The following is a 142557-nucleotide window of genomic DNA, read 5'->3' as shown; positions in this document are numbered from 1 at the left end:
CCTTCCTGGGCCCAGGAGAAGTCCCAGGCCGGTGGAGAGCTGCTCCTAGCATACTGCCCACTTGGGGAGTTTTTTGGGTTCCAAGACAGAGCTAATGGGATGGAAAATCTACCAACCTGTGCTGGCTAGTTTTATGTCAGCTCAGCGTGGGTCAGAATCATTTGGCCTGTGGGACATCTTATTGATTAAGGATTGATATGTGAGAGCTGTGGTCAGGGCCATCCCTGGGCTAGTGGTCCTGGGTACTACCGAGAAAGCAGGTTGAGCAAATAATGAAAAACAACCCCATAAGCAATCCCCCTCCTAACCTCTGCACCAGCTCCTGCCTTGAGAGGTTGGCCTGACTTCCCTGGATAAGGGATTACAAGCTGTGAACTGAAATAAACCCTTTCCTCCTCATGTTGCTTTTGGTCACAGCGTTTTATCACAGCAATAGAAGACTAAGGACACTACCTGAGCCCTAAGGGAAAACTTCCCAGCGTGGAGCTCCTCTGAGTTGGATGGTCTGGTGGTGTAGAGACCAGCAGATTGGGGCGGGGGTGAGAACAGAATTTTTCATGCTGAAAATGAGCAGAGAAACTTCAGGACCCAGATTTAGGTTTCACGATTGCTATAAAATACACACCACGGAGCGAAATCCACTCGGTGCCTTTATTCCTTCTGAGGTGACTATTCTGGGACACCAGGAAGAAAACAGCCATGTAGACTCCGTCTGCATGAGAGGGCTGGTTCTACAGTTGGGGTGGGGGTGAGCATCCTGCCGTTAGCTAGGAGTTGCTTCCTGCCCGTCTCTGGCCTCTGTCCATGCTGCTTCTGGGACCCAAAGGCTATGCTGCCAATGCCCAGGGCCTGCCTGTCTCCAGGGCCAGGATCATAAGAGTCCAGGAGTGTGCTCATTCTTCCACAATGGGGGATTTATCGCTCATATCATGATCTGACTGGAAAGGCTGCCGGAAGACCGACCTTGGAGGACACAGACCTCCCTGCCTGCTCGGCTGGCAAGTAAAGACACACTGTATGTGTTTGGAGAGGAGAGGGGTCCTGATGCACAGGAATGGCACCCTGACCTCGGGAGACCACCTCTTTCCCAAGGGACCTTGAACTTCAGAAGTTCAACTTGTTTCACAAGCTATAGCCTGCCAGAGAGGAAGAGGGGACCATGGCCTGTCCCCAGTGAACAGCTGAGCTCATAAGGGGTTTCCTGTACCCCACCAGGCCCTTGCTAAAGACTCTGTGGGGCTGAGGGAAAACATCTGGTTTGGATAATCTACAGCCTCCATGGAAGATGGCAGACTGTCCCTGCTCCTTCCTCCTCTCTCATATCCTCTCTCTGCCTCATGCTGCCTCCCCAGGGCACTTGCTTTGTCCTGTGACTACAGACACAGCAGCCCAGCACCCAGGACCTTGTCACAAGTTTTCTCTCAGGAACCTCTCCTTACTCTCCCTCAGCGGTGCTTCCAGGGCAGCATGGTGAGCCTGAGGGGAACAAGGACCCCCTGGGGAGAGAGTGAGAAAAGCCAGGATCCTCTCCTTTCCATTCAACCCCATATTGTGACCCCAAGCAAAGTACAACTGCAGCTTGGTACAGGTGTCCTCGGTCAAGGTGTCTCCACAGAAGAAAGGGCCTGGGATTCATCCAACAGGCATTTTCTGGGTACCTACTGTGTGTCAAGCACTGTTCCAGGAATAGACGTGCACAAAAAAGGAAAACCCCAGATCTCCTGGCGTTTCCGGTCTATAGCTCCTCCCCCAATGGGATCAGCTGAAGCCTGAGAAATGGTTCCTGAGCCAGAGAAAACATGAGGAGGCTGGCGGATCCAAGGTGAGCCCTGGAGTGCCTCTCTCTCGTCTACATCCCCGGGAAGGAGAGAATGGGCAATGGAGGGACGATGACCTGTTAGGGGGTCTGTCAAGCATGAAGGTAGGAGCAGAGGGTGTAGCGCAGTGGTGGAGTGGCTGCCTCCCATCCGCAAGGTCCTGGGTTCTGTCCTCACGACACCATAATAAATAATGAAATTTGAAAATTAAAAAACAAACAAGGAAAAAGAAAGAAAAAGAAGAAGAGTAAAAGTCACTGGGATGACTGGAAAGAGGACCAGCGGAAATGTCATCCTGTCTCTCACTGACTCCCCCTCCTTCTCCTCTCTCTCATCCTCATCTGCCTCCTCCTCCAGACCTGTCCCCCTCAAGCCTCCCGTTGACTGTTTGCTCCAGTACAGCTCGGTGTCATATCTGGGACAGCTCCCAGACAGCTCCTGGGGGAACAAAACTAATAGGGGAATATCAGCTGTCCTTACAAAAGGCCCAGAGGGAGCCGAGATAAAGGAGAAGCTGTGGGAAGCAAGGGGTTAACTCCACCAGGTTAACCGACGTGAGATGATGTATGTGCCATTCTAGAAACCTTGATGCATGTCATTCTCAAGAAATATCAATCTTCTTCCCTTCCTGTATCAGCTGGACAATTCAAATGCTATATTAATCATTTATAACACCACCATAGTAATCAGATTCATAAAAATTATAATTGGAGGAGCTTGGCTCTGCTTTCTGGCTTCAGCTCAGAAAGCCAAATATCTTGCCCTCTGCTGCTGGGAAAGGGGAGGCACCGTCCCTTGGAATTCTCTCACCCCATTAAATTCTGAGCATCCCCTGCTCCAGATGACTTTGGGAAGATCTCAGGTCTTGTCTGCCAGGATCGAGCTGAGATAAGGAATGAGAGAGGTGGTCATGTCTAGCTACCTCATTCTGGCCTTCCTCTGGCTGCGGTTCTAAAGGGCTTATCTCACAGGCCTTCAACATAATGCCAGGAACCTCACTGCGCCTGTCTTAGATCCTGGCACCTGAGTGCAGGCCCTGGTTTGGGCTGACTCCTCCATCCCTCTTATCTGTTCTTTCTTTGTCATGATGGAGCTCTCCCCTATGAAATCAGGCACTCACAGATACACACTGATCTGGATGGAGTCTTTATGTCCACCAAAAGAAAAGAAGGGGGGAAGGAAGAAAGGGAGAAGGAAAGGGTTGTTTTTTCTCTAAGTAGAGTCATGCCGATTGAACAATGGAACTGTGTTCTGAGAAATGCAGATTTACTTGCTGTGGGAACATCATAGAGTATTTATACAAACCGAAGTATAGGCTAGTCACTCCACATGGTCTTTCTTAGTAGCAATTTTTGAGACTAAGTCTAATTATACAGCCCCAGCTAATCTTTCTTTTTAATCTTTTTCCTTGTGTGTGTGTGTATGTGCATGCGAATATGTATATGTGTATATGTGTGTATGTGTGTGCTTGCACGCATGTGTGTGGCATCCCATGAAGACCAAAAGAAGGCATCTGATCTCCTGGAGTCGCAAGACACTGTGAGCCCCCTAATGTGATAGCTGAGACCTGGGCTGGGAATGTAGCTCACTGGAAGAGCACTTGCCTAAGATGTGAGGGGCCCTAGGCTCAATCCCCAGTGCTGGGGGGTTTGGGGGAGTTCTAAAATCAAACCCAAGCCCTCTGCAAGAATAGCACATGCTCTTAACTGCTGAGCAAAGTCTCCAGTCCCCAGACTAACCTTGAACTTAGTAGGCTGACTCTGGTGAACAAACAAGGACTCAGAACTTCTCTAAGCACAACCAGATACACCTTCCATGGCCCACTGGATTCCTGGACGTGTCCATCCCTTCCCCACGGTCCGTCTCCATTTTCTCAGCAAATTTCTCTCCCTCTCTGAATCCCAACCTATAAAGGCCTGCAGGGCCTCCTATAAAGGCTAGCTAACAGTCATTCTTGGAAGCAAGAGACGGAGTAGCCAGTTCTACCAACCCTCTTGCGTTGCTCCATCTCCTTTTGCTTCTCAGAGCCTCCATCCTTTTCAGTGACCTGTGACCCTGCTACCCCGCCAGCCTACTGCCACTGTCACTGCCAGTGCCTTACTCTGGGATCTCACTCCTGTTTTTGACAAGAGATGGCCTGTCCTCCTCAGGCTCACCCACCATTCCGGAGGACCCTCCCCCAGCCTTCCCTGCCTGCCCTTCAACACTGCTCCTGCTTCAGTCTGGTGTTTTATCTCCCCTTGGAGTGTTTGGAAACTTGCCTGGGTTAGAGCAGCGGCTCTCTCTCACGCTCATAGCCCTTGTCTGACCTGTCTCACTACACAGACAAGCTGAATTATTCATGAGTAGGAGCGAGAGCTTCTAAAACCACCAGCCAGGGTCTGGTGAGGCTGTTTCTCTACCTCTTATTGCTGCATTGAGCTACTTTTCCGAGTTGCTAAAACTCCATCAAATAGGAGTGGGGGCCAAGCTGATGGTCAGAGATAAAAGCTCTGAACATTCGAAGCCATTTCCGGGTTTGTGATTTGTGTGTCTGGCCCAAATGGTTCATTTCCCAGGGGTTCCCAACTCCGATGCATGGGAAAGGGGATTGTTTTCTCCTCTGGGGCCACAGACTTCTTTGCCCCTGAAGATTAGAAAGGTCTTCATAAAGTGCTCTGGAGGAGCCGGAGAAAGAGGCTGATGGTTTTGCCCAGCGTTCTCACCAATAAGCTGGTGAAGGGACACGGTGTACACCCAGTTCTGAAGGTGGGCCACATACAGGTGAAGAGGGAGCCCGGGGAGCAGATAAGAAGCCCTTGGAGGGCTTCGCACTAGAGACACCACGCTGCACTGAGGAAATTTCTATTCTGGTAGGGTAGACAGATCCAAGAAAGACACAGCCAGAAAACACTAACCGTGGGTCCCTGAAACAAGTACAGTGTGGTAACACAGCCTTGTGGAAAATGCTCAGGCAGAAATGGAGGGAAAAACAGACATGAGTGCCTGTCAGACCACTGTTCTTGGCCGCTGACTCCCAGCCCTGTCTGGCTTAATAGCTCAGAACCCACAAATATTGGGCTCTGGGCCAGACCTCTTCCCCAAGGGAAGAGAGGAAAAGTCCATGACCACAGACCAGGCCTCCAGTCGCTGCTTTGTGAGGTTGTTGCATCTTGAGAACCAAGAGGCTCCAAAAAGGTCAGAGTCCTGTCCCAAATCATCGGGGCCAAACAAGTCCTCTTCAGAAAGGGACATACATACAAGATGACATGGCCTCGGTGAGCTGGGATGCGAAGTGTGTGTGTGCCCATTTGCTATAGGCTAATGATCTCCCCACCCCAGTGCGCTTACAGAAACCTGATGGCCCTGTTCTGCCAGTCCCAGATGGGCTAGGGGCAGTAGACAGGAGAGGGATGGGAAGAAGAGGGAGGTGGTACCAACCTGGTGATTTCTGTCATAGTCGCCGAGTTTCTGGATGTGGATAGGGAACCAGAGAAGCTCTCCATGCTCTATCAAAACTGCATTCACAATGCCTAGAACAAAAGCTGCAGTTATGCACATGTATTAATTTCTATGTGTGAGTGCTTTCCAGCATGTATGTATGTGCACCGTGTATCTGCAGCAGCACCCACAGAGGCCGGACAAGGCCAACGGATCCCCTGCAACCAGAGTTGTGGGGTTATGAGCAGTCATGTGGGTGCTGGGAATTGAACCCTGGTCCTCTATAAGAACAAGTGCTCTTAACCTCCAAGCCATCTCTCTGGTCCCCAAGATCAGCCTTTTAAAATGTATGCTATGTGGGCTGGTGAGAGGCCTAGTGGTGGGTAAAGGCGTTTGCTAGGCCAAGACCCATATGGTAGGAGAGGGGCAACTCCTGTCTACCTGTGTGTAATGTTGCATGCATACACACACACACACACACACACACACACACACACACACACACACGAGAGAGAGAGAGAGAGAGAGAGAGAGAGAGAGAGAATCAAATATGACTTCTTAATGTTTAAATAAAATGTTAAAATGTTTTAAAAGTAAAGAAAAAAGAAATTTCAAGCCTGGGCAACAGCAAGACCAGGTCAAAATTAAAATATCAAGATGCGTGGCTTGATGACACACACCTGTAATCCCAGAACTCAGTGGGCTAAGGTGAGAGAACCATTTGCAAGTTTGAGACTGATCTGGTCTACAGAGAGTTCCAGGCCAGCCATGGCTTCTCCTTTTCTTTCCATTCTGAGACAGAGGTGCCACTAGGTCACCCAGGCTAACCTTGGACTCCTGGAGCTTAATCTACCTCTGCCCACCCTGAGCGGCTGAGACCAGAAGTGCGTACTAACATACCTGGCAGTTTAGCCTCTCCCTTGTTCACCTAATCTAGACACATTCGCCAACTCTTACAGAGGAAAATGGTCAGTGGGCTGAGGACATAGCTCAGTGGCAAAGCGTTTGCCTAGCATATGTGGAACCCCGAAAAAAAAACAATTTCAAAGGGAAAACTTAGCCTGACTTTAGTCCCAAATCTTTCATAAGGGAGTGTGTTTGGGAATGAACACAATAAAAACGAAAATAAAACAGAACCCATCAGAGTGGGCAGGTCGTGTTCACTTCTCTCCCAGGGCCTCACCCCGCTCAGCCTGCGGGTGAGTGGGGTCAAGGCTAGAAATGGAGGTACGGGGATTATAGGAGTGGAACAGAGAACTTTGAAGAAGTTTAAAGAAAGCTGCAAGGACTGTGCCCGGAGCCGCGCCAGATGTGTGGCTCCCTACACTTGCAGGTCTTCGGGATGTTTTATCAGAATTAAGAAACAATACCTTCCCTTGGCCGGCCTAGAGGCAGGGAAAGGAGCAAGGCAGAGCCTGCCTCAACCTAGGGACTTGTGAACCCAGACTGGCTTGTAACTTCAATTCATGGTCGGCCTCCCAAATCCTGAGATTACAGGTTTGCGTCACCATGCCTCAACCTCTACCCTTCCGAGCACACATGTTTTTATTATTGGGCGGTTCAGTTTGGTTTGGTTCTTTGCACCAAGGTCTTATTCTGTAGACCATGTCGTCCACAAACTCAGATCATCTTGCCTCCACCTCCCAAACGCTGAATTACAGGCCTGCACCAGCACTCTTAGTTTGGGAATCCCTCCTTGGGAGCGTCTCATGCTCACTCGGGCAGCTCCAGACTCTGGTGGGTTACTGACGTCTTTCTTGTGGCTGGGGTAGGGTCCCAGGACCTCTCAAGTCACCAGACAAAACTGTCAGGAACGGTGCAGCAGTACAAGGAGATAGTGAAGACAGTTCAAAGGCCTCTAGGCCTTTCTTAGCCTGAAGGCAATCCTGCCCGAGCCACTGCTCTTCCAGGCGCTCCCTGCACCCTGGGCAGCCGACAACAGCTCCGAGCCTCCGGGTGGGCGCTCACCGCTAGGACACCTGCCGCCCCTGCCCTTCTCAGCCTTCCGCCCCGCCCATTTCCCCTCCCATCAGGACCGCCTGATAGGCTCCCCCTCCAGCCCAGCCTCTCTGGTTCTCTGCACGGATGGCTGAGCAGACAATCAATATTTATCTGACTCTGCCAGGCTTGGCTCCCAGGAGGCCCAGCACGTCCCTGGCGTGGGCGGGCTTTAATGCAGACACAAAGCTGGAGAAGAGACCATCCGGGCCTCTGTTCCTTGCTTTCTGTACTAGGCTGAGGTCCGCAAAAGCCAGGTGGCCACAGTCTGACATTCTAGCGACTTGTCCCTCACAACCGTCAGGGCTTATCTGTGCCCTTCTCTCATTGTGGCACCTGCTCCTATCCCTTAGGGCTTATGGCTCCCATTCGTTCTGTTGTTGACCAGAGAAAATGCCTGAGTAAAGCTAGGGGATAATAACAAGCAGCTGATTCGACACCAGGTGCACAGTAGGGTCCAGCTGCCTGACTAGAAGGGGTTTGGGGAAAAGCCCATCTGCTACCCGGCTCCTGCTCCTTTACCAGCTCCCCTCCTGTTTACCTCATCATGCGTCACCCTCTTGAACCTATCCCCTGCTCTGCACGTCCTACGGGGGCACCCACACCTCTGCATGGCTACCTGGTTCTCCAGGCCAGCTCCTACATCCTCCGGGAGTCTCCCCTGGCTTGGCCTCCCCAGCCCCGACACCTTGCCTGTTTCCTCAGTTCCCACACAAGCAGCTGGCACAATGGTGATTTCTGCTGTGAAGAATCAAGCCTCATATGCTGTGAATCATCTCCCCTGCATCTGGAGAGCTAATCTGCCCTGGGCATCTGACAGAGCCATTTTCACAAGTGGCTCCGTAAACGTTTGTAGGTTGACTGAGCGACCTCTGCCCTCCACGTTAGCCAGAGAATTTCTCAAGGATAAGAGAGAACCACCTGTATTTCATCTTTTCTCAGACTCTCCCAGTAGAATCAATAAAAGGATACCCACGCGTAATGGAGAACAACTCGGGGACATCTTTGAAGCTGCCCACTGAACTTTCCTTCCCTGTCCACTGCTCAGCCGCCCTACTCTTGAGCCCCTTAAACCGCTGCAGCAACACCTGTCCTGTTCAGGTTAGATTCCTTTGAAACCCCGGATGGGTCTTAGTGTGGTTTGAGAATGTGTCTACTAATCCATTTATCAGTCTCTACAATATTCATATCAAAACCATCCCAAGGTTTAGAGAATGTGACGGGGGAGGGTGGAGCCCTTGCCTAACCCTGTGAGGCCCCATTTGATACCTAGTACTGAGAAAATGTGTTAAGATCTTAGGATGAAAAAGGAAGCCTCGCCCAGCTGTGAAGCTTCCACATGGACACGGGACTTCACCATGCACTTGATCTTCATGGGTGGGTGTCCATTCAGCAGGGGAGGAGGTTGAGACTAACAGGCATACAGTAGTAGATGTGAAGTTCCTGTTTGGGCCATGTTCTTCTGACTCGGGTCTCCCCCATAGCCCCTCTGCTGCTCAGTCCTTGTTTGCTCTGATGGGGCCATTACAAACCACACCCTCCAGCAGCAGTGCCTCTGGTCCTTGGGGACAACGGGAAGCTACTTGAAGAAAAGGGGCTGAGAGCCTAGATGTCTACTCAGAGATGGATGCGCGGTGGGGTTTCCTGTGGGGGGCAGTGCAAGCCAGAGGGCTGCTTAGCCCCAAGTGAGGGCTCCCTACTTGGTGAGTTTCACATCTCCCCATCCAGGCAGCTCAGACAACAGTGGATCTTACAGCAGGCCTGTGCTCACAAGACCTGCGAGAAAGGGAATCCCTGACGGCTGATGGCAAAGGAACTCAAGAGGTTAAGGGATGCATCTTAACCCTCGAGACAAACAATGGTGCTGTGCTCTGTCCTTTCTTCATTTGTTTTTGAGACAGAGGCTTGCTGAGGTCCCAGGCTGGCCTTGAACTTACCCTGCTTCTGCCTCTCAAGTACTACAAGTCAGTGTCCAAAAGCCTAGTGGCCCTTTTGAGGAGCAGGAGATACATCATACAAGACAGTAAGTGTATGGGAGCACCCTTCCCGCTCACTTCACACAGATGGCAGGATGGGATACATATTGCTATGTGTTTGCATTTATTCTCACTAAACAATATGCCCTAGGGATTAGTCGTCTTCAGACTGCTCTCATTTCTCTTGATAACTTGATATACCATCGTCTATCAATCCGTGGAACCGGTCCCCTTCAAGACTGGTTGGGGTTTTGTTGTTGTTTGTTTGTTTTTGAAAGTCTTCCTTTGTAACCGAGGCTGGCCTCAAAGGCATGGTCCTCCTGCCCCAACAGTGCTGTGGTTATAGGCACATGCCACCAGGCCAGCCTCCAATCTCTTTTTCCTTTTGGAAGTTAAAGGACGCTGGAGACAGGATCCAGGCCCTTGTTGATGCATGCTGACCATGCCCTGTGCCACCCAGTTCCCTGCCTCCCTCTGTATTGCATGTGATGATGTATTTTGCAGATGTGGAAGGAAGGTCACCTCTAGGTAGAACCCTAGATGGGAAATTGCTGCTGGAACTTAACTCCCAGGGTGAAGTGGCACAGGACGGGGCGGGGGGGGGGGGGGAGTTGGTGGTGGTGAGGGCAGACTAAGGCTTTCACCTTGGCCCTGTCACTTCCCTCTGCGACCCCTGGTGAACTACATAACCGCTCTCTCCTCATTGGCTTCTTGGTTGGTGAAGGAGTATGCCCCCACAAGAGTTGAGTAGAGAAGTTTTATCTTTGCAGTTTCTGGCACAAAGCCCTCAGAGAAGGCTACTGGACAAAGGGGCAGGATTCCCAAGCAGGAGCTTTCTCCCCAACACCCCACCCCTTCATCCTTCCTTCTTTCCCTCCCTCCTTTCTTCTCCACTACTGCTGGATTGGAATGTCTTCATTTTATCTGAAACAGTCTCACTCTGCAGGCCAGGCTAGCAAGGCCCTCCTTCTGCCTCAGCCTCGAAAGCGCCAGGATCACAGGTATGAGCCAAACTGCCACCCCAAGCTTTCTATTGGCCTCCCAATGCCCGGCTGCCAACTGCACCCAGTTCTCTGGAAGGGTCTTGCCCGGCTGCCAACCGTCTCTTGCAGGTCTGTCTCGCCTCTGTTCTGTGGTAATGCAGTGGGTCCCCATGTACTGCAGTGGCTCAGCAATGGCCTAAAATGAACGGTACCCTCCTCAACCTGCCAGACTCTTAGTTCTTCAGCAAAGAGAAACAAAAGTCCTCTCCAACCAGCAGGTTGATGGGGTCCAACCCCCGGCCCCCTGCAATGAGGCTTGGTAATCAGAAAGGGGTTGTGACAATGTATTTTAAATCCTCAGCCTCTGCATACCGCATCTTCCCACAGCTACCCACACTCTAGAGGAGCCTGGTATAAAACATTCAGCTATTCTGCCTTCAGGAAGGGAGGGGTGGAGAAGATTCCCTGGCCCCTTTCCATTCCCCTCCCGCGTGTGTCCCCAGTTTGGACACACCACGAGGGGAATCATCACTAGGGACTGTTGCTGGAGAGTGGAGGGTGGTGGGAGGAACCATTCCGGCTTCTCCCTGGGAGCTTAAATGCTTTTTTAATTGCTGTCAAAGGCGGCTCCTTGGGAATGTATTATTGATAGCAATTGAAATGAAGGGGAAAAGAGGCAGAACTCTTCCCTTTGCTGGCTCAACTGCTCTCCCTCCATGGGTGCCCGCCCACACACCCTTCCCTCCCCACCAGACCCCAGGCCGCTGGCAGCCTTTCTCTCCCATGCTCCATTTGCCAGCAAGGCCTTCTCACCTACCTACTGTCTTTCCCCATTTTCCTGAGCGCGGCCCTCCTCCTCCTCCTCCTCTGTCCCTAGTGTGGTCCTCCCCCACCCCCCACCCCCAGGGAAAGAGCTAAGTCACACTCACGTCCAGACTCTGGCTCTGCAGCCTCACCCCTTGCCCTGCCTTGCCTTGCTGTACCTGGACCCCCTCCCACCCCTCTCTCAAACATCACCATCTAACCAGTGACACTTTCGCTCCCATCTATCCTCACTCTGCTCCCCTATCTTCCCAGGCTCTTTCTCCCAAGCCTTCAATGCTGTGTTCCCTTCCCAACCTGGAATAGCTGGGGTATTTTCTCATTCCCAAACTTGGGAGGCGACATTTCTATTTTTCTCCCCCTATACAGGACTCCTACCCTGTATAATACAAATCCCCAGGTTTTACAGGTGTGTGTTGGCTGCTCAGGGGCTTTTGTTGGTCCTGCTGGCTCTGGACTCTGGACAGGTCAGCTCTAGCAGAGGCATGATAACCTGTCTCTGGGGACAAAGGTATAGGAAAGCCCCCTACCCTGTCCTTTCTGCTCTCAACGGCCTCTCCTCTCACCTCCCAGCCTCTCCGGACTGGGCATCTCAGACTTCACACTGCGGTAGAGTTCATTCCTTCCTATTTCCTCTATCCTGGGAAGGTGTCTCTTGACCCTCCAATTCCCCAGCAGGGTCTCCTGTGCCTTTAAGAAAACTCTCCCCATGTGGAGCCCCACTTCAGACAAGCCCATAAATGACAGCTGCCCTTCACATATAGGAGAGAGGCTGTTCTGCTCTGGTGGAGCCTTGGGTAAAGGGCTCATTTGTCTCTGCCTGTCCTCTAACTGGAGGTTTTCCTTTCCCCTTTCCCCCTCCCCACCCACCATAGGGGAAGAATATGACAGGCAGGGGAGTGGTCCAGTCCCATCCTCTCTCCCCAGGGCTCTCAGCTCACCTGCTGGCTGTCACCACCCACAAGTGTTTCCTAAGCAGCTACTGAGACCGGCTACTTAAGTTGCAAAGGCTGCCAGCCCCTACTCCCTACCCCAGGAGCCCAGGTCCCTCCTTCGCTGGCACAGCCAAGAGCACTGGCCACATACAACCAACTCTACCTCCACGGAGGGCTGGAAGTTGCTAGGAAAGTTTGTCATGCCCTTGCATGCAAGATGAAAATACAGTGGCTTGCCCAAGCTTTGGAAATCCCCAAGCGCTGCTTCTCCTGCCAGGCGATTGTCTTCAAAGACCCCTCTGTCTTCCCAGAGCCATGCTCTCTCAGGTGCAGCTGTGGCACAGCTAACAGTGCCAGCCTGCCCTGGCTCAGTTCAGCTGACTGACAAGGCTTCCCAAGGCTGAGGGGAGGCAGGCACTAGAAGCCATAGGGGACGCTCTCTCAAGTGCCTCCAGGCTGCCCTTCTTACCAGGCTCTACCACACTCCCACTCTCATTCTGCCCGGTCTGCTTTGACCCTTCCCATGGCAACCGTCACCACCACAGCCTCTGAAAAGCTCCAGCCAGTCTGGATTGCAGACTGCAGGAAGCTGGCTGAGTCCAGTCTGCAGGGGTAGCTAAGCTAGACCTTGATCCCTAATGAAGGTGTGGGGACAGACTGGGAGAAGGAGAATAGGGTCATTTCCAACCAATCATTGTTGCAGTACTTAAAATCTAACCGAGGACTCCCAGCAGGCCAGCCAGCTGGGGGCCTGGCCTGGGGACCCTTCTGTCTCCACTCTGGGTGTCCCCTCACCCCACTGACACCTGTGCTGAGAGCACAGCCTGCCTGTTCTCTCTCTCTCTCTCTCTCTCTCTCTCTCTCTCTCTCTCTCTCTCTCTCTCTCTCTCCTCTCATTCTGCCTAACTTCCTTTCCTGCACTCTTCTATACTGCTTCTATACTCTTCTGCATCCATCTGGACCGTGGTGGCGCACGCCTTTAATCCCAGCACTCAGGAGGCAGAAGCAGGTGGATCTTTGTGAGTTCAAGGCCAGCCTGGTCTACAAGAGCTAGTTCCAGGACAGATAGGACTGTTACACAAAGAAGCCCTGTCTTAAAAAACAAAACAAAACAAAATCTTTTCAGTGTCTTCTCTGCCTTCTTTTATTGCTCTCCCTCCAATCATCACTGTCTCTTTCCTCTCTCCCCGCCCATTCTCCTCCCTGACTCCCTCCCTCTGCTTAGATCCCCTCCACATCCACACCACCTTCCCTCCTGCCACTATATTTAGCACAAAGCCGGGGGTTTAGAGCGGCGCCCAGTGCTGCTGAGGCTGGCGTCTAGTCTTAAGGGTCTGAGGCATTTTCATGAGAGGCTCCAAGGGGCTGACTATAAAACTGGGCATTTTTCCTCCACCAGCACGGGGTCCTGGGCTGAAACTGAGCAGAGAAGGGACCTCCCAAATACTGTAGAGAATTCTCCCTAGCGAGATCTTTAGAAGCCACTGCAGGTCAGTTCTGGGAGTGGACCTGAAACCCTGTGACCTACAATCAGGAGGGCGCAGCAGCAGGTTAGGACCAGCTAGGTGAGAATGTCAGAATCACAGAGATGAAGCCGATGTTCTTAATAGAACCTGGAGACCCTTCCCCCCAAAGCAATCTCACCACCCCACTACAGGCCATGGATTGTAATCCCCACCACCACAACCATGTGCGTGTGTGTGTGTGTGTGCATGCATTTCCATGATGCTGAGCTATAACCCAGCCCCTTGGTGCATGTGTATGTTTTGGCACACTTGTGTGGGCGCACACAGAGGTCAGCGTCCGCTGTCTTCCTCCACCATGCTCTACCTCATGTTTTGAAGCAGACTCTCTCACTTAACCTGATGCTGCCTGGCTGACTGGGCTGACTAGTCAGCAAGCCTCAGGCATCCTCCTGTCTCTGCCTCCCCAACATTGATGTCACAGGTGAGTGCTTCCCCATCTGGCTTTCTACAAAAGCACTGAGGACCAGTACCCTGGTCCTGGTACCTATGTGGCCATCAGTTTACCAAGTGAACCATCACCTGAGCCCTACAGCCACTTCTTGATGTTAAATCAGTACTTCCAGAAGAATACTTCAAAAGAAATCATATCCAAAGTTAGGCGAGGTGGGCACATGCCTGTAGTCTGAGCATTTGGGAAGCCAAGACAAGAGGATTGCAAGTGTGAGACCATCCTAAGCTACTTAGCAAGCCCCTGTCTCAAGGAAGAGAAGAAGTCATGTCTAAGCTGGAAGCCTATCGTCACATCCACTTATGACATAACAAAAAGACTATTTGAACCAAGCTGGCCAGCACAGCAAAATCAAACCTTAAAAAAGAAAGAAAAATCATTCAGGGCCAGCAAAATGGCTCAGTGGGTAAAGGGGCTTGCTGCCAAATCTGACGGCCTGAGTTCAACCTCTAGGCCTCTGCTCACACAGTGGGAGAAGAAAATTGACTTCTACTGCTGTCCTCTCACCTAAAACATGCACACACTGACACACACACACATACACACACACACACATACACACACACACACACATGCATATACTCCCCCACATGTGCATGCCCCCATTCACAGATAGACACATGCATGTACACACACAGACTCACACAGCCACATGCATGTACACACTGACACACACAGACACACACATAAATGTAATTTTGAATATTTAAATCTTATTCAGTATTTAGGACACCTTCGAGGTAAAATAAGTAGTTTGAATGTAAATTTTGTTTTTTGGTTTTTTTTGAGACAGGTTCCTGTTATTTGGTAGTCCTGGGTATCCTAGAATTTACTGTGTAGACCAGGCTAGCCTTGAACTCCCAGTAATCCTCCTCCTGCCTCTGCCTTCCAAGTGTTGAAGTTACATACCCAGCACACCATTGCATTTGTCTTCATGGTTACCATCTGTGGTGTGGTTCCTAACCTGTCTGGGCCTTGAGCATCTGCCATGAGCACCACTCATACCTACCCATATACTCTTGGGGGCTTGAGGGTGGCTAAGGGAGCGATCATCATAATGCCAAGTCTGTAGGTGTAGAAGCCAAGATTCTGAATGGGGAAATGGGTTGCCAAGGTCATGGCCAGCTGCTTCATTCATTTTCTCATTTTACTCCTGTATCAGCTGTTCAGTTAGCACGGGTGAATATGTTTTATTACCATTGGTTAATAAAGAAGCTGCTTTAAGCCTATGGCAGGGAAGAATATAGCCAGGTGGGAAATCTGAACACACACACACACACACACACACACAGAGAGAGAGAGAGAGAGAGAGAGAGAGAGAGAGAGAGAGAGAGAGAGAGAGAGGAGGCAGAGTCAAAGAGACACCATGTAGCTGCCTAAGGAGACATACTCTGGAACTTTACCTGGTAAACTACAGCCTTATGGCACTACACAAAATAATAGGAATGGGTTAATTTAAGATGTAAGAGTTAGCTAGAAATACGCATAAGCTATTGGCCAAACAGTGTTGTAATCAATACAGTTTCTGTGTCATTATTCTGATCTGGGCATCTAGGAAATGAACAAGCAGCTTCCAACAAGTACTATAGGCAGATGCTATACTCTACAGCAGACACTCTGAACAGAGGGAGAACTAAAATCCAGCATTGTGAGACCCAGTCCCAGTGTGTTCAACATGGCAAGACCACTACGAGTCTTAAGATCAAAACTACTACTGATTCTACTGGTGTAACTGGAGTGGGGGTGGGCCTGGGCAGGCAATGAAGACACAGAAGAGTTTGGATCATGCCCAACTCTTTGGCCTTACCCTACCCTTCCCAATTGCTTGAGAGCATCCATACTGCAGGGTTTCTATGGAAGCTGAGCAAAAAGCAGGCAGAATAAATAGAGCTTGAACAAACACCTTTCTTAGCTCTTGAGTCCTTCTAGATACTTAGCCATAAAAGCTACAACAGCTACTCCGTGGGTAGGTAACTGTCCCCTCCTACAGGGGCAGTTTGAGCTTCTTCAGGGCCTGAGTCAGAGGAAGCCTGACTCAGTGGAGGCAAGACTTTAGAGACGCTGGTAAACTGGACAGCCAGACTTCATCTACCATCTTGGACGACTCAGCCTCTCTGTGTACTATGCTGACTTCTTCCTCTTGGTAGGAACATCACTCAAAACATGAAATACTCCATCAGGCTAAAATGGTAAGAACAGAATACCCTCATTGATTATAAAGAGGACCCCAGAGTGGGAAAGATGCTGCCTGGGTTGATGTGCAATTTTTCTAAATCTTATTCCTGAAAACATCCTTCCACTCACTCATCCTCCCTCCACCCATCCATCTACCCACCCACCTATCTACCCACCCCCCAGTAACCCAACCCTCCATCCACCCACCCACCCACTTACCCATCCATCCATCCTTCCACCTACTTACCCATCCATCCTCCACTCACCTGCTCATCTATCCCACCCTCTAATTGCCACTTAACTCACCCACCCATCCGTCCATCATCCATCCTGCCATCTACCCATCCATCTCTATAGTTTAATTTACTGGGCATCTCAGAGGTAACTGCAGGCATGCCAGCTTTATCCTTTTTCTCTTGTTTCTTTATCTTCACAGGGTCCACAAGTGAGAAGAAGGAAGTTTTGTCCCAGAGGCTCCTCCTGTGCATCCCCCTCTAGTAAGAACTGTGCAAACTTCCCAGGCAGAAAAAACAACTTACCCCACAGCCCCATCTGCGGTGGACCACTGTGGTTCCCCAGGTCGCGCATGAAGTTTAGCCTGAAGCTCTGGGCATCCACCGTGCGGCACTGGCCCCCTGGAGCCTCCTGCTTCTCCCCTTTGTTGTTCTAACTTTCATTTGCTTCCTTTGCCGTGGTCTCCTTGAAAGAGTGTGGGCTTAGAGCCATAAAACCATGTCCTAAGCCGGGAATGAAGTCTCGCTCCTGTAATACCAGCTCTTGGAAAGCTGAGGCAGGAGTATGGCCATGAGTTCAAGGCTAGTCTGTGCTATAGTCTCCAAAAAGGGAGAGGGAGGATGAAAGGAGGAAAACCCCATCTGGAGTTCTAGTTCTATTACTCATGGTTGAATGACCACAGCCTCAAATAATTGGGCCTCAGTTTCCCTGTCTGCAAAATGAGTATAATAATAATAATACATTGCTGAGAGGATCAAATGGGATAATGGATGGGAAGCAGTTTTGTAAACTGTAAGCTGCCCCACTCCTGGGAAGCTTATTAATACTCCCTCATTTCTCTGACACCAAAGACAGAAGGGCTGCAGAGAGCAGTCAGAGCTGGGACGAAGACTTTAAATCTGCCCTCTGGTCTTCCAGACAACCGTGGGAAAGAAGCCCTGGAGCCCCGGAGCCTCAGTTTCCCCATCAGGAAAGGAGGAGTCACCCAGTCTGCCATGCCAGCCTAGGACGAGAGGCACTCATAAACAGGGATGGCTCATCTCTATCCCAAAGCCATGTCTTAGCTTACCACAGCCATTTACTATGTATTGAGCACACTCTATGTGGTGGCAAGAACCTGGTCCCCAGCAGGAGAAGACAGCCTAGTCCATCCCAGCTAAAAGAGCACAGAAGTTCCCACCCCCACCCCTACGACCAGATTTCCCATCCGTACTGTCTCTGAGTAAACTGATTCAAGTAGAGCAGCAACCAATGTCACCCCTGGCATAGTCCACACACCCCTGGCAGGGCCCTAAGTGACAGCGTGAGGAAGTACATTCTGGACCAAGGCTGTCTTGTTCCTGGCCTTGCCTTTCTGCTTCTACCCTCTTCCTTGTCAAGACTCCTGCTGCCACTGTGGTCCCCTCACTGGTTCTCACAGCGTTGGCCTCCCTTCTCTCCCATCCACTCCACTCCCTGCTGTCAGACAATCTCCTGCAGCAAGGCTTTAGTCGCTGAGCTTCCTGCTGGGCACTTCCAATGATTCTCTGTCACCTGTAGGAGAAAGTGCACTCTAAATAGCAACTTCAGAACCAAACTGGCAAGGAGCAAGTCCCAGATTTGCCCTCCATGGGCAGGCTATGTTGGCCTTGCTGAATTCCTGTGTCTCCATGGCAATGAGGCCAAGAGTACTGACTACTGCAATTAAATTTAAGATACAAGTAAGGTGCCGTGCCTGGCTCGGAGAGTTTCTTCGGTATTTGTCACCTCTTCCTCTCTCACACCCCTCTACAGTCCCCTCTTCCAAGGGGCACAAGGTGGAGGCTAATTGCACATCCACCAAGGGAATTCTGGGAGACAGATGCTGGTCACTTCATGTGTCACATAGACACGATACCCAAGGGAATGGAGGAAAAGATAAAAGGAAGGGCTTTGAGGCTGGGGATTGCCACATCAGGCTTAAAGTTTCAGAGGAAAAAGAAGGTGACGTTGGCTTCAGAACTGAGTATGGGAATCCTGAGAAGGTGGAGACCTCATCCTGCAGTGAGCGTACTGATTCCTGATGTGTAAGACATAGACGACAAGGAGCGGAGTCTTAGGGAGGTTTCTGCTCGGTCTCTAGGGAACCCACATTCTTTCAAAGACAGTTGACAACCAGGGAATCACTTTTCCCACAAAGTCCAGGGGACTCTCGGCAGCACAGGGAATAGGGCCAGTGGGTGGCCAGAGAACCAGCCGATACAAGGACGCCGCCGCCAACAACACGATGACTTCATTTACCGAGTTATCAAAACCCACAATGTCTGCAAACCGCAGCAGCTGCCAAGAAAGAATGAGTCACCGGGAGGCACAGGAAGGAGGGACGGGCTGAGGTGGTGGGTGGGATGGGGTGGGCAGCATGGCAGATGAGAAAAGCAAGTATTTGACAACACGCAGGTTCAAATCCTGACAAAGCTTGGGGGCCTAAGTTCTCAGTCTCAGCTTTCCTTTCTTGGCAAATGGAGAATAACCCCTATTTCATGGGGGTTGTGTGTTCTCTCTCTTCTCTCTCTCTCTCTCTCTCTCTCTCTCTCTCTCTCTCTGTGTGTGTGTGTGTGTGTGTGTGTGTGTCTCTTTCTCTCTCATATAATTTGAGATAGGATCTTACCATGTAGTCAAGATAGACCGCCAACTGACAATCCTCCTGCCTCAGCCTCCTAGGTGTTGGAAAGAAAGACTTACTCTCTCCATGGCCAGCCAGAGATCAACCTGATCCACTTTTGTTTCTTGGTCTTGAGCTGCTGCCTGAGTGGCATACACCTTTAGTCCAGCAGCACTTGGGAAGAGGCAGAGGCTGGCGGAGCTCTCTGAGTTCAAGACCAGTCTGGTCTACAGACCCTGTCTCAAAGAGAGAGCGCTGACATGACATCAGAACACACACACACACACACACACACACACACACACACACACACACACACAAACTCCCAGGGCATTTGAGGAACTTGTAAATTCAAGAAAAATGAACAACTATTTAGCTAATAAAATCTTCTTTCTTCTGGGTATCCAAAAGAGGCAGAATCTTCTTGGAAAATTCTAATTTTCAAAATCCAAATAATTTTCAAGATCCTCCAATAACTTGGATTACAGAGTTTGTGGGCATGGTGTCACACTTCTGCAATCCTGGAACCCTGAAGGTTGAGGCAGGAGGGTTGTGAGTTCAAAACCAGCCTGGGCTACATAATAAGACCCTGACACAAACAGCCATGATGAAAGCCATGGTGATTTGGGGGCCCAGGCAGAAGGAGGTTTGCCTCGGGTACTACAGAAGGTGAGAGAAATCTCCCTGGCCACAGACTGACTGGAAGAACAGGAATCCAGGAGATGGAACTTGAAACGTGGCTGTGGAAGGCCGTGCCAACCCATCACAGGTGCTGGAGATTGCAGACCTCTCCGCAGCCAACGGTTGAGCTTCTCCGCCAAGAAACTAGACCTGGTAATAAAGTATGTGAGATCTTTAGCCAGGAAACTTGTGTTAAGTAAGAGAAGACAGGAGGTGGTAGAAATGGAGGGAGTCAGGTGCCTGGAAGTCGTGAACGCCAGGACTATGGTTATCAGAAGAGTAAAAACAAAAACATCAGACTGGGAACTGAGCAGTAGCACATACAAGCTGAATGAACTCGGCTAAACTGCTGGACGTTCTGGCCTTTAGTCTCCTCATCTATAAAACAAGGATAACGGTACCCTCACTGTGGGTATACTACTAGAAACTTTGGCTGGGGCTGGGGTGCACTTCTGGCTCCCTATTTCAACATTTTTCTTGCAACACACAGATCCCAAGGCAGATGGGAGGAGCGTCTGTTCCTAGAGAGAACCATCGCACTCCTCATGTCTTTGCGAGGAGCCGCTCATGGCTTTACCCAGGGCAGTTCAAGCCAGTTAGGTGGCATGATGCTCCTTTTTAACGACCCCCGCCTTTGGAGGTGTTGGGGTGCTCTTTCTTATAACTAGCCCCCCACTTCCAGCGCAGCGGCTGCTACGTTTTTCTGCTGTTGACTCATTCTCTCGTTCTTACTCCCACAACTATTGAACTCCCGCTCTGCAATGCACCGTGCCAGCCACTGAAAGTTCAGAAAAGCCCAAGATATATTCACCTTCAAGGAAACTGAGGCCCAGTGGAGCCAAGCTGATAAACGGATGTTCATCGCAGTGAGCACCTTCTCAGAGGGAAGCCTGGAACTCTCTGGAAGCCCTGAGGATCCCACACATGGGGACTAAGGAAGGCATCACAGAGGACCCGAGTCTTTCGGAACACCAAGCGGATCTGCACCACAGTTAACTCGACGCTGTTCCTCAGCTCTTTGGAGATCGTGTGGTGCTCGGCACCTGGTAGCTATGAGCACAAGGTACAGCGCAATGCCTGTGACCACTTGGGTGTATGCTGTCCTCCGATCCTGAAGCCAGTGATCCAGGCAGGTTGAACCTCCTGAAGCCTCCATGTTCAATGCAAAACATGGGAATAGAAGTCTATACCTCACAGAGCGAGGTGGAGTTGTCATCAGTGGGAAAAAGTATGGCCACACAAAACTATTCAAATCATGTGTTCTGAAACTATTTCCTGATCCACAAAGAGGTACTGTGAGTAATGGCAAGGCTACTGCCTGGAATGTGAAGGAGAAGAAACAGAGGGTTTCTGGAGGCCCCTTCTTCCCAGAGGAGCCTGCAGGTTCAGAATCTGGGCCTGCGCTTATAACCAATCCCAACAATCCTGGCTCACAGTGCTGCCCTTGGCTTTCCCTCAAACTAATTAGTCAAGTTTCACACTACCAGAAAGCCCCCTCCCCTGCTGTGATGCCACAGGTGGGGGAGGTGGGAGAAGCTCAAGGAAGCTGACCCCTTTGTCAAAGAGCGCTTAGCAAACCAGAAATGGAGCCCTGTAGCCATCTACCTCCTCATCTACCTCCCCATGTAAACCACATTTCTCCACAGGCGTGAATAAAATTAGCTTTTCTTCTCTACAACTTTCTCTCTGTCCCCAGCCACCAAACCCAGAACAAACTAAGGAGGCAGACACTATCTGGCAGGAGCAAGTCACCAGAGCAACCAATCCCTCCTTGCCTCTGTGGCTTTGGGATCTCTCTCACTGCCACGAGTACCTCTAAGAGATAAAGATGGCTTTAAGGTAGACCTGTAGGCCATTGGTGGAAGTCTAGAGTAGGGGAAAGCCTACAGAAGAACACTTCTTGTTGTTCAAGAAGTGTCCTCTTGTTGTTTCTGCCAGGTTCTTGGAAGAATCTGCATGAAAAAGACAAAGTGGAGTCCGTTGTGTCCAGTGTTTTGACATTGTGACATGGTGTCATCCATGATGTTCACGCTGCAGGACTGAGAGAGAGAGAGAGAGAGAGAGAGAGAGAGAGAGAGAGAGAGAGAGAGAGAGAGAGAGAGAGAGATTTCATAATGTTTTACGTAGGTTTGGGATCCTGTATTGGGATGCATTCATGGCTATCCTTTGTGGTGTGTTCTGTATGTAGCCCGTGGATGAAGGTTGGACATACCTAGTAGACTCTCTAAAGAATTTGCCTCCCTCAGGCAGGGCCTGATGGCACGTCTGGAATTTCATTGCTTAGGAGGAGGCAGCAGGAAAATCTGGAGGTTAAGTTTCATCCTCAACTACATAGAGAGTATGAGGTCAGTTTTGGCTACATGATACCATGTCTTAAAACAAAGCAAAGTGAGAACTGTCCCCTCTCTGGAAGGAGTCTTCAATTTTTGAGGCACATGTAGCTAATTCTGGTTGGAGTCAGGGGTGGGGAACAAGTGATTTTCCACAAGCTCGGGATACCTCCACCCCCCCCCCCCCGAAAAGTTAGCAGATACCCAGAGGATTTGAGAACAGAGGTGAGCAGGCAGCAAGCAGGAAGTGAGGAGCTTGAGATTTTTGTTGTAAGCGTTTCTGTTTTGTGAGAAACTATGGTCTGAATGTCTGTTTTTCTCCAGTCTCCAATGCAGTAGATACTGGGTCAGTAACTGGTGCCCCCCCCCCCGCCCCGGCTAAAAACAAAGCCTGGGCTGAGGGTGGAGCTTAGTGAGAGAGTACTTGCCTGCGTGTGTCTGGCCCTGGGTTCAGTCCCCACCACTGAGGGCACTGGGGTAATAACACAAGAAGGAACCATGTGGTGGCACCCACCTGTAATACCAGCACTCAGGAGGCTGAGTCAGAAGGATGGAGAACTGGAGGACAGGCTGGGCTCCAGAGCAAAACCAAGCATATAAATAAACACCACATGGAGGGGAGGAGGGGTCACAGTCGTCCTTAACTCCAGTTTGAGGGGATCCCACAACCTCTTCTGACCTTCTGGGTCTCGGGCCTGTGTATTTTGCACAGGCATACACGTGGGTAAAACACTCACACACATAAAATAAGATAAATAAGTCCCAAACAAACAAATAAACAAAACAACAAAGCAAAGCAGAAGCACGTCCAGAAGTTAGTGGGCCAGCTAGGCTGCATATGCAACAACAGGAGGACAAAGAGGTCCTGTCTCAGTTAGGATAGAAGGTAGTGTGGGGGCAGGGGACTGGGCCTCTTCTTGTGTGCTGTGGCACAAGAATGCTCATACTCACACATGAACACATGCACATACACAATGTGTACATGTCATACACACAAAGAAAGAAGGGAGGGAAGGAGAGAGACAGGGGAAAAGGAAGGAAAGAAGGGAAGGGAGGGAGGGAGGGAGGGAGGGAGGGAGGGAGGGGGAAGGAAGGAAAGAAGGAAGGAAGGAAGGAAGGAAGGAAGGAAGGAAGGAAGGAAGGAAAGAAAGAAAGAAGGAAAGAAGAAAGAACCCCTTTGCAAACTACAGGAAACACAGAAGTCTTTTACGGCCTCTGGAACAGCGTGTATGACAGAGGACAGGTAGCAAATGCTTCCTCCCCATCTCGCATGGAAGCAGGAAGACTACCTCCACTGGGCCTCCTTTGATCTTCAGTTGAGACTTAATGAGCACTTAGGGCATTGCTGACACTCTAATTAGGATTAAAAATTAAATGCAAGCTCGTCACATGGTTCCTTCCCTACACATCACTTCCTTAGTTTTACTGATCATGGCCATTAAACAAAAACTATTTTTAAATGGCACTAATTTGCTGCGGCCTAAAACAAATGAGAGACAAATATTTTGTTAGAAAAACAAATCATGAACCAAACTAGAGTTTAGAAGGGGGAAAGAACCAACAAAACAAAAACCTAGCTAATGAGTTCAAAATGAAATTAAAACCGAATCACTGTAGCTTCCAAAACAATTGAACCAGAATGAAATTCGAACAACAATATACGTTCCCAAGGAAATCAAACTAATTCTGTACAGCATCCAAGGCCTTGGCTCAGAAGGATACCTCTGCCTCTTCCCTCTTAGGTCTTTCAAGCTGGGCCTGGTGACACATGCCTGTAAACCCAGCTCGGGAGGTGAAGACAGAGGAATTGCAAGTTAGAAGCCAGACTAGGCTGTATAGCAAGACCTTCTCAAACTGGCAAAATAGACAAACCAATCAACAAAAGACAGCAATTGTCTTAGATGTGCTACCCCTGGCTTCTGAGAGAAGAAAAGACAATCCCTTCCCTCCCAGAACACACTGCCCAGCTCAGGAGTCTCCTATGAAGCCTACACCCCCTAAACAGCTCTCGCGCTTCCAGCACTCATCCATCAGGGCAATGACCCCAGAAAATGGGACTTGGCACCCCCACTTCAACACTGCCAAGTCAGAGCATGAAACCAGCTATGTAACAAAAAGGAGAAAAGACAGCAAACACAGCCAAGCCACAGAGGCTTCCTGATGAAGTGTCTAGGGCAGAGTTTCTCAACCCGTGGGTCAAGACCCCTTGAGGGGTCACCTAAGACCATGAAAAAGCACAGGGAGTTATATTACTGTTCGCAACAGTAGCAAAATCACAGCTATGAAGTAGCAAAGAAAATAATTTCATGGTTGGCAGTCACCATGCCATGAGGAACTGTATTAAAGGGCTGCAGTGTTAGGAAGGTGGAGAACCACTGCTTTAGGTAAGGAAGCAGAGGAAATGTCCTCTGATTGAATTCCACATCCCACCCGTGTGGATTCACACTCGCTTTCCAATGATCACAGTAGAGGCTGCCCCCTCCAATTCTCTCCACAGTAATCCCAGGAAGTGGGAAAAGGAGATTATTGCTTGTGGCAGAGTATAGATGGCCACCCACATGCACGAAAGGGCAAGCTGGAAGCCAGGCCCCCTGTGGAGGACCCAGCAAGATGCCAGCGGTGAAGCAGCCTATCTGGAAGCTGCATTGGCCAGGCTGCTGATGCTGCTCTTCGCTCATTTCTCATATGAACACAGCCAGAACTGCCCATCCTTAGAGGCTTTGTCTATACGCTGAGCCACTATTGTCTTCCATGAGTACCGTTTTCCCTACTTGGGTCCCAAAGTCATCTTCATGTGAACTCTTTTTGGTCTATGGGTAAAGAAGGCTTGGAGGATGCAGTCTGGCTGAGTTCCCATCTACTTGTGTAGCCTTCTCCTGACGCTTGCCAACTTGGCTCAGGCCAAGCTCAGGGACTTATGCATGGTGTGTGTGTCTAGCATTTTCTGGACTTCTAGCTGGTGCTCACTGATGTCCTCCTGCCTTTGAGCAGTCTCGAGCAGTCTTCCAGTCCTGGTCTCTTCCTCACAAAATCGCTTTGCTCTGACGACGTATGGAAAGAACACACACAGGACATGAGGTTAGTGCCCCCTGGCTAAACACTGTCTGTCCTGACTTCAGCTTGTACCAGGTTCATTCTGCTGGAGGGTAGAAAGAAAAGCGGTAGGCTGGGTATCCTGGTGAATACCTGGAATCCCATCACTCAAGAAGAAGAAGCAGGACGATTGCTGCTATTCATTCCGGGCCAGCCAGGGTCTCACAGTGAGAGCAAAAATAAAAGCAAGAAGAATTTCCAAGTTCAACAGGAGTACCATGCGGGTCTGAGGAAGCCTCTCAGGAAATTCCAGTCTACTTTCTGTTTCCCCTGCACAAAGCTTTCACAGAGTTTTTCAACTAGAGCCAAGTTTTAGACTTAACCAAAAACTTCATCCTGACTTTACCTGTTTATAGCATCCCTGCAACTAGACCAGAAGCCTCTGGAAAGCAGGAACTCTAAGGTAGAAAGATCTTGATTGACCTCATTTTGCAATTCCAGAATCAGGCAACATTGAATTCTGTAAAATAAAATAAATCTCCCTCCAGTCTGTCCCGAGGAGACCAGGTTTACAGATGAGAAAGGCTGACAAAAGTCAGAACAAAGAGTAAGGAATTTCCCAGAGTTACCTTGCTTGCCAGTCAGAGAACAGAGACAAAACAACAGAAAAATAAATCATTAGTTACCTTGTTTGCGTAAGGATTTGTGCTGACTGGTCTTACATCAACTTGGTACAAGCTAGAGTCATCTGAAAGGAGGGAGCCTAAATCGAGAAAATCCCTCCATAAGATCCGGCTGTAGGGTATTTTCTTAACTAGTGATTAATGGGAGAGGGTCAACCCAGCCCATTGTGGGTGGGGCTACCCCTTGACGGTTAGTCCTGGGTTCTCTAAGAAAGCAGAGGGAGAAAAATTGACCAAGCCAGTAAGCAGCACTCCTCCATGGCCTCTGCATCAGCTCCTACCTCCAGGTTCCTGTCCTGTTTGAGTTCCTGTCCTGACTTCCTTCAGTTATGGAAGCATAAGTCAAATAAACCCTTTCTTCCCAACATGCTCTTGGTCATGGTGTTTCATCATAGCAATAGCAATTCTAGCTAGGACAAGATTAAAGCACTTAAAAATGACTCTATTATCACAGCATTGGCATTGCTTCTGTATTTTTGAGGGAAGGTCTTATGTAGCCAGGCTAGCCTTAAATTTAGTGTATAACAAAGGATGATCTTGAACTCCTGAGTCTCCTGCCTCCACCCCCGATGCCTGGTATGTGGCATGTATACCACACCCAGCCTCTCCCTAATGACTGAGTTTTTGATGTCACCCTGGTCTGTGGTGTCCCAATGCTAGAACTTAATCTAAAGCGTTTTTTTTTTTTAACAGCTGTAACGTTGCTCTATGGAAATGCCCAGCAGTTCACACTGTGCCTTGCAGGTCCACTTGTAGGTGAATGGGGGGAGACATTTGCCCTGCAGACAGCTCTCCCAGTCTATAGGTGAGAGACACACAGACACTACTTGGGGCCTATTATACACGAGACACAAACCATCTTTTCGATCCTTACTCTCTTACTTTAGAACCTGTGTTCCTTGCCACCTTGACTCTCCTGCCTCATCTAGTCCCACCCCAAACAGTCAAGGTTTTCTTTATGCTTTTAAATACTAGTCTTCATCTAGTGGTGCGGGAGAATTGTCTATATTCCATCAATCATGTTATAAATAAACGCTGATTGGCCAGGCAGGAAATATAGGTGAGAAAACCAGAGAGGAAGTAGAAATGATGTAATGAGAACAGGAGAATTCTGGGAAGGAGGAAGTTGATTCCTCCCACTCCTGCCCAGATCACCGAAGCAGCAGGATGTGATCTGCCCCACTGAAAAAAAGGTACTGAGCCACATGGCTAACATAAGATCAGAAAAATGGGTTAATCAAGATGTGAAAGTTAGCCAGTGAGAGGCTAGAGCTAATGGGCCAATCAGCTTATAATTTTATGGAGACCTATGTGTGATTTTTATTGGGGCCAAACAGTTGTGGGAACCAGGCAGGACAAAAACCCCAACAAGCAGCCTGGTCCCTCTCCATGTTACAATCTAGTATTCCCATCAAAGACAAACTATTCCCTGGAATTTCCACGCAAGTGTTTTCATGGACTACCCAACACACAGCACACACTCAGTCAGTCTATCCTAAAGAGCAACCATAGCGTTCTCTACTGCAACTGTGCAGGCCATGAACACATCCTCCCTGGCCGTGTTGTCTCAGCAGATGCTGAAGCAGAAAGCCCTGGGTGTGTGTGTGCTGCCCTGAGCTGCAGGTAGTGGAGGCGTCACCTCACGGGGTTTCCAGATTGTGTTTCTGTATTCGCACAAATGACTAAGCATGCCGGTTTCACTTAGCTCCCCTTGGACAGCAAGTTGCGGAGCTTAGCTGGAGGAACTGAAGGGCGTGATAGGGCTGGGGGAACCACCGACTCAGTAGGCTCCGATCTCTTTCTCTGTGTGCTGTTGGGTTTTGCTTTGTTTATTTTCGAGATGAGGTTTCCATGGTTCTGGCTGACTTTGAATTTCTCATGAAGTCTAGGCTAACCTTGAACTCCAGATCCTCCTGCCTCTGAATGTTTTGTGTGTGGGGGGGGGTAGTTTTGGGTTTTGGACCTAGAGATCCACCTGCCTCTGCCTCCCACCCACCCACCCCCAGGTGCTGGGATCAAAGGCCTGCACCACTACCACCCAGCTCTGCCTCCGAGGTGGGCACTCCAGCTTTCTTCTCTCCCGCTCTTTGCACATGACCTTTTTTCTCTTCCTATTGGTGGACTTCTTCCACATGTCAGGGAGCTCCTGACGCTTCCAGACACTCTCTATGTTCACTGATGAATCGAGTCTTGTTCTCATTCTTTTGACCTTACATTCAAATATTTCAGGGAAGAGAGCCAACAAAACGGCTCAGGAGGTCAGGGCTCTTGTTGCCAAGCCTGACACCTGAATTCATTCCTGAGTCCCACGTGATGGAGCGAGAAAACAGATTCTAATAAGTTGTCCTCTGACCTACACACACACACACGGTGGCACACATGGGCCCACACACATGCACACAAATAAATGTAATTTTAAAAACATTTTTAAAAACCTCAGGAAGGAATGTAATTGGCTAAGCATGGATGGTGAGGGGCGGGGACACTAATGAAATGACAGTTCACACATTGACATTGAGAAGAAAGAGCACCTTGAAGCAGAGTTGATGACTGGGAGCTGACTCCGTGGTTCAGAGAGCTTACTGTGCAACCATGAGGGCCTGAGCTCCCATCCCGGCACCCATGTAGCAATTCAGATGTGGTCTTGCATTGCCAGGCAACCCCAGTGCTGGGGTTATAGAGACTTGCCAGGTGCCAGCCTAGCCAAAAGATGTGAGTACTAGATTTAAGGAATCACCTGGCAGAAAATGAGTGGAGATACCAGACACCCTCCTTAGGCCTCTGCAGGTACACATAGGTATGCATCCCTGCATACCTGTGTGCATACAATTCTCCCTCACACATACAGACAGTGACACAAAGAAATAAACACGGAATTGAAGATAGATTTTCTTTTTAAGAAGAAGAACCCCGGATCTGGATGTAGGGAGGATGGTTACCATAGATATAGAAATAGAAGTGATACAGCCTGCATTCAAGAGCTGCAGAGGAATGATGGGGGGTTTAGGGGGAACCCAAGACTGAGCTCTCAGGAGGCAGAGTAACAGCCTGTGAAGCACCCGGGGTGAGATCACATTCTCTTCAGCCAAGGATGAGAGCGGCCTGACTGTGAACACCCAGGGCAGTGCTCCACCCCTTGCCCCAGAGAGGCAACTCTACTTTCCCACATCTCGTGGTTATTTTTATGGTTAGATTTATTTTTACCCACTCTAGACCTCAAACCTGCAGCTGGAAGAAACAAGGCACCGAAGCTTCTAGGTTTCTAGAAAACACAGGCTGCAGTGGCTGGGTCAGCTACAAAAGCCAGGCTGTGGCTTCCTCTAGAATCCACTGGAAAAGAAGTGGGAAGGGGAAAAAGGGTGTGTGTGTGGGGGGGTCCTTTTCTCTCAGCCCACAAGCCCAGCCAAGAGAAAGCCCCGTTTCAAGAGACGGACCTATAGCCCCTAAAGACACTAGCATCCCTGGCCTGTCAGCCTGGGGTGGGGACAGCAAAGCCTCTTTTCCTAGCAACAACCCTTCCACCGTCTCCCTATAGCCCAGAGAGCTCCAGGAGAGGATCTCGCTTTTCACATACTGGCCAGCTCTGCCCAGGCATCATCTATAGCGGCCCCAGGCCAGACAGCCAAAGTACACTTCTCCTTTACTGGACCACACCTAGGTCTAAATGGTTATTCCCCCAAGACGAGTGCCTCCTGCACGACTGTCACTGCTGAAAGCTGAAAACGTACTTTCACACATTTAAAGAGCCATTTCAGAGACTGGCCTCCTCATGATAAAGACACAACTGACAGTCACTTGGCCACGGCAACGTCAAACTGTTGCCACCCAGCGGAGTGCCTGACAAGCTATTAATGCTGAGGCTCTGTCTAGCTGACGCCTCTCCTTTCCTTTCCCATGTCTTCCCCAACCACAAATGTGGGCTCCTGAGATTTGGGTAGGACTTACCACATCTAGTAAGGTTCCCTCTGTCTTTTGGTGATATGCCTAGGGATAGAGATAGGAGAGAGATCAGAGGAGTTGGAGGTGTGGGGACATATGAGAATGATGTCACCTTTCGTGTCTTCTAAGTGCCCCAAGAGTGTAAGCGGAAATCCCGGAAAGAACTGTCTAGAACGTCATCCTTGGTTTCTTTCATCAGAGGATGATTCTAAATTCTCCCCTTACCTCGCAGCTGGGTGGGTCTTGGGAAGAAAGGCAGCAGCAGGGGTAGGAGCTGATTTGTTCCCGCCTTAGACCAGTGGTAGATAATCTCTTCTATAAAGAGGAGACGCCTGGGTTCTGAGCCCAATTGCCCTAAATAATTCCTTTACTTTCGCTTGGTTACCTTCTCCCTAGCTCAGAAATAGGATGCAGATGAGTTATTGAGAAATAGCAGAACATGTTAGGAGTGGACATATATGCATATGATCCAGGCAATTAGACCGTAGAGATAGGAAGAGCAAGACCAGCCTCTGCTATGTTGCTTGAGGTCAGCCTGGAATACATGTCCCAAAACACAAAGCAAACATAAAGGAATCGATGGGACTAGTGAAAATTCAGGACTCAGTGATAGACTCAGTGGGTCTGCTTTGCAGCCCACAAGCCTCTGCATCCTGGTGCAGAAAGGGGCCAAGAAGCACAGGTGTGACATGCAGTACGGAGTTAGTTCTGGGGTTTCTGTGTTTGTTCTTCGGAGATGGGCTCTTGTTTATTGTGTCTCTCACTGTGTAGTCCAGGCTAGCTTCAAATTCCTAACAATCCTACTGCCTCAGCCTTCTGGTTGCTAGGATTACAGGTGTACTCCACCGTGCCTGGCTGGGTATGGGAGCATTTTTGAAGCTCTAGTAATAGGTTGGGAAAGGGTGACAGTCCCCTTCTTCACAACATGCAGTACACCTTAACTTGTGAGGTGAGGTTAGCCTTTCCTAAGCAGATAAACATGAGCGCATATGCTGGCTGAGGTAGGTGTGGGAACGTATCAGTCAATGAAGATATGTTGTGTGAGCCAGCTGAGGGTGCGTGTTTGTACTTGAAAGCCATAAGGTTCCACGCAGAAGCTACGGGTGGCACTGTTGCACAATGCTGGTGGGTGTGTGGCACGGGGGAGTGATTAACAGTTTATAGGCTGTGTCTGAGTGTGTATGCGTACAATCGAGAATGGCAATGTGTGACAGTATAGAGACGGGTAGAAAAGCACAGAGCCTCTGGGATGGTCTGACTTGCCCTTGAGTCCTGGCTGTGGTTAACCAGATGTATAACCTTGAGCAAATCACTCAATCTTTAATTTCCTCAACCGTGAAACGAGGACAGGAATGAGTACCTTTTGAGACTGCCATGGGGGCTAGAAACAATACTGTAGATGCAAAGGTTTGGGTGTACAGCCTACACACAGGCAAGCAGCCGGTCTGTGCCCTGTGCCATGTGGACATGGCTTCGGTTGGGTACACAAGCAAGAGAGAGCAAGATGTGACCTGTGTCTAAAGGGTGAAGAGGCACCCTGAACAACTGCTTCGCCTTTGCCAGTGAACTCCCAGTTCAGAGGGCGTCAGTAGATCAGGTGCCCACAACCTCCTGAGGTTTCTTGGTCTTGAGTCTAAATCAGTGTGAGATTGAGAGGCCTGGAGGAGCTACAGGAAGCAGAAAGGCTTGCAGACGCTGCCTTTATTTTCCCTCCACACGGCAACGGTTGAAGACCGCTGCCCTCATCCACTCCCACCTCCACCCAGACCCACCCCTGCTCTTCTCTCTTTTCAACAAGTAAGAGCCAACGCTGGGGGAAAGCCAAGAGGACAGAGGATTCCCCATAGCCTTCCCCATTCCGCCTTAAAACTGAACAAGAAGCATCATCCCGCCGCGCCTTGCACTCGGGCCACCTTAAGAGCTGAGCAATGCTTTGGCCTCCCGCCAAGCCCCACCCCCGCCGGCTCGCACTCCGCCCCTTTCTCCTCCCGCTCGGCTGGGGGAGAGCTGGGGAGCCCCAGTCTGGCCGGAGTTGGCTGGAGCTGTTGCCATGACAAGCATTTTCTTAAGACAGCTCTGCTGTTGAGACCGTCCTAGGCTGGGGGTGGGGTGGGGGCACGAACTTCCTGGGGGACCATCCCTCCGAAGACCGCGAGTCAGACACCCGCCCAGCTCCCTGCACCCATTTTCTTCCAGGAAGGTCCTTCGCGTGGAAGGGCTAGGGAAGAAGACCCAGCCCACTCCCCCAGCTGTAGCGCAAAGGCCAGAGCGCAAAGCCAGCATCACTAGGTGGTTTGCCACACTGGGGAGAGCGGTGGGTGGTCACCCCACCCTACTCGGTTCATGGAAACGCGGAGGGAGAGTCCCGCTTGGAGACACCTGAATCTTTGCTAGAAAGAGAGGTAGGTTTGCAGAGAATGAATTGACTCTGGGATTTGCAAACTTTGTTTCTTTCTTTTCTCTCAATGGCTTCTCAAAGTACCCGAATTTCCTCGTGCTGGCGAATTATGGGAGGGTGGGGTGGTGGAATAAGAGAGAGGTGGGGGGGGGGGGAGAAAATGGGAACGATTCCTTCAACGCGGTATGTCCTCGCTGGTTTCTGAAGAATCATATAATCAAACAAGTGATTCCTTTGCGTTTTCCTCTGGATCCCGGGACGGGTGGGGAAATGGAGGGACTGCCTTTTTCTCACCTAAATTAAGGTCTTGGAACAAGTATTTATTCCTGCCGACCCCCATCTGCTCTGGCTCTTCCCCCGCCCTCCCCCTTGGCTTGGGAACCAGCCGCAGAATGGAAAACTGTTGCGGAAAAAAATATTTTCCGCGTCTGTTCCCTTTCTCGAAAGCCCCAAAGAGAGATGGGAAAAATAGAACCAAATAAATCTTCAGCGGGAAGGAAGGCCTAAGAGCCAAGGAGGGGGCACACTGGGGCACAAGGTGGAGGCAGGCTAGGAGAAGTTGGAGGGTGAGAACCAGGAGTGCACAAATTAAATTTCTTTGGCTTTGCATAGAAACCTCAGCAGTTTCTCTCTGCGGCTTACAAAACATCCTCAGACTTTGACGTCTATAATTAGCTGTGGAAAAAGCTGGGAGTTCCCTCTAGCTGCTGTTGTTTGAGTGAGTGTGAGCGTCCAGAACCAACTGTATGAGTGTCTCTGAGGGCACCGCCCCGCACATCTCTGCTTCTATAGGAAAGGAAAGAGAAGGGACACATTGAAAAGTTTTCAGTTTCAAGCCCCAGACTATGGGGCTGATTGGCCTGAGCCTCTGGCATCTCCAGAGGGTCTCTAAGCAGATCGCTTAAGTGACAGACGCTAAGGCTGGGATTCCCCCCCCCCCTCTCTCTCTCTCCCTCTTTTGGTAGTGGGGTCCGGCTGGCATCTTTCCCTGAGATGAGCCCAGCCTCAGACTCTGGTCCACCTCTAGAAGAAAGAGTGCCTGCTTGCTTGCTTCCAGCTGGGTGGGGGAGATGGGAGGAGAGGCCCAGCAAATCCTAGGAGCAGAGAGAGCGTGCCCTGGCCAGAGGCACCTCCTTCCTGGGTACTGCTTCAGGACTCACAATCCCCTCCACACCTGATGCTGGCACGTGCTGGCCCGGTGGGGTGGTGAGGTGTCAGCTGAAGAAATCCGGGGCTGCTGTGATGCTGGGTGGGGGGGAGCAAATGCCCATTCTGCAGGTTTTCTTCTCCTCCAATTGGGTGTCTGGCAAGGAGTCTTCAGATCCACCCCTTCCATGCTTTGACACCCCTACCCACCCACGTGAGCTCCCCCTGTACCTGGCTCATCCCACTTAAGAGACCCTTGCTCTGGGTCCTCCTTATCTGGAAGGGAGGAAGTCAGGGTAATTCTAGGCTGGGACCAGCACGGGAAGGGTTCTAGGGGAGAGGAGAATTTCAAGAGAGGACCCTATGATGTGGGCAGGCTTGCTAAGTTATCTTGGAGGCTCCGAGAAAAGCCTTGCTGAGACCCTGGGAAAGAAATAGAAGGAGAGTTTAAAAGGTAGCCAGGAAAGCCGCCAGAGCAAGCTTCCATTTGGAGGTGTTTGGTGACGGATCAGACTGTACCCCTCGGCCACTCTACCCTACCTGTGGTCTGTTCCCGAGAAGCTTTGATGCCCTTCTGTAGGAAGAGGAGGAGGGACTCCTGGGGGCAGACACTGGTAGATCAGGACTGGGTGCTGCCTGAGGTGCTTAGCACTCACCAGGGGGCCGGTTCTAATGGCCTTGAGTCCCCGATCTTGGGCAGCTGGGGAGACTGCTTTCCAGCCAGCTGTGCCACTACCTCTCCCTGCTGTTAGACTAGCAGGGCTGGGAATCCTGCAGCAGAATCTGCCCCCCCCCCCCACCGTCTAGCAGCCTCCGTGACCTGCCCTATTGTCAGCCTCTCTGCAGCCCGGCTCCACCCTCCCAGCTGGCTCTGCCTTAGTCTGAGTACTCTGAGGAGAAATGGCTTTGAGGGAGTAGAGGCTTCTAGCGTTCCAGCCCCTGCCAGTGCCTGGGTCCTTTCCCCTTCCATTTTCCATCTCTGTGTCCCTGGATCCTTGGATCCAAGGTCAAGTTGAAGGGGCTTAGCTTGCCTCATCCCTCAGAGTCCCAGCTTCTGGCATCGTGCTGGGACAAATAGAGGCATTCTGTCAACACTTCAAAGAAGAGAGGGGTAATTTAGTTTTTAACAACATTTATTGGGGAACCACATCTGGAGGACAATGTGTTCTCTCTTTCCACCACGTGGGTCCATGGGGACCAAACTCAGGTCGTCAGAGGCTTCAAGGCAGGAGTCCTTCCTTACCCACACAGACCCATCTTTTCCCAGAGGGTGGAGTAGTAGCACCTGGGAATCAGTTGCATGGGGAGGTGCAGGAAGGGGCCCCTAGTTCGCCCTCTGTTCTATAGCTTCGCCTTGATCTGAGAACCCTGCTCACTGCAGAAGGGTGGGAGGGAGTGGCTGAGTCAGATTGTCACATTGCTATGGTCTTTGATGTCAGAAGAGAATCAAAATGAGGGTACTGTGTGAGGGGGGGACAAACTAAAACAGTCAGAGTCTGCCCGAGGCATGGTGTTGGAAGTAAGATATGTGGGGGATGAAGGTCACCAGGCAGGAATATCAGGGAGCCTTGCACCCGCTCTCACTTTCTGTAAGAGCTAGAGAAGAAGGGGGACATGGACTTCTCTGCCAGCATTGCCGCAGCCACAACCTAACCTGAGACTATTAAGCTGACTTCTCTCAGTATCCATGGCCCTTTGCTCTTTATCCAGTGCTCTGGGCCTCTGGGCCAACCCCCACATTAAGGTCCACCAAACTTCTGAAGGAGATGAGGAATATGTTTACTTGGGATGCCTTGGAGCCTAAGAAGCCTATTTGATGTTCCCTTACAGGTAAACGCCCCACCCTGAGCCTGCCCTTTCTTGGAGGGTTATCTGTCAGACCATCTGTGTTCCTTCCCTACACGGGACTCCTGAGATAGGCTGCCCACCCAGCCCACTACCTGCTTCTAGGGGGGCTTTAATTCCTTCCATCTCTATTGCCAGGAGGGAGGAAGGGGTGGGGAAGATAGGGTGGGGTGGGCACCCTCTAGATACAATCTAACTGGGCTGACAGCACGTCTCCTCTGTTTTTCTCTCTGAAAAATAGATAATATACTCATTGTTTTAAATTGACACAGAGTGTGTATTTATAGATGCCATGTTTTGATATATGTACATACTATATAATGTTCAATTGAAATCTCAGACACTTGTCATTTCCTTGTGGTTAAAAAAATTCAGCGGTGCTTTCTTGTAGATTGTTTGGAGTGGAACAGCACACTGTCATTTTCTCCAGTCATATCAGAGAGCAACAGAACTTATTCCACCTCTCCAGCTCCGGCTAGGTGGTGTCCATCATCCTGTCTCCATCCCTCCTCCCCAACCTGACAACCACCACTCCTCTCTCAGCTCTGTCAAATCCGCTCGTCCAGATTCCCCATGAGGTCATCTGCTCTTTGTCTTGCCGTGCCTGGCTAGTCTCGCTTAGCACAGTGTCCTCCATCTCCTTCTATGTTGTTGCAAATGACAGGTTACCCTTCTTCCCATGACTGATGTCACATGGTTCTTTCCCAGTCCGTCAGCTGACGGAGACTTTGGTTGTTTTGATTTCCTTGCTATTTTGAATAGTGTTGCTGCCATAGACAGCAGGCAGATGTCCCTTTGATCTTATTTCCTCTCCCTGTTTACCCAGCCGTGGCATTGCTGGGTCATATGGCGGTTCTGTTTTCAGTTCTGTTTGTCTGTGTGGTGCTGGGAATCGAACCTAGAACCTCTCGTAAGCCGGGCAAGTGCTCAGCCACTGAACACCCCGGCTCTATCTGTTACTGTTTTGGTGAACCTGCATAGTGTTTTCCATAATGATTGTATAATTTCCCCTTTTCTGTAGGTCATAGACATGAGTGTGCCCTGGGCCTAGAGTCCAAGCGCTGTGGAGTGTTTTATACTCTGCTTCCTCTCCCAGCATCCCTCTGTCTCCTCTTCCCCTAGGATGAACCACTCTTATCCACTGACTTATTTTCTTTGCGCGTGTTCAACAGAACATGACAAGGACTCTTCTTCCTCCTTAAGTGACTTCAGCCCACATAGTAAACTTGTGGAAGAGAGAAACCAGGAAGGAACTAGCTAGAGTCAGATCTGAGGACTTCTGGTCCGAGACGTATCTGTTGGTCAGTCTGGAGTGGGGAGAAAACTGGATGAGGACATAGGCACCGAGGATTTGGGTCCCTGCCCCTCTGTCATGGTGTCAGCAAGGCCACCTTCTTCCTGCCTTTCTTCCAGCCGTCACTTAGGGTGGGCAGTAGCACTGAGATGGTGTGCTTATTGCAAATCATGTCCAGAACTCTGCCTGGGCTTGAAGAAATTCAACTCAGGGCGCTACAGTGAGGTCCGGCTCGTTTGTAGAATCAATGTCAGGAGGACAGAGTAATACAGCCTCTAGAGGGAGGATATTTGCTGTGTCTGACAGACCACATACGCGTTTACACAGCAGACCAAGTCGTCATCCCAACGATGCAGACCCATAAATGAAGAAACGTGTGTGCGTAAGACAAGTCAGGTGTATTTGTAATAGAAACCATTGCAAACTGTCCTGTTGCCCGTTCTTTTTTTTTAACTGTATTTTTTTATTAAATGAATTAATTTTTGAATGATCTTTCCTCATTTTACATACCTATCACATTCAAGCACTAAGGATAAATCCTGGTCCCACTGCCAGTGGCCTCAAAGACTGCCCCAACCACGTATCTGTCACCCACATTCAGAGGGCCTAGTTCGGTCCTATGCAGGTTCCCCCACTGTCAGTCCAGAGTGAGTTCCCACTAGCTCAGATCAGCTGCTGCTGTAGGTGTCCCCATCATGGTCTTGACCCTTTTGCTCATATTATCGCTCCTCTGTCTCTTTGTCTGGTCTCCGGAAGCTTGACCCAGTGTTTGCTGTGGATCTCTGCATCTGTTTCCTTCAGCAGCTAGATGAAAGTTCTATGGTGACAATTAAGGTAGCCATCAATCTGATTACAGGGGAAGGCCAGTTCAGGCACCCTCTTCACTATTGCTTAGGGTCTTAGCTGAGGTCACCCTGTGGATTCCTGGGAATTTGCCTGGAGCCCTACTGCCCATTCTTAAGAGCATAACTAAAGCTGGGTGTGATGGTGCACACCTGGAGTCTCAGAACTTGTGAGGCTGAGGCAGGAGAAGTGCTGTGAGTTAGAGTCCAGCCTGCGGTGCACAGAAAAACCTTGTCTCCAAAAAGAGAAAGGTGTGCGTGCGCGTGCATGTGCATGTGTCTGTCTGTGCTCACACACACACATAAGCACAAGTGTCCACACACACATATGTGCATACACACGCCAATAATAAATTCAAAATAAGAAAATGGTTTCCTATAGAAAACAGACAAGGGGACAAGAAGTGAGACTGTTCGGTTTTCCCTTTTCAGACTGTTTTGATTAAAATACTTACATATTTCAACAATTAAATTAGGTCCAAAACAAAAGTAAAGCTGACGAAAACAGAAACACTGACTAATCGAGTAACAATTTCATTACAAGGAATTAAGTAAAAAGTTTAAGGCCTCTTTTTATTTTGAGACAAGTTTAGACTGATCTTAAACTTGTAGTAATCCTTCTGTCTCATCCTCAGGAGTGCTCCAACTGTAGGTATGTGCCACTACTTCTGGCTAATTACAATATGCTTCCGTGTCAACGCTCTGACTCTATAGTCTTGGTAGAAGATATAATCTAAGCACTGAGAGAAACTTCGGACTGTCCTTCATAGGTATGCTATGATTCGTGATATTGGTGTCCTGAGTAGAAAACCGTTCCATTTGTTATAGGGCAGATGGGATGTGTATCTGTGCTTGGAACTCAGATGTGTGAGAGTCAGGGTCTGTGTATGGAGAGAGACAGAGAAGAGCATGGATGGATACGGGGGAAGCACGGGATCCTTTGCATCTTTGTCTGTTTTGTTGGTCCGCCCACCAAAAGTGTCCAGAAGCAAAGCTACCTCCAGTGCCGGATTTTTATTTGCTCATCTTGATTGCATGCATGCGTGTGCACAAGATGCATGTGGAGAGGGTACATGTGTAAGGGGGTGGTGAGAAAACAACTTTGTGCAGCTCAGAGATAGGATTCAGCTTTCCTGTCTTGCACAGCAAGCGCCCTTACCTACTGAGCCATCTCGGCAGCCCCTGGATTTTTATTTCTAGATACCACATCCGCTATTAGAAGCCACAGTCACTTGGCTGTTATAGGGTCTGAGTCTGGCCAAGGACAGTGAACTGTGTTGTGCCAGGAAGCTGGAGCATGTGCATGTCAAAGAGCACAGGAGCCTGTGTACAGGGACTTCACAATGGATGGGAGATACTAAGAAACAAAGAGAAGCCCTGGGCGGTGGTGGCGCACACCTTTAATCCCAGCATTCGGGAGGCAGAGGCAGGCGGATCTCTGTGAGTTTGAGGCCAGCCTGGTCTACAGAATGAGTTTTAGGACAGGCTCCAAAGATACACAGAGAAACCCTGTCTTGAAAACTTAAGAGAGAGAGAGAGAGGAGAGAGAGAGAGAGAGAGAGAGAGAGAGAGAGAGAGAGAGAGAGAGAGAAGCAACCGTGCCATAAAAAGGACTTCACGAGTCCAGTCTAACAGCTGAAGGGGCAGAGAGGAACAGGAAGGGGGGAAAACTCTTCAGAGAAATGCTGGCAGATGCAGAAGTGCTGGGACTCTTTACATTTCAATTTAGCCTTGCCTGGTGGCTGCCTGGGAGACTGAGGCAGGACGATCACAAGTTCAAGGTCTGTCTGGGTAACTTAGAAAGGCCTTGTCTCAAAATAAAAATATCCAAAAAAAAATGGTTTGGCATTTAGCTTAATGGTAGATTATTTGCCTAGGGCATACCAGGCCCTGGTTCAACCCCTTGTGCCACAAGAAATAAGCTTATTTAAGTAAGTTTATTTATTTAGCTGGGCATGGTGGCAGATGCCTGCAGTCTCAGTCACTTGTAACACCATGGGGTAGTGATTAGTTAAGGTTTCTATTGCTGTGCAGAGACACCATGACGGCAGCAACTCTTACAAAGGAATGCATTTAATTGGGGCTGGCTTACAGTTTCAGAGCTTTTGCCCATTATTGTCATGGTGGGAAGCATAGGCCTGCAGGGATACATGCACGGTGCTGGAGAAGGAGCTGGGAGTTCTCCATCCGGATGTGCAGGCCACAGGGAGCCACTGGGGCTGACTTGAGCTTCTGAAACCTCAGAACCCACTCACAGTGACACACTTCCTCGTACAAGGCCACTCCTTCTCCAACCTCCATACCTAATAGTGCGACTCTCGGCCTCCCTGGTGTCCAAGCATGCAAATGCGTGAGTCTATGGGAGCCATTCCTGTTTAAACCACCGCAAGTGGTGAGTTCATGGCCAGTCTGGGCTGTATAGAGAAGTTCTAACTCAAATTTGTTTAAATTTGTTTTTGGGTTTTTTTTTTGTTTTTTGTTCTTTGGTTTTTTGTTTTGTTTTTGTTTTTTTGATAAGGTCTTACTTTGTAACCCTGGCTGGTTTGGAGCTCACTCTGTAGACCCCAAACTCACAGAGATCCACCTGCCTCTGCCTCCTGAGTGCTGGGATTAAAAGTATGCCACCATACCTGCCCTTAAGTTTGAATTTTAGTTGAAAAATAATTAAATATGGAATAAACAATGTGAGCTCTTGATATATACCATAGAATAAGTAAATTAAGATGATTAACATACCCGGGACCACATATTTGTCTTCGCAATGTTGTGGTCTAAGCGCTTCAAGTCTCTACTTTCAGCAGTTTTGAAATGTAGTCCCCACACTAGGCTGATAGCCGGGACTTATTCCTTCTCACTGAAACTTTGTATCACTTAGCCAACATCTCCTTCGGAATTTCCCCAACAATAAGCCGATTTAGGCTAGGCGCATTAATAGATGATAAAATTATTGAGCAGGAGAGGGGAGCACTATTAGATCAAAGGTTGGTCCCAGCATGCATTGCAGAGTGACTGACTTGACAGAAATTGCTTTTTCACAGTTCTGAAGCAAACCTGGAGGCAGGAGAGGGCCGTTTTCTCCCTCTGCCCCCGGAGAGGGGCAGTACAGGGGCCATTATGCTCATTTGTGTCTCTTCTGAAGACACTAACCTATTCACCAGGCTCCTGCCCTCGGATGTCTCACGCCATCACTTTTGAGGATTTAATGTCTATGAGTTTGGGGCCACAGAAGCGTTCAGTCCGCAGCACAACAGGTCCCCTCACAGGCTGCTCTCCACCCAAAGTGTGGGGACCAGGCACTTGTCACCTTGATGAGTAATCTAGCATCCTCAATGGTGGGGACTCCCCACCCCCAGACAGGAAAACTTCCCTGAGCCTTGCAAATAGGAATCTTAACCACAGTCTGTGGTCTAGCCAAAACTGCTTAGGCAGATGACAGAGACATCTAAAGCGGGGGCCATGCTAGCTGGCAGCCAAGACTCTTCCAAGAAACAAAAAAAAAAAGAATGTCATAAAAACATAGCAATTGGTGGAGGGGACGCTGACAAGTTGGTTTGGCAGGAAAGAGTGCCTCCTGCGACGCTGGAGACCTGAGTCTATCTCTGGGACATGCAGGGTGGAAAAAGAGACCATTTCTTGAAGTTGTCCCTGACTTCCGCATGTTCACGCCCATACACAAAATAAGTAAGGACATGAAAAGAACATTGTGGCTACAAAAGGCTGAAGGTGGAACCCAGTGTAGATTAGAAGAAACAAAAGAAGAGCTGGAGACATGAGTCATTGAGTAAGTGTACTTACTGTTCCCGGCTCCCCTGAAGAACACGGGTTCAGTTCCCGACACCAACCTCAGACGGCGTACAGTCTTCTGTAACGTCAGCTCCAGGGTGTGTGATCCCTTCTGACCTCTGTGGGAACTCTTATGCGTGTGGCACGCAGAAACTCACACAAGCACACATACGTACACATGAAATAAAAAACATAAATCTTTTAAAATAAAAAAAATGAGAGAAATAAAAGAACAGTCCGTCTATATACACTGCATGAATTTTAAATTGTTTTGCAACTTTGGTATCTGTGTGCATGTGTGCTCTTGGCATGCGTGTGGAAGTCAGAGGACAACTATGGGAGCTGTTTCTGTCCTTACACCATGTGGGTACCAGGGATCAGACTCAGCAAGTATCCTTATCCACTGAGCCATCTCACTGACCCAGTGTATACAGTTTAAAAATTAATTTTATATCTTTATTTCTTTAGGTAGATGAATGTTCTGCCTTCCGTGCATATCTGTTAATCTCGTGTGTGCCTGGTCCCTGTGGAGGTCAGAAGAGGGTATCAAATGCCTAGAACAGGAGTCACAGGCAGCTGTGAGCCACTGTGTGAGTGCTGGGGAATCGAACTTGGGTCCTCTGCAAGAGCAATCAGTGCTCTTAACCACTGAGCCATCTTTCCAGTCCCAGTGTATAAATTTTAATTGCATAGGGTAGGGTGTATATTGCAAAAGACATCCTGGGACAATTGGGACTATTTTAGTCTAGATATTAGGTGACATGTAATTATATTTTTCAGATGTGAAAGTGGGAATATCATTTATGTGGCAGTATCCTTTTTATGCAAAACATTTAAGGCAAAGTGTTTGTTAGTTATTTTCAAATGCTTCAGCAAAAATCTGTGTGCAAGTACACCACACACACACACACACACACACACACACACACACACACACACACCAATGAGATGGCGATGATAACAGTTGGTAAATCTACTGAGAATAATGAGGATAAGACTTCTTCCTTAGTGTACGCAGAGCCCGAATTTCAACCCCAGTGCTACAAGAAAACAAGACAATTGATGTCTGTATGGTCGATTTTTACAGGGTTTGTGGAGTTTGGGGTTTTGTTTTGTTTTCCTTCAACATTTCAGGTTTGATATATTTAAAAGTTTAAGGGAGAGGCCAGAATACCAGAAAGATCAGAAAGGACCCCTAGATTCCTAGGTTCCTGCCCCCACTTCCCTAAGCACCCAGCGGGGACTTCTCACACAGTTACTTCCCTCAGGTCCTCCCTCTCACTTCTGTGTCCTGTGAGTAGGCGAGTGGGCCAAACAATGCCCAGGAGATGCGATGGCTCTGTGCCTTGGCCTATAGGAAGCCTGAGGACTAGGGGCTTCACCATTTGAGGAGGGGTGCTGGTTGTAAGAGGAAGAACGTGCCCAGAGACCCAAAGTTGTCGCTGACCTCTTGTGACCCTTCACGTAATCTAATGAGGTAATTCTGAAGGAACCTGTTCTGCCTGCTCAGAGCTTTGGTCACTGGGCTAACTATGGCCTTCCAGACTCTCCCTTGTTGGGGACAGTAGACCCGGTTGCTCTGTCAGTGACCCAAATCACTGCAGCCACTCCTACCTTCCCAGCCTGGTCCTGGCTCTAGAGAGAGGTCCAGTTTCTGGGGCTGCTCATCTTTCTTTCCCTGGAAACCCTGGATGAGGCCCAGTGCCGCTCAAGGCTCTTTTCCCATAGGAAAGGGTTATTGATCCTGCCTTCAGTTCCTCTCCTGTTTCTTTTCTGGAGTCTAGGGGAGCAGGAGCCAGGAAGCTGAAAATGGGCAGACAGGGAGGGGCTTGTTCTAGGAGCACAGAGCTAGGAATGAGAGGCCTGTGAGATGCTGTCTGTATGACCTTGACTGAGGCAGCCGTCTCCCTGAGCCTTCACGCCCATCACTATACCATGAAACCAAATTTAGTCATTCAGAGTCTACATGCTACAACCTGTAGCTAATCCCACCATCTGCTTGAGATGATCAGAAAGGAGGCCAGATGGGCTCTGTCTTAGACAGCTACCCTTGGAGTTAGAAGTTAAGACAGGTTTTAGGTTCCCACCCCTGAACGTCAGTTAGCAAGGACTTGGTATTAATACTTTCCCAGTGACCTGTTGCTGTGAAGAGATGGTCAAGGAAACCCTTAGAAAAGAAAGCATGTAGCTGGGGCTGGCTTACAGTTTCATTATAATATTTCATTATTATAAGCTTACTTAGTTCATTATCATCATGGAAGGGACCATGGTGATACACATGGTGCTAGTCGGTAACTGAGAGCTACAACCTCTTAGAGAGATCCTCTGGCAGAGAGAGAGAGAGAGAGAAGAGAGAGAGAGAGAGAGAGAGAGAGAGAGAGAGAGAGAGAGAGAGAGAGCGCGCACTAGGGCTGTCATGGGCTTTTGAAACCATAAAGCCAACCCCCAGTGACATACTTTCTCCAATAAGGCCACACCACCCAATTCTTCCTACCCAAGAGTTCCACTCCCTGGTGACTAAGCGTTCAACTATATGAGCCTATGGGGGCTGTTCTCCCTCAGACCACCACACCCAGCCATGATTGTACTGTGTCAAGAGCTATCAACACTGACTAGAGGTAGAAAAATCCAAGTCTTCAAAGACTTATTGCCTTCTAGGGGTCACAAATCCCAAGAGACCCATTAGATTGAAATTACCAATGTGCACCGCTTTGACCCAAAGGTAGTTTCCAATGGTTTGGCCTAAATATCAGTATATTGAATGTTGGAAAATGGGGTTGTATACTTAGTGCTGTGAGGCAGTGGGGTTAGCAACATTTATGGAGTCACTTGCTAGGCCAGCTTGCCCCCTCTCTCAGTATGTTTGGTTCTGCGGGTAGTGCACGTGTTATTCAAGTCTTTTTCCAAACTTCCATTGAAATTCTTACATTAACCTTCCTGGAATTGGCCAAAACAGCTTTCCCTGGAGAAAAGAAATTGCCACCCACCTCACAAGACTGCCTTGATGTCCCTAGTGCCTGGCTTGATACTTGAGCATGGAAAAAAACTTCAAGGGAAAAGAAACAGACTACTCTTGCTCCTTGCCTATGGCAGAGAGGAGGACACACACTTAAAGGGGCCCTGGCTAGGCTGGAACTTACTACATAGCTCAGACTGGCCTAGAACTCACAACTCTCCTCCTGCCTCTGCCTCCTAAGTGCTGGGATTACAGGTGTGTGCCACCATGTCTGAATAATTATTTATATTGTGGTACTAGAGATTGAACCTAGAGTCTTGACTGAGCTATATGCCCATCTTTTTATTTGGGACAGGGACTCACTAACTTGACCAAATTCCTGTTGCCCATTCTGGCCTTAGACTTTCAACTCTGCTGCCTAAACTAGAAAGTAGCTGGGGCTCTAGGCCTGTGCCGCCGGACCTGCCTCAGCTGAACATAATTTTGAGGGGAAGCAGTTGCCAGGCAGGATCTGAAGGAGTAGAAAGGACAAGATAGAAGTTGGGCAGAGGGGAGGTGTGGGGAGGGGGCAAACCTGGAGGGAGGGCTGTATGGGGCAGAGGGGAGGTGGGGCAAACCTAGAGGGGGGGCTGTGTGGGGCAGAGGGAAGGCGGGGCAAACCTGGAGGAAGGGCTGTGGCTACATCCTGACTGCAGACACTGAGAGCTTTCTAGTCAGTTGATTTGGCAGGTGAGGGAGGCTGTGTGCCCCCACCCGCTGGCATGCCTCCAGCCTTGTCTAAGCCAGCACCAGTGTCGCAGGCAGGATGGCATCTGGCCCCCACGGCAGCTGCTGTCTACCTGCTCTTCTGGTGCTGAGGACCAGTAGGATGATTCTGCTGTTCCCTCCTCCCCCACTGTCTGTTCTACACAGCCTTCTTTGTGGGGAGCACTCGCAAGACATCTGTTAGGATGCGAGGACAGGCATAGCTGGTATCCACACTTCCAGGAGCTGTCTGACCTTGCACAGAGAGGTGGGTCACTGGCTTGGGACTGAGAATCAACTTATTTTGTTGAGCCAAAGCCTGTGAGATAGATGGAGTTAGGGAACTAGTTCATTTTCCTTCTTTGGCAAAGGAGAAAACAGAGACCTAGAGACTTACCCAAGGACACCTGCTCATTTGAGGCAGAGCCAGAGTCAAAATTCAGTTCTTCCCCCTCCAAGTCTGCTACTGAGTGTTCAACCCCCACGACATCGTCGCTGGGTGACACTGCTCATCGCTGAAACTCCCTGGTCCCTGGGTCTCTTCTCATGCAACAGAGAGAACCGTTCCTGTATGTTAGACACAGATATGCCACACCATGGGGTCATGTGCTAGGAACACTTTGGAAGAAAGACGCTGGAAGCCAGGAGGGCACTGTGCTATTGACAGCCAGGATCATTAGCACTAGAGAAATGCAGAGCAGTGCTCTTGGGAGCACCACCCTCCTCATCCACACAGCTGCTAATGGAGCCAGGCTTTCCCCTTCGCAGCTCTGCATAGAGTGGGGCCGCCTGGAGTTGGAAGAGGCTAGCCGATCTTGCAGGGAAGCAGCAGTCGTGGCAGGGGTGAGCAGAACCTCCCTCTCCTGCCTGCGTGTCCCTGGGCCTGCCTTTTCCTTGGTGCAGGCTCTCTGAGAGGTCAAAGAAAGTGCAAAGAGGAAACCATGGAACCTCTACTCCTTCCAGAGCAGATGACTAAGCCAGATAAGGCTGTGACCTCTGATTTGGGGGCCTAAGTGCCAATGAGCAGGGTCTTTATAGCATGATAGTGTATGCTGGGTTCATAGATGGAACCAATCCGTCATTCACTGAGCAAACAGGAAGTGACTGCAAACCATATTCTAGCTGCTATGTTTGGGGCAGGAAAGTGGTACCCAGGAGACAGGAAGGGCCCCGAGTGGCGGACCTGAGGCTCAGAGAAGCTTTTTTCTGAAGCAGGTACCTGCAGAAAGCCCTAACCGTGGCAGTGTTCCAGGGAATTTGCCTGCTTCCCTACAACGGACTTCAGCTAAGGAACCTCTGGGTTGGGAAGGGTGTGAAGACATCACTGCTGGCAGCCCTTGGGGTTACCAGTGAGGTGTGGCTTTAGGGTATAAGACTTGTTCCTGTTACTTGATAAAAAGAAGCTGGACTGGGTTAAGGTACAGTGCTAAAACCCAATGCTTGTCCAGTCTGGTAGATCCACTCCTCCGGTGACATCTCGGCCTTGCCTGATGTTATATGCCTGCATCTAGAGCCCCCTGCTTAGATGGGGGCAAAGACACTACATTACTGGAATAGCCAGACAGGATCCGAATGGCACCCAGGGAGAGAACCATAAACTTACAAGAAACGCTCTTGTTTCTTCGCCCCTCCTTCCTTCACACTTCTATCCCTCCACTCTCTTTTCAGAGGCAGCAGCTTCAGCTTTCAGATGGCCCCGACTGTATTCACGTTTATTGAGCCTCTAGAATGCACGCATGTCATCTTTCCTTGTATACACGTTTATTGAGCCTCTAGAATGCATGCATGTCATCTTTCCTTGTATACACGTTTATTGAGCCTCTAGAATGCACGCATGTCATCTTTCCTTGTGTATACACGTTATTGAGCCTCTAGAATGCATGCATGTCATCTTTCCTTGTGTATACACGTTATTGAGCCTCTAGAATGCATGCATGTCATCTTTCCTTGTGTATACACGTTATTGAGCCTCTAGAATGCATGCATGTCATCTTTCCTTGTGTATACACGTTATTGAGCCTCTAGAATGCATGCATGTCATCTTTCCTTGTGTATACACGTTATTGAGCCTCTAGAATGCATGCATGTCATCTTTCCTTGTATACATGTTATTGAGCCTCTAGAATGCACGCATGTCATCTTTCCTTGTGTGCTCGGTAGTGCTGTGACAGCCAAATGAGGTATGAGGAAGAGCCCTGTGCAAATGAGAAAGCGCTGCACTCTGCAGGGCTTACTGCATTTGCTCCTCCCTCCCCGTTTCACCCCCTTCTCTCCACTGCCCAACTCTCTGTGCCCCCCAGCATCCTTACTGTGCTGCTGTCATTGTGTTCTCTGCCCTTGCCTAGACAGAACCTAAGGCAACATCTGTTGCATCTTAAAAACAAAAAAACAGCAGTGGACACAATAATCCCAGCTAACTTATCAACTGTGTGTTCAGTATCTAACTTGGAATTTCTTATTCAGTATTCCCCCATCTTACAGAGAGCTCAATATCGGGAGTCTTCATTGTACAGTGTAAGGAAGGAATTTATAAAACAGAAGGCTGAGAAGCAGCCTTAGTCTGACGTGTTTATTGGACTCCCTCTTTCAGTTGCTGGGAGGCTGACTACTTGACAAGAGCATGGGGAGACTCAAGGGCATCTACTGAATGCCGACTGAGCCCCAGCTTCTCTCTTATTATGTCTCAACAGCCATCTTCTGACACAGGTATAGGATCTGTCTTCCTGTATTTGGAAGCTCACTCAAAAGAGCGGGAGGAGGAAGAACAGAGGGGCTTTATTAGGAGGTTATGGGGAAATGTTGCAGGACTTGGCCGTAGGAGGGTAGCGCTGGTCAGGCTGGGCCTTCTCCCTAGGCCTTGGAGCACTCCATTCACAGCAGGCTCCCTCCTCTCCCTTCCACTCCAGTGCACAAAGCTCAAGCCACAGGCACAGTCTAGATCTCTAAATAAATTAGCTCAGCCTCTCAGTCCAAATGCCAGAAGATGCTGGTTCCAGCTGAGCTCTGATGTCGTCCCATTATCTGGGGCCTTCTGGAGGTGTGAAGCTCATTCAGACATGGCTCCCCAGTCCTGTATTATCCCGAGGCCATCTGGCTGGTTAGCATTGGGACACATCTTTGACCCAGGCCTCTCCCCGACATAAACCTGTGCCTTTTCTACGCAGGGCTGCCTGCTGAACAAAGTTATTTGACTCTGATTCTCCTGAAGCACTTTTGTTCCCTTTCCCCACCCTCTCTGATACTGGGGATTGAACCTAGGGTCTTGCCCACACTGGGCAGATGCTGTATCAGTAAGGTACATCCTTGGCCCTGACTCCCGTATAAGTTCCGTTAGTCGTTTTTGTTCAGTGATGTCTTCCGAGCGTGTAATAACTCCTCGGTAAAAGGCCTCTACAGGGCTGCAGTGTAGCTCTGGGATAGGACATTCATCAAGTTCTCACGAAAGCCAGAGTTTTATCTATCTACAAAATGACAAAAACAAAACAAAAGTACAGAAAAAAACAACAACTTAGAGCTTTCATCTGGGAAACTTGACCTCTGAATTCTCCAGATGCAGAGGGAAAGGGGTTGTTTTCTAAACCTTGAAGAATGGCCTCGGGAGGAAGCGAAACAGTCCTGTGGCATGCTTCTGGTCCCTAACTTTTATGGGGAAATGTTAGGGACTGCCTCTTAATGTGGAAAAGTCTAGAGGGAAGTCTATCTTAGATTTCGGTTTCCTTTTTTTTGATGTATCTGCCCTAGGATGTGTGAGGAAAGCCAGTAAAGGGGATTTCCCCTAACACTGAAAAATCCATTCAGTGGGATAAGGAAATAGGATACAGAGGTCCTGCATGGAAAGGGAAAGAATGCTAATTTCCCCTGGTGTGCAGCCCAAAGGCCATAGTTAACCAGATCTTTTTTTCCCCTTTGATATCTTACTTTATAGCAGTTTCCTGTGTCCCAGCTCACTCAGGTTGTCTCCATCCCCGCAGGCATTCACTGCATGGAGTCAGGTGGAACTACGTACACTTCTAGCCAGTTCTGTGACCATGTGCAAGTTAATGAATGGTGTATTTAAGGGCCTGGCCCATAGTAGGTGCACAAGAGATCTTAGTTTTCCTCCTCCTGTCTCTTCACTTCTCCCCTCTCCGTCCATCCGGGCATCTGTCATAGTCCACATCTCCCAGTAACTAAGATGTCCCCCACCTGCATCTCTGCAGCAAAGCCCTCCAGGGAGTGGAACAGGGCTCTATCATTTCCATGTCACAGGTTCGCTTCTTCGTGCCAACGCTGGGGTTTTGCTTGGCACTTGAGCAATGGGAATCCTGACAAGATAAGGCAGCACTTTGCTGTGTTCGTTCTTGCCCTGAGTTTCTCTTGCCATAAGAGATAATGCTGGGAAAACTCTTGTCCGTAGAAGGAGTCAAACTAGGCGGGAATGTTCTTTGTAGAAACTGTGGCCACCCAAGGGAATCATCACTATTTGGTCCTCCATGTCAACTGCCAGCTGCTACTGGAATCGAGCAGACCACTGGGTAAACCAGCAGGAGAGTCTAGGCTGGAACCTCCCTTGCTTTCTCTAGACATTTTAGCCGGAATGCAGCAGCCACTGGGTCAAGGTAATGCATGAACCACTTTTGCCTTCCTTGCCTGGGAAGGGGCGTGGCATTGAGTGCATCTTCCTCTCACTTCCTGTGGGTCGCTCCAGTGCTCTGGGCTCTGAGTGGAGGCATCTACAGCCTTCTCTCGGTCCATGAGGCTAGCATCGGGCGGCACTGGGAGATGCTCTCAGAGGAAGTGACTTACAGATGTGGATGGGAATATTAACTGAGAGTTCCCAGGCCGCTGCAATGTAGTGGCTGCTGTACAGCATTTGCACCGAGCTCACTAGCCTGCCCGGGAACTGCTTAGAAGGAGGAGTAATGCTTTAGTGACGCCTGTGTAGCCAGGATTAAATACAGCACATTGCCTCACTGTGATGAGCAGTGACGGATGTGTGGATGGATGGACAGGTGAATGAAATAAAACCTTTCTTTAGAACTGAGTCAAGACCATAGGAAATGTACCTAGTTCCCTTCCAGAGCCAGAATCCCTCCTCAGGAGCACAGCATCCCAGGCCTGAATGATTGGTGGCAAAGGCCTCCTAATGGCAGATGGGTGGTCTAGAGCAGGATTATTTACACTTCCTCCAGCTATGACCCCTTTTGCCCAAGAAATTTTCACAAAAATTTTATATAGGTACGTAAAATAAGTATGTAAATCAAACAGTGAACTGATAATAAATAATAAAGAGATTTATTTGAAAAACAACCCTTTGGTTGGTATCGTTATAATTTTACCATTTATGAAAAACAAAGGCAATTTTGCATGCTAATGAGATATGCTTGTTTATTTTTAGATGAAGAATTAAATCTTGGCTGCTGATTTGGTACTAGAGGAAATAGAACATCTTCAATGGTTTTCAGAATTGACTAATGTTTTGATTTTATAATTGTCAATTCTGAGAACGCCGCCTCTTATAAATACAAAGCACAAAATAGCAGACGTGTGTTTAGAGACATCTCCGAAATTGTCAATTCTTCCGAAGCACAAACAAAATTCAACTTAACTACTTTTTTTTAATGCTTTTTCACTTACTTATTTTGTGTCTGTGCTGAAGACATGGGGTCTCTTGCCACAGTGCAAGTCTGGAGACCAGAGGGCAGCTTGGGGCAGTCTGTCCTTCCACCGTGTGGGTCCTGTGATCAAACTCAGAACACCAGGCTTGACAGCAACCCTTACAAACCCAGCCATTTTATTGACCCACAACAGTCTTTTGGGGTTTGGGTTTTGTTTGTTTTGTTTTGTTTTTGTTTTTTATAAATGAAACTCAAGTCAGCAAGTCAAACAACAATTTTTTAAATCAAACATTTTGTGAGTTTGAGACCAGCCTGGTCCTAGTTTCAAAGCAGCCAGCACTACATCCTAGAGAGACCCTGCCTCAAAAAAACAAAATAAAATACAATATTCTTGTTTGTTCATTTGTTTTCTTTTTGTTTTTGATGTTGTTTGTTTGTTTTTGAGACAGAGTCTCTCTACATAGCCCTGGCTGTCCTGGAACTCACTGTGTAGACTGGACTGGTCAAACTTGGATGTGTCGCCTCTAGGGCACTGGGTTTAAAAGTTTGTGCACCACCATGCTCTGGCTAAAATGGAACATTCTAATAATATAATTCCAAGATGTACTAACTTGATAGGTCTGAAACATTAAAATCTTTATCTTCTATAATCAAACCATTATGTTTCTAGAAGAGGAGGAAACTTAGTATGTACACTAAAAACATTGCAGTTCACAACATACAGTAACCTGAAGTCTGAGCCAAGGTATTTGGTATAGCGTTCCCTAGCTGTTGCATAGTGTGACCGCATACATGGCACAGAGTGCTTACGCTGTGTGTTAGGAACCAAGGCTGCAGTAAAGTCCCACAATGCAACATGGTGGCTGCCATCAGAACCCCCCTAGAAATACATTTGATTTTGGATTAACTCTGAGTCATTGCTGTTGCCAGATTTTTCAAGAAGCTTACATCCAACCACTTGGCCCCATGTGTAGCAACAAATCACTGAGAATCTGGGCTCCAGAGGAGCTGACTTTAGGGCAGCCATTAGGAGACCAGGCTCTGAGTCATTTGAGTTGCTCCCTGGCCTCCGAACTCATGTAAACTTCCCAGTCTTCAATGTGTTCATAGCTAAAATAAAGTTAGCGCTGGATTTACTTCAAGGACATTTCAACTCCCAAATTCTCTGCTTCCTCCTACCCTAACAACCCTGCAGATTAATTATAGTTGGTTACCGAAAATTAAAAATAAGATTTCACATAGATCTAAATTTCTTGTTCCCCCTTCCCCAACCCAGAAGCCAGGAAGATGTTAGCCTACCTTTCTTCCGTGGCAAGGATCAGCAGGAGCTAGGTTACCTCTGCCGATGGCCGATGGGCTTGAAGCTTCTCCTGGCTGTGTCCCCTCTTCTCTTGCTGAAGGCTTGGTTTTGCTCCACTCAGTTTTCTACCTGATCTCAGCAACCATTTAAATGTGCGGACGTAGGATGAGAAAAACAACTAACTCTGAGGGGTGAAGACAAGGAGGCACAAAACAGGGTGATAGCCTGCAGATCTGCCCTTGCCACAGAGACTAGGGGAGTCGTCCTGGAAAGTCAGTAACAGGGTGTGAGAACTGACCATGGCCAAGGCCTGGGAAAAGTTACTTTGGTCCCCCAGCATTCTAAAACCTTTAGGGGAGTTTCTTTGCTTGTTTGTTTGCTTGTTTTGAGACAGGGTCTTGTTCTGTTGCCCATGCTGACCTGAAACTATGTTAGCTGGCAGTCTTAGTGCTGAGATGTTAGGTGTGACCTGCCATACCTGGCTGAGCCTTATTTGATGTCTTCCTCAGACCCATGCTGGGAGTCTGTGAGTTCCCCGACCACATGTGCCCTGCTCACTTTAGCTGGTCATCCTCTAAGGTCGAGAGGGGTGTGAGAGCTCCTCAGGAGAGCTGAAATCATGGTGATAATCCCCTTTTTTTCTGACATCCAGCCTCCATTTACGGTCTTGGCACAGAATAGGTGAGATGGTTGCAAGGTCGGATTGTTAAAATCAACTTAAAGAAATTCAGAATCCCGACTCCACTCAGCTCCTCCGGGCGCTCTCCCCAGCTCAGCCTCTTGTCCTCACCCAGGCACCTGTTCCTGTCAACAGCTGCTTTTCAGAGGCCTTTGGGTTTGCCCCCTTTCATCCCCTCAACCCCCAAAGTCCCTTGTCTAACTTAGGGCTAGTTTCAGACCCAGTTTAAGACAGAGATAGTTCTCACTAAGCCCCCTTAGTCATCCTGCCGGGGGGCCCCAGGCAAGATGGCCTCAAACACCCTACCAGAGCAGAACATCTCTCTTACCCAACCTGCAGACTCTTCTCTTCCTCCTTGCTGCTTTGTATGTGTTTCTGCTCTGGTTTTCTTTTTCCGTCTTGGTTTGGTTTGGGGATTCTGTTTGTTTTGTTTGAGACATGGTCTCTCTGGGTAACTCAGGCTGGATGGTCCTGGTCACTCCATCCTCCTGCCTCAGCCTCCAGTGTCATGGGGTTACAGGTGCCATGGAGAATGGCTGTGTATGCTAATTAAAGCTTGTTGCTTGGTTCTTTGATCAGTCGCTCTGTGGTCTGTTCTAGCTAGTTTTGTGGGGTTGGTTTTGGTTATTTTGTTTTTTCTTCAAAAACCCTCTTGAGCTGGTGTGCAGCTCTGTGGCAGCACGAATACCTAGCCCGGGCTTCAATGTACTGCACAAAAGACAAGAAAATGCCGTCTCTGCTTTCTCTCATGAACCTGCGTTTGTCTCAATCGCTGCTCCCTGCGACACCCTTTCTCCCTCCTGTTTCTCTCTCCGTGTGACCCTTACACATCTACGCTTTGCTTTGTGCTTATTCCTGCTCCAGCCACTGTCAGAGACGCCTTTTGAAGAGGGTGACCATTTTCGTTGGTTCCTAAGTATCTTTTAATGTGAATGGTGTATTTTTAGAAAAGTGATTTTTTTTTTTAAGATAGGGTCTCCTATCTCAGGGTAGCATTGAGCCAAAATGTTATTTCTAAGGATGTTTACTTTTTCTCTGAGAATAACAGTAATGTCTAGCATTTGCTGGGGGTTACTGTCACCCACCACGACAGGTATTAAGTGTCGTAACCTCATTATTTCCTCTACAAGGAAGGTGTTGTGCCCATCCTCCCTCTCAAAGAGACACCAAGGCAAACATAAGATAATGCTTTATCCAAGTTCCCCCTGAGCACTAGGTGAAGGCATTCGACTCCATAGTCTGAGTTCTGTTTTGCTTCTCTCGGGATCATTCTAGCAAGTTTAGAAAATTGGGGGGGGGGTGGCTAAAAGGAAGATTTATAATAAATTCAAATTTATAGTTATTAATGTGTTTATATATTTCTTTCATTCTTTTAAATGTATGTACAGAGACAGATAGAAGACAGATAGAGACACTCTGATTCTGTTGCCCAGGCTGGCTTCCTGCTTCTGAGCTTAAGTAATTCTCCTTCCTTAGCAGCCCCCTGAGTAGCCCAGACTGCAGGCACACACCCTCCACCTAGGTTAGTATATTCATTTTAAAAACAAATTTGGGATGTTTTAAGTATTGAGTTCCTGACTTAAACATTTCCCTACTTGACAGTACAGTGAGCACTGGTCGTACATCTGAAGGAACTGGTTACACGTTCCAACAGAAGCAAATAGAAGGGAAAGAGCGATGTGATTCTACAAAAGGAAATACAGAGACTGAGGCCCTCAGCCCATGCTTTGAGAGCTATGATCTGGAGCCAGCCCGGCAGGGCGTGGAGTCTGCGCTGTGATGACAGGTCAGAGAGGCAGGAAGGTTTAGGGCCGTTTCTCCCCCCAGCATGCCTGGAGCCCACATGAAGGTGTGAGATGAGCAGACCAACTTGTGTTTGAAGTGGGAGTTAGGAAGGCAGCGTGGCTCCTGTCCAGGCTCAGCTCAAGACCAGGCGTTGTCGCTGAAGAGCATCCTAAATAAAGCCCCCTATAAACTTGTGAGTCAGTTTACTTGCTGATGACCAAGACTGGCCCCTCCCACAGGGTTGGGCTCTCGCTATGGCTCCTGGTTGGCAAGAACAATGAGGTTCTCCTGCCTTCATTCTGTTACATGTTCATGTATAAAGACAAGCTAAGTATACTTTATCTGCAGCTATATTTTTAAAGGAAAGAAACTTTAAAATATCATCCAAGAATAGAGCAGGGAGAGACAGAGGAAAAAGAATTAGAAAAAAACCCAAAGGGGCTGTCTGCATCAAATGGATAATGGGCTAAAACAAAGACGGAGTTCAATGTATGTGGTGGGCACAGAGAGGCCCCATGGCACTCTAAAGTGGTTAGGATAGTTTGGGATCAGTCTGGACGCCAGCCTATTGGAGCTTGTGCCAAATGGTTTCTGTAAATTCAAGAGTGCCAAAGCGCTCCTGTGGCCTCCGTGGTAGACACAGGCCTTCCAAAGACCGCTGGCGTGTTCCATGCGGGACCATGGATTGGATCGCGAAGTCTTGGGTTTGTTCAGAAGCTGTTGCATGACTCTGTGTAAACTTTGGGTCATTGTGTCCAAAATCTGTCCCTGGCCAGTAGAGCAGCTTAGCTCTTTCATCTTCTTCCTTCCTGGGCATCCTTGGAAGATGGATAAGAAGAGGAAGGGAAGTGTTTGGGGTTTCCATGAGTATAGAAGAATCTTAATTATTGCATTAATTTACCCAGTACCTCTTGCAGCAACACACAAGAGAACAGAACATGTCACTTAGCTCTAAAGTCTGCCTTTTGTCTTTTTAAAGTGTCAGATAATATAATTCTGAATGCCTTACAGGGTTGTTACAAATAACCCGTAGGGCAAGAAATGGGAATGTGCCTTGTATGTCATTAGAACGCCACAGGTGTGCAGGGGATTGCTTTGAAGGCTGAACTGAGGGAGCCTGGCCAGTGAGTGTCCTGGGCTCCCTATTCTCCAGAAGCTTAGCAGGAGTCTCTCCACCTCCTGGAAGTTGAACACCTCCCCACTCCCAACAGAGTACACCTTCTTAATCTGTAGGTGAGAGAGTGTATCTCAGTGGACATTCAAAGTGGGGGAGAAACCTGGGAATCCTGGGGGACAACAAAGAATCTGGGGTCTGAATTCCACTCTTGACCTTGCCACTAGCTAGAGTAAGCCACTTGAGCTCTGAACCCCCTTTGTCATCTGCTTCTAACCAAGAATTGTTAGGGTAATCTAGAGTAGGAAATCTAAACTGACAGGCTCTGGGAAGTTAAAATCACTACGATTTGCAGGCAGATTTTTTTTTTAATTAGATTGCAGAAATTGAGATCACAGAAACTGGTGGTCCCCACTGGCAACCAAGAAGGCTAGTTAGTTTCCACTCTGGGATCTCAGGCTCCCCACATGCTGGGGGGTGGGGATTTTTTTTCCCAGATTCTGAGAGGGGTCTCCAGGGCCACTCTTCTACCCAGTGCTGTCTTCCAAGCTCAGAGTCACCCTGGTTTTTAGCCCCATCCTCTCATTTCAGGCATCCCTTGTTTTAGAGCGTAGACTAAGCATGTGCATCGTGCAAAGTGCGGAGCTGTATTCAGAGGAGTCTTGAGGCCTGCTTTGGGGCCTTCCATTGAAAACCTTGCTAGAGCCACCACCATCAGGTCAGGTTTTGTTTGAAGTTTGTTCAGATAAGATGAAAGTGGGGCGGGGCCTCCCCTGAGTTTGGTGGGAGACGACTGGGAGGAGATGGGATCGAAGAGAAGGAGGGGCCTGGGCCTTTTGGTTAGCTACACTCTTGTGAGTCACAGGTCCCCTTCTTGAGCAATCGCTGCTGCCAGGGTGGAGCTAGTCTCGTTATTTTGGGTTTCTGGGCTGAGCCAGGCCTCAGGGGCTTTAGGCCTGTGTTTCCCCAGCTGCTCACCATCCTCAGCGGTGCTGGGAGCCAGCTGTGCCGGGGCGCCTGCAGCGGAGGGCGGGGAGTGGCAAGTCCAGACACTGCGTGCCCAGGGCAAGGGCGGCAGTGAGGTCCGTTTAGGGCAAGTCTCCCACACCAGTCACTGTACCCGGACTCTGGAGCCCACAGCTACCACTCCTGGCTGGGTGGGATGATCTCCATTTAGAACCCAACAAGTCTGGCCTGGAAGGGTGTTGGGTTCTGCCCTAGGTTGTTTTATTGTGGGTCCTAGAGGAGATACACACACTCAGGCCTGTAGGGATAACTGCGCCTTCTTCCATTGTGAAATCTAATGGCCCTCGACAGTCCCCACCCAAAAAGGGAGTCCAGGCCTATGCAGTTTGTGGCACCCTTCAATACCTCTAACTCAGTAACGCAGAACTTCTGCTCCGCTTGGCTTCACCATGCCATCTCCTGCCCACATTGAGCTCTACTGAGTTCTTTCATTGAGAAAGTCTTGTTAGGCTCAAGTGTTCAAAGCTGCGAGCTGCAGTTCAGTCCCAGGGCCTCGGCAAGGTTGGTAGCTCTGACCATGCAAGGGGAAAGTGCCCCCTTCTTCTCCCCCTCCCCACTTCCTCCCTCCCTTCTTTGGTCCCCCCCCCCACACACACACATACACTTGAAAGCCCTATTATCCACCCCAAGCTGACCTGAAGCTCCCAGGGAATTATTGAATTTACAGTCCTGTTTGTGCCTCCTGAGAGCTGAGTGTACCTGGCTCTTCCTGCTCTGCATGCGGTTCCCTGATTGCCAATGAGGTTGAGCAGCAGAGAGCCCAAACCAGACTTGCAGAAATGGCGGATAAGGCTCAGCGTTGGCAGGGTAGTGAAGGAGTGGTGAAGAGACAGGAAACCCAGCTGGCCAGGCAGATATGATAATGGGCCAAACGGAATAAAGGAAACATTATTATTATTATCATCATCATTATTATTATTATTATATTGAATTTTAGAGACACTATCTCACTCTATAGTCCAGGTTGACCTTGAACTCATGATAATCCTCCTGCCCCAACCTTTAATACTGGCATTACTAAAATGAGCCACCATATTGCAACATTTATTTTTTATGACCCTTTCTACTTTAAGGGTGCTGAGGATTGAACCCCAAAAGCAAGTGCTATACCACAGAGCTACAATCCCAGGCTCTAAGAAATTAACATTTAATGCGCAGTTTAAATAGTGTAGAATAGCTAAAGACAAAATTTGTAAATAAGATTTTTTTTCTGGAGTACAACACAGCAGAAAAAAAATAATGACATTTTGAAATTTGTGGGCAAATGGATGGATCTAAAAAACATCATACTGAGTGAGGTAACCCAGACCCAGAAAGACAAATATTATATGTACTCACTCATGAATACCTTTTAGACATAAAACAAAGAAAAACCAGCGTACAATTCACAATTCCAGAGAATCTAGACAACAAAGAGACGTGAATGGATCTAATCTACATGAGAAGTAGAAAAGACAAGATCTCCTGAGTAAATTGGGAGCATGGGGATCATGAGAGAGGGTAGAAGGAAAGGGGAGAGGAAGGGAGGGGAGCAGAGAAAAATGTATAGCTCAATAAAAACAATAAAAAAAAAATAAAGTACTGGGATCGCATGTTGGCCACAACCATGCTTATAGAGAGGAATATCCTTGACCCCACCCCGTCATGTGGAAGACCATGTGTCCTAAAAACAACTGGTCTTTGGCTCGGGCACTCGAAGATGAGCCCTCTGAGCAGCTTCAGCCTTGGAGACAAATGGTCTCAGAGGGAATGGGGTGATGACGGAGGACTGGCCGAGCATTTTCCCACTTCAGTACTTCTTAATACTTCATTGAGAAATAATTTAAAAATGATACTTGTATAGCACACTAAAATGCATATTGTTCAGAGTCCTTATAAATGATTATATTTATAGTTTACAACTATGGAGATAAAAATAGTATTTCTTTTTTAAAAAGATTTTTTTCTGAAGAAATGAATATAGAAGATAAAAAAGATGAAGATTTAAAAAACCATGGAAGAAATATGGAGGGTTAGAAAATAGATCCAAATTGGCAAGACTTTTTTTTTAAGGCCATAAGGTAAATATTTTAGGACTTGTGGCCCTATGGTCTCTTCATAATGACTAGTTATGCAATTGTGGTGTGGAAGAAGTCACAGAGGATGTTTAAATGGTAGTTGTGGCTTTGTGTCAATAAAGCTTTATTTACAAAAAAACAGGCAGCCCTCCCATCTTGGCCCATGTGCTATGATCTGCTAGCACCTAGAGACGATCCTGATATAGTTGAAGACACAATGCTCAAAAACTGATGAAATTATATATATAATTTATCTCAAGGGACGGGTTAAATTTGTTCATGGACACAGCATAATTGAAACTACAAAAGGAAAGACCCACCCCATGTGCTGCTTTGGGGGGGACAAATAGTGACACTGCTCTCTTAAAATCTAGAAGACAGTGAAGACAATTGCTAACCCAGAATTCCATCCTCAGTAAAAAAAACCTTTTCCTGAATGGGTGCCAGGGTAAAGCCTTTTGGAGACAGATGAGAACAGGTTTCTACCAATTAGACTCCCCCAAAAACATGCACACTAAAGAAACTTCTACGGAACAGAGTTCAAGAAGAAAAATTACTTGAAGAGATCTAAAATGCCAGAAGAAGTGATCAGCCGAAAAAACGGTCAGCACAGAGCTAAATCTAAGCGTTGGTGGCAAAGACAATAAAGATTATGTCTAGCGTGTGGGGAGAAAAAAATGAAGTTGTAATTGACAGTAGAGACAATAAAGATAACAATGTCTAGTGTGTCCGGATAAAGCGTGAAGTTGTAATTACAGTCCTAATAGCTATGGTCTACAGACAGGAAGCTGAGTCATTGGGGTTGAAGTGTTGGGAGATCCTTGTATAATTCAGGAAGAGTTTGAAGATGCTATCACCTACAGGTGAAGGGTTTTAGGTGAGAGCTGGAGAGAGGGCTCAGCAGGTAAACACTTGTCTAGCAAGCCCATCAATCATAGTTTAATCCTCAGGACTCACATGAACTGACTTCCGGGAGTTGTCCTCCAACCTCCACACACGTGCTGTGGCACATGTGTGCCCTCCCATGATGAAATAAAAATTTTTTTTATTTCAAATTTTTATTTTAAATGCTTTTTAAAAATCTCTTGATGAAAACTGCACCTTGCAAACTAGTAGAGGGAAAGAAAACACAAATGAAGACTGTAAATGTGGCAGTTAAAAAAATATGTTAAACCTTGAGGCTGGAGAGAGGGCCCAGCAGTTGAGAGCACTGGCGGCTCTCGTATAAGACTCAGGTCTCGCTCCTGGCACTCACGCTATAGCCTGCAGTCACCTGGAGTTCCAGAGGGTCAGCTTCGGTCCTCCACGGGCAGTTCACACACACGGTGCACACACACACACACACACACACACGCAGGCAAAACACTTGCACAGATAAAATATGCTAAGGCTCTGATCCAAAAGAAAAAACAATTATAACCATTTCTGGGGTAGCTGCTGCCGCTTTAATCACTAATATTCATAATGTCATGTAATATGCCTAATAGTGTAGACATCAAACACTATAGCTTCTATTACTACACTGAAACCAAGGCTGTGAACTTGGGTAGGAACTCACTTTGATTTTAGAAGGAATTAGTGGGCATGAGTACATGCCTGCCTAGAAGTTTGTTTCAGAGAAGTTTCCTCTGAAAAGGAATGTGATGGGAAGTGAGTGGGGTGAGAGCCCAGTACGCCTCTCTGGCCTGCCGAGGAACTTAGCGGCTGGAGCAAAGTGCTTTCCTGCAGAAGTAAGTCCAACGACGCTTGGCACATGACAGGGCTTCACGTTACGTGATCGCTGAGTGATGGATGTTGGTGGGGGAACTTATCCAAAATCAGAGCTTGGGTTCCAATCCAGGTCATTAGAATTTAGCAGAAATCCCTTTCCTTCTACCACATGGTATATAGTTTTTCTTCACCTTCTGACTGAAATAGGCTCCTGACCCAACAAGGAAAATGGACGAATCAGTCAAGCACAGGGCTGGGGATGTAGCTCAAGGGTAGAGCCCACGTTTAGCGTGCTTGAGGCCCTGGGTTTGATCTCCAGCACCACAATGCAATAGCACCAACTTACCTCCCCCCACGTGTGTGTGAGTGTGTGAGTGTGTGAGTGTGTGAGTGTGTGTGTGTGTGTGTGTGTGTGTGTGTGTGTGAGTGTGTGTGTGTGTGTGGTATTTTCCATGTCCAAACTTCAGAGCCAGAGCCGTTTACTATACCAAGGCCAAACAGATAGTGCTGTTGGCTCTGGAATTTGGGCCAGCCGCACACAGATTGCCTGTGTCCTTGACCACTACACAACACTTGGAAGGACTGGTGCCAGGGAAAGAGTCTCCATGGCTAGAAAATATCTCACAGGTAAAATCGTTGGAGGAAATGTGGGTTTTTTTGGCAACCTTGAATGTGAATTCTGGATCTGCTCCTTTCCGTGTGTTCCTAGACAAGTGTCTAGCCGTTTTCTCCTTGTAAATTGAAGTGGTAACACCTTCTTTCCCAAGGCTATTGGGGATCCAGTGAGATAATGTAGGGGATGCTTAAAAGCCTAGAGACTCTCTGCCTTGGGGCGGGAAGGCCTCACTCGTCCTTAGTCTACTCAGGTCTGTGTACTCTGAGTAGTCAGTGGGGTGACTTTGGAAATGAGAGGAGATGAAGCCTGGCTTTTTCCTCCTGTTCCTTCAGAAGGTGATTGCTCACTCCTTCTTCCTCTTCTTCTTCTTCTTCTTCTTCTTCTTCTTCTTCTTCTTCTTCTTCTTCTTCTTCTTCTTCTTCTTCTTCTTCTTCCTTCTTCTTCTTCTTCTTCTTCTTCTTCTTCTTCTTCTTCTTCTTCTTCTTCTTCTTCTTCTTCTTTTCTTCTTCCTCCTCTTTCTTCCTTCTACTTTCTTCTTCCTCCTCCTTTCTTCAAGACAGGGTTCCTCTGTGTAAGCCCCTGGACCTCACTCCAAGATCAGGCTGGCCTTGAACTCAGAGATCTGCCTGTCTCTGCCTCCCCAAGTGCAGAGGTTGAAGGCGTGCGCCTCCACCGCCTGGCTGATTGGTCACCTTCTTGCCCAGCATCACCACCTCCCACCGTCTTTGTATTTAGAAAGTCCCGTCTGTTTCTCCCCTCCATGGCTTGATCACGCAGCTCCCACCGGGTTACCTCTGTGCTGTTGTTTACCAAGCCCTCCTTGGTCTCCCAGGCCTGAGCACGTCAGAGGCCACTGTCTATGGTGATTGCCATTTGTAGTTCTGGCCTTTGACCTCGAGGACCATGGTGGGCCCAAGCCCTGAACTGAGCTCTGCACTGCCCAAATACACAACGTGCCCTCAACAGTGCTGCTCTTGTGTTTGCTTTCTTTCCTTCTGAGGTTGGTATGTGTGTATATCTCTGTGTGTGGTGAACTATATAAAGCATGAAACTTACCCTTTTCCCTGGCATTAAGGACAGCCACACTGTTGTGCAACCATGACTACCCCCATGCCCATAATTTTTCAGCCACTCAGTAGAAACTGTTCCCACTGAACAATGCCTGCACCTTCTCACTCACCCCAACCCTTGGTGATTGGCGCTCTCCTTCCTGTCTCTAGTCTAGGTCCCTCATATGAATAGAATCCACAGTATTTGTCCTTTTGTGTCTGCCTTATTTTGCTTAGTATTGAGAGTCTGCATTGCAGTGTGTCAGAGTTTCCTTCCTTGAATAACAGAATAACAGTTCCATTGTGTGCGTGTGCGGTTCATTGTGTCTACCCATTCCTCAGCAGCCCTGCTCTCCTCAACAGACTCGGGCTGTAGCGCAATCTGCCGTAATTTAGAAGCAGGAGCCTAGGGGCCTGCTCTGCAGATAGTGAGGGTAGGTGTAAAACCCAAGTTTCACTTACCAGAGATCTCTTTACTTTTTTTCTTGTTATTTCTTTTTTTTTGTTTGTTTGTTTTGTTTTATTTTCCTAGGCAAGGTCTCACTATATAACTGTGGCTGTCCTGGAACTCACTACGTAGACCAGGCTGGCCTTGAACTCACAGAGATCTGCCTTTTCCTCCTAAATGCTGGGATTAAAGGTGATCTCCACTAAGCCTGACTCCAGAGATCTCTTTTCAACAAAGTACATGACATCACATAGGCCCAGGGGAGCTACTTAGAGAGAAGTGGTTGCCTGGGACCTCAACTTTGCTTTAGCCTTCCTGTCCCAGGAAACATGCCTGCTGGCAGCCCAGGGACTCCACAACGTCTAGGTCTTTTGTTTTTATTTTCTCCTCTCTTCTTCCCCTTGTCTGCCTTTATTGTATCAGGCTCCACACTGGCTTCTGTGCCTCCAGAAGTCCTGTGTGCACACTGTACTCTTAGCGCAGGCCCCTTCATTCAGACTTCTCCAGACTGGGAGTTCCCTAAGGAAGAGAGCCCTCTCACTTTCTTCCCCCACTCTTCCTCTGTAGCTCTCCCTTTTACACCCCACCCCCAGTGCACCAGTAACTGCACAGCCTCTATCTAGACCACAATCTGTACCCTTAAGGTGTCCGTGGCCAGTGATGCTGATGATTCACACAGACATCACACATACACTCAGCGTGTCTCAAGGTCACCTCCGGGAGGAAGTCAGAGAAACTTATACTAATCCTCTGAGCTCACCAGGACAGGAATCCCCCAGCTCCCATGTACTGTCTAAAACACCCTTTTCTTATGTACCACTCCCCCTTTCTTATGCGCCACTCCCCTTTTCTAATGTGCCACTCCCCTTTCCTAATGTGCCACTCCCCTTTTCTTATGGGCCACTCCCCTTTCCTAATGTGTCACTCCCCTTTTTCTTATGGGCCACTCCCCTTTCCTAATGTGTCACTCCCCTTTTCTTATGGGCCACTCCCCTTTCCTAATGTGCCACTCCCCTTTTCTTATGGGCCACTCCCCTTTCCTAATGTGTCACTCCCCTTTTCCAGTGTGCCACTCCCCTTTTCTTATGGGCCACTCCCCTTTCCTAATGTGTCACTCCCCTTTTCTAATGTGCCACTCCCCTTTCCTAACATGCCACTCCCCTTTTCCAGTGTGCCACTCCCCTTTTCTTATGGGCCACTCCCCTTTCCTAACATGCCACTCCCCTTTTCCAGTGTGCCACTCCCCTTTTCTTATGTGCCCCTCCTTTTTTTTTCTGCCTCCTCCTCTCCACTATATGTATGTATATTTGTAGGGAGGCAGTGTTCCTGGTACTGGCCATGGAACAAGAGCCTCACACATGCTGGACAAGTGCTCTACCTCTTAGCTACATCCCTAACATGCTTTGTATGTTTGAGCTAGGACCTCCGGTAGACCAGGGTGGCCTTGAACACAGGATCCTCCTGCTTCCACCTCCCAAGCGCTGAGCTAACAGGCAATACCATGCCTGGCTTTTCTATTTATCTTAAGACAGGCTCTCACTGAGTTTGACCTGGGATGCTCTTGAAACAGCTGGAGATAAACTAGCCCATTGTGTAAGGCCCTGGTTCCCAGTTGCACCTCCCTCTGGTTTTCTGTCCAGGCTGACTTTAAACGCCCTCTGCAACCCAAGAAATGCTGGAACTTCTTGGTTCTCAAAACTCTCTGACATTGGTATTTGTGACACTCTTCTAAGACAGTGGATGTTTTCCTGACTCAGTCTCCTAGTAGGTGGGATTACGGGCCTGTACCCCAGGACCTGGCTCCCTCTGCTTTCTTGTGGAGCATGTCCTGTATCTTAGCTGCTGCTAGATTCTTCCTGTGGGTATGTGGTTGTATGGTCTTAATTAGTGAGTCACTTCACCACTGAGACCCATGTGTAATTAAAATCTGCCCTGTCTTAAAAAACCATCACAAAGACCAAGTGGTGGAGTGCTTTAAAACCCTCAGGGCCTTTTCTGCCTCAGCCGAGCCTTGCTGACAGGGCTTAACAAATGACAAACAGATTCCTCAGACGGTTGCAAAAGCTGGAGATTTGGGAGGAGTCTGAAAACAGGGAACCCCAGTGTCTTCCTGATATGTCGAGCCCAGGCTCAGATCCAGGATGGGGAGCATGGGAACAAGGCTGGCAGGGGGACCGGCACTTTACTCCACAGCCCAATAGCTTCTTATGGTACCCATCCCACAGTGGCCCTTCACACCCAAAGGAGACAATCCCTTACAATGCTCCAGCTTCCACGTAGTGAGCTGTGCTGTTTTGAGATGGGGGCTGTATAACCCAGGCCAGTCGCCTGGCTGTGCTCTACTTTGTGCTCTGGATTGTTCAGGAAAGGAAGGTCGGACTGGGAAAGGCTGTCATGTCTGTACTATGGCAGCAACATGGCTAGGGGTGGTAGCCGTGATCTCTGGTGCAGAGCTGTGGCTCTTGGACTCAGAAGCTGATGTCCCTGGCTGCTTTGGCATCCTAAGCTCTGCTTCCAGTGTATCTCTGGTCAGACTGGATTCACTGCTGGTTTTCACTTACTGCTTAAGGTCTGGTGGGTCCAGGCCAAGAGTTAAGAACAACTGTTAGTCCATAAGGCTTCTTTGTAAAGATTTTAGGGAGATGAATATAGCCCATGACTCAAGGCTCATCCAAAAAACAGTGCGGATTTCGTGGCCCAGTCCCCTCCTTGGCACTTTTCTGCAGGGCATACCCTACACAACTGTGATATCCTGGAAAAAATGGAACGGTCCCCTTTGCTCAAGGTACAGGGCTGAGCCCATTATGGAGATCCAGGCTATGAATGAAGCCACAAATACGGCCCTAGGATGCTGAATGCCCATGAGTGAACAGTTAAAGACGGGCGGTGCCAGCCGTCAGCCCATGCCTAATACAGATTGCTTGATCAGCCTCCCTGCCTCTACCCTGCTTTGACATCCAGGCTGTGCAACATGTTGGTCCAACACCTGGACCCCAAGCTTGACTCACAATTTGCGTAAAGCCAGGAGGTTTATGTCAGTGTTCCCAAAGTTCTCTACAGAACTGGGATTCTGTGAGTTGTATGATGCTGTAGTCCTATGCTTCTCAACCTTCCTAATGCTGTGACCCCCTTAGTAAGGTTCCTCATGTTGGGGCGACCCCCCCACCGTAAAACTATTCCCATTGCTACTTCATAACTGTAATTTCACTACAGCTGGGAATCGTAACAGAAATATCGGATATGCAGATGGTCTTAGGTGACACCTGTGAAAAGGTCGTGACCCACAGCTTGAGAAACAGTTCTGCAGTTGGTGGGACAGCGGGAATCTGCTCCCAGCAAAGCACGGGAACTTACTGGTGCATTTGTCGGTGAATTGAGATTGTTCATCCTCCTAGATGTGGTCAGCTGATGGCAGACCCTGTATGCTGTGGTGCCCAAGGCGCTGTTTCTGAAGATGACAGAACCCTCAGCAACTCCATCTCCTTTGTCACCTCTCCAGGAGGCAATCTGTCATGAGCTCTGCTGCTCTCATTTGAAGGGGGATCTGAGAAACAGCAGGTTCCCGTGCCCTAAAAGGGAATCCCTTGGCCAGGTGGCTGCATTCAGCTGGCAGCTCCCGTTGGGAGGACATGGCAGCAGGCTGGCACTTTGGCACCCACCCATCCTATTCTTTTGCATTAAGAGCCAAAAAGCGAAGCAACCAGGAGATGTGGGAAGACCATGTGTTAATGCCATATAGGGGTGAGAAGACCTTAATTTGGGGGCATTGTGCCTTCATGCACGGTTTTGGGGCTATCGGCCTCATTTGTCTTTTCCAGATCTAGGTTTTCCAGAGCAACTCAGCCCCGTGCTTTCAGCCTCCAGGCTTGGGTGAGAAGTGCTCCACCCCCTGGACCTGCTGAAGTGACAAGGACCTTCTCCCTCTTGCTCGAAGGAAACTCGGGACTGTTGCGGCTGCACACATTTTGTCCCGTGTCCTGTAACCTTCTCCTCAGTTTACACACACCCTCCTTTCTTGAAACAATTCCCATAGGAAGAAAAAAGGCAGCTCCCCTCCTACCCCTTTTGGGCCAAATGTCTATTTGTCCTCCTGGAAACCATAGCAACCTGGCCTCAGAGGCCACTTGTACCATCTTAGAAGCTAGTGTTTCAGACCTATGAGAGTTCTAGCACTTATTTCTTTTCCCAAAAGACCACAAAGCCTCTGATTTTTCAGATCTGCTATAAAGAGAAAGTTTCCAAAAACTAATCAAACAATCTCCACCAGCCGTTAGCCCTTCCTTCCCTGGGTAGATTTATAATGGGAGCAAAATTCTCTGTGGGGGTCAGGAATGTGGGTACAGGCGGTATTTGATGGGGGTCTGGAAGTTGTCTCTGCCGTGTAGCCTTTGCCTGGTTTGTTTGGTTTTTCCAGGGGCGGGGGGACTTTCCCTTGTCGCAGAGCCTTGGTTACCCCAGAGCCTCTGTTGGAGGTGCTTACACCAGCCTGCAGCAACTCTTCTTCTCCCTGACATGTTTGGTTTTCTGGCTGCGGGGCTACCTTTTAAAGCTTCAAGTTGGGGATATAGCCGAGCTGCAATGATTAAGGAGGAACCCAGTGGGAGAATTCCACAGCCTTAGACGGCAAAGTTTCTCCCAGCCTGCTGCCTGCATGCCCTGGGTCTGCCCCTTCTCTCTTCTCTCCGCACCCCCAATTCCCCCTCCCAGTCCTCTGAGGCTGGCTGGGGAAGGGGGAGGGGAGGAGAGAGGAGAGGAAGCTGTGTGTCTTTGGGCCAGCTACTCACAGGGCTAGGGAAGCACAAGCTTTCCCAACACCTAAAGGGGCTGTTCCCTGGTGATGAAGATCTTGCTAATTCCAAACAGCCGGCCAGGGCCTGTGAGGCTGCAGAAGCCGGGGAAAGCTCACTCTGGCAAAACCCGAGCAAATGTTCCGGCAGATCCTGTGAGATGCCTGTAGGAGTTTTGGAAATTTGGCTTCTTGTTTGGGAAGATGATGCTCCCCTTCCTCTGGTTCCTCTCTGAATCTTTGCATAGTGGTAGCAGAGTCAGAAGAAGGCCTCTGCCACCGGGCAGGGTAGATCTTATCCTCCATCTGTTCCTTACCAAGTTCCATCGGGACATCCTCAAGGCTTCCTTGGGGTCCTTGAGATCAGTCATCTTGGAGTGTGTCGTCCATCTGCCCAGTGCTCCGGCCCCTTCCACCGTCAGCCCACTCCCTATTTCAAGGTTGACTTTGGGTTTTAAGCTGTAGGGATTTCTTGTATCTCTCCTCTTTGTCTTTCCCTGTTGGGGTCCCTCACTCATTTCTTCTTAGCAGCGACAACTTAGCTTCAAGCAGTCAGAGACCGTGTGAAGAGCTGACCTGGCCAGGCAAGCTCTGATGGATTTGGGAGGATGCAGAATACACACAAAGTCCCATCCTCTGTGACTCCAGTGCCACAGAGAGCCCCATGTTGGCAGCAGCAGTGGGTGCCCTACAGTGCCTCGTTACTTTTCATCGTATCTCGGGTGCACATACTGCCTACGCGGACTGGCATGGGGGTGATTGGGTTCAGAGATCATCTGGGTATGGAGAATTAAGTTCTGCACAGCTAGACTGTCCTAGTAGATGTATAAAGAGAAAGGCCAGGACACTGAAATAGCCAAATGGAGTGGTGCTGTACCTAGACAAGAAAGAATAGAGTCCAGACTTTGGGTTGATGTGTAGAAAGGAAAATGGGGTGTAATTAGACTGATGCTAGATATCAGCCAGCCCCCCGCCGTGATTTCTGGTAGCCTGGTGCTTCTGAAATAAAATAATCTGGAAGATATCTCTCCCCTCTCCTTCCTATCTGCCACCCCTACCCACAGCTCTTCTTGGAGATGTTACAGAGCTTTGGGGAATACTGGATGTGGCAGGTGAGGGAGCTTAGTGTTGAATGAGTTACATTCTCTTCACTTCTCACCAGAAAGTGGGTGATACCTGTGCCGATGGCCCACACGCTCCCTGCACCCAAACCCCAGAGACCAAGGGAGTGGTGCCTCAAATCCATTCAGTCTGCCAAGGTCAGGACATTTAAAAGGGAGACAGGCCAGTGCAGAAGGCATGATGCTGAGGTTTACAAAAACTGACTCTCTCTGGAGGTATAGTACCCACCCCCCTCCACAGTTTGTCTACTCTTCCTCACCTTGGAAACGGTATCTCTCTGGATCTCTCTTATTCATTAATTCCACACTGTGAGCCAAGCACTAGGCTGCGCCCAGGACACAGAGGCAACACAACCTTTCTGCTCGCTTAGAAGAAAAATACACACACTCTCTCTGCTGAGAGCCCCATCAGCAGTGACCAGCTGTGGCTGAGTCACCTCTTTGCCTGCCCTTTGTCTCGTTCAACAATGAACTCTGTGTCCATCACCATGGAGCCGAGCCTTTGGGCACAGGTGTTCTTTACAGCCCGTGATTTTGGAAGCTCATTCTACCCTGGGAGTCGGAGACAGGTCGATGTCAGCATCTGTTTCGTTTTCTAGGTTCCTGAGTAGTGTCGACCGACCTCAGACACGCGCTGGGGTTCTGGGGTGTGAGAGGTCGTGGGTGCTGTCTTCTTAACCAGCCTTCTCAGCTGGCCAGCGCAAGACCCCACTCCTGCTGCAGCTGCCCACTTTGCACCCTCCCTTCCCCGCTTCCCGCTCCCCCTACCCTCCAGGAACTGGAAAGCTGATGACAGTTGGCTTGACAAGCTCAGAAACTCTGTCTGCTCTGCTCTTTTGACCTCAAGGTGCTGCCAAGACTGATAAGTGTCCCACGTTCTGATTTTTGCAATGCCACCCTATCAGCTGACAGGGCCTGTCAGCCAGACTTTGACCTCTCCAGAGGCAGCAGAAGGGGCTCCCCTCCAGGGGGGTTGGCATCCTCCCCTTACCCCGCCTGCCCTCCTCCCTATGGGGTTTGTTTTCTGTGTCCTTTTCCAGCCACGGTGACATACAGTCAGTTATCATTCAATATGGAGGCAACTGGAACAGCCTGGGGTTTACACCTCCCTTCCCCTCACCTCTGTGTTTTGATCTAGTTACTGTGCCCACCAGCAGGGCAAGTTTCTTCCTATTAAGTGTCTGCCCATCAGAAAGGAGCTGGGAGAAGGTGAGAAAGGGATGCTAAGATCCTGAAGTCAACCCTACCTTTCCTTTTTTCTTTGTAGTACTAAGAATTGAACACAGGGCCTGTCTACCACTGAGCTGTATCTCCAACCAGCAGTATCTTTTGTATTCTAACCAATGGCCTCTGGAAGGTGACTCTCGTCTCCACCATTAAGTGACTACGGAATGTTTAGTGAAGTCAGCACACACTTTCGTCATAGATCTGTGTACGTGTGCATGCATGCATGTGCATACGTTTGCCCAATAACCAGTGCTTTCTCTCTTACTCCTCTTGAGCTGCCTGTGATCCATGGCTCCTTTCTGTCTGTCTTTCTTTCTTTCTGTCTTTCCTTCCTTTTGTTTGCTTTCTCATTATTTATTTTATTTTGGGGCAGGAGACTGGAAAAGGCAGAGACCATAGTGCTTAGAAAGCTGTTCCAGTGAGTCTGATATCTGGTCACTCCCAGCCTCTGTCAAAAATCTCCCTCTATGCTCGGTGGCCTGGAGACACAAGTCTTTAAGCAGAAATTAAGCTTTTTTAATACTCCTGTAGCATTTGAACTTAAATACACACTCAGTGGTTGGCTGGGGTCCTCACTACCTTTATGAACATCTTTATGACTCCCTGGAAATGTCAAGTAGAGAAATGTGTGTCCCCTCAGAGGTACCCAAAGAGGTTGTTCTCTGTGGTCCTCTAACCACATGTGACCAGGATCCGTGCCAGATGGCTCTGTTGTCTGTGAGAGGGTGTGGTAGCTTTGAGGCTCTCTTCCTCTAACCCTGGAGAGATCTTCAGTGGCAGGGCATGGGGGAGTAAGGAAGCCGTGGCTGGAGCACAGAGACAAAGGGGCTTTGTCTTTCTCAGCGGCAGAAGCTTAGAGAGAGGTGACAGGAACCTGGATTTGGCCCTTCTTGATGAGCCGGGCCAAGGTAGGGCTTCAGTTCCCAAGTGGTAAGGCACACTGGTGGCCGGAAGTCAGACCTTCCTCCTTTAGGGCGCTTACCCGTTCTTTCACTTCGGGTTTCCCCTTCCCAGCTCAAGACTCAAGTTTTGTTTCTGACTCTATTCTTTTCTTTTCGTTCTAGAGAAAGTTGTGGTCCCCTCCCCTCTTTTTTTTTTTTTAAGGCCGTTCTAGGGGGGTTGGGAAAGGAAAACTTTCAAAGTAAAATAATAAAAAACATACCACTCTGCCATTTCAGGCACATAAATAGCTTCACCGTAGCCAGGCTACACACTCTCTTTGCCATAGCAACCTAAAAGGAGTGTTTATAACAGCCTGTCAGCCAACCTGGAGACCAGCAGCTGCTGCCCCCACCAGCACGCTGGGGCCCTTGGCCTGTGAGCTGTGCACAGCGCCCCCCCAGGTGTCATGGAGACAGTGGGTCTGGCCCTTAGGCAGGGGTTTGGTAGGGTGGGGATGAGGTGAGGGTAGGGGTGCTGTTTCACCCTCACCTGTGTGTTGTTGTCACCTGTCCTCTTTTCCTGTAGAGACAGACAGAGAGCAGGGCTGACAAGGGGTTCGGCTCTACCTGAGCTCAAGTTCCTGAATAAACCCAGGCTCCTGCTGTAACCTATAAAAAGAGGCAGTTCCCATTGGAAAGCTCACGGGTCTCTGAGATAAAGAAAAAAGACACCCACGTTCAAAGAGCACTGAAGGAGGAGAGGACAAGAGCAGAGAGGTGGCATGGCCTTGTCTTCCCAGTTGGCCTACAGCTAGAGCCGTCTTCTGACCGCCACAGGCTCCCAAAGCCCTGTAACCTCTCAGTGCTGCTGATTCACATGAGTGGATGGCGGGAAGCATCAGAACCCCCGGGGGCTCTCAAATGCCCTGATCTCAACAGCTTCACTACCCAATTGTTAGAGATGTCCAATCCCAGCTGGGTGGTGGTGCCTTTAATCCCAGCACTCTGGAGGGAGAGGCAGGGGGATCTCTGAGTTCGAGGCCAACCTGGTCTACAAAGCGAGTTCCAGGACAGGCTCCAAAGCTACAGAGAAACCCTGCCACTAAAAATCAAAAAGAAAGGAAGGAAGGAAGGAAGGAAGGAAGGAAGGAAGGAAGGAAGGAAGGAAGGAAGGAAGAGAAAGAGGGAGGTGGGTAGGTGACCATTCCCAGGCTGGTAGAGGGCCAGCTCCCAGAAGTCCTGCTGTCCCTCCCATACCCAAGGCCTTCTTTTTCTTCCCCCTCCCCCCTCCTTCTTTCTCCTTTCCCTCCTTTTTGTTTTTTAAGCCAAGCTTTTGCCATGTAGTCACAAACTCATGGTAATCCTCCTGCTTCATCCTCTCAGGTGCTGGGGTGATACGTGTATGCCACCACACCCGGATCTGGTTTTCTGGGATGTTTTCGTGTTGTTTATTTGTTTTCTTAGTAAACATCTTTTCAGCAAGCTGACCTCCCTCCTATGCCTGTGTCTTCCAGGCGGGCTAGGGTGGTAAGAGCTCTCGGTCTATGCATAGGTGGACTCATGATGACCACAGTGTGATCCTCTGGCGAGAGCCTACATCACTTGGCAATGTCACTTTGCTGTCTCTCCTATGCAGACCCTAGGCACAGAGCAGCTACCCCGGGACTCCGTTGTGGTAACAAGGGTGACGTCACCTGGGAGTGTGCAGGCCCTTTCTCCCACAGCCAAGAGAGATCGACCCTCCACTTTTCCCCCATGAACAGGACAGATTCTGATGAAATTTGCTCCTAAAAATAGCCCCAGAGGCAATCCAGCTGCTAAAAAGCCCCTTTGTTCCCTTGGAAGCAATGTGTGGAAAAACCACAGCAGCCCCAAGAAAGGCAATCGATGTCGTCCAAGAGCGCATATATACTGAGTGTTTGAATGTCCCTGCCCTTGAGCACTGAATGTGGCCCGGCAGCTTCCTGTCTCAGTTCTGAGGCGTGAGAAGCAAGTACTCCAGCTGACTGCGTTCCCAGACGTTTCTCCTGATTAGGGGGTCGGGGCAGCGAGACTGCCTGCTCCTGAGCTGCTAGGCCTTCTAGATCAGAGGTTCTCAACCTGTGGGTCGCATATCAGCCATCCTGCATCTCAGATATTTACACCATGACTCATAGCAATAAAAAATTACAGTTATGAAGCAGCAACGAAATAATCTTATGGTTGGGGTCAGCACATAAGGAGTGGTATTAAAGGGTCGCAGCATCAGGAAGGTTGAGAACTCCTGCTCCACATGGTACTGTCTCCCACCCAAAATTCACTCTCAGCCTCCTTAACCAACAGAACATTATGCTTGCTTTTTTCCTTTGTATACCCAAGACAGACAGACACACACACATACATGCACATACACATGTTCACACATGCATGCATGCGCACACGTGTGCACACACACACATGAGTCATCTAGTCACAAAAGGATGAGATGGCCTGGCCCAGTGCATCCCAGATGATCTGGAAGAGAATACCTTCCCATAGCTCTAGGTCCCAGGGGATTGCCTTTCCCATCCCAATATTAATGCTATTATAGGATGGAGCTGGGAGTGGAGGAAGGGCTGTGACATTGCCTTGGAAGGAAGGCACATTCCTGCTCCCCCACACTGGTTCCCTGTCCGTGCCATCTAATGTATCCCCAAGTCACTGACGCAGGCTGGCTCTGAGCAGGCCAGGCAGAAGCAGGCCATCAATTGTAGATCAACTTGTGGCATCTCTACAGGCTGCCTTCTTCCTGGCTCCCACAGACCTGACAAGGTTCACTGTTGTTACAGCATCCCCAGACAACACAGCTGTCCCACGATTGAAAGGTCTTGGCATTACGCTGTACTTTCTCTTTCTTCTTTTGGATGGGTGTTGTTTTCAAGACATAGTCTCATTCTGTAGCCCATCCTGGCCTCAAACTCACAGTGATCCTCCTGCCTCAGCCTCCCAAGGGCTCGGAATTACAGATGTCATCTACCATGCTTACTGGTGTGGTTGATAACTGTGGACCTTGGGGATAAATTGGGGTGGACTAGTTAATCTGTGGATTCATGGCCCACTGTTAGCATCAGGCTACGTCTGGCTCCTTTCTGCTCAGTCTTTCCCCATTTCCTGTTTCTCTTCTCTGCCTATGGGCAGCATTCTCATGGTCTAAGGTATCTCTTTGTACAAGTGTGTCCCTTAACATGTATGGAATTGTTTTGGACACATGTCTTTGAACTCTTGTAAAAGCTGTTACTGTTAGCCTCTTCCACCAAGCATGGTGTTTTATACTTTGGCTTGGAAATACCTGATGGCTTTGGAGAGGAGGCTGGTTATGGCTCTCTGAGGTCACATTTCCCTCATGCCAGTCCTGCGTTTCTTTCTTCCTCATGTGTCTCAGGTTGGCCTTCAACTGCTCCCCCTCCTGAGTGCCGAGGTGGGTTTAGAGGCCCGCACTGCCACATCTAACCAGGAAGCAGTATTCTCCAGGAAGGACCGGCCCACTACGCCCCAGGTCTGGGAGCTAACTAAGTACAGCATCAGGTTCCTGGATCTGGCCGCCGCAGGGTGCCAGCCTGTGACCAATGCCCCTGCTCCCACTTGGCTTCCTGTTGTGAGCGTAGCTAATGGGGAATGATGAGAAGCAGTACCACTGCCACCCGAACATCACCACACTCTGGCAAAGGTTTTTTTAAAATTACATTTACTTATTTTTATCAGGGAGTGTATATACGGAGGCATGTGTGTCAAGGCCCATGTGTGGATGTCAGAAGACAGCTTGTGGGTGTCCTTTCTCTCTTTCTACCATGTGTCCTCAGAGATCAGACTGGGGTCATCTGTCTTGGCAGCAAGTCCCTTTATCCTCTGGGCTATCTCACTGGCCCTCTTTGTTCCTGTCTAGACAGGATCTCATGCAGGCCAGGCTGACTTCAAACTCAGTATATAAGCTGGACTTGAACTCTTGATCTCCCGCCTCTACCGAGCATTAGGACTGCAGGTGTTCGCTGTCACTCTGGCTCTGGCTTATGTGGTTCTGCGGCTGGAACTCAGGGCCTCCTACATGCTAGGCAAGCACGCTAACATACCCCAGCCTACCTGATAGCTTTCTTGATGGGAAATAGTTCTTCGGAAAGTGTTGGAATGCCAGAGAGGAGCAGACCTGAGCAGGGCCTCTCAGTGCAGGTCACTGCGGGTTGAAAGGCCAGGAGATGCGGAACAGGAGTAGAGCCATACTCCTGGGCTCTTCTCAGGTGGGGTCTGCATGCTCCTAGAGCTGTGACGGTCTAGAGCCCGGCTCCCTCTGCTTTGGAGTGGTGGGATGGTGTCAGCGTGGTGATGTGGAATGGATGAGAGGAAGGTCTGGGCGATGTCTTCCCATGGGGAGCTTTGGGTCTACCACTGCTGTTTCAACTCAAAAGCTGTTTCACCTGTTTCAAAGCCTTTATGGGGCATGAGCAAGGGACCAATGGGTTTCTGTGGCCCCTTGAAGTTTAGGGAGTAAATCTTTAGCTTTATTTTTATTTTCCTATAGCTTTGGTCTTGTTTTTGAGGTAGGGTGGCATTGGATTCAGGTTAGAGCTCAACCCTGACTCTCCTTGTCTGCTGTAAAATAAGGCTGTTGAGCTTCAGTGACACAGAGCACGTAATAATAACTACTGGGCACACAGCGGCCAGTCCTTTCAGCCACTGTACTAAGTACTGGATACTATTTGCATTCATATTATATATACTTAGTATCATTCTCATTTCCACTGGAAGTCTCAAGTATAGTGCCGAACACATTGCATGTGCTCAGTATTTTCCTCCCTCCCTACCTCTCTTCACCCCTGCTCTTCTCCTGAGTGTGAGAAAAGTGGTCCCTCATTTGGGACGAGGGGAACTAATCGGAGAAGATGGCAGGTGCCACTGGGGGCCTGAGAAATAGCTTCCAGACTTCAGCCTGGTGTATCCCATAGACAAGGCGAGCCTTCTCACCCCCGAGAGCTCGCCTCTGTACCCTCACACCATGCTTGATAGTGATTCCTGAAGTGTTCCCAAGTGCTATCAACCTACCCTAAGGCAAAAGAACAGAACAGGGTAGGACACAAAAGTCTGCTGTCCTGAGCAGCCTCCGTAGAATGACCCATGTCACCTCTTACCACAAGCAGGCCTGTCCACAGGGCTGCGCATGCCTGAAGCCTGACCCCAAGCCCATTTCTAAGCATGCTTTGTTGCCTGTGCCAGAGCCGGTTTCAGATGCGTGGGATGATCAGGGGACAGGTTCCTGCCATCAAAAGTGACTCCTCTGTCACCTGCACAGACAATTTCAACTTTCCCTGATGGTCTGGGGACAAATTCTTTCTTCAGTACCTTAGGAGAGGCTCGTGGAGTAAGGGGCTCCGTGGACAGAACTGGAGGAAAGGCTGTCAAGCTGTTATGACTTGGGTCGTAGGGTTTTCTCCTTGTTTGGGGTACTTGCTAATGGATCTCATTAGACTCGGCTTATCAGGAAGTGTGGGGTGGCATGCCTCTCAGGTGCACCCGGAAGCAGGGCTGGATGATCATGTGAAGCAATGTGATTTCTGGTCCCCGGAAGAAAGGATGGGACTTCAGCCTTCTAGCCTATCATCCCCTAGGACGGAGAACATTACCTAGCCCAGAATGCTTCCCTCCGAGGGACTGACTAATCGTGACCTGACGGAGGTTGTGCCTCCGTGGCTGGAAGACTGTAAGGCTCAGATTCTTCAGTACTTGCCTAACAAAGGTAGGAGCAAGCTCAGCAGTTACTAAGAGCTCACAGCCTAGAGACCTCATGTGTCTGCATGGTGCACAGGGACTTTAGTAGATCCCACTGAAACTTGAGGTCTCCGTCACACACTGCTCCTTGGACTCTGTACCCATGGTTGGATAGCTGACCTGCCCTGCATATGTCTCTGCCCCTCCTGGAGCAGTTCGGTAGCATTCTGTCTTCTAATCGTCTGTACCCTCTTCCGTGGGCTGTCGCTGTGAAAGGAAGACTTTCTCCTTCTTGAACCTGAGGAGAGATTCGAAGTAATGAATCCCTGGCTTCACAGAGTAAGCACTGTAGTGGACAGGGACAGAAAAAATAAAAAGCTTCTGTCAAGAGTAGTGGCTCACACCTGTAATCCCAGCCCTTGAGAGGCAGCAGCTAGAGGATCGTGAATTTACAACTAGACTGGACTATATAGTGAGTTCCAGGCCAGCCTGGGCTCCAATGCAAGCCTGACTTTTAAAAGAAATAATAAATAAATAAAAGGAAAGAAAAGAAAGGAAAAAGTATAAGCTGGAGAGATGACTCGGCAGCTAAGAGCATTGGCTGCTCTTCTAGAGGACTCAGGTTCTGTTCTGTTCCCAGCACCCACATGGCAGCTCACAACCATACAAAACTCAAGTTCCAGGCGTCTGACATCTTCTGGCCTCGCCTCCTTTGGTTCCTTCTAGCTTGCAAGTGTTGTTCAAATATGCATGCAGTCAAAATGTCCATATGCATAAAATTAAAAAAAGCTGAATTAAAAAAAGTAAAAATCTGCTGGGTGATGGTGGTACATACCTATAATCCCAGCAATTGGGAGGTAGAAGCTGGCAGATCTCAGAGTTGGAGGTCATCCTGGTCTACAGGGCGAGTTCCAGAACAGCCAAGGCTACACAGAGGAACCCTGTCTCAATTGAGAAAGCGGGGGTGGTGGGGGAGAAAAGTAAACTCTGATTCCCAGCTCCATGTTCATCAGCAATGTCTTGGGCATCCTCTGCAAGATCAAGGGTCTCTACCTAAGGGTCAGGATGGGTCTCTTGCTGCTCTAGTCCCTCTCACGTCTTGCAGGCTCAGAGAACTAAACTAAGGAGAGTCCTGTGACAGCTGGTGAGGGAAGATGCATCCCAAGATACCCACTGTTCAGTAGAACAGAACCCTGTGCATACTCATACATACAAGATATTTTCTCTAAAAGAAAATACTTATTATAACATTTAATTTTAGAGGCAAGGCCTTGCTTTACAGGCACAAAAACTGGGGCAATAGCCCAGTTGGTAAAGTGCTTGCCATGCAAGCATGGAGACGTGAGTTCAAGCCCCATCACTCCCATAAAAAGTCAGGATGGTGGCATGTGCTTGTAATCCCAGCTCCGGAAAGGCAAAGACAAAAGGATCTCTGGAGGTCACTGGCTAGCCAGCCTAGTCTAACTGGGGAGCTCTAGGTCAACGAGACACCCTGGCCCAAAGTTTACCTCTAAGCATATCTATACGCACAAACATGTGCATATACCTATGTGTGCATGCATGTGCGCGCACACACACACACGCGTGCATACACACACAGTAGATAGTAAGTTAGATACAGTAAGAAATTAACAAAAGTAATAACAAAATTGGGCAATTATGACAGCATAGTTATGTGAATATGTGCTCCCTTCTTGCGCCGTCCTCAATTCTCCTCCCCACAGGATTTGAGTAGGAAGGGACAGCTAGTGTTGCTCCTGCTCCTATGCCAGTCTGAACGAGGGAGTTAGGCCCACAGCCTCGGGCCCTTTTCACACGTGTCTCTCAGGATTCCTTGCTTGCTTGACTTACTGTAAGTCAGAGTACAAGGATATTGATGAGGTATGCTAGCCGAGGGAGGGGTGCGACACCCTCCTTCCCAGAGGAACCTGCCTGGAACAGGATTGGGTGGAATCCGCAGGGGCTTTGATCAGATCAGTTTCTGGAGAAAATATCTGATAAAAAAAAAAAAGAACCAAGACCTTATCTGTTGATTCTTGATTTTGTTCACATTTTGGAAGCCAGGATGGCATCTGTTTATTACCCAGCCAATTGAAGTGCCTTGCCAGCCTCTGGCAGCATAGCCCAATTGCGGAGTGGGTATTTACCATGGGCCTTACATGTTTGGGTGCTATATTTAGTGAGAGCCCTCACATTGGAACCGCTGATGTGTGGCATGTGTCAGACCTCGTCTGCAGCCGAGCACAGGGCTCAGCTCAGTCTCTGTGCCACCTTCAGCCCTGATCGTCCTTACAGTTAGCTATATCACACACTCAGCCAGTCTGTGCTCCAGGTAGCCCTTGTCTCTCTGAGGGAGAAATGCCGCCTCTCTCTGAGATGTCACTGTACTAACGTGAGACCCTCTGGTGCTTCCTCACGCTGATGACTGTTGGGGCCTGGGCACCAGCTGAATTTCTCTCTCCTACCTTGGAGAAACTTGAACACTCACAGGTTTCAGACTTGCTATCTTTCTTCCTCAGAGGTCTATCTGCCCTTTATAGGGAAAAAAATGATTCCACCCTGTATCATAAACGCCAGAGCATTTTACTCTTTTCTCACCAGGAAAAGCCGCTGGGAGGGCTTAGCCCTACGACCAAAGTTTGATGCCAGATAATTGCCCTAGGTTGCTAAATTTTCATACCACTGAAGGCTGAGTGTTTTAAGGAACCCTTTATCGGCCTGTCTTCCTGGTTTGTAATTGTCTGTGTTGGGAATAGGGAAGAGTATGGCTCATAAGAGTATGGCCATCCTCCAGATCCTTGGGTCTAGATTTCTTTTCTGATTCTTCTCTCACCTTACAGGAAAAGCCAGACTAAACTATCCTGTAATCAACATTTCCTGGGAGGCTATGGGGAGGCATTAAAGGTTGTAACCTTTTATATGTAAGTTTCTTAAATTAATTTGTGTGCCTTTGTTTGGTAGAAGTGAGACTTAAAGATGATGTTTCTGAGATAAATTCTCTACATTACCAGTCAACAGGCCCGCCCAGGGCCTCCCATGGGTCTGGCCACTCAGCTTAGGCCTCAGCTATCAGTTCCGTTCAGACACCAACTGTCATTTAAACCCTTGTGCTGGGAAAAACCTTGCAGATCCTGGATCCTCATGGCTGTTCTAATTGTTTCTTTTTGTCCTTTTTTGCATCTCTATTCCAGAGACCTAGCTGTCATCGTTATCCAGGGAGCCCTCCTCTTTCTCCTGACGACACTGCTCTACCATCGCAGTTGCTGGTTGTTGCTAGGGTTGCCTCCATGGTAACATGCTTATCCCGTTTACTCTTCTATATGGACAAGTAGTCTAAGCTAGGAACCTTCCTACTCTGGACAACTGTTTTCATCATCACCTAGAGGACAACAATCAGCGTGACGCCAAGTCCCTTTTCTACTAAGTTCCCCAACCTCTTCCTCCTCTCACAGTAGACTTGATACAGAAGGGAAGATCTAGGTTTGGTATTACTACTCTGAAGCTTACTGCACAAGATATTGCCAATTTATCCCCTAACTGGGCTCCCAGCGAAGAAAGAAGTGGGAAGAAACAGGGAAGAGAAGGCAAGAGACACTGATCAGTTGGAGGGAAACTCTACATCTTCTCTGAGAGTCTGGTAACTGCAGGCAAAATGACGAACCCATCAGGACATAGCTTGGGGAGGAACTCGGTAGGTGAGAACTATGAAGGGGAGTTTGGCTGCACGTTAATGGACCTGAGAAAGCTCATGGAGCTTCGTTCGGCGGACGCAGTCGCCCAGATCAATACCCACTATGGAGGTGTACAGGATATCTGCGCCAGACTGAAAACCTCCCCTATAGAAGGTAAAGGCCATTTCAAGGGCTGGGGATTGGAGGACAGTGACTAGGATTTTGAAATATTATTTTCCAACTTCTAGGGAAGATAGATTTCTGGAGACCCAACAGGTTGGTTTTCGTCTTTTGGGAAGAGTACGGTCATCTAAAGTATTAGAAGGAGGGAGGCCACGGAGATCAGTTTCTCCCCTGATGTGTTTATGCGCTATGATTTGTCAAAACGTTCTTTCCTCCTGTTTCTTCATCAGCCTGTACTAGTCTGTGATTTAGATATATTTATCAGTATGTAATCAATTCCCCATTCTGTCAGTCTTTGATTACAGAAGAATTTAAGATAGAATTCTTCCTCACACTGATCCTAAAGTTCAGTGACTGAGAAAGGGCCACAGGAAGTAGTGTTCCAGCCATCTGAGTATCTTTTTGTACAGTTAGAAACGGGATGGCAAGGCCTAAGTGTGTATTTTGGTCAATTGCTATTTTCTGTCTTGCGGTTACTGATTTTTTTTTAAATCCTGTCTGATAAACTTTTTTCCCCACCGTGTAGGGATCAAACCCAGGCCTTTGCACAAGCCCCCTGCCCTCACCACCACCACCACTAAGCTACAGTGTCAGCCCTCTTTTTTACTTTTTATTTAAGACAGATTCTCACTACATTGCCCAGGTTGGACTTGAACTCACTCTGTAGCGTAGGCAGGCTTTCAGATCATGATTCTCCTGCCTGTCTCCAAGCAGACGGGATTGCAGGCCTGGTATATAGCTCAGAAGCTTTGAGTTCAGGTGTTTGAAATAATGTTTATATTTAGCCCATAGAGTTACTGGGATTAAATAGTACAGTGCATGTGTTTGTGTGTACGTGTGAAAACTGATAACAAGTGTTGAAAAAATTAAGCAGAGCACATGTGCCTGGAGATTTTGCCAGAATATGAGTGTCCATAAGTTTCAAAGAATCATAATCTCTAATATGGCTAAGGTATGTGCGACCGCAACTGTTGTCTGTCTCCCATGCTCCCTGTCACCTCAGAGGCTGAAGATGGCAGTGGTTGGTTGCCATCAGGGAGCTCCCCTGGGCCTTCTAGCTTATGTCTAATACTCGGGACACTCTCCACTTCCTGCCAGCTCAAGTTGGGTTTTTTTGTTTGTTTGTTTGTTTTTAATTTATTGAAACAAGGTCTCACTTTGGAGCCCAGGATGGTCTTGAACTCACCCCAGTTATCCTGCTTCAGCCTCCCAAGTGCTGGGATTTACAGGCAAGCATTGCCACACCCACCATGTCCTCCTGTTGTCCCCCACCACCATCCCCAAGACATTATCACCCTGCCACCAAGGCTGACCTGGAACCTGTGATCCTCCTGCTTCAGCCTTTCTAAGTGTCATGTACCACCAAGCCTGTGTCCTTTGAGCTTCTTTCTCAGTGACGTATAGCAGTGTGGGCTCTAAGGAGAGGATGTACCAGGTGGTGCTTTCCTGAGACCTGCAGGTTTTTCTTTACAGACACCCATCAGAACTGAGGCTGGGTGTATTGTTCAGGTCAGATGTTTCTTCCACAAAGTAGACTCAGGAATCCAATAAGCTAAAACCTGGGGGCTCCTAAGAGCAGGATCCAGACTTTCCTCCCGTTTCCCTAATCCTTTCATGGAATTATGACAATTTACCTTCTAAAAAAAATTACCGGAAGACCACTCGTTGATGCCACTCAGGCTATGATTTTATCACCTGTAGGAGGCTCCTGCTGATTCATACTGGGAATAAAGATAAGGGAGTGAGCTTGAATTCTAGTTAGAAAACAAGATGAAATAAGTTTGAGTAGATTGGAGTGGAGGAGCGTTTGCCAGAAGTCCTGGTTACTCTGGGAATTTCATGAGTCTGGGAATTTGAAACTAGCCTGACTTTTGGGTCAGAGGGCTGGTGGTGAGGGAAATAGAGCATGGCCCTTTTTCTTTTATTGTTGGCTTGGATTGACAGCATGTTTAGTGTAGATGCAACTTTTCAAATTGTGGCTAATAAGGAGGCTTAAGGACACTTGGGGGTTTTGACACTAACATGATTTTGTTGGCCTCTATACAATTCTAGAGGCAGACAGGACTTGGGTTTTTTTTTTTTTTCCTTTTTATTGATTGAGTTTGCTGTTTGACTAGAACTTAAACTTAATATTCTCTGCTAAGCTAAAGAGTTTTAATGACCTGCCTGAGGTCTTTGTACCAGGAGAGCAGTGTCGATTTTCTGGCTCACAGTCTATTAATGTTCTGTTTCCTCTTGTGCACAGAAGTGCAGAGGACCTAAAGTTCATTTTGTATTTTAAAAGGTGTTTTGTGTGTGTGTGTGCGCGCGCGCTAGCGTGCACCTGAGTGAATTTATGTACATCATGGATGCTGATGCCAGAAGTTAGTGTCATAGATCCCCTGAAACTGACTTAGAGTTTCTGTTGCTGTGAAGAGACACCATGATCATGGCAACTTTTATAAAAGAAAGCATTTAATTGGGGCTGTTTTACAGTTTCAGAGGTTTAGTCCATTATCATCATGGCAAGCAAGCAGACACGGTGCTGGAAAAGGAGCTGAGAGTCCTACATTTTGATCTTCAGGCAGCCCCAAAAGAACTATGTGCCACTGAACCTACACTTAAACATCTGAGCCCTCAAAGCGCCCCTCCCCCGCAGTGGCACACTTCCTCCAACAAGGCCGTACCTCCTCATAGTGCCAGTCCCCATGGGCCAAACAGTCAAACACACGAGTTTATGGTGGCCATACCTACTCAGCCCACCATACAGTTACGTGTAACTGTGAGCTGACATGTGGGTACTGGAAACTGAATTCAGATCCTCTGCAAGAGTAGTAAGCTCTTTGAACTGCTGAGCCACCTTTCCAGCGCCTGGTTTTGAATTTTAATGTCTGATAGATGTGGAAGCGGGTCAATGCACCCGCTAGGACTATGCCAGCATTGCACTAATGTGTTGGGGCAACAGTTGCTCCTCAGCCCAGAGTAGGTTAGAATAAAGAAGACCCTGAGCAGGGAGAGGGGTTGGTGCTGGACAACCTCAGCATTCAACAGTGAGTATCCACAAAGTTGAGAGGGCGACCAAAAAAGAGGAGGGACATTTAGAGAAATAAGAAGGGGAGGGAAGATGTGGAAGAAGCCAGGGGCTCCAGTCTAAATTTGTTTATTTATTTACTTGACGTTATGTGTGTCAGCGTTTTGTTTACATATTATGTTTATGTACCATGTGCAAACCTGTTGCCTGCAGAATTCAAATAGTGCATCAGACCCGCTGAACCTGGAGTTACAGATGGTTGTGAGCCACCATTCAGGTACTGGGAACTGAACCCAAGTCTTCTGCAAGAGCAGCAAGTGTTAGCCATCGCTCCAGCTCCCAGATACCTGTCTTTATGGCTTTGTCTAAACAAAGTTTATAGGACACTTTGTCAGTGTGGGCTTGTCAGTAGAGGGACTCGGCATTTTACCCCAGTGGAACCCTTTTTCACTTTCTTTTTTCCCCAGTTTCAAATATCTTTTTTAAAAAAGTTTATAATATTAAATTATTAATTATGTGTAATACTGGACTTCATGCCAACATTTCATACATGTGTGCGATGCATCATACATGTCTGCAGTACATTTGGTCACATTCACCATCACCCTCTCACTCTGTCTCATTCCCACTGATGACCTCATCTTTCTGACTCATCCCCCTTCCACTTTCTGGTTGTCTGTCATGCCCTCCTCCTCCTCTTCTAATGACCCATTGAATTTCACTAGAGTTGTTACATAAACATTGATGAAAAGCTGTGTACTTACTTACAGGAGCATGGGTACCTTACCAAGTACCCTGGGGGTGAAAAGTCTCTTTTCTCCCCCCCCCCCCATTATTAACTACAGATAGATCCTGGTGGGGGGGAGCGGCGCTGGATCTCATGAACCCCTCCCCCATCCCAGTTCATCTTCCTCTCAACAGAGCCTCATTGTGTAATCCAGGCTAAATTTTCAACCCTAATTCCTCCAACCCCCTTTTATTTTCTCATCTTCTCTCTCTGCCCCATTTCCAGAAGTCTCTCCGAGTCTCCTAGAGCAAAGCAGTTCAGGGGACTTGGGATAGGAAATAGCTGTTATCCTCTGAGCTGTCCCTCCCATCTCAGGACTTCCTGAGGAGGGAACACTTGGCGAATCTGGAGTGACCATCCCCTTGTCTTGAGGAGGCATGTTCTCAGTCTCAGCGCCCCTTAGTGTGGAAGGAGGAAACTGGGTGAGAGACCCTTGGACTGGATAGAAGGATGTATTCTTTCTTCCACGTAGGAGCCTTCCATGTGCCCCCTCTGCCATACCACCCTAGGTAGGAGAAAAGTTGTCTTCTGGGGAGCAGGTAGGCTGGCAGATGGGAGGAAGTTCTGGGCATAGAGAAGAAGGATCAGAAAAGGGAGCTTTAAATAAACTATAAATCACTGACATAGGGCTGCTTTTCAGTGGCTAAGACCATCTCTGTTGAATTTGGATATAATGTTGCTTGGGCTTTATGTCTCATGTGCCATCTCTAGCCTTCCACATCATCCTCCCTCCAGGACTGTACGGCAGCACAGCAGTTAAGGTCCTCTGACCTGCCTCCAACAACATGCAACAACTAGTACCTCCTCAGTGGATGGCCTCACATTGGTGACCATGACAGCACACACTGTCTCCTCCCACAGAGCCTACAAGTCAATAGAAGTTGCACACACGCATGAAAGATAATTCTCAGCTCTCGCTCTTGTGCTGTGTGGAGGAAGAAGAGTGCTGAGAGGACACACAGCACAGGAGCTAAAATGACGGATCAATGGGAAAGAGAGGGGCTTGGGAGCTCGACCCCATCCCTCGGTGGCATCTAAGGCTTGCCTAGGGATACTCCAGCATGGCCATGCTGTGTGCTGGTTGTTCCCCTTCCAGAGTCTTCCTAGTCTACAATGCGAGCATCCTTGTCTTTCCTAACTACTGAGCAGCTGTTGAGTTCGGGATGATGAAATTCTTTGGGGAATGACCAGAGGGAGGAGAACCTGTTTAAAGACAAACTAAATTATGATCTGGAGTTCACTAATTTCAAGATTTAGATGAACAACTCCTGTCACCTTAAGATCTCTGGGGTTTTGCTGTGTTCTTGCCACCATGTGCTACTTGGATGTGGACATCTTAGCACTCTCTGGAACATACTAGGATTGGGCTCTTCCTCTACAGGGCAGACTGAGATCAATCAAATCCACCCCCAGAAAGGTGCTGGGGATCAAACTGAGGTCTGCCAGTGCGAGACAGCTGCTCGTCACTAAGCTGTAATTTCTAGTAGCATTATCAATCTGGAAAGAAACTGATATATGCCCAGTAAATGTTCACTTGTGACACATCTGAACCATTGCTAGTCTGCTGCTAACACTAAATTCTTTATACAGTCAGATGTGCAGGCATAGAAATGGATCCAGGCAGTAGTGGTGCATTTGAGCCTGAGAGGCAGAGGCAGGCAGAGCTCTGTGAATCAGAGGCCAGCCTGGTCTACAGACTGAGTTCCTGGATAGACAGACAGAGCTGTTACACAGAGAAACCCTGTCTCGGAAAACTAAAACCAAAAAAAGAAGGAAGGAAAATGGAAGGAAGGAAGGAAGGAAGGAAGGAAGGAAGGAAGGAAGGAAGGAAGGAAGGAAGGAAAGAGGAAAATGGCCGAGGTAATATAGAAAGTTCTAATACTTTCTCCCTGCTCTCCAAAAGGTAGAGCATGACCTTCCCCGACCACACACACACATACTTAGATTCCACCATTTTAGGGAATGCTAGTGTTGGGGAAAGTGACGAGCTAGGTCACTGAATACAGATAGTGTAGGTGGGACAGAGGCAGGGGCCTGGCTTCTTTGGCTTTCTTTCCTCTCTAATATTCATTTTGGAATATCAGTTTGGCAGAGCTCATGAATCTGAAAGGCACAACCTCTTGTTACAGCCTCTGCCATTGCCTTCTCTGTGGACTCTTATCCCACCTCCCCTAGGGCTGCCAGGTTCCTTCCTAGCATATGTTTTGGGCCTGGCTGCAGAGACCAGCGTTCTCTGGTCCACTGGGCCATCACACCTCGGGTAAATCCGCTAGTGCTCATTTTCGGTGAGTCTCACACTGGAGGGATATCTTGCAGGGAGGTGATGGACACATGCGCACAGCCCGATCCAAACAGCGAGAAAGGGCTAACTGCCCTGGGTGTGGGCCAGTGTGAGCAGTGTGGGCCGGGCCTGTGGCTTCATTAGGGAAATTCTTAATGCCTGGTGGAGGAGTGAGTAGGGTTTCCATAACATCTAGAGGATGAGAGGATTGGAGAACGAAGGCAGGTGAAGGTGGCCTCCCGCCCCTACAGGGAAGCTTTCTGGCACCTGGGAATGTCCCTGTCTAGTTTAAATTTTATGCCTAGGGTTGAATTAGGCCAGGAGAGCAGTCCCCACCCAACCCCACACTCTGTCAACCCTTAGCCATCTAGCCCCTCCTTGCCCAAAGCTGAGCATCTGAGTTTATGGGCACCATGTACCAGGCAGGGGTTAGAGCCCTCGACAGGAGAGTACAGTGAGGTCTTCTGGATCTGGAAGTGCCCCTGCCTTTTCCTCTCCCCGGGCTTGGCACCTCAGTGCTGGGAGACTCAGGGGAGACTCGGGAACTCAGCCGCAATTCTTCCAAGTATTACATGTTCTTGAGTTTGGTTTGCCTTTTTTGTCTAATTAGTGTGTGAATAGCGGCCTTCTATTCCCTCTTCCTCTGAATTACATTCCAGCCTCTAATTTGAGGTGAGTGGGGGTTTTTTGTTGGTTGGTTGGTTGGCCTTGTATTCACATTGATTCTCCTGCCTCAACCTCTCAAATGCTGGAATGATAGGCATGCTCCATTCTTGGCTTCTGCTTTGGTTCTCTTTTTTTCTTTTTAATTTATTTTGTGTGTATGAGTGTTTTGCCAGCATATATGTATGTTCATGTCCAGTACCAGAGTACGTCAGAAGAGGCCATCAGATCCCCAGGAACTGAGCTAGAGATGACTGTGAGCCACCTTGTATGCACTGGGAATTGAACCCAGGTCCTCAGCAAGAGTAACAGAGCTCTTAACTGCTGAGCCATAGCTCCAGCTCTTTTTCTTTCTCCTTTTGAGACGGGGTCTCATGTAGTCTAGGCTGGCCTCAAACATGCTATGTAGCTATAGATGACTTTGGATTTCTGATCCTCCTGTTTACACTTCCTAAGTGCTGGGATTACAAGGTTGTACTTCCTTGCCTTGTTTTATATGGTGCTGGGGACTGAATCCACAGCTTTGTACATGTTAGGCAAGTGCCCTACCAATGGAGCTATCTCCCCAGCTCCTCCTATTTTCTCTTGAACCTTTCAGTTGTGTTACCTTGAACCTTCAGCAAGAGGGAAAGGAAATTGGTGTTCCCTCCTTGGCTGAGGCAGACAGTTGCGTTTCCCCTTAGAAGTAGGGCTTTCGCTCTTTTTATTTAGCTCAAAGGTGTGAGCACTGGGAACATGACGCTGGTGGGAAGCACATGCATGCAGCACAGGAAGGTGGCAGAGCAGAGGAATGAAGAGGGCAGATGATGCTCTGGGGACTTCCTCTTCCCTATGTCGGAGCTAGGATGGAGTAGGGGTGGGGGGTTGCTAAAGATGGACCCCGGGGAAGCTGCCACCCTGGAGGGAACACTGTTGTTGTCTAGTCCAGTGTCCTCTTTCTTTTATTGTTGTTGGTTTTGGTTTTTTTGAGACAGGGTGTCTCTGTGTATCCCTGGCTGTCCTAGAACTCACTCTGTAGACCAGGTTGGCCTCCAACTTAGAGATCCGCCTGCCTCTGCCTCCTGAGTGCTGGGATTAAAGGCATGCGCCACCACCGCCCGGTCAGTGCCCTTTTTACTTTGACCGTGTGTCTGTTCCCCTCCATCTCAGCGCTGGGAATCCAGAGCAGTGTGTCTCCTGGCTATATCTGTTGATATATATTGAGCTGAATGTGTTGAAACAGAAAAGGTGCTGTGCGTTGCTTGAAAGCACAGCTTTTGGCTAGGAAAAGGAGCCGTGTCCACCCCACAGACCCTCTGCTCTTAAGCTATTCCTCTCCTAGAAGCCTGTCCAGTATTTTAAGAAGGACTTGGAGATACATTTTTATTTTAGAGGTAAGGCCAGAGAATAGAATTCGAGTCTGTCAGCCAGGCAAGCTCTCCACCACTTAACTACATACCCGGATCTTGAAATGTACCCAGTGTCTGTTCTCGTGTTCCAAAATATGGCTGCCTTCAATCAACCTCAAGAAACTTCTCCCTTGCACTATCTGTATGGGAGAGGCTTTTCTTCTAACTTCTTTGGCACGGTATCATAATTCAGACATCTGGGAAGTCCCTCATGAAGTCTGACCTAGACCCACCCTTTCTGGGGCTGAGCTTGCTCTGATAAGAGGCGCCTCTGCCCTAGTGTCAGCAGGAGGCTGGCCCAGGCCCTTTCGTGCTCGAGTCACACCACATCAGGCTGGGCCCCACTCCTCCTGTCCTGGGTCCTACTACATAGGCTTGTAGCAGACACCAATGCTCACTGTTGCTGGCTCTGGCCTGCACAGCCTGGACAAGGACCTTACAACTCCCCAGCATGGGCGTGGGCACTGACTTCACAGATGCGCATTCCCTTTGCCCCTCCCAGCCCTAGCGCTCAGTCTGGTTCTAAGGATTAGGAGCACTCTCGGTCTGGGTGGGGCTATCTCTCTCATGTTCTCAGAGACAAATTTTCCTCATGAATTTCTCGGGAAGCCCCTTTTCCTGTGTTTTCTGTACAGTGTTCTTGCCAAGTCCTCCCTCCTCTCTCCAGCAGGCTATGTAAGTATTTGAGAAGCCACCATGGAAATCAGGGCCCAAAACCTCTTTCTGAGCTGGGCAGCTATTCATGCGAGGTTACGGCCGCTGAGCTCAGGCCTGGGAAGCCTCTCTAGGGTGGAAAGAATGGAGTGGAAAGCCCAAAGCTGGAAATTGGCAGAGCTCCCAGCCCCACATGGCTTTCCTGTGCCGCACCACATGTCAAAGAGGATTCCCAGGCTGACATCCAGGGCCCTCCCTGCCCTCCTGCCGAGTGCTCTGGGAACCCGGACAGCCACTTGACTTCTTAGGGGAGCTATTGTACAGTCTGCGTGTGACTAAGGTGGGGCAGATTGATGAGCAGAAAATAGGACATGGGTGTGGAGCGGGCGAGATGGCACAGTGAGTAAGGACTCCCACTGCCACGCTGATGGCCCGAGTCTGATCCCCCTGACCTACGTAGTGGAAGGAGAGAGCCAACTTCTACATGTGCAGCACACGTGTGTGCACAGCATGCATGTGCCTGAACACACACACACGTATGCTTCAAAGAAAAGGGCAAGAGGGAGCAAGTGTGTTCCTCTGAGAGAACATCTAGGTGAGGGCAGCTTTCACCTTGTGTATTATCTAGAATGTATTTTCCTTCATTTGCCTGAGTCCAGAAAAGGCCATCGGAGCCTTTTGATGAGCACAGGCTTCATAGGCTGGCCCACGATGATGAAGCCACCATCCCTGAGGACAGGAAAAAGGCAGAAACCAACCCCTCCAGTCATAGCCCATAAGGGCAGCGCTGGCTTGCTCAGAGGTACAGAGGGGAGTGGGCCAACCCTGTGGCGTAAGAAACAAGGTGGCAACCTTCCCATTTGCTACCAGTACTGAAACCTGGGCAGTCCCAGGAAACCTAGGGAAGTCGGTCACACTAGAATGGAGCTTTAGGGGCTGTAGAGATGGCTCAGTTGTTAAGAGCATTGACTGTTCTTTCAGAGGACCTGAGTTCAATTCCCAGTAACCACATGGTGGCTCACAACCATCTGTAATGAGATCTGGTGCCCTCTTCTGGCCTGCAGGCATACATGGAGGCAGAATGTTGTATATATAATAAAAAAATAATTTTTTTTTAAAAAAAAAGAATAGGGCTTTAGTTGAGCCCTATTGCCCTCATATCCCAGGAGCCTTTGGGTATAGGCTGGCACCCAGCTGCCTGCTGTGGGTAATGCAGACCTTGCCCCTGCTCACACCAGGAGCTCATCACCTCTTCAAGCCTTGGCTGTTTTGCACGTACAATAGGGTCCATGATAGCTGCCTCTGCTACCTTTGATATTTGGATGAGGCGCAAAGTCTGCCTGGTGAAGTACCTGTCACACAGCAATCACTTCAACGTGAGCAGCTTCATTCATTACTCATCCACTCAGTTCATTCGGCAGGCTGGAGTGTGTGTGTGTGTGTGTGTGTGTGTGTGTGTGTGTGTGTGTGTGTGTGCCAGGTGCTGCCATAGGCCTCAGAATCAAAGAAAGACAAGCACCCTGCTCTGGGAGGGATGGGGGAGTCAAGCAATAGATGAATAAGGCCTTAGTGTTAGGTAGGGATGAGAGATGTGGAGGGAAACTGGAGAGTGACCTGGGAAATGGGGAGTGCCACAGCTAAGGGCAGCCTCAGCCTCCCCAAGATGGAGACAGAGACCAGAAGGATGGGAGGGGCAGCCCAGAGAGAGGCTCGGTTGGGGAAAGAGGTGGCAACAGTGTATGCAAAGGCTGAAGTGGGAATGAGGGGTTGGTTCAGGAAGTGGGAATGGGGGTAGGTTCAGAGAGTGGGAATGGGGGGTAGGTTCAGAGAATGGGGATGGGGGGTAGGTTCAGGAAGTGGGGATGGGGGTAGGTTCAGAGAGTGGGAATGGGGGTAGGTTCAGGAAGTGGGGATAAGGGTAGGTTCAGAGAGTGGGGATGGGGGGTAGGTTCAGGAAGTGGGGATGGGGGTAGGTTCAGAGAGTGGGAATGGGGGTAGGTTCAGGAAGTGGGGATGGGGGTAGGTTCAGAGAGTGGGGATGGGGGGTAGGTTCAGGAAGTGGGGATGGGGGTAGGTTCAGAGAGTGGGGATGGGGGGGGTAGGTTCAGAGAGTGGGAATGGGGGGTAGGTTCAGAGAATGGGGATGGGGGTAGGTTCAGGAAGTGGGGATGGGGGTAGGTTCAGAGAGTGGGGATGGGGGGGTAGGTTCAGAGAGTGGGAATGGGGGGTAGGTTCAGAGAATGGGGATGGGGGTAGGATCAGGAAGTGGGGATGGGGGTAGGTTCAGAGAGTGGGAATGGGGAGTAGGTTCAGGAAGTGGGGATGGGGTTGGGTTCAGAGAGTGGGGATGAGGGGTAGGTTCAGAGAGTGGGAATGGGGGGTAGGTTCAGGAAGTGGGGATGGGGGTAGGTTCAGAGAGTGGAGATGGCGGGTAGGTTAGGGAGTGGGGATGGGGGTAGGTTCAGAGAGTGGGAATGGGGGGTAGGTTCAGGAAGTGGGGATGGGCGTAGGTTCAGGAAGTGGGGATGGGGGTAGGTTCAGAGAGTGGGGATGGGGGTAGGTTCAGAGAGTGGGGATGGGGGTAGGTTCAGGAAGTGGGATGGGGGTAGGTTCAGAGAGTGGGGATGGGGGGGTAGGTGAGAGAGTGGGAATTGGGGGTAGGTTCAGAGAGTGGGGATGGGGGTAGGTTCAGGAAGTGGGGATGGGGGTAGGTTCAGAGAATGGGGATGGGGGTTAGGTTCAGAGAGTGGGAATGGGGGGTAGGTTCAGGAAGTGGGGATGGGGGTAGGTTCAGGAAGTGGGGATGAGGGGTAGGTTCAGGAAGTGGGGATGGGGGTAGGTTCAGAGAGTGGGAATGGGGGGTAGGTTCAGGAAGTGGGGATGGGGGTAGGTTCAGGAAGTGGGGATGGGGGTAGGTTCAGGAAGTGGGGATGGGGGTAGGTTCAGAGAGTGGGGATGGGGGTAGGTTCAGAGAGTGGGGATGGGGGTAGGTTCAGAGAGTGGGGATGGGGGGTAGGTTCAGGAAGTGGGGATGGGGGTAGGTTCAGGAAGTGGGGATGGGGGTAGGTTCAGAGAGTGGGAATGGGGGGTAGGTTCAGGAAGTGGGGATGGGGGTAGGTTCAGGAAGTGGGGATGGGGGTAGGTTCAGAGAATGGGGATGGGGGTAGGTTCAGAGAATGGGGATGGGGGTAGGTTCAGAGAGTGGGGATTGGGGTAGGTTCTGAGAGTGTGAATGGAGGGTAGGTTCAGAGAGTGGGGATGAGGGGTAGGTTCAGAGAGTGGGGAAGGGGGGGTAGGTTCAGAGAGTGGGGATGGGGGTAGGTTCAGGAAGTGGGGATGGGGGTAGGTTCAGGAAATGGGGATGGGGATAGGTTCAGAGAGTGGGAATGGGGGGTAGGTTCAGGAAGTGGGGATGGGGGTAGGTTCAGGAAGTGGGGATGGGGGTAGGTTCAGAGAGTGGGGATGGGGGTAGGTTCAGAGAGTGGGGATGGGGGTAGGTTCAGAGAGTGGGGATGGGGGGTAGGTTCAGAGAGTGGGGATGGGGGTGGGTTCAGAGAGTGGGGATGGGGGTAGGTTCAGAGAGTGGGGATGGGGGGTAGGTTCAGAGAGTGGGGATGGGGGGTAGGTTCAGAGAGTGGGGATGGGGGTAGGTTCAGGAAGTGGGGATGGGGGTAGGTTCAGAGAGTGGGAATGGATAGTAGGTTCAGGAAGTGGGGATGGGGTTGGGTTCAGAGAGTGGGGATGAGGGGTAGGTTCAGAGAGTGGGAATGGGGGGTAGGTTCAGGAAGTGGGGATGGGGATAGGTTCAGAGAGTGGAGATTGGGGGTAGGTTCAGGAAGTGGGGATTGGGGTAGGTTCAGAGAGTGGGGATGGGTGGGTAGGTTCAGAGAGTGGGGATGGGGGGTAGGTTCAGAGAGTGGGGATGAGGGGTAGGTTCAGAGAGTGGGAATGGGGGGTAGGTTCAGGAAGTGGGGATGGGGGTAGGTTCAGAGAGTGGGAATGGGGGGGTAGGTTCAGGAAGTGGGGATGGGCGTAGGTTCAGGAAGTGGGGATGGGGGTAGGTTCAGAGAGTGGGGATGGGGGTAGGTTCAGAGAGTGGGGATGGGGTTAGGTTCAGGAAGTGGGGATGGGGGTAGGTTCAGAGAGTGGGGATGGGGGTGTAGGTGAGAGAGTGGGGATGGGGGTAGGTTCAGAGAGTGGGGATGGGGGTAGGTTCAGGAATTGGGGATGGGGGTAGGTTCAGAGAATGGGGATGGGGGTAGGTTCAGAGAGTGGGAATGGGGGGTAGGTTCAGGAAGTGAGGATGGGGGTAGGTTCAGGAAGTGGGGATGGGGGTAGGTTCAGGAAGTGGGGATGGGGGTAGGTTCAGGAAGTGGGGATGAGGGGTAGGTTCAGGAAGTGGTGATGGGGGTAGGTTCAGGAAGTGGGGATGGGGGTAGGTTCAGAGAGTGGGGATGGGGGTAGGTTCAGAGAGTGGGGATGGGGGTAGGTTCAGAGAGTGGGGATGGGGGGTAGGTTCAGAGAGTGGGGATGAGGGGTAGGTTCAGAGAGTGGGAATGGGGGGTAGGTTCAGAGAGTGGGGATGAGGGGTAGGTTCAGAGAGTGGGGAAGGGGGGGTAGGTTCAGAGAGTGGGGATGGGGTAGGTTCAGGAAATGGGGATGGGGATAGGTTCAGAGAGTGGGAATGGGGGGTAGGTTCAGGAAGTGGGGATGGGGGTAGGTTCAGGAAGTGGGGATGGGGGTAGGTTCAGAGAGTGGGGATGGGGGGTAGGTTCAGAGAGTGGGGATGAGGGGTAGGTTCAGAGAGTGTGAATGGGGGGTAGGTTCAGGAAGTGGGGATGGTGGTAGGTTCAGAGAGTGGGAATGGGGGGTAGGTTCAGGAAGTGGGGATGGGCGTAGGTTCAGGAAGTGAGGATGGGGGTAGGTTCAGATAGTGGGGACGGAGGTAGGTTAAGAGAGTGGGGATGGGGGTAGGTTCAGGAATTGGGGATGGGGGTAGGTTCAGAGAGTGGGGATGGGGGGGTAGGTTCAGAGAGTGGGAATGGGGGGTAGGTTCAGAGAGTGGGGATGGGGGTAGGTTCAGGAAGTGGGGATGGGGGTAGGTTCAGAGAATGGGGATGGGCTTTAGGTTCAGAGAGTGGGAATGGGGGGTAGGTTCAGGAAGTGTGGATTGTGGTAGGTTCAGAGAGTGGGAATGGGGGGTAGGTTCAGGAAGTGGGGATGGGGGTAGGTTCAGGAAGTGGGGATGAGGGGTAGGTTCAGGAAGTGGGGTGGGGGTAGGTTCAGAGAGTGGGAATGAGGGGTAGGTTCAGGAAGTGGTGATGGGGGTAGGTTCAGGAAGTGGGGATGGGGGTAGGTTCAGAGAGTGGGGATGGGGGTAGGTTCAGAGAGTGGGGATGGGGATAGGTTCAGAGAGTGGGGATGGGGGTAGGTTCAGAGAGTGGGGATGGGGGTAGGTTCAGAGAGTGGAAATGTGGGGTAGGTTCAGAGAGTGGGGATGAGGGGTAGGTTCAGAGAGTGGGGAAGGGGGGGTAGGTTCAGAGAGTGGGGATGGGGGTAGGTTCAGAGAGTGGAAATGGGGGGTAGGTTCAGGAAATGGGGATGGGGGTAGTTTCAGAGAGTGGGGATGGGGGTAGGTTCAGAGAGTGGGGATGGGGGTAGGTTCAGAGAGTGGGGACGGGGGGTAGGTTCAGAGAGTGGGGATGGGGGTAGGTTCAGGAAGTGGGGATGGGGGTAGGTTCAGAGAGTGGGGATGGGGGTAGGTTCAGGAAGTGGGGATGGGGGTAGGTTCAGAGAGTGGGGATTGGGGTGGGTTCAGAGAGTGGGGATGGGGGTAGGTTCAGAGAGTGGGAATGTGGGGTAGGTTCAGAGAGTGGGGATGAGGGGTAGGTTCAGAGAGTGGGGATGGGGGTAGGTTCAGAGAGTGGGGATGGGGGTAGGTTCAGAGAGTGGGGATGGGGGTAGGGTCAGAGAGTGGGGAAGGGGGTAGGTTCAGAGAGTGGGGAGGTGGTGTAGGTCCAGAGAGTGGGGATGAGAGGTAGGTTCAGAGAGTGGGAATGTGGGGTAGGTTCAGAGAGTGGGGATGAGAGGTAGGTTCAGAGAGTGGGAATGTGGTGTAGGTTCAGAGAGTGGGGAGGGGGAGTAGGTTCAGAGAGTGGGGATGGGTGTAGGTTCAGGAAGTGGGGATGGGGGTAGGTTCAGAGAGTGGGAATGGGGGGTAGGTTCAGGAAGTGGGGATGAGGGGTAGGGTCAAGAAGTGGGGATGGGGGTAGGTTCAGAAAGTGGGGATGGGGGTAGGTTCAGAGGGTGGGGATGAAGGTAGGTTCAGGAAGTGGGGATGGGGGTAGGTTCAGGAAGTGGGGATGGGGGTAGGTTCAGAGAGTGAGGATGAGGGGTAGGTTCAGAGAGTAAAGGAAGGGATGCTGAGCTTGAGGAAGACTCGGAAATAGGAAGAGATAAATGCCAGAGTCCCCTAAGTTGCCTTGGAGGCCACCAAGGGTCTTAGTGCCCAGGTTCACTCCACGGAAAAGTCACACAGGTTTGGGAATATGAGTAGCATGTAGTGCCTTCCATATTTAAATAGATCTTTGTGGAGCTGACTGAGAACGGGAGAGCAAGGGTGGAGGGGAGAGAGAGCGCACACAGTGATCATTAGGTATTAATATGAGAGCCAGGCAGAGTAAGTGGTCACCCTGCCTCTGCACACTGAGGGAGGTTGCTCAGGCAGACTCACTTTGGGGAGAGTGTTGGTTAGCGAGGTAGCCCTTAAAGTGATCTTTAGTAGCTCTTTAGGTTTTTAAAGATGGCGTTCTATAGCACGTGCTTACCTGTGGTCCAGGATGACCTTGATCTTGCCACCACCCTCCTGCTTTAGCCCTTGAATGCTGGGAATACAGGCCTGAGTCACTATACCTGGCTCTTATCTTTAACTCCTTGGTCACCCTCACAATACGCAGAGGACCCTTACCAAAGAAAGAAAGGACATTTCCTCCCTGGGAGTTGTGAATCCACATCTTTGCCAAACACCCTGAGTAGATTAGCAAAGCATCTGAACTTCTGTCTCCCTGGAGCCGGTCTGTCCATCCAGGGCAATAATCCAGAGCTGGCACAGCTCTGCCCTCTCTGGTCCCCTAGGGCAAAGGACCAACAAGCCCTGCCTCCCGGCCACCCTGCCCCTGCCTGCCTGGGGATCCAGATGCCCTGCCCAGAACACTTTTCCCAGGCCCTTCCCTGCCTTCCTGACTGGGAACCTGACTTCCCCAGGGCAGGACAGGCGGAGGAGGCTGAGAAGAAACTTGGCTTCTAGTGCTTTGAACCCAGCCTTGCTCCCCTGTGGAGCCCAACTGGCTGCTCAGCTGGACTGAGGGACCTTAATGCTGAGTGATGGGGCCCTGGATTACAGTCTCAGGCACCATGTCCCCAAACAGTTCCCTGCCCCTTGCCTCCGTGCCCTCCAGCCTCTCACTGCACAGGGTGAACAGGGTGATGTGAAATCATCCCTCCTGCCCAGCTCTACCTCCAACCTGTTTCCGACTCCTCCCTCTCAGAGCTCTCCTCTCCGGCTGCTGGAATGAGCTTGGGGAAATGGTAGCCACCTCCCACCCTGCAGGCTCTGTTCGCTGTGTGGTGTTTGCCCATTTTCAAGATCTTTTTCTGCCTTGAGGTCTTCCTAAGGCTTAGCCCCTTCCTTCCTCCGGTCACAGTGCTCTGTGCTGTTCAGTGGAAAAGAAGAACATTCTCCCTCACACAGTGCCGATCCCTCACCTCACCATTGGAAGTGATGACCCAGTGTGGAGTCCCTGACATCCTGGACTCCATACTGTCCTTGCTTTCTCCCAGGCACACACATTTTTTTGCTTTATGTGAAGCTCAGTGGCGTATCCTCTGCCCCTGAGGCTGAGCTTCCACAGCTGCTGACCTGTTTTCAAGACGAAGATTGCCCTACCCTACCTGTGGGGAACCCACCAAACAGGCAGCCAACAGCATCCAGTGCCAAAGCCAAAACAGAAAGAAAGAAAGAAAAAAAAAAGTAATTTGCTGCACTATGTAAAGAACTTAATGAATGCAGACTGCTCTTCACAGCTGTGTAAGGGTTCCCTCTACCTGGGACCTCTCTAGGGTCCAGAAGAGGGGCCAAAATTGGTGGGAAGCTATGGAGTATAATTCTGCCTCCCCACCTCCACCCTGGGAGTATGTGTGGGTGGGCTACATGTTCTGGTTTAGTGAGGAAAATGCTGGCTGTCAAGAACCGTGTAATACCTGGAAACTTCATGGCTTTGCTTGGTTCTTATTCAGCCTGAACTGCAATACTGTGTCTAGTTCATACCAAGTACTTAGCAGTAAGTAAAACAGCCACACTTTTGTTGGAGGTCCTGGTAGACGGAACAGCAGGGGTGACGCACCTAAGACTACTTTGTCTTGAGGATTCTACTTCAGTGATGTAGCTCCTGCAACGTGGAATGAAGACACATGGGTAGCCTCTGTCTCCGCCTTGCGTGGCCTGGAACAAGTGGCTGGTTCTTTTGGCCCTCACGTGTGAGCCAGCTTGTTCAGGTCATCGCCAGCATCTGCATGGTCCTGTGAGAGAAGGGTCCTGTGCATCCCAAGAACATTCCAGAGCTTCTGTTCTTAGAGCTAAAGCCTGGGGCACAGCCCCTGAGGAACGGAAATCTACTTAGCCTGGTCACGGAAGCAAAAGTCCCATGCTGAAGCCATCTTGTCACCCTTTGCTCGTTTTTAAACCTTTAAATGTTCCATAGTCCCGGAGTGCTGAGCAAACCAGGGTGGTTGGCCACATTCCCACTGCACCCCCATTCTGGGTCTCATAACTGAACAGAGGTCTTTTTATTTTTATTTGTTTTTTTAGTTCATGTCTTTTTTATCCCATACACAGTCTTCTGGTTTGTAAGTCAGACATTCCATGGCGCACTGATATCTGTCAAAGCAGCTGACACTAAAATGCCTCTAAAGGGCCCTCTGGAAGGCAGCTCATTTTGACATTTTCATACACTCCATAGTATTTCACGTTGGTCTATTTAACCTTTTCCTCCTCTGCTTCTTGAGGGTCATTTTAGACACCCCCCCCCTTTCTTGGCACCACAAAGTCTCAACACAAGATCCAGTGTTGGCTCCTTTGGACTATTGTATCGAGGTGTAAACATCTTCCAGTTGTTTTCAGCAAAGATCCACCTTTGCTGATCAGGAGTTCTTTCCTTATGCTAGATTCTGGCCTTTGCATTTCCTATGGTATCCGAGGGTTTAGCCATGATAGTCTTGCTGCTCAGTCACTAGAAAAGCCTGTATTGTGGCGGCAGCACCCATGTTAGGCAGCTCACAGGAGATCTGATGCTGCCCCCTCTGGTTTCTTCAGGCACACATACATACATAGCATATACTTTCCCAGAGAGACGCATATACAGATAGATAGATAGATAGATAGATAGATAGATAGATAGATAGATAGATAGATAGATAGATAGATAGATGATAGATAGATAGACATATAGACAGATAGATAGATAAAAATAAGTAAATAAATAATTAGACCTTTAACTTGACTTCTGATATCACCTCTCACCCCCTTTTCTCTTTCTTGTCTCCTTCTCAGGTCTATCTGGGAACCCTTTAGATCTGGAGAAGCGTAGACTTGTTTTTGGACAGAACTTGATACCTCCAAAAAAGCCCAAGACTTTCTTAGAATTAGTGTGGGAAGCCCTGCAGGATGTCACTCTCATCATCCTGGAGATTGCAGCCATCATCTCCCTGGTCCTGTCCTTCTATCGACCCCCGGGCGGAGATAATGAAAGTGAGTGTCTAAGCGGCCCCATGTGGCTGACCTGGATTCATTCCATGGCACCAGCCCTACTTAGTACCGGTGGCTGACAGTTTGTAGTACACGGTGTTCCTGTTACCCAGCAACCGTACTTAGTACCGGTGGCTGACAGTTTGTAGTACACGGTGTTCCTGTTACCCAGCAACCGTACTTAGTACCGGTGGCTGACAGGTTGTAGTATACAGTGTTCCTGTTGTCCAGAATGCTCTGCAAAGGAGAACAGCCAGGAGCTAGTAAGCCATTCTCCTAACTGTTCCCCTTCCCCTACCACATCCTCACTCAGAACGCCACCCATCCTGTGTCCTTACCTCTGCTCTCAGTGTGTCCTGACCATAGTGCTTGGCATTATGGGAAATATCAGTGAGCCCCAACTACACTTTGCGTGCTTTGCATTGGCATATTTTGTGCCGTTTGGTAATGAACACAAATAGATCTAGTGATGGTGAGATGGGAGTCCATTCTGCTACCCTCTGATTTCCTTGGAGAGCAGCCCTTCGCTTCAGAGTGTTATTTTCTATTGCTCTCTTCCCTTGACCTTCCATCTTGTAGAGGTTCAATGACTCTTTCTCTCATTCCTGGATAGTATGTGGTCAGGCTTCAGGTAGCCTAGATGAAGAGGAAGAAGCGGAAACCGGCTGGATTGAGGGTGCAGCCATCCTTACCTCAGTGATCATTGTGGTGTTAGTGACGGCCTTCAATGACTGGAGCAAGGAAAAGCAGTTCCGGGGGCTGCAGAGCCGCATTGAGCTCGAGCAGAAATTCTGCATTATCCGCAATGGCCAGCTCATCCAACTCCCCGTGGCTGAGATTGTGGTGGGAGATATTGCCCAGATCAAATACGGTAAGAACACCATATTTCTCCGGCCTACACACATATGAGGAGCAAGTCCATTGACATGAGGGGCTAGGAGTTTCTGAACCTCCCCCAAATAAACCCTCAGCGTGTGGTAACTTGTCAGTAGAATTTAAGGAGGTTGTGGGAAGAAATTCTGGAGAAAGCCATGGCTGACTCTTCTAAGAGATTGTCATACTTGTGTTCTCTATGATTTAGGAGTCAAGGTATATAATAGTTGGAGCTATATGTGATCCTAAGATCAAACCCAGTGCCATTTGCAGTGTAGGTGGGCCCTCTGCCACTAAACCCCACCCAGCTCTAGAATTAGATGCTCTTGGGCTTCTCACGGGGCCATAGCCCTGTAGATTTTACCAGGAGAGCAGCCCCGAGGTGGCGTGGAGATGCTGGCTCTTACCTGCTTGGCCTAAGTGTGACTCTTCCCCTTATGCACTAGGTGACCTGCTGCCTGCAGATGGAATCCTAATCCAGGGGAATGACCTGAAGATTGATGAGAGCTCTCTGACTGGAGAATCAGATCATGTCAAGAAATCTCTGGACAAAGATCCCATGTTGCTCTCAGGTATAGCCTCTGGTTGCCCAGGTTCTCATTCCATGGCCCCCAGATAGAAAGTTCACGGGTTCTGGGCCCTATTCCCTCTGAGTAGAGGGAATGCTCGGAATGCTCCATCCTTTCTTCATCTCTTGGGTTCAGATGGAGTAGAAACATTTGGGTAATGTAACACGAATTCTAATTGGTCTTAATAATAAAAACCCGGAGGTCAGATATTAGAGGATGAAAGCTGAAAGGCTAGAGAAGAGAAGCCGAGCAGCCAGCATTAGTTCTTATCTCTATGAAATCCTCAGGGGTATCCTGTCTCTTCAAGTCCTCAGACTGAATGCCTTAGCTCCTGCCTCCTCCTGCCTTATATTCTTCTCTCTGCCCAGCCATTCCTTCCTGTCCCCAACTCCCTAGTGCTGGGATTAAAGGCATGTGACTCCCAAGTACTAGGATTAAAGGTGTGAGCCGTCACCACCTGTCTCTGTTTCTCTTTTAGACTGGATCAATCTTGTGTAGTCCAGGGTGGCCTTGAACTCACAGAGATCTGTCTGCCTCTGCCTCCCAAGTGCTGGGATTAAAGGTGTGCGTCACCATTGCCTGGCCTCTATGGCTAACTAGTGGCTCATCCACACTCTGATCCTCAGGCAAGATTGATTGATTGATTGATTGATTGATTGATTTGATTTGATTTTCGAGACAGGGTTTCTCCATAGCTTTTTTGGTTCCTGTCCTGGAACTAGCTCTTGTAGACCAGGCTGGCCTTGAACTCACAGAGATCCGCCTCCCGAGTGCTGGAATTAAAGGCGTGCGCCACCACCGCCCGGCCAAGCTTTATTTGTTCTAGCACAAATAAAATAACACTACAGGCTAGTCCTGATACAGGGATGTCAGTAACCTAAAAGAAATTTTTTTATAAAGTGAGTGTTTTAGGAGCCCTGCTATTTGGGACGATGGCACAAAGTTAATACATCAGCCTTGAAGGACCTCTGTTTCCTTGGTCTGGTTTAAACGGGTTCATCTCTTGGCTTTCTCTTACTGCCTTCTAATCAGAGTACTGCCCATAAAGAAAAGGGATCACTGTGCCTTTAAGTTTGTATTTCGTACTGAATCGCAGCTGAGAATATCCAGCAGCACTCGTCTCTGTCTTCTCCCATCCCTTTGATAGGGACTCACGTGATGGAAGGTTCTGGCCGGATGGTGGTGACTGCCGTAGGGATCAACTCCCAGACTGGAATCATCTTCACCCTCTTAGGGGCCAGTGAGGAGGAGGAGGAGGAGGATGATAAGAAGAAGAAAGGTAAGGGGCATGCCGAGTGAGAATAAATTCTCCTTCATCTCTGTGAATGAAATGAGGGTCAGAGAGCAGATCCAGATGGAAAACCCGTTAGAAAAGTCTACTGGGATGAAGCGACAGATACCCAAACTCCTCGCCAAGGTGCAGATGTCACTTGTGGGGCTGGAGAGATGGTTCAGTGGTTGAAGAGCACTTGTTTGTTTTGTTTTGTGAGACAGGGTATCTCTCTGTAGTCCTGACTGTTCTGGAACTCACTTTGTAGACCAGGCTGGCCTCGAACTCACAGAGATCTACATGCCTCTGCCTCCCAAATGCTGGGATTAAAGGAATGTGCAACCACCTCCCAGTTGCACTTGCTATTCTTGCAAAGGATGTGGGTTTGGTTTTCAGTACCCATGCAGCTGCTAATAACCACCTATAACTCCAGTTGCAGGGGATCCTATACCCTCTTCTGGCCTGTGTGGACACCAGGCACACACATGGTGTATAGATACATGTGCACACACACACACACACACACACACATCGACCTACGTCTCTGGGGTGCTCTGATAAAAACCACCAAATCCTGGCTCAAAGCCCTCCAGCCATATTTCATTTGAACCTGAATTCCTGTATCTTTGGTAGGTTGTGAGGGCTGAGTTAGCCCTACACTAGGTGACTGGAAGGTGCTCCAGCCAGAGTGTCCATTGTCCTCCTCCGCTCCCCTTCCTCTCTTCCTCATGAGTTAAGTAGTATGAACCATCACAGCTAAAAGGAAGGCGAGTTGAAGAAAACATGGATCCCGCTGAAACTCTCTCAGAAGAGAAGCACAGTTGGAAGAATGGGACCCGAGAAGCAGTTAGACTAGTCTTGGTCACTCATTTGTTCCCAGAGGAATAACAGGAAAAAGAGACCAGATGCTAATGCCAAATTCGTACCTTTTTCTGAGCTGTGGGGAGAGAACAGTTTCTACCACTTGGCCAAGGATCATCTTAGGTTCTTAGCAGAGAGCAGTTTATGAATAAGGAACCATCTCTCAGAACCCAACTATTCATTTCCACAACTGCTCTCAGACGAACACTTAGGAAGCCTGCCTGGTGCTATTGCATTGACCAAGGGACGCCTTTTAGGGCCTTTCCACAAGCCGAAACATTTCCTGCCTCTCTCTTCCCAACTCCCACCCCAATTTTCTCAAGAGTTTTGACTCAAACCTAGCAGCAGGAGAAGCTCAGGCGTGACCATGTGTACCCTTGTCTGAACACTCAGCTCCAGTCCAATCCAAGGATTCCTTAGAACCCATAGGAAGGATGAATGAGCGTGAGCTTCCTTCACGTGTATCTCCCTGCCCTACAGCCACCTCCTTCGCTGTGGGCCTTCTGTGCTGGGAGAGAACCAGCAAAACGCAAATCTGGTCATCTCTTACTGGTGGTCACTTTGGGTCTCCACCCCACTTTTTTCTTTCTTGTTCAAACAGGTAAAAAACAAGGAGTCTCTGAAAATCGCAACAAAGGTAACCTCTCCACCCACTCATATGCCATCTCTATCTGCCCACACGCAAACCAGACCTTCCCAGGCCATCTGTCTCCCTCCCTCTCCATAATCTGTTACCTGCTGCTGTGGCCCAGGGCCTCATCCTGAGGACGGTGCAGAGACCCGGGGGTGGGCTCAAGGCAGGACAGCAGCACCCTCTGCTGTTGGCTTGAGGAAGCACATGTCCAGAATTATCCGGGTGTGGGACACGGATCTGTTCTTCCCAGAGTGCTGAGCTCTTCTTCGCTGTCCACACCGGCAGTTTCTGGGCTGGAAGTCGTGGTGGAGGACATTGGCCGGGCAGTTCCTGCACCCTCCTCTGCTAGCTGGCTCACCAGTGTCTTCTGGTCTGTTTTTCTTCTCTGCTCGTCTGCTCAGAGGCTCTGTAGAGAGACTTTTCTCTCTGCCTCTCTGCCCACTTCTTTCTTTGTTCTCGCCACAGTCTGTTTTGTTCCTCCCGATATGGTTTGTGTTTCTCTTGGTGGCTGTGTCTACATCCCATCTCTGTCTTGTTTGTGCATCAGACAGGAAAGACTGTATCTCAAGAGGGACTTCCTAAGCAAGTGGTGATGTTGGAGGAATGTTGGGGACCAGCAAGTAGTCTTGACATAGTTCCTAAAGTTTTTTTTTTTTAATCCTTGTTACACACATCATAGTACTCTTTAGAAATAAAGGCACCATAGCAGAGCACCAGGGCTTAAGCAGAAAAAACTTGGATTTCAAGTCTCTTTATTCTTCTTCTGAAAGGGAAATAAATGGGTTTCCTGTCTGTGCATCTCTCTCTTTCCCCTCATTCTAAGTCTTTAGGCAGCTTCTTTTCTTACCCGAGAATACTCAGCTCAGGTCCTGCTGTGTTGCCCACTTCATTCCTTTGTCCTTCAACTTATGTAAGAAGCAGTTGAAGAATTGCTTTGGTCTTGAGGGGAGGGTCTGTGTTTCTTCCCTGATTGGGAGGAGGGGGACTCTTAACAGAATAGACTAGGGCCCTTATATGCTAACATCTACTAGGCTTTCTTTCCCTTTGGTCCCTCTCTACAGTAAACCTTCACTGTTCTAAGCTCTGAGTTCCAGAACGGATGCTTTTGGTGATGGCCTTAGTGGTGTGATTAATCCCCTTGTTGTTATAAACCTGGCACATGACTCCGAGGGGTGCCAGGAAGTTGTCATGAAGAAGAAATCCAGACCTGAAAGGCATCCTCAATCTCCAGTTGTTAGATTTGCCCCAAAGGCCCAAGTGAGTGGAGTCTGGCACTAGTCAGGAATGGTCAGAACCGAGGTCAGCGGCCCGAGGGACATCTTACCTTCCACCTGCCTGCCACTTACTATGACATTCTTGCCGCTCACCCGTTCCATTCGTGTGTCTACCCTAGCAAAGACCCAAGATGGCGTGGCCTTGGAAATCCAGCCACTCAACAGCCAGGAGGGCATCGACAGCGAGGAAAAGGAGAAGAAGATAAGCAGGGTGCCCAAGAAGGAGAAGTCAGTGCTGCAGGGCAAGCTCACGCGCCTGGCCGTGCAGATCGGGAAGGCGGGTGAGTAGCTAGGCCTGCCTCCACTTGTAGATTGGAAGACCTGCCCTGTGTGCCAGCCACTCCAATCGTCTTCCCATTACACCAAACAGGACTGGCAGAAAGACACTGGCACTTCGGGGTGGCTCCTGGGGTCTACATAGTTGTACCTCTGGCCACTCCTTGTGCTTTGGGAGAGGTCTTTCCTATGTATAAAGGTTAATAGCCTCGAGCGCTCTCTCATCCAAACAGCAGGGGAAGGTCATGCTAGCAAGAAGGAAGTTAAGAACTCTCACCTGTCCCATAATCCCATGGGCCCAGCATGGAGCAATAAATACACAGTAAAGAGTGGAGAACAAGGAAGACCAATTAGAGAGACTATTTAGAAGAAGGGTCCTAAAGCTAGGGTGGCAAATGATTTCTCCATCACCCACCCCAACACTTTCCTGCTGGCTAAGGGGGGCAGCAGGAAGGGGGACAAAAGGATGACTCCTTTGTGCAGTGTCCCTCAAGGTCTGGTCCTCGGACTTCTGCTAACCATACTCAGCATGCTTCTCTGGGCACAGATCTCCAGAGGTCCTTGCCGAAGTGCAGGCTACCTTCAGAAAGTCAATGGCAGAGCCCGAGAGTCTGCAAGAATCTATGATAGACACAGCAGCAGCCACCGTCTGCTGCATTTTAAACATTCGCTAACCACACGTGTCCAGTAGCTGTCTTACTGGACAGCACCAAGTGAGAGCATTTTAAGTATTCCAGAAAGTTCTGGTGGGGATGTATGGACCTAGCCAATGTGTTTCAATCCAGCACTTTGCTCATTCTGACTACTTTGAAGTCTTCTGTTTAGACTCAATGAGCTGAGCTGTGGGTGCAAAAGCCCCCTGTTCAGTACCTAGGTCAGAAACATTAACTAGATTCCTTAACCCATGCCCAAAGTGGGCCAGTATCTTAAAAGCTATTGGCTGAAGGAGTTCTACAACAGAGCATTTCTAAATTTTGTACCACAGATGCCTTGCTTTCTTACCCTGGTCCTTGCCTTACTCAAGCCAAAGCCAAGCTAATCTACCTTCACTGCTGCCATCCCCATGGCCTCGCCGTGAGACCCCTGAAGCGTCAGGCTGTTTCCCAAATGCTGTGCCACTTGTGGGCACATATTGATCCTTAGCCCTCAGGATAGCCACTGGTCCCCACCCCCCAGCTATCCCAGGTGCTTGAAACTTTCTCAGTTTTCTCACCGTAAGTACCAAAAATTGAGTCTCGGGCAAATCAGGCTGGCTGCCCTACCAGTGTGCTAGATCAGAAGCTTCCTTCACTGGCCCCTGGCTTTGTCTTCTTTGAAACAGGAGCGAACATAGTAATCTATGTCCTAGGGCTGTTGTGAAGTGGTTATTAAGGCTTGGCTGGTCTGTGGCAGGCACTGTGTAAGTTGTTGCTGTCCTTGTCGTCTTCTTGATGAGCTACGCTAGGAAAAGTCGTGTAGGTGAGACGCTAGCACTGTGAGGACATCCTGTGACCAGGGCGTGAGACACACACAGAGCAGCGGCAGGAGTGTCAAAGTCAGAACACCGCTAAGTGGACAGTTGCATTTGCTGCTCGGGAAACCATGGCATGCAATCACGACCACCTTGTTAATGTATCAGGGGTGCTAATGAAGCGGTGGCCAGTCCACACCTGTAGCTGATTCACAGTCCCTTTAGAAGTGCAGTTTATTAGGAGAAAGGTCCTCAAGGCCATGATCCAGTGAGAGAAAGAGCTTTAGACAGAATCTCTGAACAAAGGAAAAAAGGCAATCTTCCAAGTTTAGAGGTCATGGCAGGAAGTTTGACACTATGCAGCTTAGTTTATTGTGGCATGCTTGATGAAGAGCCAGGTGCCATAACTGAGCGTGCTCAAGTCACGGACGTCTGCTTCTCCATTCCCTGCCCGGGGTGGGGTAGGAGCTGGGTCTCTGTGATGACGTGTCACCTGATCCCTTCAGGCTGTAGGATTTGGCCTTATAATAAGCAACGTCTATTAGGAGGAAGTCCACTAGCAGGCTCTGCTCCCCTTTTTTTGTTTGGTTGGGTTTGGGAGGTTTTTGTAGATCAAGCTGACCTGACCTCATGATTTTCCTGTCTCAGTTTCCCAAGAGCCGAGATTATAGGTGTATGCCACCTCTTATTTATGAATGAAGAGTTTAAATGAGGAAGTCAACCCATAGAGGCTTAACTAATCCAAGGGTATGAGTCAGGTTGGTGGCATGCTGAGAACAGCATGTATATCCTGGAACCACTGTTTTAGAGCCTTAGTTTTGTTAACACACACACACACACACACACACACGACCCACAACCTCTATCATTGTCCACAAGCAACAGAGAGTGGGGATAAGATTTTAATATAACTTTTTAAATCTATGATTTTAAAAACTATAGAAGCACCAGCTGTAATACTTGGAAGAGCAGGCCCTGCACCTTAACTGGGCAGCACAGTAGAGCCAACCCTGTTGGTGGAGATGTGGGTGAACCAGCCCTGAAGTCGTGAGCATGGGAGAGCTGTCCCCACTACTTGTCTGTCATGTGTTTGTGGTGCGGGGGAGCAGATGCACCCCCTTATTTCCCCACAACAGACAGGCAAGCTGACCCTCCCCGTTACCAGCTCCAGCACTGGGGAAAGTAGACCCTGTACCTCGCCTGGGCAGCACAGTAAAGTTGGCCCTGTCAGCGAAGGTGTAGGTGAGCCAGCCCTGAAGCTGTGAGCATGGGAGACCACATTACTCATCTGTCATGTGGTAACATGGGCTGGAGAGAGACGCCCTCCCCTCCCTGCCCACCCATGCCTGAGGAAGGTGGAAGAGCTGGCCTTAAGTTCCTAAGAGCAGGAGAGCTGTCCCTGCCCCCATCAGTTGCAGCACTCGGGAGAGTGGCCCCTCCATCTCAACTGGACAACACAGTAGAGCTGGCCCTGAAGGTGCAGGTGTGGAAGAACCGCCCCTGAAGATGTGAAAATGGGAGAACTGGCCCCGCCCCTTGCTCATCACTACAAAGGGTGAACTAGCCAGGGCCCAGCTGGAGAGCTCACCCTGGGAGCGAAGACAGGGGAAGGCTGGTGGGCTGGCCAACCCTTTAGCTACTCAGAGCTATGTGATGGCCCAGCACAACATCTACCCCATCTGTGATCTGCTGAGACGGGGGGGGGGGGGGGGGGGGAGGGGGTGTGATCCTGTGGACCCAGGGCTGCGGGATCTCCATGACTCAAGCAAGCAACAGGATGCCCAGAGATAGTCCCAGGGAGGGTCCAACATTAATGGTGTAGCAGAGAATAGGGGCCTTGGACCAGAGCAATGATTCTTTGCAGTGAACACCTGCATGCAAAGATGGATGGATAAATGTTTACTGTGTGACTCACTGTGTCACACTGCAGCTTCCATAATGACATTTTTCCCTTTCTCCCTTTTTTTAAATTTTTTTCTCTTAAATTTTATTGGGGATGGGGTGGGATCCGGGGGCATAATATGAAAGACACAAAGAATAAACAAAAAGAAAGTTTAAAAAAAAAAACATTGAAAGGATACAGCGGCTAACCCCTGCTCACGTGCCTTGTTGCCCTGGACAGGTCTGATCATGTCTGCGCTCACGGTTATCATCTTGATTCTATACTTTGTGGTTGACAATTTCGTGATACAGCGCAGAGCATGGCTACCCGAGTGTACTCCCGTCTACATCCAGTATTTCGTCAAGTTCTTCATCATCGGCGTCACTGTCTTAGTCGTGGCTGTGCCTGAGGGCCTGCCGCTGGCTGTCACCATCTCACTGGCCTACTCTGTGAAGGTGAGACAGAGACGGAAAGGGAGGGGCCCATGTGCCCTCAGTCAAAGGATAAGCTCTTCTGTCCTTCACACACGTTAGGTGGAAGTCTCTCACTCTAGGAAATGACTGTTCAGTTAGTTGTTTAATCAGACCAGTAGAATCTCAAAGCCTCACAAAACAGTACCATGCATTTTTTGTGTATGGCTAGGGCACAAAGTGAGAGGTCTGTTAGCTCGGACTTAGCCTTTGACCGATGCTTTGGAGAGCTCTGCTGGTCCTCTGTCAACTTCTTTCCCTTCTCTTTTGTAGAAAATGATGAAGGACAACAACTTGGTACGGCACTTGGATGCTTGTGAGACAATGGGCAACGCCACAGCCATTTGCTCTGATAAGACAGGAACACTGACCATGAACCGCATGACAGTGGTACAGGCTTACATTGGGAACACTCATTACCGCCAGATCCCGAGCCCTGACGCCTTACCACCCAAGGTTCTGGACCTCTTGGTCAATGGCATTTCTATTAACAGTGCTTATACTTCTAAGATTCTGGTAAGCTTTCCCATTGCCTGGGGACCTGGAATAGGTGACAGGGGGCCAATATTAGTTTTTCCAGAGAAAACTCTTCTGTCCTAGTTCCTTTTCTATGGTTGTGGTAAACACCATGACCAAGGCAACTTATAGAAGAGTTTATTGGGGGCTTACAGTTTCTGAGGGTTTGAGCCCATGACTACCATGGCAGGGAACATGGCAGCAAGCAGAGCATGGGAGCAGTAGCTGAAGGCTCACATCTCAGTCCACATACAGGAGGCAGAGAGCACACTGGGGATGATATCAGGTTTTGAAAGCCCCTAGATACACACTTCCTCCAATAAGGCCTCCCCGTCTAATCTTTCCCAACGATTTTGCCAGCTGAGGACCAAGTGTCCCAATCTGTCAGCCTCTTGGAGCCTTTGCCACTCAGATCACCACATCTTTATTATATTCCATCTGACTGCCATTCCACATTCTGTTTCTTACTCTTGGCCAAATGTGTGCATCACAAACCTATGGCAGTGACTCCAGGAAGGAACCTCATGCCCACTGCAGACTGGCACTTGTCCAGAATTAATTACTCACTTTCCAGAAACAGAGAGAGAACATTTGAATAAGACTTCCAGAGGGTGAGGTGTTGTCAGAGGTTTCTGTCCCACCCGGTCCTACAGCCATTCATTCCCAAAGAAACGCACAGAGGCCTACATTAATTATAAACTGGTTGGCCTATTAGCTCAGGCTTTCTTATTAACGAATTCTTACATCTTACACTAACCCATAATTCTTGTCTGTGTTTAGCCACATGGCTTGGTACCTTTTATCAGCAAGGCATTCTCATCTTGCTTCCTCTGTGTCTGGGTGATGATTTCAGACTGAGCCTTCTCTCTTCCCAGAATTTTTCTCTTCTGGTCACCCTGTCTATACTTCCTGCCTGGTTGCCCCACCTAAACTTCCTGTGTGGCTACTGACCAATCAGCATTTTATTAAGCCAATACAAGTGACAAATCTTCACAGGGTATAAGACCCACAGCAGTGAGACACCTCATTACCATAGAGCAACTATAAGAGCCCAATACCTCTATGGCTGTAAGTCAGGGTTACAAAAACAACTGCTGCCTCCCCTGTGGCACAGGTATGCCTGCCCAGGTCCTCTTTCTGGTCCAGATATCTACTCATTAGTTCCATGCTTGTTTTTGTTTCTGTTTTTCTTTTCTCTCTCAGCCTCCAGAAAAGGAGGGAGGCATACCCCGGCAGGTAGGCAACAAGACAGAGTGTGCCCTGCTGGGCTTTGTCACAGATCTGAAGCATGATTACCAAGCAGTTCGCAATGAGGTGCCCGAGGAGAAGCTCTTCAAAGTGTACACCTTCAACTCAGTGCGCAAGTCCATGAGCACCATCATCAGGAAGCCAGGAGGGGGCTTCCGCATGTTCAGCAAAGGCGCCTCTGAGATAATGCTGCGCAAGTGAGCCCCTCCCCCTACTTTCCCCTTTGAGACCCCCCTTAGGAAGGTCTGAAGGATGAATGACCCTCCAACCAGGTTGTGACATTTGAGCTTTTCCTCAGGACAGGCTTGGCTTTTAAAAACCTTGCGGACTCCTTTTATTTAATTCTCGCGGCTCAGCAAGGCGGGTACTATTTTGACCCATTTTGCAGATGAGAAAATATGCTCAGTGAAGTTGCAAAGCTTGCTGATAGAGAGAACAGCTAACAGTGCCACAGCCAGCATTCACCTGGAGCAGTCTCCTAGTGAGTTCATGGAGGTGGTCAGAATGTTCCCCATCTCACTGGGCTTGAAGGAGTCGGTGAGCGTAAGAAGCCTTGCACACACTAAGAGCTGCTTCTCTGTGCCTCTCTCTCTCGTTCTTAATTCCGATTACACTTGTATACTAAGTATACAAGTAGCTAAGCTACCTAGCGGTTGTTACAACCAACCCAATAAGTATATAGCCAGCAGGGGTGATACACACCTGTGACCCAAAAACTAGGGAGGCTAAGGCAGGAGGGTTACTAGTTCAGGGTCATATTTAAGGTTCTCTGTCTCAAAAACAAAACAACAAAATAAATAAATGAATGAATGAATGAATGGCTGGGCGTGATTTTGCCTGCCTTTAATCCCAGCACTCAGGAGGCAGAGGCAGAAGGATATCTGTGAGTTCAAAACCAGCCTGGTCTGCATAGCAAGTTCCAGTAAAGTCAGGATGGGAGACCCTGTTCAGAAGCTCGAGGTCAATCCATATAGCAAGTTTGAGGCTAGCCTGAGCTACATGAGAATCTTCACTCATGTAGTGTGGAGAAAGGTGGGGGAAAAGGAGAGAGAGAGAGAGAGAGAGAGAGAGAGAGAGAGAGAGAGAGAGAGAGAGAGAGAGAGACTCAACTGGGTGACAGATGAAAGATGTGTCTCTAGGAATAGTCCAGAATCACCATAGTGCCTGTGGTTGCTGGAGCACGTCAAGTGGGCTGGCAGACACTGATTTCTGACTGTGCATCTCCCCAGGTGTAATCGAATCCTGGACAAGAACGGCGAAACCACTGCATTTAGAAGTAAGGACAGAGACGATATGGCACACAACGTCATTGAGCCCATGGCCAATGAAGGACTCCGGACTATCTGCATAGCTTACCGAGATTTCGATGACGCGGAGCCCTCATGGGACAATGAGAATGAAATCCTCACTGAGCTGACTTGCATTGCCGTGGTGGGCATTGAGGACCCTGTGCGCCCAGAGGTAAGAAAAAGGGCAAGAACACAGAGATCACCGGTCAGGGTACAGATGCAGCGTAAGCTAAGGAGCTCCCTTGGAGTCACAGAAGGCAGGGGCAGATTTGCCTAACCACTTGTCACTTCCAAAGACAGACAACTCTCGGATACCTGCTTCCCGCATCCACTGTGGAATGCCAAGGCAGTAGAAGGCAGCTTCCCTAGGGTCCGTGCTATCTGAGGGGCAGGCAGTGGCGATTTATTGGATTTCTTACTTGGTACTTGGGAATAGTCAGGGGCATAATTAAATAGAAGGCATCTTACTCTTTTGCCACTTTCTTTCAGCGACATAGTCTTTTTGGGCAATCTCTGTGTGCAGAACACTGTTCTAGGCATGAGGGATTCAAAAAGGCCAAAAAACTCAGATGGACTAGTTCTTGTCAAGGCCAAGATGGTGACGGTATCCTGCTGCTACAATGAGTGTGTAGTGGCATTTTTTTCGAATTCCTTTCTTTATTAAGGGTCATCAAGCTGTATAGGGTTTGCCCACCTGTTCTGCTGTTGACTGGGACAGCAGAGTCCACCACTTCTGCATTGGCTTACCTTCCACAGTCGAGCAGAGCTGGGGAAGGGAGCTTGGGGGAAGGGTAGGAGCTGAATCCCAGCGTGCAATGTCAAAGCCCTAGGCTGGGGTGAGTCCTTCGCCTTCACCTTCCTTTAGGGAAGTGAGGGTTGCAGGGCAGAGCTCTCCTACTGGGATAGAGCTGACTGAGGTCACAGCCCTGCCCTGCCAGTCCCTCGTGCAGGTGGTGGGAGTACAAGAGCAGCAGAAGGGCCCAGGAAAGCTCCAAACTCCCAAGTGCCCATCCTAAAAGTTGAAGAGGGTAGTACAGAATTTTCATCCTGTTCCTGCAATTTAGAGACCTCCCATCTGAGTGTCAGAAGATAGTGTGAGGGGAGCCAGGCAACACTCCGAGAAGCCTTCCTATGGCAGGCAGATGGTTGGCAGGGCAGTGTTGCCTCCATCTTGGAGCATGAGGACCCTCTTCTGCCTTGTCTATATCTTGTGCACTTAAGGGGGGCAGCTCGTCCTCTGAGCCCTCCTCTGCATGGGCTCCGGATGTCTTGATGCTAGCTGCCCATCTTCCCAGGGGCAGCCTGGTGAAGTGAAAGGGAGCCTAGGGCTCTGCGCCAGGATCTGTGATGCCCCCATAGCACCTCTGGAATCCCCCATACAGGGCAGTGGTCTCGGGTGCTCCAGGCTGGGGCGTAGCACAGGGATAGCTGGCAGACCAGGGGATAGGTTGGGAGCCCTGAGTGTCCTCTCCCCGCTCTTCAGGGGCACTCTCTCCACTCTCATTACTTTCCTGGCGGTGCCACACATGTCTCTCGGGCTCAGCCTGGGTCTGCCCTTGTGGAGCTGGTGCACTTGGAGGGCATGAAGGCTCATCTCGGTGGACGCGTACTCTGACAGCACCGGGCTCTGCAGCTGTCCTTCCCACACATTGTTCCTGGGGCTGGCTGTCCTGGCATCTACTTCAGAGCCTGTCGTGGTGCTGGGAACCCAGCCTTGGGGGGCCTGTCCAGGTTGCAGCGGGAGCCCTGTGCCTGGAGCCCTGCAGGTCTCTAGACAGTGGGGGTCCCCAGCAGGAGTGTAGTGGTGTTTTTTGTTTCTATGCAAGTAGTGTGGCTACTGGGATTAAAGGTGTGTGTTACCACTGCCTGGTCTGTAAGGCTGACCAGTAGAGCTCTTTTGCTCTCTGATCTTCAGGCAAGCTTTATTTATTAAAATACAAATGAAGCGCCACTACACTCGTGAATTGGAGCCTGGACCAGGTGGGCAGAGAGTAGTTCAAACTGTTTCAGGGAAGAACAGTTGGCCACATCACCAGGGAGCCTGGAGGATAGGGAGGCACAAGTGTTCACATCTGGCTCCCAAAGCAAATTCCCCTTCAACCTGAGATCATGAGTGAATTTTAAATGCCCACTGTGGGATGGACAGAAGCAAGGGGGTACTGAGCACTGTAACAGTGACCGGCCATTGCCTCTGTCCTGTCTTCAGGGAAGCGAGAGCTGGGCCAGGGTAGTGGGCCATTCATCTTCAATCTCATGACCACTTTTCTTTTTTCTTCACTCTGCTCAGGTACCAAAAGCAATTAGCAAATGCAGACGGGCTGGCATTACTGTCAGAATGGTGACAGGTGATAACGTCAACACGGCACGGGCCATTGCCACCAAATGTGGCATTCTGACCCCCGGAGATGACTTCTTGTGCTTAGAAGGCAAAGAATTCAACAGGCTTATCCGCAATGAGAAGGGCGAGGTAGGCCCCCAGAGGGAGCAGCCAGGCCGCCACTTACAAGGGAATGGCTGGTTCTAGTGTGCAGTGTCTGGGGCTAGTGGGAGCAAGTGGGTGGCTTCTAAACTGGAGTCTAGTCATAGTGAAACAGCCCTTCCCACCACAGCTGCGTGGGTGGTGAGTGGTGAGTTGTCTCATCTCCATTCAATTACCTGTGGGTGCAGAGTCACTAACTTCATTATCTTTCTGCTTTTAAACTCATAGAATGATCTTTGTGCTGCTTTCCCCCCACCCTACCCCTCCAGTGTCAGTGCCCTGTGGCTGTGGGTGGCACAGGCTTGTGCTTGGATTCAGTTCGGGAATGGAATAGATTCAAACTTCCAGGTCTACAAGGACTCATACCTAAGACCCCAGCAGCTCCTTGGAAGCCCCTGAGCAAGCTGTTAACCCTGACCTCCTCCTATAATGGACTAAGAAATAAGGATTGGGATCCCAGAAAGGAAGTTGGAAGGGAAAAGGAAAAAAGGGCCTGCATGGTCAGCCATCAGTGAAGCCATATTGGTTGTTCCATCTCCCCAGAGGCCAGGAACTAAGGGTTCCTCCAGGACTATGAAGTTCTGGCACTCTTGGAAGCTGGGAGGATGTGAAGGGGTAAGACTTCACTGAGCAGCGGCTCTGAGTGTGACTGATCCAGGTGCCTCTGGTATTGGCAGGTGGAACAAGAGAAGCTGGATAAGATCTGGCCCAAGCTTCGGGTGCTGGCACGATCATCCCCCACGGACAAGCACACCCTGGTGAAAGGTGAGGTCAGCCTGTGCATGTGCTTGCCATAGATGCTGGCAGTCCAAGGGAAAGACAGATAAAGAGCCATCCTTGGCCATGCTGGAGATGTGGCCAGTAGCAGAAAACTTGCTTAGGATGTCCAAGGCCCTGAGTTCAATTCCCAACACCCCTACACCCCCCAAAAAAGAACAGAAAGGCTTACCTATTGAAGAGTTAGACATAGAGATGTACACTTATAGGAGTTGGAGTCAGAAGGATCCAAAGTTTAAGGTCATCTTTGGCTACACAGTGAGTTTGAGGCTAGCCTGAACTGTAGGACCTTGTCTCAAACAAAAAGAGACTTTAGTCAAAGTTCTCTCCTGTCCCCAGGAAGGCAGTCCCAGGAGAGGTTCCAGGCTAAAAGGTAAACATTGAATTTAGCAAATGTCTGAGCCCCTGGCAAGTATGTGATACAATAGAGTTGAGATTTTTGGTTTGGAATTTTAGTAGAGTTTGGGGGGGTGGGGGTTCTTTCTTTGTTGTTGTTATCATTGTCTAAACCAAGATACCTCTTTGTAATATTTGACTTTTGTGTTAGTTAGTTAGTTAGTTAGTTAGTTAGTTAGTTAGTTAGTTAGTTAGTTTTTTGAGACAGGGTTTCTCTGTGTAGCAGCCCTGGCTGTCCTGGAACTAGCTCTGTAGACCAGGCTGGCCTCAAACTCACAGAGATCCGCCTGCCTCTGCCTCACGAGTGCTGGGATTAAAGGCGTGCGCCACCACACCCGACTTTGGGATATTTGACTTATAAAAGCACCGACTAAGAGACTCTGGTACTCATGGGCTCACATGTGAAGAGCATGCACTGAACATGCTCTATGTGGAAGGCGAATCCCCTGTGATTCACACAGACAAACACCACCACAGGGCTCTTGTTTTCTCGGGTGAGGCATTTTGTGATTTCCCCTGGCGGCCACCATCTGGGGACAAGGCAGGAGGTTGTTGAGACAGGTTTTCATGTAACCCAGACTGGCCTCAAACTCCCTATATAGCTGAAGATGACCGAGAACTCCTAATCCTTCTGTCTTTGCTGCCCAGATACTGAGGTTCAGGGATGGACCATCACAGCTGTCTAGAGCTGGGGGGCAGGGATGTCAGTCCCTCGCTAGTAGGGTGAGGTGGTACACTGAAACCCAGATGTCTGTCTTCAAAGCCATCTCATGCTTTCCCAACAACCTAGCTGCTGTGTAAGGCTCTGGATGAAGACTGCCTTTCTCAGCTCGAGGTGACCTTGGTGAATCAATTGCCCTTGGATGGTTACTGTAGACCCGGCAGTAGAGAAAGAGTAGAGGTGGAATGATAGAGATGGGGGAGGAGACCGAAAGTGTCCCTTTCATAGGAAACAGTACTTGCCACATGACCTCTGTCCTGAGAGTTTCCAGTGCTGTGAAGAGACATCATGACCACATACACTCTTATGAAAAAAAAAAATTATGGTGGCTCGCTTACAGTTCAGAGGTTCAGTCCATTATCATCATGGTGGGACATGATGGCATGCAGGCAGACATGGTGCTGGAGAGGTAGCCTGGAGTAGCCAGAGGGAGCCTACATCTTGCAGGTAACTGAAAGTGGTGTCTGATGCTGGGAGTAGCTTGAACATAGGAAACCTAAAAGCCCACCCCCACAGTGACACACTTCCTCCAACAAGGTCCCACCTCCTAATTGTGCCACTCCCTTTGGGGGCCACTTTCTTTCAAACCGCCACAACCTCAGGCTGCGTGTGTGTGTGTGTGTGTGTGTGTGTGTGTGTGTGTGTGTGTGTGTGTGTGTGTTGACTGCTGTGTGTGTCTCTTTTTCCCAGGTATCATTGACAGCACGGTTGGGGAACAGCGACAGGTCGTGGCTGTCACCGGTGATGGGACAAATGATGGACCTGCTCTAAAGAAAGCAGATGTTGGCTTCGCCATGGTAAGCTCCCCAGGGTGACCCATCAGGAGCCAGGACAGGCTTCTGCCTCCTATTCCTTCACATCCTGCCTGCACCCTTCTTCCTGCCTCCATCTCTCCTACCTACGTGGCCAACAATGTGTGTGGAAAACACATGGCGGCCATCGGGGACATCACAAAGTGCCTCACCCGGGGAAACAAGAGCACTGTGGTGCTGTTTGCCTGTGCAAATCACGGGAGATTCGGCTTCCACACAGAGCATGTTCAGTGCATACTCTGCACATGCAAGCCCATGAGTATTAGAACCTTGTGGCAAGTTCTTTTATAACTCAAACCTCCCAAAGAGACATCTTGCTTCAGTAAGGTCAATGGGTGCTGAAGTGTTTGAGGTTTGGTTTGGTTTGGTTTGAGGGTTTTTTGGCGGTGGTGATTGTAGGGCCTATTCCTACATTGTCAGGTGGTCAGAGAATTCTGAGCGATCTACAAGGCGCAGTTTGCACCTGCCTCACAGAAGATGGTCACCTGGCTCTTTGATATAAAAACCTGACTTTTTATCAAAACCTGACTTGACTATCAAAACATTTTTGATAGTAAAAGTCATCCTACCAAGTGATCGGGATATGCTAATGTCATTCTGCTTCTTCTATTGTAAATTAGGAGGTTGCCTGGGGAAGAGGTGTTTTCAGTAGCCATGCTAAAACAGGCAGAGGCAGGACAATGACCTAAGTCACCACCCCCCAGGAAGTTTGTGTTACCTGCCCCCCTTAATTTACCTTGATATAAAAGCCATTTGGAAAATAAACGCAGGTGAATTTTGAGGATGTGGTTTCAGGATTTGAATAATCCCTGACAACTCCCTCCCGATGCTGTCGTGTGAACTGTGCCTCATTTATTCCCACACCTCCACTCTGGTATAAGAAATGATTTATGTCCAGGCTGGTCCCCGACAGGTGATGGAGGCTTGACGGTTGTCGCAACAACCATTGGTTCTGACCTGCAGAGAAGCTTGGAAGTCCCCAGAGTACAAAGTGCATCCTCACATTCAAGGAGCTTATTGCTCCCAGACTCTCATCCAAGTCCACTGTGGTTGGGATCTAAGTGGAAGGGAATTTAGAGAGGTAGGTGTGAATGTGCGCGTGTGCGCACATGCGTGTGCGTGCCAGGGTCATATTAGCCAGGTTTGGAGATGCACATTTGAAGTGTCGAAGCAGGAGGATCTCAGGTTCAAGACCAGCCTGGTCTATATAGGTAGTTCCAGACCAGCTTGGACAGTAAGGCACTATCTCAAAAAGAAAGAAAAGAGCCTATCTTTATGGAGCTCTTTTTGTGTAGTTACGTGTGTGTGTGTGTGTGTGTGTGTGTGTGTGTGTGAGCATATTCACTAGTATACTGATGCCCATGCAGGCCAGAGACAGTTGTGAGCCACCCAGTATGGGAGCTGGGATTCAAGCTCTGGTCCTCTAGAAGGGCAGTGCATGCTCTTAACCACCAAGCATTTCTCTAGCTCCTAGGTAGCTCAAAAAAAAAAAAACAACAAACAAACCAAACACAGTTTTAATTCTAAGAAATGTCAAAAGCATGCCTAAGAAGTTAGTGTCATGTAATGAACCCCCATGGGCGTGCTCCTCTGCCTCAGTAATGATTGTGGCCCATCTTCTTCACAGACCACGTTCTCTATCCAGGTGAATTCTCTTGTCATTTGTAGTCATCACATTTGAATAATCTCTAAATAATGCAAATTTAATGTGTGTAAAGAATTATAATAGCCGGGCGATGGTGGCGCACGCCTTTAATCCCAGCACTCGAGAGGCAGAGGCAGGCGGATCTCTGTGAGTTAGAGACCAGCCTGGTCTACAGAGCTAGTTCCAGGACAGGCTCCAAAGCCACAGAGAAACCCTGTCTCGAAAAAAAAAAAACCCAAAACAAAAGAATTATAATAGAATTTCTCATTTAAAAGAAAAAGTGATGGGACTGGAGAAATGACTCAGAGGTTAAGAGCTCTTCCAGAGGCCCTGAGTTCAATTCCCAGCAACCACATGGTGGCTCACAACCGTCTGTAATGAGATCTGGTGCTCTCTTCTGGCCTGCCGGCATACACACAGACAGAACACTATACACAATAAATAAATAAATCTAAAAAAAAAAAAAACAATGTAGGGATAAGCCCCGCCCCTTAGGAGACGTGTTCGCCTCGGGCTAATGTTTACCTATAAATCTCACTTCTGCTTTCCTGGTCTCGGCAGGAACGGTGGTTCTGTAAGTCTATTTCTCCATTAAAGCTATATATATATATATATATATATATATATATATATATATTTTTTTACAATCTGTCTGCATTCGACGCCGTTACAAAACAAGGGCTGCAGAGATGGCTCAGAGGTTAAGAGCACTGGCTGCTCTTCTAGAGGTCTTGAGTTCAATTCCCAGCAATCATATGTTGGCTCACAGCCATCTGCAATGAGATCTGGTGCCCTCTTCTGGCCTGCAGGCACACATGGAGGGAGAATGTTGCATAACAATAAATAAATAAGTAAATAAATAAATAAATCTTTTTAAAAAATGACAATTTCTTACTATTGCCAAATTCTAGTCAGTGTTTAAATTCCCCCACTGACTCATAAATGTTTTGATGCTTTATCTGTCCAAATCAGAATCCAAATAGTATCCACATATTATAGCTGTCTGAAGCATCCATGGAGTGTCAGAATCCACAGCAGTGGCTCTCAAAGTGTATCCTATATGGGCCTGGAGAGACAGTTCACTGGCAAAGAGCACTGTCTGCTCTAACAGAGGATGAAGGCCCAATTCCTAGCACCCACAAAGCAATTCACAACAATCTGTAACTCCAGTTCCAGGGGATCTGACTCACTCTCTGGCAGGCACCAGGCACACCTGTGGTGCATATACCACTATGCAGGCAAAACACCCACACACATAAAATGATACAGTTTTAAAACTGTATCCCAACTTCCAATGCACTAGCAGTTACCTGGAAACCTAAGGAAATGTCAACTCTCAGGCATCACCCCAGTCTGCTGAACCAGACGGCCTGGAGTTGGGGGTCCTAATGTGCCCTCATGTTTGAGGACCACTGGTTTGATTTCAGCCTGTGTCCCAAAGAAGGAATGTGGAACCTGGCCTATGTACTCTGTGCACACATGGCTGCATTTGTTATAGATGTATGCTGAGGATACAGTTGTTTTTTTTAAATGATTTATTTAATTTTTATGTGCATTGGTATCAGGGTGTCAGATTCCTTGGAACTTGAGTTACAGATAGTTGTGAGCTAGCATGTGGGTGCTGGGAATTGAACTCAGGACCTCTGGAAGAATAGCCAGTGCTCTCAACCGCTGAGCCATCTCTCCAGTCCCCTGAGGATACAGTTAGATCCCAAGAGAAAGAGATGCTGGCAGAATCCAGAGGAACCCACATCCAGCCTCCCTGTGCTCCCCCTGCCACTAGGGGTCCATTCTTCCGTACTTGCCACACGTCAGCAGTGTGTATGATGCCTCTGACAGGGAGGTCCCCCAGCTCTTACTAATACTGGCCTTTGGGGAACTTTCTAACACATACCAAAATCCCAGACTCCCTAAAGGGAAGTGGAAGCCAGATGATTTCAGCACATTCTGCCAAGTGTCTGTGGGCTCCATGCAGCCGGGAATAGCCATGAATGCGGCCCAGCACAAAACTGTAAAACATACTCTACATATCATGAGATTGGGGGGAGGGGATGTATGTGGTGTTCGTTGTTGTTGTTGTAACTCCATCGCACCCTTTTAGAGTAAGAACTTGGTAGGTGACAGTGTTGTCACAATGTAAAAGGTCGGACACACCCGACTGTGTGTGAGTGAGCTACCTCATCTCAGTTATTAAATGCTGGCCAGAGTTTTCTGAGAGCCAAGTTCCCAGGAGCCAGCCCTTGCAAGTGGGCATTTCTTAGGATGGCAGCCTCAGGGCCACGCACAGTTCCCTTCCACTTTAGTCCTCGTGGTTTTGTGTTGAAGGAACTGGGTCTATTGTCTGCACAGATGGTTCCGTAGCACGAATGTGCTCACTGTGTTCCTTTTCCTACAGTCTCCTGTAACGCGGATATTGTTTGGGCCCTTGGCATTGATTTGAGTGGGGTTTTATGTTTTGTTTGCGTCACTCTGGCCTCTGTGTGTGAATGTGTCTGTGGACCCGCCAAGATACGGGCTTGGCGGTCAGAGAACAGCTTTGGAAAGTTGGTTTTCTTCCTCTGTGGGATGCTAGGATCAAACTCAAGTCATCAGGTTTGCATAACAAGGACTTCTTATGAGATGGGGCTTACTATGTACCTGATTGGCCTGGAACTGGCTACTTCTGTCTTAGGTACTGGGATTAAAGGTGTCCTGCCCTGCCACATCTGGTTTGATTTTTGGTTTTTGCTTTGTTTCTTTGGGGTTTTTTTGTCTTCCCCCCCCCCCCATTTTGGGTTTTGAGACATAGTCTGGCCTTCCCCTCAGTCTGTAGCCAAGGCTATCCTCATACTTGAAGCAGTCCTCCTGCCTCAGCCTTCTGGGGGCCGGAATCCTCAAGGATGCACCACTATGTACACTATGTATACTTGTACACATATACGCTAGGTATAAACCACTCTGTCTGGTGGTCCTATGTCTCCTTGGAGATTGTGAAATGACAGTATTCTCAATTTATTTATTATGAACTTGAATAGTTACACAAAGCGAGATTTCCCTCCACCTCTGTCCGTACTCTGTGGTTCAGGCCCCACATGAAAGGCATTTTAAATTCTTGATTCTTTTCCTTTCCTTACCACCAATGGCTTGTTTTTATTTTTTTTTAAGTATTATTACAAACACATGATTTTCCCCCCAGTACTGGGATTAAACCAACAGCCTCAAACATATCAAAGGAATGTCCTACCACTGAGGTACACCTCAGCCCAAACAAGGGAACGTGGATATATATTTGATGTGTTTCAATGCATTGTTCTTGTTTTAGTCTTGATGCTCAAACTGACCCTTAATTAGCCAGGAGGAGCCTCTTCAGTGTCTCTGAGTCCTTTTAATGTAACCCTGGGTGTCTTTTTATCGCTTTCTTGGTTTCTTGCCCAATCAGACACTGCAGAGAGATTGGGACTATTTTTCATTTATTTATTTCGGTTTTTCAAGGCAAGGATTCTCTGTGTAGCCCTGACTGTTCTGGAACTGACTCTGTAGACTGGGCTGGCCTCGAACTCACAGAGATCCACCTGTCTCTGCCTCATGAGCACTGGGGTTAAAGGTCTGTGCCACCACCAACCAGCTGGACCTATTTCTTATCTCGGATCTGACACTGTGCGTTTCTTCAGTGTGCCCTGCCTCATTTTAGTTACACGCCACATTAGGGAACATGAGCAGAGCATGAAGGTGCGTCTTCCCTCTGAGCGCACACCATCTCTGTAACCAAGCTAAGAGATGACCTTTCAAAGCCTAGCTTGGTTTCTACATCTGTTTTTAAGATTAAATGCATCCTAAATCAGTGTTCATGTTTCTCACTCAAATTTAAAATTCTGAAATGCTCACCTCCTAATTTATTTCTAGTTCTCTGCTTTGTTTCTACCTTCCCTGATTCTATATTTGTAGTTCTTAAGATAAAAACTACAATTCCTAATGTTTTTAATGTAATTATTGTCAGTAAGTTTTGAGCAGAAAGCTTACCTGAGAGCAGGTTGGAACATGAATCCAGGGTTACTGTGAAGACATGGACTGTCGGCCTAGAAAGTTTCCAGCCATTGACATAGCTATTCAAAAATCCTTCATGGGTCCCCAGTGACAGGGTTCTGAACAAGGACAGAACATTGTATGCTACAAGACCACTTTTCCTAGAACAAAGTGCACAGTTTCGGAAAGGTGCTGGGGAGACATGGACGTTAGTCTTGTTTGTGTAAAAAAACAAAGGAATTTGGAGGTAGAATAGATAGGACTTGCCCCCACCCTTTCAATTCTAAGGTTGAGGGAGTGGTAGGGTAGGGAGAAAGGACTTCTAAAAGATGTCTAATTCCTCATCTGGGGCAGCAGTCAGTCGATGATGTCAGACTCCAACTGTGTAATAGTCTCTTCTAATAGTGAGCAGCCATGGACCCAGGTGCCCCGGTGGCTTACCTCTTCCCACACATCAACTCCATGTGTACTAGAGGATGATGGCCCTTCTCTTGCTCACTTTAGGGAATCTTCTCCATAGAGCAGCAGGAAAGTGTTTTCTGTTGTGGCTCTAGTGCCCTCTAGCACCTGTACCTGGTTCTGCGGCTTCTTAGAGGTCAATGTTCTTAGACCCCTGGGTTTCACAGGGTCTCCATTTAGCAGCTCACTGCCTGCCTTCCTCACCCACCTCAGGGTATTGCAGGCACAGATGTGGCTAAGGAGGCATCAGACATCATCCTGACCGATGACAACTTCACCAGCATCGTGAAGGCAGTGATGTGGGGACGGAACGTCTACGACAGCATTTCCAAGTTCCTGCAGTTCCAGCTGACGGTCAATGTGGTGGCTGTGATCGTGGCGTTCACTGGAGCCTGTATCACTCAGGTTGGGCAAGGCTCGGATGTCAGGGATGACTCAAGGGCTGAAGAACATAGGGTGGGGGGTTAAGGACAAGTGTTGTCCAGCACTGCTTGCAGTTAGATATACCAGGTTTATAGTCTCTACCGTAATGGTTTGCCTGTTGGCAGAGACTGCTCATTCCTTCCCGGCAGCCCAGACCCAAAATAATCCCACAGAAACTATATTATTTGCAATACTGTTTGACCAATAGCTTAAGCATGTTTCTAGTTAGCTCTTACATCTTAAATTTTCCCATTTCTATTATTTTATATTTTACCATGACGCTCATGGTATACTGGCAAGGTTCCAGCATGTCTGTCTCCTGCATATACGTGGCATCTCCCAGACTCCACCTACTTTTTCCCAGCATTCAGTTTAGTCATCCCCCCCCAGTTCTATTCTGCCCTGCTGCAGACCAAAGCAACTTTTTTATTAACCAATGGTAACAGAACACATTCATAGCATACAGAGGGGAATCCCACATCATTCATCTACCATTAATTTAGCATTTTTTTGTCAGCAACTATGAAGTACATTTATGTGGCTTATCTTTGTCTTTTCAGAGCAACCTTGCTAGGCAGATGTTATTTTCCCATTACAGTGATGAGAACTAAATTTGTCAAGGTCAATCCATACCTAGGTAGCTAAATTCCAGGTCTAGCGGGTAGTGGGAACTAAGTCCCCTCAAGGGAGTAATGGAGAGTGGGATGGGCTTGGTTTCTGGAGCAAGCTAAAAGGCCTGGTTTGTCTTTCTACCAGGATTCTCCGCTGAAAGCCGTGCAGATGCTGTGGGTTAACCTGATCATGGACACTTTTGCTTCACTGGCCCTGGCCACAGAGCCCCCTACCGAGTCTCTGCTGAGGCGTCGCCCCTACGGGAGAAACAAGCCCCTGATCTCACGCACTATGATGAAGAACATCTTGGGCCATGCAGTGTATCAGCTCACGGTCGTCTTTGTCCTCGTCTTTGCTGGTGAGCCGCAGCGGGGGGGATGGAGGGCAGCTGTTGGGTGTTAGCTCTGTTGGGGACAGAGAATGGCTTAGAAGAGAGGGTTGCTTGGTAGATGGTGAAGTACAAGCCAATGTAATAGCAGCTTCACCCATGAGTGCTGCCTGGACATTCCCAACACACAGCCACTGTGTGCATCGCTTTCTGTCACGCCACACATCAGGGAAACAGATGCCAACTCACCGTCAAAATCAGATAGGGTGGACCAGAGGCAACATCTAAAATGTTTCAATAATGGGGCCTGGAGAAAGAGTTCCTCACTTAAAAGCACCTATTCCTTTTGCAGAGGACTCAGGTTCAGCTTCCAGCACCCACATGGTTCACAGCCATCTGTGAATCCAGTCCCAGGGGATTTGCTGCCCCTTCCAGTGGCACCAGGCACACACATGGATCACAGGCATACATACAGACGAAACACTCGTACACATAAATCTAAAATAATTTGTAAATGTTTTATTTTCAAAACAAAATGTTCAATATCTAGCATAACTCAGCAGCTGGCCAGTTAAAATGGACTTTCTAATGGTCAGAAGCTACCAGCATGGTTGTCCTAACATGTTCTGTCTTAGCCCGAACCCTCACTGAGACCTCAGTCCATAGTGAGAATTCTAATTGGTCTTAATAATATCAACTCAGAGTCAGATATTGGAGCAAATGCTGAAAGATTAGAGAAGTAAAGGAACCAGCCACTAGAGAGACTTTTTACCTCTACTGAATCCTCAGGCCAAGTGGGCAAGATCCTGTCTCTATGAGTCCTCAGATTGAATGACTTGAGCGCCTGTCTCCTCCCATCTTATACCCCTCTCTCTGCCCAGCTGTGTCCCTTCCTGACTCCACCTCCCTAGTGCTGCAGTTAAAAGTGTGTGACTCCCAAGTACAGGGATTAAAGGTGTGAGCCACAGCCTGGCTCTGTTTCTCTTTTAGACTGGATCAATTTCAAGTAGCCCAGCATGGTCTTGAACTCACAGAGATCCAACTGCCTTTGTCTCCCAAGTGCTGGGATTAAAGGTGTGTGCCGCCACTGCCTGGCCTCTGTGGCTAACTAGAGGCTAGCTCCACACTCTGAGTCAGGCAAGCTTTATTTGTTACAGCACAGACAAGACATCGCCATAACGGTCATCCTCTAAAACTTGTCCTGCCCCACTAGGCGATAAACTGTTCGACATTGACAGTGGCAGGAAGGCGCCTCTCCATTCCCCGCCCAGCCAGCACTACACCATTGTCTTCAACACCTTTGTGCTGATGCAGCTCTTCAATGAGATCAACTCCCGCAAGATCCACGGCGAGAAGAACGTCTTTGCGGGCATCTACCGCAACATCATCTTCTGCTCTGTGGTTTTAGGCACGTTCATCTGCCAGGTGAGATTCTGTCTGGAGCTGGGGTAGGAGGGCTCGGGGCTGGAGAGCAGAAGTCAGGCCTCTGATGTGCCCAAGATGAGGAGAGAGGGAGTTCTGGAGACCCCGGCTGTGAGTAAACAGGCTGGGACTCTAGGTTTGCTTCCATGTGCACCTTGTTCTAGAACTGAGCCCAGTCAGGTGCTCCAGGGCAAGGTAGCATGTGACCCACAAATGTGGCTTGTAGAATACTTTCATGATCTCTCTAAATGTACTGATAAGCTCTTATAGTGACCAAGAGAAGGCCCACTATCTTCTACCCCCTCTCTGTGCCTGCACATGTAAAATGTGTATGTACAGGTAATATTAGCTCTCCACCCTCTTCCCCACCCCTGCCCTTTTGTTCTGAATGGGTTTATGCTTGAAATGTCGCCTGATTCACAGAGGAAAGAGTGATGGGTTAGCGCTTGTGCAGCTGCTGTGCTAACCAAGGCCTGGGCTCCCGTTACGGGAAGTAGGGTCAGGAGCACAGCTGCCTGGTAGTGGGAAGATGAGTCCCTTCCTTCTTGCCATAATCAGAGATTCGCGAAGGCACGTGGTTACAAAGGACTATGAGCAGGTCACAGCACAAAAGCACATCCTCCCAGGGCTGGAGACCCAGCTCAGCAGTAAGAGAGGACCAGTGTTTGAGTTCCAGCACCCTTATCATTTTTGACCCACCATCACCTGTAACTCTAGCTGACCTGACACTCTCTTCTGGCTTCTGTGACACGTGGATCAGAGTACAGACCCACACAAAAACACACACATAGACACACACACACAATCTCAAAAATAAGCTGGCTCTCCTCTCGGCAAAGCCCCACCACCCTCCACCCCATTCCCGACTCTATTCCTCTTCTTGCTGTGCCTTCTCTCTGTCACCTGTTGGCTTCCAGCCTCCTCTGCTCTGACCAGACTGTATATTAATCACTGTCACGATAGTCATGTGACAGCGTGAGTCCCATTGAAGTGCTTTAAAAAGAGTGTGTCTGTCACCCTTCACTTCTAGAGTTTTTCTTTCCTGTGTCCCACTTGGGCCCTGCAGGGGGCACTGTGGTCTCGGCCGCCGTGTCAGTCTTGGTGGGTGGAGGGCTGACCTCGGCCGCCCTGTCAGTCTTGGTGGGTGGAGGGCTGACCTCGGCCACCCTGTCAGTCTTGGTGGGTGGAGGGCTGACTCCCCCATGAGTTGCTTCTGTCATGGTGGGCTGTCCTTTGCTCTGTTTCAGATTCTCATCGTGGAATTTGGGGGTAAGCCCTTCAGCTGTACGAACCTCAACATGGAGCAGTGGATGTGGTGTCTCTTCATAGGGATTGGAGAACTTCTGTGGGGTCAGGTGAGTGTGGGGTGCCCTCTACAGATCCTGGGGCTGCGGACCTCTCAGCTCTGAAGGAAAGGGACAAGTGACCACAATCACCCAGCTCCTGTTTCACCTCCTCTCCCTCTCCTTCCCTCCAGCATGGTTTCAAGCTCCTTCCATCTCCGGGTGCCGGGTTGGGGTGCTTTCATTTCAGGGGGTTATGTTTTCTGCCCATGCTTAGGGGCTGCAAAAACTTAGGCTTTTTCAAACAGAAGTAGAAATTTTCCATTAAAAAATAAATCTGAGGGTCTTGAAAGTAGAAGAGTTCACAGAGCCGGCGACATTCATTACAGATGTTTGTGAGCCACCATGCGCCTGGGAATTGAGCTCATGACCTCTGGAAGAGCAGTCAGTATTCTTAACCGCTGAGCCATCTCTCCAGTCCCTTTTTAAAGATTTATTTATTATATATACAGTGTTCTGCCTGCATGCCAGAAGAGGGCGCCAGATCTTACTACAGATGGTTGTGAGCCACCATGTGGTTGCTGGGAATTGAACTCGGAATTCCCAGAAGAAACAATCAGTGCTCTTAACCACTGAGCCATTTCTCCAGCCCCACCCTTCTCCTTTTCACAAGCTGAGCAGCCATGGGCAAATTACTTAACCACTCCATTTATCAGGGACCTCGACATAGGATAACAGAGTCATCACTAATTGTGACTCTACAAAAAATATGGCAATACCTGTTACAAGTACTTAGTAAGTGTTAATATTAATTACAACAATGTCAGCTTAGCTAGGAGTTTCATCCTTCCTTTAATACCTGGGTCCTTCTTTGCAGATCTCAAGTCTCAACTGAGAATCTCTTAGTGCCCCTTCACAGACTAAGGATGGGATTAAGGAAGGGGTGAAACTCTTAGCTAACTGTCTTCCTATTCCTTTCTCAGCCCCTCAACTCCAAGCATACGATGTACCTTCCTCCCAGCTTGGTTTGCCCCAGACCCCATTTCTTCTTCCCACTGTGTGCCTGCCTTGTAATTTGTTGTCTTAAAAGACAAGGCTCACACTGAGAAGAAAGACCCAAGAGAGAGAAAGACAGAGTGAGTGTGGAAAGGCACAGGGCTAAGAGGTTATGGGAATTAAGTCCCCTTCTGTATGTCTGTGAATGCTGGCACCTTCCTGAGAGCTGACAGCTGGAACAATTAGTTAACAGATTGGTGATTCTTGGTGCTGTCCTGGTGGGAAAGGCTTAGGGCAGAGGAGCCTCTTGGGGGCCTGGCTCAGGTCAGCTAACATCTCTTCTCCCATTTGGCTGTTGCACCCTTTGCTGCCACTACTCTCAGGTCATCTCGGCCATACCCACCCAGTCTCTGAAGTTCCTGAAGGAGGCTGGACATGGCGCTGCCAAGGAGGAAATCACCAAGGATGCCGAGGGACTGGAGGAGATTGATCTTGCTGAGATGGAGTTGCGCAGGGGCCAGGTGCTCTGGGTCCGTGGCCTGAGCCGGATTCAGACTCAGGTACTCTGTAGTAGCTTGTTATTACCCTGAGGGAAACGATCTCCCCATCCTGGGAAGAAATAGAAAAGCAGAGATTCCCAGCAGTCTTACCCTTTCCTAAGGCTCGCTGCTGAAGGGCAGCCTGTGATCCATAGCTTCAGGGGTCAATAGAGCCAGAGGTCTCTGTGGGACTCCTCTTGGAGGTCACTAAGTTCCTCAGCTGTGGTTGGCCCTACAGCCCACCCCTCAGGTCTGTCGGTGAAACTGCCTTCCCACATAAAGTCTATTGCAACCCTAGTCTGGACCTCAACACAGGAAATGTGTAGCCCTTCCCTGACCCTAAGAAGGAATAAGAGACCTCGTTTTCATACTCCGCATCCCTGGCAGTCACTCGGCGTGACCTTCATTTTACTGTTGTGGTAGAAGCTGTTACCTGGGCTCTTTGATAAAGAAACTCACCTGCCTACCTTGTCCTGGTTGATGTAAGGCCTCTCTGGGGAACCTGATGATTAAGTAGGTATGAACAACAGTCTCTCCGTTGATATCTTTTGAAGGATTCAGACTTGCTTCCCAAAGAGGAAGATGCTGTCCTTTTTTTCTGACCCCTTTCCCTTCTTGTCATTTCTGAAATGGAGTACAAGTAAGTCCCCTGCTTGTCACCCTAACCGTAGCTTTTTTTTCTCCACTTGCCTCACATAACTACCTTGTGGGTGAACAGACTGGCCTTGGCATTGACGATGCTTTTCCTCTGCTCCAGCCCCTCGACCCTGTCCTCTTTTAGTCTCAAGATTCCTGAGCAAACCACCCGTTCTAAGATCTCAAGGGGACTCTGCGGAGCAAGGCCTGTTTCTTCCTCCTAGTTGGCTAGAGATCCCGAAAATATCTTATTTTCAAAAACTGACCTTGGATTGGTTTAGAAAATGGCTTGGCCGCCCCACCATACACACACATCCGCCCTTAGTGCACAGGGAAGAGCAATGAACGCACACCATCCACTGTTTACTCAGTAGGGATTGTCCCTCCCTGAACAAGACACCAGGTAGAAACGTGGATGAGATACAGGTAGGGAACTCTGGGGCTCCTTTCCTCTCTCTCTGCCCGGAAGGAAATTGAATCGTGACCTGCAGGCTGCCTCATGATGTCATGTCCCCACCTCTGCCCGCCCACCCTCCACTGAGTCCCTTGGGTGACTCAGCACCTTGACTCCCACCTCTAAAGCCCCCATTGCTGTCCTTTGGGTCTGTTCTTTTCAAAATAACCTCTTTGCTTTTCTTCCCTTCAGGAACACCTGCCTCCTCTTCTACCGTGTGATTGTTTTGTTTTGTTTTTCCTAGCCAGGATCCCTCATTCCAGAGCCTCCTGGCTTCTTGCCAGTCTTCCTCTGGGGAGCAGAGATTCATGGACCTTCCCCCTCCCTTCACTGCCAGTGTCCATTCCCTCACCTATACTCCTGTTCAGTCCCACTGCACGTGGAGTTTTAGTCATCCCTCTTTCCCTGCCAGAGCAGACAGTAGCCGGGAATTGGTTTTAAAGCCTAAATTTGAGACCAAGCACGGTGGTACCTGTCTACAATCTCAGCACCCAGGAGACTGAGGGTTTCTAGTTCCAGGCCAACCTGGGCTATATAGCTAGATCCTACCTCCAGAACAGGGAAGCAGAAGCCTAGACTTAGGCTCCAAGGGCAGTCTATTAAAGATGCCTTGACACGATCCATCCGCGCCACTGCTGCTGGCACCTCTGAGCCGAAGATGCACCTTCCATGTCTGAAGCCCTCCCACCCCATCCGTTGCTCAGCCTCGGTGGGGGCCTAACAAAAAACTCCTTACTGTCATACTGCTGGTCCCGATTGCCCTTCCCATTGCAGCAGGTCGGATGGGAGGTGTTGCCAAACTACTGCTTAGTCCTGGTTGGGATTTCTAGGCGTTTCTTCCCTCTCCCTTTACCCTTTAGTTTGGGGGAGGTAAAAGTACTAGAAAGCAAATATTTGAAGAATTAAAGGGCTGGACTCTTAGAACAGTAAACATGACATGCAATTTCATCGTGGAAGTTGAACCTTGTAACTCTGTATGCAACTAGAAAAGAGCCTCTTCTTCCACCGAAACAGGAAAGCTCCTAAGTGAGGAAAGGGTGGTGCTTTAGCCTTGGCCTCCACCCGAGGCCACCCCTAAGCACTTCATGGCTTCCTCAGAGGCTTTGCATACTAGAAGAGACGTCTGCCTTATCTTCTGTGCATGCAGTCACAAGACAGAGACAGTGCCTTTCCCGTCCTTCTGGACTGTTCCTACGGGGATCCCACCAGATCTCAGAAGGATAAACGAATCCCCTTCTGTTTGTTCCTTATGACTTAGGGATCAAAGAGAAGGCTAGGAGATTGATGAAGACCCCCAGATCACAGTCTCTGTGAGAAAGTGATGGGATTAATTGTCTCCATCCGTGAGGCAGAGGCAGCTGAAAGCCAGAGGCCTGATCTGGTAGGCAGGTAGATTTGGAGAGCTCTAGCCTCCAGGCGCCGCCGCTGTGGCTGGCGCCAGACCTCCTGCCTGCCTGTGAAGGTCTCCAGTGCTTAAGTAATGCCGTGAGTGGATTTCAAAGAGGCCAACTGAGCTCCAGAGGAAGACTGATCGTGAAAGATGCCGCCCAAACTAAGCAAGTCAGTCTAAGAGTCTTTCCACCATGGCTGCCATGTGTGGACTACTCACTCTGCTGCCCATGTTTCTTTAAGTGTGTGTTATTTTCCTGGAAATTTTGTAATAATAGTTGACTTAGTTGGTTTAGAGGCTCCTGAACCCTAAATTTCACTAATCCATACTTCACTTCCGGTATGTCAAATTGACTGCCTTTTTTAAAAATTAATTAATTTTTGAAATTATATTTAATTAACTTTTTTCATTTAATTTACATACTGACCACAGTTTCTGCCTGCCTTATTTTTAAGAGGACAAGTCAAAATGACAAACTCCTGGCCTCCCTCTAGCTGTTAGTGGTAGGGAGAAGTTCCTTTAGGTTTTCAAGGCCTTTGGACACCTGTCCATCCTAGGCCAGAGGGGTCATAGCTGGGTGTTTGAAAAGCCATAGCAAAGTGTTCCTTAAATGAAGGGTGATATACAGTTAATGCCCTCCCAACCTCACCCTCACCTGCTGCTCTGGGTTTGAGGGACTAGCCCTCTGGCTTTCTGCCCCCCCCTCCTTGCCCCACCCTCCTGTCCCCACCCCACCCTCCTGACCCCACCTTCCTCTTCCTCCCTTCTCTCTGTGGAGCAAAGCTGTCTTACTCTCTGATTCTTTGCAGATTGAAGTAATTAACACATTCCAGACGGGAGCCTCTTTTAAGGGAGCCCTAAAGCGACAGAACGTGAGCCAACACCTTGATATAAAACTGGTTCCTAGCTCCTATTCAGCCGCACTTGCACCAGTCAAATCCTCCCCTTCCACCTCTTCCGCCGTTACATCTCCTCCTGTGGGCAGTGAGTGAGAGTCTGTTACAATGCATGATTCGCTAAAGCAAACACCAGAGAGCACGTGGCGTCTACTTTAACCAACCGTGGTTACTTGTCCTTTTCATTTCCCCCCTCCCACCCTTTGATCTTTTGACTTAAAGGAAGAAAAGACAAAAAGAAAGAGAGATCCCAGTCCCTGCTAAAACCAGGCTATATGACCTTTCGTTTTATTGTTTTAATGTTGGAAAGTTACTAAACCTTAGCGATTTTAAAGACAATAACCCTGTTTTCTGATTGCTCCCCTGCTTGGCTTGCTGCTGCTTTTCTTGAGCTGCTTTGATTTGCTTTGCTTTGTCTGGCTTCAGGCTTGTTTGGTGCCTTGTCCCTCTCCTCCTCTTCTGGGTCTAACTCTTTAGCTATGAGGTCAGTCCCAGTGAAGACCTAGGAAGCCTCTTCACTTGGGGGCGAGGGAGAGCCTCTGCCCACAGGTCCTTCACCAGGGCCTGCCCGAATGGAGCCAGGACTGAGCTTGTTCAATCACTGCAGTCCTTTTGGCTACCACTGCACTGTCAGCTGGCCACAAAAGCACTAACTAGGTCGGAGAGGGGAAGTTAGTTCAACCTGTGTTGTCTTAGCTCTCAGTGATGACCTTCAATATAACTCTAGTTCATGAATCAATTAATTCACAAATGAGTAGGAGAAATCAAAATTTTCTGGCCCGTGAGGTCGTAGGTGGCACCCCGGCACTCAGTACTATGAGGTAAGAAGATGATGAGTTTGAACATTTCTGAAGAGCCTCCCCCTCATCTTTTCATCTGGTTTGGTTTTTCGGCAACCAGTCCTTTGTATCGTATCTTGCACTTTCAATTTTAGGAAACTGTCTGTACAGACTTACTTAATAGCTGTCAGATTTCAGACTAGGACTTGCCGTTCTCATTAGTAGATTGTCGAATGCTTGCTAAGGCCTTCCTACTTTCTGGTCGTTTTACTTTCCCCAATAGGAAGCAGAGGGGATGTGTCATCATTATAGCGCCTGGTGAGGAAGGTTCTCCACCATCATACATATTCTGGACTTTAAATACTTGAGTATCCAGTCCTTCCTTCCCCCACTGCCAGCCCTAGGTCACATGGCCTGTGGTTCACATGACCGTGAGCAGGTTTTCTGAGCTTAACTTGCTTCTGCCTGCTAGCTACTCATAAGAGTTCTGGTACGAGACAGGACTGAAGGTGGAGGTAACAATGCTGTCTGCGGGCTTCTTTAGGCCCAAAGGCACTAGATAAGCCTCTCCCTCTGGTCCTTCCGCGTTCCTCACTTCATCCCCTTCTAACAAGTTTCAGTCCTGCTTAGTCATTCATTTCTCTGGCAGAAAGGGCTAGTGCTGGCTGTTCCAGCCACAGACTTGATGGCAGAGACCAGGGGACTTAGAGGAGCTGTCAGACCCCATGCCCTGACCCCCCAAAACTTAGACCGAAGGAGAGAGAGCACACCTGCTCCTTCTCTAGCTTGTCCCTTCCCTGGAGCTCCCAGGAATTGCAGTCGTGTATTTAAAACCCTCTTCCCCATTCCAGAGCTCTTGAACCTGCGGGTCCCATCTCCCTAAGGTCTCTAAGGCTTCCATCCAGAAGCTTCTCTACCCCTAAGCAATGACAGGGGAGTAGAAAAGCACAGTATTCTAGTGCATCAGACCGTGCGCTGAGCTCCAAAGGGTGCTCCACACTCTCCTGGAGGTCCAGCCTACTTTGGGCTCCTGCCTTATGAAGGAGTCACCTTTCAATCAGCCCCTCAGGAAGCATTTCCCAGAGGTTTTGAGAACTGATGTTCAAAGACAGAAGCATTGGCTGGCTAAGTGAGGAGTGTGTGAGGCTGTCCCTGTCCCCTTTCCAGCTCCACCAGCCGTCCCTTGTCACCACATACTTCTCACGCACCAGACCCTGTGCTCCAAGCACAGAGGATGCCAGCCCTGGATCCAAGCACAGAAGATGCCAGCCCTGGATCAATTGGTGATGTCCTATGTGACTGTCCATCAGCACCTCTTCCCTGAGCCTGTGCTGGAGTTGAGTTCCTCCATCCCTCAGCCTCACCCCGACCCCCTGGGCCAGGTGCCCTCGCTCCTATACCGGTAGCTAGTTCCCATTGCTCTCTGGAAGTCCTGAACTCTAACCGAATGACTGGTCTTTGCTTCTCTCAAAGGTTTCCCTCCCCCCCCAGCCTGCCCATCCCTCTTCACTTGTATCTCCTTCGTTTGTTTGCCCATCAGAGTGTTATCAATTGCCCCAACAAGGGAAAGGAAAAGTCAGAAAACAAGCTCAGACCCTCTGACACTGATTTTCACAAATCAATTCTTTTTCTGTTGGATTTCACACATAATTGTTGCGATAGAGTGTCCAGTTGCTTTAAGAAAAGAAAGAAAGAAAGAAAGAAAGAAAGAAAGAAGAAAAGAAAATACCCAGAAGCAACAAATTTAAAACTCAGTAATATGGAAGACAGTGAACTAGTGACACAAAGGTCCCTGCCCTCCTCTGTGACTCTGAGAACTGTGAAGATAGCAATAGCAGATAAAAGCACTGCTACCATACATACCTACTAAAGAGAGGGTTTCGGTCCTGTGCCTTGGCCAAAGTAGCTATCTATACCAGGACTAGGAGAGAGGGCATTGAGTTTGAGCTCACTTAATCTAGCTTGTGTTACTCAAATATTTCAAGAATAGGTTACAGAAAAGTCTGGGACCACACAAAGGTTAGAGGTGGCCTCCCTTCTGCCTAATCTTACACAGATCTGAGCAGGGGCAACCTGACTGGTGGAATTCACCAGAAGATGGTCAACAGAACCACAGAAGAATGGAGAGCAGGCCTGCACTGTTGTTCCACGAAGTTCCAGGGGCCTGTCTGCTTCTTGTGTACGCTGCAGTGTTGAGCTGACAGTTGAGTGGCAGAGTCCCTTGCCTTCTATGCTCTGAGCACTCCAGTCATGGGTGACACTGGAGAGAGGCCAAGGAAGGGCAGCCTTAGTCAAAGAAGAGAGAACCACGGTTCTGATGGCGAGGCTGCTGGAGGCAGTGTCTTTACGGCATCTGTAGAATGATGAGAGGTCCTGGGACAGGAAATCCAGCTGGTTTATTTGGCTGTTTGTGTGTGCTGCTACCTCCATGCTCTTGCTTCTTCTCCAGGAATAAATAAATAATGTGTATATATACACATATATATGTGTATATATGTGTGTATATACATAGATATATATATAATATATTAAACAGCAGAAGAATAAAAGAGACACTTTTACCCCAACACCCACTACTTCTTTTTTTTTTTTTTTTTTTTTTTTTTGGTTTTTCGAGACAGGGTTTCTCTGTGGCTTTGGAGCCTGTCCTGGAACTAGCACTGTAGACCAGGCTGGTCTCGAACTCACAGAGATCCGCCTGCCTCTGCCTCCCGAGTGCTGGGATTAAAGGCGTGTGCCACCACTGCCCGGCTTTTCACCCACTACTTCTTAACCTTCTCCCGATCTTAACAACTTCTGCTTAACATCATTGCTCCTCTCTTTTCTGAGGGAGAATGTATCTGAACCAAACTAGGATTGACAGCTTGCCCCAGTGAAAACCATCCCATCACCGCCTGCCTTTCCTTGTCTCCTTTCTGTGTTCTCTCTGGCATCCAGTCCCCCCTGCACACACACCGCACCCCAATCTACCAGCCCAGATTCTAGCCCACACTTGAGAGACACCGTTCAGAAATGTAGAATTAGCAAAGCAAACCAACAACCCAAACACCAAACAAGTTGATGCTTCTGATTAAGTAAAGCTGCTCTCAGGGTTGATTGCAGTTGTCTTCTGTGGACTCCTGACTTCTGTGTGGTCAAACACAGAGTGACGGGAGTGTGTTTGCCCACTCACCCAGGAACACTGCAGAGTGTCTGCTTTCTTCATTCTTTTCAACTGTCCTATCGGAAAAGCCACTTATTTGTAGCCGGCCTCCTGGGTCAGGTTTCTCTTCTGGTCCTCCGCTTCTTCACACAAGGTCATGTTCCTCATCACAGTATGCAAATGGCTGGGCAAAGCAGCACACATTTTCACAGTGGGTCTGGGCAGCATTGCTGTGGATCAGACACGGATGTGCACTTGAATGGTGAACACCGGGCCTTCTTCAGTAGGCAGGGCAAGGCTTCTTTTCACACCTGTGTTTTACCTGCATCTTTCAGGAGAAGCAGGAGCTCTGTTTTTGATGGGGAGGAGACACAGTCGGGGTTGTGGGGGTATAAAGATGTGCATGTCTTCTGACTGAACAGTTAGGGACTTTTAATTTCCTGCATGCTGTGGAATGAAGACTGGTTTGTCTGCCTGGCTGCACAGTATCCACGGTCACTTGTCACCCAGTGTTTATTAGTGAATGTTGGCTCTTTGAGGGGGCTTAAACACATAACGAAACTACAGTGTGTAATTCTCCCATCCCACATCCACAAAAGGTTTGGCTTCCATACAGAAGGCAACCTGTGTGGATTGTCTTTTAGGCTTGTCCATTAATGTCACCTAGTTCCAACACGCTGTCCTCTACCCAAAAGAACTAATGAATCTCTTGGTTTGATTTCATTTTAAGAGTGGGTTGTTTGGAAATGCTAAGTTTGCCTTGTGCTACTTTATAGAATGCACCGTTTGAAATGTCCTTATTGTCTGCCTCACTCGCTCACGCCTTGTGCCTGAGTTTTGAGGTGTGTGGTGGTTTGGGTTGTTGAGCATTAATGTTTTGTAGCAGGGTTTTGTTTCTTTCTTTAAACCACTAGTTTTTCTTGTTCTGCTTGCCAATTCTCACCTCTCTATCTTCTCATCCTTTCTTGTTCCCCTGGTATAGATCCAAGTGGTCAAAATGTTCTATAGTTACCCTGGAATGAAATCCAGGAACAAAAGCTCCATTCACCACTTCATGACCCAACCTGGATACAATGCAGATGATGAACCTCCACCGTCCTTCATAGATGATCATGAGGAAGACCCTGGATTGGTTCCTAAGTCGGGGACTAAGGTGCTCCTATTGGATGGTGAGGCCACTCCCAATGACAACAAAAACAACAATGCTGTGGATGGCAACCAAGTGCAGACCATTGCCTCCCATGCCGACAGCCCTCTGCAAAGCCTGGAGACATCAGTTTGAACTTCTGTTCTCTGATTCCTGCCCCTGCTTTCCCTGTTTCTTTTCTCATCCATCCCGCCTATGAGGTGATGATGGGACTTTGTCACTGTTGTGTCGGCTGCTCCTAAGTGTGTGAGAACCCCTACCTGGCCATGAAGAAACAACACAGACCGACGAGGATTCGGTCAAACCCTGGGCAGGGAGCGGTAGATCTACTCCTTAGTTGTAACAGTTGTTATTTTTGAAGAAATGATGATAATCCTCCCAGCATCATCCAACCCAAAGTTTCCACAGGGTTCCCACCTGTGTCACCACCTCCTGACTTGGAGATTTTATGAGTTTCTGCCATTTACAAACTAAATCGTGAGCTCAGGGAGAGACAAATACCCTGTGTTTGTGTTTCAGTAGACTGATTATTCTTCGAGCATTTTTTCCTGTTTTGAAAATGTACACCCTAAGGCCAGTAGCTCTTCCTACCCCTCAGTCTGACCTGCCCAAGGTTCTTATATGACCCTTATCATCCTTCCTCTTACTCTTTTTATTTTTTTCTCCAAGTGTTGGTAATTAAGAGAACGGAAAGGGCATGGACAAGTTGAGTCAACTTTGGCCCCTTTTAGCCCCAATAGAACCTTTTTGTTCTAGAGGCAGACAGATTTCTTTTCTAAAATGGTCTTTTTGGAGTAAATGAGCTGGTGAAATATTTCCCTATTTTCACCAGGTCAGATCCGACTTCCGAATGTCCACCTCTCTCTTTGGGTGTGTAGGGGGTTTTAAGTGCCAGGGAAATCAGCCGTGAGCATGAAGGTTTCTTGTGTATATATATATAGTCTTTACCATGGCCTGAGCTTCCTCCTTGCCTAAGGTAGTAGCCAAAGAGTGAATGGGGCATGACCTTGCCTCCTAGCTGGATGAGGAGTTTCGGGACCAACATGGGGCAGGCCTAGGACCAGAAATCACGGAAGCAGACTATTTTCAAGAAGCTGATTGTTGGAGGAATGAGTATTAAGAAACCTTGGGAGGGGCTAAAGAACCAATCCATTGGGATCTAAGAAACCTCCCCTCAGGTTAGGCACCTGTGTACCAGCTTGGACATTCTCTTCTCTTTCCTATTTCTATGCTTTGCTGTGTCCCACAATATTTTCCACCTCTAAAGGAGACCCCCCCAACTTTTGCAAGTATTCCAATGTTGAAAATATGCATCCGAAAGAGGAGGCTCCCTGACAGTGTTCTGATTCAAGGAGCAAAGGCCCAGAAAGCCCCTGCCTCCTCTCTCCTGGCTTTCACACTCCTGTTTTCAAGCCTCCAGCAGCGAGCGTCTCCACTGCTGCCCAGGAAAGTCCGTGCCTTCCTCCCTCCCCCCCCCCCCGGAACACTGCCCAAAGCATCCTCTGCCAGCCCACCTCTCAGGAGCTGGGAACTTCACCAAAAGGGACTTCACCTTACTGGGACAAGGTGGAGGCACATCCCCGGGTGCTCCATGTGTATCGCTGCTCTGCTGACGTAAGCATTTTGTGCAGGTGGACCAAATTTATGTCCCCAAGTCCCATCTCCCATTAGATCAGTGAAGCCTGTCTCCCACCTTCGAGGGTGGTGGACGTAGAGGAGGATATGTGAGGCTCATGAGAACTGCCAGGCTTCCTCTCGGGAAAGAAAAGCAAGAGGAACCTGTCCACTCCTAGCCTTTCTTCTAGAGATCTTCCTCCCTCCCCACTTTTCACCCAAACTGCCACGGTAGGGTGGGTGAAGAAGCAGCCACCATTCCACACCCATTGCAGCGTAATCCATCATTACAGGCAACAGGGAGAAGGCTTTGACTGGGGTTTTGTAAAGGGGACCCACGTCAGCAGTCTTTCCTCGTGGGGAACAAACAGCTCACTGGAGTTGTTAATTCACACACACAAACAGACACACACACACACTCTCTTAAGTACATTAGAAGATCTGATTCTGCCAACTCTTCTATTACCTCAGATTGTTTTTACAAAAGTAAGCCAATAACAAGCTTTGAAGGCCATTTTACTATCCTTGCTCCCAAGAGACTTTTGTGGTGCCTGGCAGGTCACTCTTGAGGGCTTTATGTCTACTTTTCAAAGTCAATAGCTTTGTGTGTGTGTGTTTATGTGTGTGCGCGCACACATGCCCATGTGTATGTATGTGCGTGTTCTAGTTTCCATAGTAAGAGAGAAAATATAGAAATATTATGCAAAAAATATAGTTTTCTTTAGATCAAAAACTAATATTTTTGAGTCAACCATATATATACATATATATATTGTTTAAAGAATTTCAAATAAAGTGCCGTCATGGAACACCATAGAGGGGAGCACATGGCCAGCTGTTTGACATGACAGGTGGCTCAATATATTTATAATTGGTTTAAAAAAAATATACCTTACTTCCTTTCTCCGAACAGCCATCTTTATATTTAGGAAAAAAATTGTTGGGTTCTAGACTTTTTTAATATAAATTTTGTTGATATGGAATTGAGTAAGTTCAAGTGTTTCTGTGCATATATTTTTATGTGTTTTTCTATTCAGTTTCAGTGATCCAGACGGCAGTGAGTAAATATGACGGAAGTTAGTAACAGTTTCCCCTAAATGGTGCTGTGGATTTGAAAGCAGTCTGATGGGGAGAAAGAGAATATGTCCTAGAGCCCTTTTTCGATAAACCTAGAAAAAAATGGGTAAGAACCTGCAGGTAGTGAGGGCAACACCCGGAAAGAGGCTTCTCAACTGTCAGGGCGTGGATGTATGCTGCCGTGGAGGAGTGCCAGGCTTGTTGCTAACCAGGGGCGAGGGCCAGTTGGGCTTCTGGGAGGACTTAGCTGGCCGAACAGTGTCAATGAGAGTCCCTCCTGGTCGGCAAGGGAACTGGTGTGGGGCTTGCTTTTCTTTATGCTTCTTTGACTTCCTCTTCCCCCTAGAGTAACCCCATTAGTGAATTTTTGTGCATGAATCTGAGTTGGGACGCCTTTCTGTTTTGTATAATACAGCAGATGGGAGACTGAGCTCCAAATTGGAAGCAATAAGTACAGCAGTGGCTGCTTCCAGCTCTGTCTGACGGTTTGAGGACTAGGTCCGTCTCAACAACCCTTCACTATCCTTTAAATTGCTTTTTCCATCCCAAAAGATGTAAGAGAAATCAACTAGACCCCCTCTGGGCACTTGTAGATTCCTCAAGTTTGGGTTTATATTTTCCTTCAAGCTTTAGGCGACAGTTTCATCAATCAATAAGAGTGATTATCTCACTGCCAAAAATCCAGAGGGGCACGCAAGCTTGAATGCCTGGATCCTCTCCTTTACCCCCCATTTCATCCTCTCCTGTATCCCCCGTTTCATCCTCTCCTGTACCCACACACACACACTTCTTCCCATCCCTTGCTTTACAGTTGAAGCTACATGTGGTACCATCCTGTCTGCACACTCAGTCACCTTCTATGTCTAGCATCCACCCCATGGCACTTGTGTTGGGAAGGGGGAGCACTTATAATGCCTGCTGTTCTAAAGCCATCCCAGTCTCTTCTTAGGTAGACCGGACACTCACCCTCCCTCCCATTTAGCTCAGAGCCAGGACTCTTGCCTTCCCAGCTCTGCAGATAGGAGGCCTGCTGTCCTCTTTCTTCTTCTTGGGAGAGGCGGAGAGAGGTGAGCTCCTGCAGCTAAATTAGCCTTTGGTTTATGTTTTCTCCCCATATGTATATATGCCATATGTAAATATGCCATATATATGTGCCAATGAATTGATTTATGTCATCTTTTCTAAGCGGCATGCAAATAGAAAGTTTGAGTTTCTTCTCAGTAACTAGTATAATGAGCACTGGTATTTTTGTACAAAAGAAAAAGAAAAAAAAACAGAAAATTGACTGTTGTAGTCTGCATGACAGACATGATATCAAAACAATCTATACCCTAGCATGTGTTGCCATAGTTTGCAGTTCAGCTTAACAGTGCACCCAACCTGTATTTGCATTTGATATTATTTAAGCTCTATGTATAATGTTTTGCATGTATTTATATGGTTCTTGGGGGGATGCTATAACTGACAAATCTGTAATGCAAATGTATCCTCCCACTGACCTGGGAAGAAGAGGAGTTTGAAAATGGGTAATTTTTTTGGAACCAATAAAGCTTTTTGCTGATGTGCAGAAACCAATGCCATGCACTGAAAATAAAAACCCGTGCCCACTTGTAATGCGCTGTCTCCCATGTGTTTCCACTTTTGGCTCACACCGCTGGGGCTGCTGGAGCTGAGGAGGGTTTTGCCTTCACTACCTGTAGAGCAAACACAGGGCCCAAGCCTGTCCTTTCCCATGGCATGCTTTCTTCAGAGGCCCACAGTCCTGGGAACCAGCCTCATTCCCCTGAAGAGCCAGGTTTTCTGCACACTCCATGGCTAGAGTTGGGTAGAACTCATCATCCAAGTCCTGGGAAGCAGATGCCTGGAGAAGGATGAGCAAGAAGAGGATGCCTGGCTTAGCTCCTCCTCCTCCTCCTTGGGAAGACCCCTCCTCCTTGTTCCCCTCTCCTTCTCACCTTCCGCCCCGCTTCTCCTTAAAGTGTCTTTTAACAAGCTGAGTCCCCCTTAAAGTAACTGCTCTTCCTACAGACAGGACATTCTCCACCACCCACCTCCTCTGCCCACAGTTGTTTTGTTTCTAATGTTCTATTGGTTACACTTTGCCATCACGACTGCTATGAGACTCCAGTTTCCGGTCAAAGAAGACAGACTATTTACCTGTCAGAGCTCTCAGATCACCCCTTGGGACTCTCACCCAGGTGTACAGCCAAGTCCCTGCTCCCTTCTAAGTCACCCCCTCTAGAAGAGAACCTGTCTCTTGTCCAGAGTTCCTTAGGAAAGGTCTGTTGGTGAAGCACAGCCAGTGTTCTCTGGTGACCTCTCTGAGATGTTCTGGAGGCGCCAATTCAAAAGCAGGGACTGACCTAGATGCAAAAGACTCTTGCAGGCTACGTCTTTAAGAAAAAAAATTTTTGATGTGTATGAGTGTTTTGCCTGTATGTGTGTCTGTGCTCCTCATACCTGGTGCCCAAAGAGCCCAGAAAGTATCTTGGAACTGGACCTAAAGATGTTTGGAAGCATCCATGTGGGTGCTGGGAGCAAGTGCTCTTTAATTTTTTATTTAATTTTTATTTTTTCGAGACAGGGTTTCTCTGTAGCTTTGGAGCTTGCCCTGCCCTGGCCCTCACTCTGTACACCATGCTGGCCTCGAACTCACAGAGATCCATCTGCCTCTGCCTCCCAAGTGCTAGGATTAAGGCCTATGCCGCCACTGCCTGGCATAACAAGTGTTCTTAACCACTGAACCATCTCTCGAGCCCTCAGGCTAAGGATTATCTATCCCCAGCTTTCTTGCCTGTCCCAGCTGCTCTCTGTAGGCATAGACACGTGGACAGCTTAGTTTCTTTAAAATGGAGGCTGGGAGGCTGAAGGGATGGCTCAGTGGTTAAGAGCATTGCCTGCTCTTCCAAAGGTCCTAAGTTCAATTCCCAGCAACCACATAGCTCACAACCATCTGTAATGGGGTCTGGTGCCCTCTTCTGGCCTGCAGGCATACACACAGAATATTGTACACATAATAAATAAATAAATATTTTTAAAAAATACACAGAGAAACCCTGTCTCGGGAAAAAAATGGAGGCTGGGAAGTGACTAATTTAAATAAATGTAAGCATTAAAGGAGTTGGAGCCTTCTTTGTTTTTGTTTTTTTTAATTATTTTTTTAATATTTATTTATTTATTATACTTACAATATTCTGTCTGTGTGTATGTCTGCAGGCCAGAAGAGGGCACCAGACCTCATTACAGATGGTTGTGAGCCACCATGTGGTTGCTGGGAATTGAACTCAGGACCTTTGGAAGAGTAGTCAATGCTCTTAACCACTGAGCCATCTCTCCAGCCCCTGGAGCCTTCTTTGATAGCAGAAACCAGAAAGCAGTCAGGGTAGTGTTGCTTTCCCCAGCACTGAGTGCCCTCCTAAACGCCCTTGCTAGAAGGATGTCCGGACACCTGTAAAATGCCTTCCGAAGTGTGACCCCCCCCCAGTTCTCCTTTTCCTCCCCCACTGTGTCCTCATCGGACCTCTGTGCCTCTCTGTTGAGACATCAGACTTTTGTTGTTGGATTTTGGTTGGTTCTGGTTTGCGTTGTTTTGTTTTTTGAGAAAGGGTCTTGTATAGCCACGTCTCTTCTGGAACTAGCTCTGTAGACCAGGCTGGCCTTGAACTCACAAAAATCCAACTGCCTCTGCCTCCCGAGTGCTGGGATTAAAGATGCACGCCACTCCAGCTCGCCTACAAA

The 142557-nt window shown here is 48.9% G+C and overlaps 1 protein-coding gene across 5 annotated transcripts; it reads left to right on the top strand.

The window, feature by feature from the left end:
- The first annotated feature begins 31607 nt into the window (after nt 1-31607).
- Atp2b4 (ATPase plasma membrane Ca2+ transporting 4) lies at nt 31608-139796 on the top strand. Of its 5 annotated transcripts, none has more exons than XM_075988010.1 (22): nt 31608-32022; nt 78931-79584; nt 97984-98181; nt 98792-99049; nt 99498-99623; nt 100768-100899; nt 102353-102388; nt 103779-103940; nt 107508-107722; nt 108011-108253; nt 109457-109698; nt 110731-110962; nt 113078-113257; nt 113947-114034; nt 115854-115960; nt 122295-122486; nt 123261-123474; nt 124658-124869; nt 126114-126221; nt 127529-127705; nt 130974-131081; nt 135964-139796. In XM_075988010.1, the coding sequence occupies exons 2-22, from the start codon at nt 79392-79394 to the stop codon at nt 136261-136263; spliced, it is 3723 nt and encodes a 1240-aa protein (XP_075844125.1). In that variant the 5' UTR covers nt 31608-32022; nt 78931-79391; the 3' UTR covers nt 136264-139796. The 5 variants fall into 5 exon arrangements, with proteins under 5 accessions (XP_075844125.1, XP_075844122.1, XP_075844124.1 ...); XM_075988007.1 differs by having other exon boundaries at nt 130974-131148; XM_075988009.1 differs by lacking the exon at nt 102353-102388 and having other exon boundaries at nt 130974-131148.
- The last annotated feature ends 2761 nt before the right edge of the window (nt 139797-142557 follow it).

Source organism: Microtus pennsylvanicus, chromosome 10 (genome assembly GCF_037038515.1).
Source record: "Microtus pennsylvanicus isolate mMicPen1 chromosome 10, mMicPen1.hap1, whole genome shotgun sequence".
In the NCBI taxonomy this organism is placed as follows: Eukaryota; Metazoa; Chordata; class Mammalia; order Rodentia; family Cricetidae; genus Microtus; species Microtus pennsylvanicus.
This window is presented reverse-complemented; position numbering and strand designations above follow the sequence as displayed.

Coding starts and splice junctions, on each gene's coding strand:
- Atp2b4 (XM_075988010.1), top strand. CDS start 79,392: ATGACGAACCCATCAGGACATAGCTTGGGGAGGAACTCGGTAGGTGAG. Junction 107,723..108,010: donor CACTGGCCTACTCTGTGAAG/GTGAGACAGAGA, acceptor TCTCTTTTGTAG/AAAATGATGAAGGACAACAA. Junction 124,870..126,113: donor TAGGCACGTTCATCTGCCAG/GTGAGATTCTGT, acceptor GCTCTGTTTCAG/ATTCTCATCGTGGAATTTGG.